This window comes from Nerophis lumbriciformis, linkage group LG31 (genome assembly GCF_033978685.3).
Source record: "Nerophis lumbriciformis linkage group LG31, RoL_Nlum_v2.1, whole genome shotgun sequence".
In the NCBI taxonomy this organism is placed as follows: domain Eukaryota; kingdom Metazoa; phylum Chordata; class Actinopteri; order Syngnathiformes; family Syngnathidae; genus Nerophis; species Nerophis lumbriciformis.
In genome coordinates, this window is record NC_084578.2 from 30449947 (window position 1) to 30594125 (window position 144179).

General features: G+C 39.8%; 4 protein-coding genes and 1 pseudogene across 6 annotated transcripts in view; 2 read left to right on the forward strand and 3 right to left on the reverse strand.

Moving 5' to 3' along the window:
• The window catches only part of lmln (leishmanolysin-like (metallopeptidase M8 family)), a 47835-nt gene extending 46720 nt beyond the window's left edge, over positions 1–1115 (reverse strand). Inside the window, exon 1 of the mRNA XM_061926306.1 lies at positions 791–1115. Within this exon, the coding sequence (XP_061782290.1) occupies positions 791–907 (117 nt within the window). The 5' untranslated portion in view covers positions 908–1115. The remainder of the gene's footprint in view (positions 1–790) is intronic.
• Positions 1116–4123: 3008 nt separating this feature from the next.
• itgb2 (integrin, beta 2) lies at positions 4124–55144 on the reverse strand. Of its 2 annotated transcripts, XM_061926252.1 has the most exons (16): positions 55059–55144; positions 47564–47624; positions 39574–39671; positions 36430–36631; positions 34405–34575; positions 34057–34295; positions 25860–26018; positions 23961–24056; positions 23769–23858; positions 22698–22835; positions 20820–21010; positions 15486–15718; positions 11239–11458; positions 10922–11136; positions 5885–6051; positions 4124–4369 (listed from the first exon to the last, which is right to left on the reverse strand). In XM_061926252.1, exons 2-16 carry the CDS (start codon positions 47619–47621, stop codon positions 4304–4306), a joined length of 2343 nt encoding a protein of 780 aa, XP_061782236.1. In that variant the 5' UTR covers positions 47622–47624; positions 55059–55144; the 3' UTR covers positions 4124–4303. The 2 variants fall into 2 exon arrangements, with proteins under 2 accessions (XP_061782236.1, XP_061782237.1); XM_061926253.2 differs by lacking the exons at positions 39574–39671; positions 47564–47624; positions 55059–55144 and adding an exon at positions 39184–39268.
• Positions 55145–70876: 15732 nt separating this feature from the next.
• On the reverse strand, positions 70877–87667 carry mmadhcb (metabolism of cobalamin associated Db). 2 transcript variants are annotated; one of them, XM_061926305.2, is made up of 8 exons: positions 87483–87667; positions 83967–84001; positions 82472–82616; positions 80124–80179; positions 77789–77891; positions 75504–75634; positions 73225–73311; positions 70877–71233 (listed from the first exon to the last, which is right to left on the reverse strand). In XM_061926305.2, exons 2-8 carry the CDS (start codon positions 83973–83975, stop codon positions 71060–71062), a joined length of 705 nt encoding a protein of 234 aa, XP_061782289.1. In that variant the 5' UTR covers positions 83976–84001; positions 87483–87667; the 3' UTR covers positions 70877–71059. The 2 variants fall into 2 exon arrangements, with proteins under 2 accessions (XP_061782289.1, XP_061782288.1); XM_061926304.2 differs by having other exon boundaries at positions 79968–80179; positions 87483–87662.
• A 9831-nt stretch (positions 87668–97498) lies between these two features.
• On the forward strand, positions 97499–112092 carry LOC133574168 (serotransferrin-like; annotated as a pseudogene).
• Positions 112093–118359: 6267 nt separating this feature from the next.
• hibch (3-hydroxyisobutyryl-CoA hydrolase) overlaps positions 118360–144179 on the forward strand; it is a 46396-nt gene continuing 20576 nt past the window's right edge. Inside the window, exons 1-11 of the mRNA XM_061926206.2 lie at positions 118360–118517; positions 118736–118778; positions 121284–121415; positions 127420–127504; positions 127586–127666; positions 127776–127828; positions 129141–129219; positions 139010–139155; positions 140609–140695; positions 140787–140845; positions 140957–141038. Coding sequence (XP_061782190.1) covers positions 118486–118517; positions 118736–118778; positions 121284–121415; positions 127420–127504; positions 127586–127666; positions 127776–127828; positions 129141–129219; positions 139010–139155; positions 140609–140695; positions 140787–140845; positions 140957–141038 — 879 coding nt within the window. The 5' untranslated portion in view covers positions 118360–118485. The remainder of the gene's footprint in view (positions 118518–118735; positions 118779–121283; positions 121416–127419; positions 127505–127585; positions 127667–127775; positions 127829–129140; positions 129220–139009; positions 139156–140608; positions 140696–140786; positions 140846–140956; positions 141039–144179) is intronic.

Below are 144179 nucleotides of genomic sequence, written 5' to 3' on the forward strand. Positions count from 1 at the left end.
AGCCCATGTGGTGATATCCTTTACACACTGATGTCGCTTGTTGATGCAGTACAGCCTGAGGGATCGAAGGTCACAGGTTTAGCTGCTTACGTGCAGTGATTTCTCCAGATTCTCTGCACTCTTTGATGATATTACGGACCGTAGATGGTGAAATCCCTAAATTCCTTGCAATAGCTGGTTGAGAAAGGTATTTCTTAAACTGTCCAACAATTTGCTAACGCATTTGTTGACAAAGTGGTGACCCTCGCCCCATCCTTGTTTGTGAATGACTGAGCATTTCATGGAATCTACTTTTATACGCAATCATGGCACCCACCTGTTCCCAATTTGCCTGTTCACCTGTGGGATGTTCCAAATAAGTGTTTGATGAGCATTTCTCAACTTTATCAGTATTTATTGCCACCTTTCCCAACTTCTTTGTCACGTGTTGCTGGCATCAAATTCTAAAGTTAATGATTATTTGCAAAAAAAAAAATGTTTATCAGTTTGAACATCAAATATGTTGTCTTTGTAGCATATTCAACTGAATATGGGTTGAAAAGGATTTGCAAATCATTGTATTCCGTTTATATTTACATCTAACACAATTTCCCAACTCATAGGGAAATGGGGTTTGTACATAAACTTTGATTGATTGATTCATGTAAGGGGGTCTATTTAAAAATCATTAAATAGTTGAAATACTTACTATATACTTGTTTTTCCTACAGAACAAGCCTATGGTCATGACCAATTACCTGCAACAGCCTGGATATTGATGTTAAAGGGAGGGTCAAATAATAATAGTTACCTCTTCTGGAAGAGGGACGCGGTGATTGCACGTCCTATGACAAGTCGCTAGATGAGCAAAGATGGCAGCAAAGATGACCATCAAGCAGGCACAGTCTGTGTTTATTTTCAGATCCATTCTCCAATAAAGACCACCGCGACTCCTCTGTCCTCAGTGCTCGATGCGTTCATTGTTGTGTGTATCAATCGAGACATAGCCGACTTTTTCGATGTGAGCCCTGCACTTTATTGCAATTCTTCATCTTGTTTTCATCCATCCATCCATCTCCTACTTCCGCTTGTCCTTCTTCATACTTTATTAGCAGGTTACCGCTGCATCTCGAAGCCGGAAGTCTGAGGGATTTCAGTGACGTCACTCTTTCGTCTTCTTTCGTTTATTGGCAGTTGGCAAGCCACTTTCTTGTGCACAATACCGCCACCTTCTGAGACGGAGTGTGCATGGAGCTGTTAAAAATAGTATATGCTTTGATTCAAAGCTGTCTACTTAAAAAAAGAATGCCTATAAATGTGTACTATATGCAGTGTTGGGTTGATTACTGAAAACCAGTAACTAGTTACAGTTAATAGTTACTTTATTTCAAAAGTAACTCAGTTACTAACTCAGTTACTTACACCAAAAAGTAATGTGTTACTGTGAAAAGTAACTATTTAGTTACTTTTTTTTTTTAAAGGTCCCATTAATGCCCTTTTATCCTTCATTTCAGTAATGTTATTGCACTGGAGAATAATACAATCTGTTGATAAACTTGACATGCATTTGCATCACTGAACTCTGCTAGTCCAGTGTTTTTCAACCTTTTTTTGAGCCAAGGCATATTTTTTGTGTTGGAAAAATGCGGAGGCACACCACCAGCAGAAATAAGTAAAAAACGAAACTCAGTTGACAGTAAAAAGTCGTCGTCGCAATTGTTGGATATGACTTTAAAGCATAACCAAGCATGCATCACTATAGCTCTTGTCTCAAAGTAGGTGTACTGTCACCACCTATCACAGCACGCCCTGACTTATTTGGAGTTTTTTGCTGTTTTCCTGTGTAGTGTTTTACTTCTTGTCTTGCGCTCCTATTTTGGTGGCTTTTTCTCTTTTTTTGGTATTTTCCTGTAGCGTCTGCTTTATTTTAGCAATCAAGAATATTTTAGTTGTCTTTATCCGTTTTTGTGGGGACATTGTTGATTGTCATTTCATGTTGGGATGTACATTGTGGACGCCGTCTTTGCTCCACAGTAAGTCTTTGCTGTTGTCCAGCATTCTGTTTTTGTTTACTTTGTAGCCAGTTCAGTTTTAGTTTCGTTCTGCATAGCCTTCCCTAAGCTTCAATGCCTTTTCTTAGGGGCACTCACCTTTTGTTTATTTTTTGTTTAAACATTAGATACCTTTTTAACTGCACACTGCCTCCCGCTGTTTCCGACATCTACAAAGCAATTAGCTACCTGCTGCCACCTACTGATATGGAAGAGTATTACACGGTTACTCTGCCGATCTCTAGACAGCACCGACACTCAACAACAACACATCATTTGCAGACTATAATTACTGGTTTGCAAAGAATATTTTTACCCCAAATAGGTGAAATTAGATAATCTCCCACGGCACACCAGACTGTATCTCACGCATACTTGCCAACCTTGAGACCTCCGATTTCGGGCGGTGGGGGGCATGGTGGAGGGGCGTGGCTAAGAGGGGAGGAGTATATTTACAGCTAGAATTCACCAAGTCAAGTATTTCATATATATATATATATATATAAGAAATACTTGACTTTCAGTGAATTCTAGCTATAAATATATATTTCTTTTATTGTGTGTATATAAATAAAATAAATACTTGAATTTCAGTGTTCATTTATTTACACATATACTTGTTGAGTTAAGGTTGAATTGTCCATCCTTGTTCTATTCTCTGTCACTATTTTTCTAACCATGCTGAACACCCTCTCTAATGATGCATTGCTGTGTGGCACGCACAAAAGTGCTTTCATCAAATGCACTAGATGGCAGTATTGTCCTGTTTAAGAGTGTCACAACATTGCTGTTTACGGCAGACGAACTGCTTTACGGCAGACCAAAACATGACTGCTGCTGTTGTGTGTTGTTACCACGCTGGGAGGACGTTAATGAAACTGCCTAACAATAAACCCACATAAGGAACCAAGAACTCGCCCTCAATCATTCTACAGTTATAACGTCATTGGGCAGGCACACCGTTTATATTGTGGGAAAGCGGACCTGAGTCCGCCTGAATTTCGGGAGATTTTCGGGAGATAATTTGTCCCGGGAGGTTTTCGGGAGAGGCGCTGAATTTCGGGAGTCTCCCGGAAAATCCGGGAGGGTTGGCAAGTATGGGTCTATTACAAACACCCACACACACCGCGGTGGCCTCTGCGGGGCTCCTCGAATGATTGGTCAAAAGGCACTCTCGTGACTCCAGGGCGCTATGACTGCTACCCACTTTGAGCTACTGCTATGTGTTTGCGGCGCTTCCTTGTTACCGTATTTTTCAGAGTATAAGTCGCACCTGCCGAAAATGCATAATAAAAAAAGAAAAAAAACATAAGTCGCACTGGAGCCCTATGAAAAAAAACTGCGACTTATAGTCCGAAAAATACGGTAGTTTTTCGGCGTGTAAAAAAAAAGCCCTGTTGTGCAGCATGTGGCTGCTCCACCTGTGAGAATTGTGGAAGGCTTTTACATCGCTTTCCCCACAACCCGGAAAGAAGACGAGTATAGGAAGTGAAGGTTCGCCGTCAACACTGGAGAGCCACTGATAACGTCTTGTTATATGGTCAGTGATGAGGTCAATGCATACAGCTGAAACTGTTCCCAAGGTTTGAACAAATAAATTCCGTGCATTCAAGTGAAACATTTCACAAATGTTCCTGCATGACATTGTGACAACAAAATTGCATTAGTGTCCAAATACTGGGGTCTTTTTTATGTTCATTTAAATTATGCAAGCGAGTAATAACCTGTGATTAATCATGGTTTATCTGAATTCAAGAGTGTGATGTAAGAATTTGACAGCACTATTTTATTTTCATGGAATCAGTGCAGAAATATACCACCCCTCGTTACGCGTCATCAGCCTGATTTGAATAAGCTACCCTGAACTTTGAAGTGTGGTAGAAACACAAACCACATAGGGCCACTAGAACCTTTAAGAAATGGCCGTATCTGTGGGTCAGTCCTGTCGCAATAGACACAATGAAATAAAATGTGTTTTTCAAATGGACTTCTCAGGGCGTTCAATGGATGGCTTGGTTTCGTTGGCAAGCAGTCCAGTTGCGAATGATTGAACGCCCTGAGATGACAACGACCTGGATGAATGAGAACCTTCATAGGAATGAACAGGACATTGTTTATTTTGAAAGTAGACATAATAAAGAACATTAAAAAAGAGACATTAGAAACGACTTTTCAAATCTTGTGCCAAAAAGAAATATATTTACGCTTGAAGTTAATTTTCGAGTTGAGATGGTAATGCAACTCCTGTTCTGTTGGCAGTGCTGCAAAAGTGCTCACTCTCCAGTGAAGGTTGGATTGGCCACAGTGGTGGTGGCATTCTTGAACAGTGGATTGTCCGCCTGTTAACAGAGACGTGACCAAGACAAATTGATCTTTGAGTTTCCTCTTCTCAACATACAAAAAGGTATTACACTCGGAGTGTCCCGTGCACACAATAGCTCACCAGCTATAGAGACTTATTCAGTGTTCTTAACTGAACATTATTGCAGTCTAAAACAGTACATTAAATAACTATAGTTGCATTAGAAAGTATCCAGTAACAAACATGTCTGCATCATTCCACTTACTGTGTCAAGAGCTTGACTTTATGAATTATCGTGGCCACTAGGTGTCGCCAAAAAGGAATTACAACTCCAATTTAACTTAAAGACAGAGATAGTCTATTTCGAGTGGCTAATAATAAATAGGGTCGTGTTTTTCATACAGTGGAGTGGAGAGTGTTACTATACAACTTTTTCACTTTCAATACGATACCAATATTGGTGCCTTGAGACCAATATTAATCTGATTCGATATCAGCATGAATCATTCTCACTTTTATTATTTTGAAGTGTGGAATGTTAGAAAATGTTTGATTAAGTGAAAATAGTCAAACAGAGAACAAAGGTAGTTATGAAAAACCCTAACCTTAATGCATAAAGGTACATACTTGTATTATTGTATAGTGTGGAATGTTTGAAAAGGTTTAACCAAGTGAAAATACTCATAGAACAAGGGTACTTATGAAAACACTAACCTTATGGCAGATTTACATTTTGAAGTGGAATGTTTCTGTTTTGGCAACACCGTGTTGCCACAATAACAGTTGCCAATAATTCACAAGCTCAGTAAGTTGAATGATGCGTACACGTTTGCACTGGATACTTTCTAATACTCTTCTGCCTTGGAGACTTTGTATGTTTAAGTTATATGCAACCATATTTATTTGATATTTGTTGATATTGACAAATGTGGTGATTTAGACAGCAATATTGTTCAATTATAGACAATGACTATGTATGTCTAGCTTGTGTGCTATTTTGTGCTTAGCTGCTGGCTCCCAGTAGTCTATAATCTACAATATTTACCTTTTTTAAATGCCTTGACTAAAATAAAAGAAAATACCAACTTTGTGTTCTTATTAGACAACATTTAGATATTAACTGGCTGTTCAGCTTTGCATAGGTAAACACTCTGCAGGTGTGCTTGTGTCAGAGCTTATGTCGGACATTTTAGATGCACACCGGTATCATATCATATGTGGGCTTTGTACCGAGGATGTCGTTGTGGCTTGTGCAGCCCTTTGAGACACTTGTGATTTAGGGCTATATAAATAAAGATTGATTGAGATTGATCACATCATACTTGTTTTTTTGCTGCTACTTACCCGATATCTGAAATAATTATCGGTTCGGGACACCCCTAGTACCAATGTTATATGTTTGACTAATTTCACTTGATTAAACATTTTTCTAACACTGCACACTCCAAAATATTAAACATATGTATTATCCGTGCTGATATTGTATGGGATAAATATTGGTCAATAGTTTCATACATGTATTTGTAAGTGTGAGTGGTGGATGTGATTATACCTCTGCCCACTTGGATTTCTTCTTTTCATTTTCAAACTTCCTGAACTCTTTCAGGTCCTTCATGTAGATGAGTAACTTGATAAGCAATAACAACACGATGCCAATGAGAGCCACTGATGCAATGGAGCCTACGATGATGGCCAAGACGTTAGGTGGTTCTGGACATTCTAGAAAAAAAGTTGCATCTGGTATTAGGCAGATGTTCTGTATCGAGGTCCTTTTTATTTTTTTTTAAACCCAACTTAATAAATTGCAGTAGGTGTTGCCTTGTTCTCTTAAACAAGACTGTGTAATTCTATCCCCTAAAATTGCTAATGTTTGACCGGGGATGTGCATTTTGTATAGACTTAACACAGTAGCATTTGATATATTTTAATTTGTATGGTTTCATGTTGTCCGTTGTTAGAGACTGTAGTAAAAATGCTATGATCGATCGATCGATCGGCCAATATCGATTACTGCCTTTCAATGCCGTTCCTCTCTGGCTGACACTTTCTGTCTTTTTGGTTCCTTGGCTGACAGAAGATAACTGTGCATGTCCATACACAGTGTGGATCCACTCCCCTAATTTAATAATCATCAACTCCATTACAGCATACATGTTTTGCAAGTGCCATCACTGGAGGGCGAGGGTAAACATGTTACATGCCAAATAAGAGTCGGCGTGCTAATCGCTAAGACAAAGCCAATTAGCTAGCTTAAAACAACAGAAGAAATATGTGTTTGGTAAAGTTTAAGAAGTGTAGATGGAAGTAAGTAGAAATTGAGCAGCTAAAAACATGGCATTGACAAGTACAAAACCCCAAACCAGTGAAGTTGGCACGTTGTGTAAATTGTAAATAAAAACAGAATACATCCATCCATCCATTTTCTACCGCTTTTCCTTTTTCGGAGTCGCGGGGGGTGCTGGAGCCTATCTCAGCTGCATTCAGGCGGAAGGCGGGGTACACCCTGGACAAGTCGCCACATCATCACAGGGCCAACACAGATAGATAGACAACATTCTGCAAATCCTTTTCAACCTATATTCAATTGAATAGACTGCAAAGACAAGTTACTTAACGTTCAAACTGGAAAACTTGGTTATTATTTGCAAATATTAGCTAATTTGGAATTTGATGCCTGCAACATGTTTCAAAAAAGCTGGCAGAAGTGGCAAAAAACACTGAGAAAGTTGAGGAATGTTCATCAAACACTTATTTGGAACATCCCACAGGTGAACAGCAATGTTCCCTCTAATTTTTCATGTGTCTGAGCAAACGCTCAAACTCCCTGAGCATTCCTTGGACGACATGTGAGCAACATCAGACATGCACGCTGTCTCCACCCCAGCATCACACCTGTCCCAAAGCTGACATCATAACAAGTTCAATGTTTTATTAATCAAATAACAGCAGTTATTTCCATTATACTATTTTCTAATCTAAATGATTAATTAATCTAAATGGAAATTTAAAAAAAAGTTTTCAGGAGCTGTATGTTGTACGTCTTGGGGGTTGCTGTAAAATAATTTAAGACATGTACCCCTTCAGAGATCACTATTTGTTCCCCTTGAAATATTCACATTTAGCACAATGAGATGTGGGCTGTAGCACAAACATGGGATATAGTGGATAATGTTGCGTCTGTAAAATATATCATTACATACTTTTGATCAGCATTTATCTAATCTGGTAACTGCATTTCATGATTACTATGCTTGAATTAACATTCTTAATACAAAACCCAAAACCTGTGAACTTTGCACGTTGTGTAAATGGTAAATAACAACAGAATACAATGATTTGCAAATCTTTTTCAACCTATATTCAATTGAATGGATTGCAAAGACAAGATACTTAATGTTCGAACTGGAAAACGTTATTTTTTGCAAATACTAGCTCATTTGGAATTTGATGCCTGCTACAGGTTTTAAAAAAAGTGGCAAAAAAGACTGAGAAAGTTGAGGAATGCTCATCAAACACTTATTTGGAACATCCCACAGGTGAACATGCTAATTGAAAACAGGTGGGTGTCATGTTTGGGTATAAAAGCAGCTTCCATGAAATGCTCAGTCATCCACAAACAAGGATGAGGCAAGGATCACTTTGTGAACAAATGCATGAGCAAATTGTCCAACAGTTATTGTCAGTTGTATCAGAAAACCAAGAGTAAAACGAACTACAACCAACGCTAGCAATGGTTATACTGGTGAAAATAAGTAGATCATGCTTAGCAGCCTAATGTACGCCCAAAACTAAAGAGGAGACATTTTACCAAGGTATGTGTGTTGGCAATGTTCCCTATAATTTTTTATGTGTGTGAGAAAACACACAAACACTCTGAGCATTCAGTGGAATACAGACGAGCACACTGTGGCCATACCAGCAGCACATTTGTCTCAAACCTGACATAACAATTTAAATGTCTTATTATAATAATCAAGGGACAGTAGTCTTTTTCAAGAGATTATTTTCTAATATATGTGATTTGGCCCACTTAGATATTGTTTTTTTTAATCAGCTATGCACTATAGTATTTTATGCCTGGGTGGGGGTCCTGCTTTGGAAAGATTGTGTACCCCTTTCAGAGATCACATTTAGTTCCCCTTAAAACATTCACATGTTGCATGCGATGAAGTGTTTATTAACTTTCTGTCCGTAAAATAAATATTTTTATTAGCAATTCTGGAGTGCTGTAACATCATTTCATGATTAATATTCCAAAAATAACATTCTTAACAAATGACAGTAGAATAAGCACACTGATTGAGGAGTCATAGTAAAACCACCTGAAATTTACGCTTTACGTGTAGTGTTGGAGTTGTCCAACATTGTGTGTGGCCATAAATGCACCAGTGGCTACTTGCCATAGTGTATGTGTTGGTGGGTGGGGGGAGAGAGAGAGAGAGAGAGAGAGAGAGAGAGAGAGAGAGAGAGAGAGAGAGAGAGAGCGAGAGAGCGAGAGAGAGAGCAAGCGGCTGCTGTTCATATAACAGATGACACAGAGTTGCTTTTGGCTTGGTTTGTACGGTAGACAACGACCAGTTTAGCTAGATAAAAGTATTTTACGCATTGTTTTGGTGTGGTTATGGCCGACAAACAATTTCGCTAATTAAAGGGACCGATGTAATTCCTGTCCTCCTTTAAGTGTCTCCACAGACGTTACAATAATTTAACCGTGTTGACAAACATTGTTTATCTGTTGTGGCCGCCTTTCGTCACCTGTTACTCACAGTTGCATTGCAATATCATACAAAACAAATTATTTGTTTATTTTGCTTAGAGTGGGATTTGATTTTGTGCGCGGCATAGATTTGCTGTGCGCAGAGGACTCGTGAGCAGTGCGCAATTGCGCAGGTGCGCACCTTGGAGGGAACGTTGGTGAATAGGCTCATTGGGAACAGGTGGGTGCCATGATTGGGTATAAAAGCAGCTTCCATGAAATGCTCAGTCATTCACAAACAAGGATGGGGCGAGGGTCACCACTTTGTGAACAAATGCGTGAGCAAATTGTCGAACAGTTTAAGAACAACATTTCTCTACGAGCTATTGCAAGGAATTTAGGGATTTCACCATCTACGGTCTGTAATATCATCAAAAGGTTAAGAGAATCTGGAGAAATCACTGCACGTAAGCGGCAAAGCCAAAAACCAACACCTTCAATCCCTCAGGCGGCACTGCATCAAAAAGCGACATCAGTGTGTAAAGGATATCACCACATGGGCTCAGGAATACTTCAGAAAACCACTGTCAGTAACTACAGTTTGTCGCTACATCTGTAAGTGCACGTTAAAACTCTACTATACAAAGCCAAAGCCATTTATCAGCAACACCCAGAAACGGCGTCGGCTTCGCTGGGCCCGACCTCATCTAAGATGGACTGATGCAAAGTGTTAATGTGTTCTGTGGTCTGACAAGTCCACATTTCAAATTGTTTTTGGAAACCGTGGACGTCGTCGTGTCCTCCGGACCAAAGAGGAAAAGAACCATCCGGATTGTTATAGGCGCAAAGTTCAAAAGCCAGCATCTGTGATGGTATGGGGGTGTATTAGTGCCCAAGGCATGGGTAACTTACACATCTGTGAAGGCACCATTAATGCTGAAAGGTACATACAGGTTTTGGAGCAATATATTTTACCATCCAAGTAACATCTTTTTCATAGACGCCCCTGCTTATTTCAGCAAGACAATGCCAAGCCACATTATGCACGTGTTACAACAGCGTGGCTTCATAGTAAAAGAGCGCGGGTACTAGACTGGCCTGCCTGTAGTCCAGACCTGTCTCCCATTAAAAATGTGTGGCGCATTATGATTAATAAAATACGACAAAGGAGACCCCCGGACTGTTGAACAACTTAAGCTGTACATCAAGCAAGAATGGGAAAGAATTCCACCTGAAACGCTTAAAAAATTAGTCTTCTCAGTTCCCAAACGTTTACTGAGTTTTGTTAAAAGGAAAGGCCATGTAACACAGTGGTAAAAATGCCCCTGTGCCAACTTTTTTGCAATGTGTTGCTGCCATTAAATTCTAAGTTAATGATTATTTGCAAAAAAAGAACATTAAATATCTTGTCTTTGCAGTGTATTCATTTGACTATAAGTTGAAAAGGATTAGCATCCATCCATCCATCCATTTTCTACCGCTTATTCCCTTCGGGGTCACGGGGGGCGCTGGAGCCTATCTCAGCTACAATCGGGCGGAAGGCAGGGTACACCCTGGACAAGTCGCCACCTCATCGCAGGGATTAGCAAATCATTGTATTTTGTTTTTAGTAACGATTTATACAACGTGCCAACATCACTGGTTTTGGGTTCACCATTGCTTGTGTCAATGTGAACTTCCTCACGTCGCATTTGTCTACATGCATGCTGGTCACCTAGGTGTAGGCGAGTTCAAGCATGAATAAAAGTAAGTACTGCTGTAAGCCCAAATGATCAAAATCTGGTCCACAGGCCCCACCTCAACAAGTGCTATGAGATTTTATTGATTATTTTATTTTATCATTGTCCTAAATAAATGGATAAAATCTATTAAAATGTTTATTTGGAATCTTACCTCTCTGTTTGAGAATTTCAGCCCTGTACCTGTCAATTCCAACCAGCTGATCCAGTTTGAATTTGATCCAGCAGCCTTCCACGTCCTTTTCCTTGCACTGTTTACTCGAAAAGGTGAACTGATCCACCATGTCATGCAAAACGCTCTCTCCGCACACCAGACTGCAGTTCTTTTTGAAGGGACCCGAGTCAAAGCCGAGGCATTCGATGCAATTTCTGAAAGAAATAAAAAAAAAAAAAGATAAGTCCTGAAAATTTAAGTCAACTCACACAGGTGTTTGTGATCAGTCCAATGTTCTGAATGACTTCATTCCTTACAGTTTGATTTGACACGGGTCAGGACAACCAAGACATGTCTGACAATGTGGACGCTGGTATCCGTCTTTACACTCGCAACGGTTGCACTTGCAGATCCCTCTGCCGTAGCAAATGGTGTTGTTCAGGGTACGGCACCCCTCCTCTGACACGGTGCATTGGCATGCTGAGCCATCAAAGCCTGGGTAGCATTCACATTGGCCACAGTTGCACCTACCATTTCCTACAAGTTTATGGTAGAAGTGTGGTCAATGAAAGGAACAACGAGAAAACATGAATATGAATTAAAATGGTATGTATAACAATTGTAATTGTATGATGTATTCATCTTCACAATCAAAACCATCTAATTGATCGCCAGTATGCACCAGTCAAGGTCACAGCTAGCGAGGTGCATTCACAAACTTCAGAATTCTGAACACCGACATGAAAACACAAGCAAAATATTTGATTTTTGCACATTTTCTGTGTTCTGTACAATATTAAGTTTAGTTTATTAGTATGCTGCAGCTATTCTTACTGGGGACCATCAAAACTAAACATATTTAAAGAAAAAAACACAAAAACAAATTTTCAACAAAAAATATACATACATCAATCTGTTTTAATTTACATTTACATACTGTATATCCACATATACACTGATGCATGCACACACACACACACACACACACACACACACACACACACACACACACACACACACACACACACACACACACACACACACACACACACACACACTAATTGATGGTTTTGCTGTGATATATGACCATTTGTTGTAGGTTTATTTCATATTGGTGAACTTAGTTATCTTTATTTATACAATTTAAGTATTTAAGTGACAATTAGGTTCAACAACCCAGCAGGCACAAATCATTGATACAATGTTGAGCATGCATACATTTCCTTTAAAACTGACTTTGAAACAACGTTGCAAAACAGTTGTATTTGTAAATTGAGACAGTGTTGGTGTCTAACGTTGGATCCACGTTGTTGGTTGGGAAATGACCAAATTTCAATGGTCAAATCAACGTCAACCTGACATTGAATAAACGTTGTCAAAAAGCATGTTGCTTCAACGTTGTATTTGTGTTGAAAAATATTGGTTGGAAAATGACCAAAATCCAACGGCCAAATCAACCTCAGACCCCAGCATTGATTAAATGTCGTCAAAAAGCATGTTGTTCTAACGTTAAAGTTTAAGTTGCTCAACATCAGGACCTAATTCCACAAGTTCTCAACGTTGTTTTAATGTCTTGTGCCTGCAGGCAGTTCATAAAAATATAAAGACATTGTTTCAAACCAAATTTGTATGTTTTCCAAGTTTTAATTACCGGTTCGGGATACTGCTTTTAAGCACCGTTTTAAAAGTACCGATTGGGTTAAAATGTAAAACAATAACCATCTCTACTTTTGACCCAAATAAGTCGAAGAAAATGGATAGATTAATATGATCTATATAATTGTAGACTGGTTGGGCAAACTCCCATGCACCCTCAAGGACCCTGCCGAGAGTATAGAGCTGGTCCACAGTTCCACGACCAGGCCGAAAACCACACTGTTCCTCCTGAATCCGAGGTTCGACTATCCTGCGTAGCCTCCTCTCCAGTACACCTGAATAGACCTTACCGGGAAGGCTGAGGAGTGTGATCCCACGATAGTTGGAGAAGGCATTCGACCGTGTCCCTCGGGAAGTCCTGTGGGGAGTGCTCAGAGAGTATGGGGTATCGGACTGTCTGATTGTGGCAGTCCGTTCCCTGTATGATCAGTGCCAGAGCTTGGTCCGCATTGCCGGCAGTAAGTCGGACACGTTTCCAGTGAGGGTTGGACTCCGCCAAGGCTGCCCTTTGTCACCGATTCTGTTCATAACTTTTATGGACAGAATTTCTAGGTGCAGTCAAGGCGTTGAGGGGATCTGGTTTGGTGGCTGCAGGATTAGGTCTCTGCTTTTTGCAGATGATGTGGTCCTGATGGCTTCATCTGGCCAGGATCTTCAGCTCTCACTGGATCGGTTCGCAGCTGAGTGTGAAGCGACTGGGATGAGAATCAGCACCTCCAAGTCCGAGTCTATGGTTCTCGCCCGGAAAAGGGTGGAGTGCCATCTCCGGGTTGGGGAGGAGATCTTGCCCCAAGTGGAGGAGTTCAAGTACCTCGGAGTCTTGTTCACGAGTGAGGGAAGAGTGGATCGTGAGATCGACAGGCGGATCGGTGCGGCGTCTTCAGTAATGCGGACGCTGTATCGATCCGTTGTGGTGAAGAAGGAGCTGAGCTGGAAGGCAAAGCTCTCAATTTACCGGTCGATCTACGTTCCCATCCTCACCTATGGTCATGAGCTTTGGGTTATGACCGAAAGGACAAGATGACGGGTACAAGCGGCCGTAATGAGTTTCCTCCGCCGGGTGGCGGGGCTCTCCCTTAGAGATAGGGTGAGAAGCTCTGCCATCCGGGAGGAGCTCAAAGTAAAGCCGCTGCTCCTCCACATCGAGAGGAGCCAGATGAGGTGGTTCGGGCATCTGGTCAGGATGCCACCCGAACGCCTCCCTAGGGAGGTGTTTAGGGCACGTCCGAACGGTAGGAGGCCGCGGGGAAGACCCAGGACACGTTGGGAAGACTATGTCTCCCGGCTGGCCTGGGAACGCCTCGGGATCCCCCGGGAGGAGCTGGACGAAGTGGCTGGGGAGAGGGAAGTCTGGGCTTCCCTGCTTAGGCTGCTGCCCCCGCGACCCGACCTCGGATAAGCGGAAGAAGATGGATGGATGGATGGATAATTGTTCTTTTTGTCTTGGCAAATGGAATGTGATAGTTTTGCTATATAATCCTAAGTACAATATACATTACACTTTTTGTTTTAAAAACATCCATCATCATTGATTAGTTCATATTACTTTGTAATTTTTTATGGTCGAAGTTGATTTAAGATTTTATTTCTAAGGTGATAAGAAAATGTTTTGCCAAAAGTTTCCCTTGGTTTTGTACACTGTCTCGGTTTTATTGTGGTCAAACATTTAGTGTAACAAACTTGTTTGTTTGCTTGCATATCATTCCGCAGAACTGAGTGCCCAAATAAAGAATCCCACCTGTTGGGTACTCTCTTTATGTATTTTTTAGTACAACTAAAAGAAATTCCATCATGGGGCCAAAGAAAGTTGTAGCATATGGTCATATGCTCTAGGATTGCTGAGTAACGACACTGACTGTTTAACCCGTGCATGTGATTCCATTAGTTAATGTGGGAATAATTAAACATATTAATTGTATTTCCAATACTTCTCATTGAAAAACAGTTTTGAACCCTTGATTTCCCGATGTGCGACCAATATGTTAACTACCAGAGTGACACTGTACAGACAATGCAAAAATGCATGTTATTTAAAACTATGGATGAGTACTGAATTAGGTACTTTTATTGATATCGACCAAAATCTGGGTGTACTACTGAGTACCGATTCACATAGAATCAAACAGGACCATATTTTGATACTAGTGGCAGCTGATGGTCTTTCAAGTAGGGGAAGGTCATTTTTAGCTACCCACTAAACATGAGCACTGTTTCCAATAACTGATCCAATAATAAAAAGATGCTAGATTTTACAAGGAAAACATCACATAGAGGATTGTAAAGTTCTCCATATCAACGTGAAACAACAGACTGAAAATTGAAAACTGCTCTGGAAGTGGTTTATATTTCAAGTTTGCTGATTCACTCATTTTGCTTTCAGTCAAAAAAGGGGTTCAGCCTCAGACAGATCATCCAACCATAATGCGGAGGCTCAGCGTAAACGGGACAAAGTCGAGCATTTATCCAATGACTGTCTAGTTTGGCTGCAGTGTTTAATGCGCTATGACGCTACCACAATCGATGGGAAGAAAGTCGCCTCAGCTGTCGGCAGAGGAGCTGATTCTGTAAAAAAGTTGAATGCATTCTAGCGCATATTTAGTAAATAAAATGTAAACACAAAATAACATATTTGAGAGACTTTTTTTTTTTTTTTTTTACATTTTAGGTTAAACTGAGCTTCCCTTGCAATATTGTACCCCGCCTTCCGCCCGATTGTAGCTGAGATAGGCTCCAGCGCCCCCCGCGACCCCAAAGGGAATAAGCGGTAGAAAATGGATGGATGGATGGAGCTTCCCTTGCAATATTATAGCAATCGCCACTGGTTGAGTATCGTTATCGATTCCCAGGTACGGTAATTGGTACTAAAATGTAAAAAGTACTCATACTTCCTCAAAATGAAAGACATTACCTCCACATAATCTATTCTGGAACTTTTCACAATGTTCGTCGTCACATTCGCAGAAGTCACCGTGGTAACTGCTTCCACTTGCTGTGGTGTGGCACTGGCATCTGCCACACACACAATCTCCTCGACCCTCACAGTCGATGCCTTTCTCCCTCTGACAGGAAGACCTCTGGGTAGGCTCGTCCTTGTTGCGAATGGAGCACTCACAGAACTGACCCACGAAGCCTTGACTGCAACTAGATAAGAATTAGAGAAGACGTTAAGAACCCCCAAATTGCAAAGACTAGGAAACATTTTGGATTGCCATGATAGTTTTAGATTGGTTTGAGTTAACCTTTGAGTCATGCATGTTAGGCTTCACTACCAGATGTGTTGAAATTCTAGGCTAAATGTTACTGTGATCTCACGGCTTCAAAAAAAAGGTGCTATGCATCACATCCGGTCCAACTTGTGTATTGTCACGATTAGTGACAATACACATTTTGTATTATTCATGCACAGATTTGTTATCTAAACATGGAAGTGTAGCTCCACTCCTCTGAATGCAAGTTCTCCAACAGCAGGAATTTAAATTCTGTCAGGGATACACCAATGCACTGCAGGTAATTTTTTTTAATTGTAAATAAAAGCGTGTTTATGTCCATTTTCTGTTGAGCTGTTTAGAAGAGCATAATGTTTGATAAACATACCACTAAAGCATACAAATTGGTCAGTCATAGTTTAAAAAACAACAACATTATGTGTCTAAGGTACACCTATCATTGATGAAAAATTATATCTTTATACAATTAATGGCGATTAAATTTGTGTTAACTATAAACAAAATGCGATTAATCGCGAATAAATATTGTAATCCTTTTACAGGCCTAATTTTAAGTAATACTACAGATTCTGGTATCGATCAAATATTAACAGTTACAGGGCAGTGTTGTACAAAATGCTGATAGTTAAAATGTCCAAAATCATTGAAAGATAACATATTTGATTGCTATTATAATCAGTCAGTTAACACAGGATGGCGGTGTAACATATACCAATTACATTTTCAAATTATTTTCTTACTAAATTTTCTTACATACAATTTTTTGAGCAAAAATAAATACAATAGTGCAAAATAATTATTCACAAGCAAAAACTAGTATTGTCTCTGATTTAAACCCTTAAAATTGTTACGGCTCAGGCTCCTGCCATTGCCGCTCATCCGTCTGTGCGCACCTCGGGACACGCCCACGGGTGCGCACATCCAGGGACGCGCCGCGCGCGTCCCCGCCCTGCAGCAGCCACCAGCTGCAATCACTCACTGGCAATCTACACTCCTGGGTCTGATGAGGGCAAGCTCAATAAAGGACCAGTGGACCCAAGGATCGTCGCGGGAACTTAGCTTTCTCATGGTGTACCGTAAGCAACAAGCTTTATGCTATATTCGTGTTTCCTCTCCGTGCCTTGATTTGTCCTTTGTCTTCTCCCGTGTCCCCGCAGTACCCTCCGTCGCCTGGAAAGCGAGCTGTGCGTCTCATTTTCCCCCTGGATCTCCCTCTGGACTCTGACTGCTTCCTTCGTTCCTCGACCTCTTGCTCGCCCCTGGATTCCGACGCCTCTCTCTCGCCCCGGATAACCTGCCTGCCCCATGGACTTCCTCATATCTCGTTCAACACGTTGGTAACACTCACTTCAGTTAACTACACACATAGTCTTACACCACACACTCTTGTATTCTAGTTCACACTCCATTTCCTTAGTTTAGTAGTATTGTTTGTTATTATTTATATATATATATATATGTTGACTATATATATATATATATATATATAATAAATAATTGTATATACTGCCCCCTTGTGTCTGTTTGCCGTCACCTCCTCTCAGTAAACACAACAGTAAGTTCCCGCCAAAATTATTAAAGGACCTGACGGCACAGTTCCTTAGCCCCGCCCCCAGTGACTTTAGTTCCGCCCCCTGTGAATTTTTTTTTTTTTTCCCTGCCTCTTGCCCCATTCACCATGTCTTTTTCTTTTTTTCGCTCCACACCGGAGGAGTTGTCTTGTCCTGCCAAACTGTCGTGGAAAGGCATGTTTAGCAGTGATGTGAGCAAGGAGGAATTTACCCGTCGCCTGGACACCCTCCTCCCACCCTTAGTGACTGTTCCTCAGCCAGAGAGAAGCGTCTGGCATCCGCTTTCGGAGAGGGGGGGTAGTACTGGTGGCTGTGCTGATGGGGTGGCGCAGCTGCACCAAGACAGGCTACCCTCTGCCAGACTAATTCCACCTATCTTCCGCTTTTCCCAGCCGCAACCACCAGCCCCCTGGCTAGCGTCTGAGCTAGCACCTGTTTCCGAGCTAGCGTCTGAGCTAGCACCTGTCCCCGAGCTAGCACTTGTCCCCGAGCTAGCGTCCGAGCTAGCACTTGTCCCCGAGCTAGCGTCTGAGCTAGCACTTGTCCCTGAGCTAGCGTCTGAGCTAGCACTTGTCCCCGAGCTAGCGTCCGAGCTAGCACCTGTCCCTCGGCTAGCGTCCGAGCTAGCACCTGTCCCTCGGCTAGCGTCCGAGCTAGCACCTGTCCCTCGGCTAGCGTCCGAGCTAGCACCTGTCCCTCGGCTAGCGTCCGAGCTAGCACCTGTCCCTCGGCTAGCGTCCGAGCTAGCACCTGTCCCTCGGCTAGCGTCCGAGCTAGCACCTGTCCCTCGGCTAGCGTCCGAGCTAGCACCTGTCCCTCGGCTAGCGTCCGAGCTAGCACCTGTCCCTCGGCTAGCGTCCGAGCTAGCACCAGTCCCTCGGCTAGCGCCCGAGCTAGCACCAGTCCCTCGGCTAGCGTCCGAGCTAGCACCAGTCCCTCGGCTAGCGTCCGAGCTAGCACCAGTCCCTCGGCTAGCGTCCGAGCTAGCACCAGTCCCTCGGCTAGCGTCCGAGCTAGCACCAGCCCCTCGGCTAGCGTCCGAGCTAGCACCAGCACCTCGGCTAGCGTCCGAGCTAGCACCAGCCCCTCGGCTAGCGTCCGAGCTAGCACCAGCCCCTCGGCTAGCCTCCGAGCTAGCACCAGCCCCTCGGCTAGCCTCCGAGCTAGCACCAGCCCCTCGGCTAGCCTCCGAGCTAGCACCAGCCCCTCGGCTAGTCTCCGAGCTAGCACCAGTCCCCAGGCTAGCCTCTGAGCTAGCACCAGCTCCCAGGCTGGCCCCCACGTCTCCACCAGCTCCCAGGCTGGCCCCCACGTCTCCACCAGCTCCCAGGCTGGCCCCCACGTCTCCACCAGCTCCCAGGCTGGCCTTGACCTCTGCCCCTCTGCCGGCTCCGCCGACTCCAGCACCTCTGCCGGCTCCGCCGACTCCAGCACCTCTGCCGGCTCCGCCGACTCCAGCATCTCGGCCGGCTCCGCCGACTTCAGCACCTCGGCCAGCTCCTCAGCTACCCTCCTCGTCTCCGGCTTTGACGTCCGCTGCTTCCACGCCTTTGACGTCTGCCGCTTCCACGCCGCCGATGACGTCTGCCGCTTCCACGCCGCCGATGACGTCTGCCGCTTCCACGCCGCCGATGACGTCTGCCGCTTCCACGCCGCCGATGACGTCTTCCTCCACACCGCCGCCGACGTCTGCCGCTTCCACGCCGCCGCCGACGTCATATCCTCGTTTCCGGCGAGACGCACTATGGCGCCAATCACGTCTGCCTTCCCGACGGCCAAGATGGTGGCCGTCCCTTGGTCGCCCGCCTCGCCGGCTTCAGCGGCGTTCTTCTCGCCGCCGCCATCAGACTCGTCCTCGGTGGATTTGGGGACATTTGGGTCGGCGACCCACCACCAATTCACCCCTCCGCCCTCCCTTGATTTTTTTCCCTGTGCCTTTTGTGGTACGACCTGTAGGACATCTGGGAGCTGTCCATAAGGAGGGGGGTACTGTTACGGCTCAGGCTCCTGCCAACGCCGCTCATCCGTCTGTGCGCACCTCGGGACACGCCCACGGGTGCGCACATCCAGGGACGCGCCGCGCGCGTCCCCGCCCTGCAGCAGCCACCAGCTGCAATCACTCACCGGCAATCTACACTCCTGGGTCTGATGAGGGCAAGCTCAATAAAGGACCAGTGGACCCAAGGATCGTCGCGGGAACTTAGCTTTCTCATGGTGTACCGTAAGCAACAAGCTTTATGCTATATTCGTGTTTCCTCTCCGTGCCTTGATTTGTCCTTTGTCTTCTCCCGTGTCCCCGCAGTACCCTCCGTCGCCTGGAAAGCGAGCTGTGCGTCTCATTTTCCCCCTGGATCTCCCTCTGGACTCTGACTGCTTCCTTCGTTCCTCGACCTCTTGCTCGCCCCTGGATTCCGACGCCTCTCTCTCGCCCCGGATAACCTGCCTGCCCCATGGACTTCCTCATATCTCGTTCAACACGTTGGTAACACTCACTTCAGTTAACTACACACATAGTCTTACACCACACACTCTTGTATTCTAGTTCACACTCCATTTCCTTAGTTTAGTAGTATTGTTTGTTATTATTTATATATATATATATATATATATATATATATATATATGTTGACTATATATATATATATATATATATATATATATATATATATATATATATATATATATATATATATATAATAATTGTATATACTGCCCCCTGGTGTCTGTTTGTCGTCACCTCCTCTCAGTAAACACAACAAAAATCTTCCAAGGGAATTGTTTTCTGAATTTGTAAACAATAACAAAATTATAAAAATTAGAGATTTTGACATAATAAGAAATATCAATGTAATCCCCGTAGATTATCAATATGTATCTTTATTGTTGATATTTGTATCGATCCATCCAACCCTGTTTATATTCAAGAGTTCTGGCTTAGCATGGCGTATTGTCTCCTCCTACGGTGTGTAGTGTAGCACGTTTAGCTCGTCATCATCCTCCAGTGATAATGTTAACTGTAAGAAATGTAGTTTATTTGCCACCGTGGGGGGATAGGGACTCGAACTGTGGAAGGATGTCAGCCACTGGCTCGATAACGAAGACTCTACATTGCATAGAGGACGTGGTCCGGTCAAAATTGTTATCGAAGAAATACGTAAACAACAGAAGGTTCCTTGAAGTACTACCATTATACCAACCTTCCCTAAGTCAGATCAAAACACAAGTTCGAACATTTTGGCTCACATATTTGGCTTCTCAAAACAGTTTATTTGGTACTATACATTGATGGCAATTGATTGAAAAAAAAAAATTCAGAAACATATTGAATGATTCTTGGGTACAATGCATTCAGTACGTAAGGATTTTATAGTAAGGAAAAGAATAAATATGGAAACTGCAAATAATGTTTGGAGAGAGAGAGGGAGATGATAATGCAAAGCTTACCTGCAAATTCCACAGCTGATTCTTCCCTTGCCCCCGCAATGTGGGTGTTCACTTTCACTGGGGTTCTTACATTGACACTCACAGTTTGTGGATAATTCCACTGTCAACGTGTCTTTAATACCAAGTGGTCTGATAGAGAATGACTTGTTGTTAATGCACGCGTCTGCTGTTACTGTCACGTCGAAAGATATCTGCGGAAAAAAGGGTTTTTGAATAATTAAAATAGTAAAATACTAATTACCATAAGGGGAACTGCACATTTTTTGGAATTGTGCCTCTCATTCACAATCCTTATGAAAGACATGACGACGGATGGATTTTAAAAAAATGTATTCCAAATATTAAATGAATATAGATAAAAGTCCGCTTACAGCGGAGCCAATGGGCGCGCCACTATTCCTCCCGTAAAATTCGATAAATAACCATTCAAAAAGTGCCAACAATACTTACAATTTACATTTTGTGACCTGAATATTAACTAAGTATTAGTGATATTGTAGTTAGAAGTGCTAACACAGACAAACTATTTATAGCGGCGACATCACTTAATTTTTACATCATCGAGTGGTCTGCTGATTCTTCGCTTCCTTGCTCCTTGTAAATTTATTCTAGATCATAAATCATGCATCTCACCTGCACAGAAGAAGTCTGGGTAGGTATTCTAAAAAAGTTGGTACACTTTGACAGCCATTTAGGACCCGAAACCAGCAAGGACGACATGAAAAGATACTTGGTCCCTCTGCTGGACTTTCTGGCATGCCTTGTGGTACTTGTACGTAATTAGGATTACATGGTTATCATTCGGGCTGTCTGTGACTAAGGATTTTCATAGTCCAATCTGATTCATTAGATTTTGATCATGTGCAAAGCGTTTCTTTGCATGCTTGCATGTGTGCTAGGAGCACAGCTAATCGGTATAACCACAAATAAACAGATCCTTTTTGAGGCATGTGTACCTTAAAAAATCTACAACACTCAAATAAACAAATCAAAACAACTCTTGAGAATAAAATGAACTTGCTCAATTAGAATATTCACAGGTATCTTTACAGTAAGTAATTGTAAAAATGTACTGATATAAAAACACAAAACAATAGATTAGAATGTACTGTGATTAAATGCCTTAATGGAGATGAAGGAGAATGACTGATTGGAATAACTTATTATCAACTCCTTCTGCCCTGCTCTTCCATCTAGCTATCCATCCATCCATCCATTTTCTACCACTTGTCCCTTTTTGGGGTCGCTGGAGTCTATCTCAGCTGCATCCGGGCGGAAGGCGGGGTACACCCTGGACAAGTCGCCACCTCATCGCAGGGCCAACACAGATAGACAGACAACATTCACACTCACATTCACACACTAGGGCCAATTCAGTGTTGCCAATCAACCTATCCCCAGGTGCATGTCTTTGGAGGTGGGAGGAAGCCGGAGTACCCGGAGGGATCCCACGCAGTCACGGGGAGAACATGCAAACTCCACACAGAAAGATCCCGAGCCCGGGATTGAACTCAGGACTACTCAGGACCTTCGTATTGTGAGGCATATGCACTAACCCCTGTGCTGCCCGTCTAGCTAATAATCCAATAACAATCTTTGCACTTGCAGTGTGTCGAGCTATCCAGTGATGTCACCGCATATGTAAATGCGCTCACTGTTCCACTGGCTACGCCAACTACCAAAGAGGTATCTGAAGCTGCCACGTAAACCGAATGTTATCTCGCAACTATAAAAAAAACCCACATCGGAATAGAGACGGTTTGTATCTTGAAAAACTTGGTAGTTGGGACGCTCCTAAATAAGGGCACGCCTGTAAAACCAGATTATCCTTTCGCAAATACACAAAATTCACATCTTAGAAATGAAACATGAGCTGACCTTCTGTCCCACAAGGACGTTGTCACAAACTCCCTTGTTGTCCCCTTCTTGTCGTGCGTCTTCACATCGCGGGGTGTAGACAACTCTTACATTTTCAGGCAGATTATCGTGGGTTAGGGTAACTTTGGAGGACAACCTCTGGAATACAATTTGTTTTGGGGTAAAAACAAGTATTTGCTCTTAATAGGGTTAGGCATCGTTTAAATTTAGATGATTCCAGTTGGTCATCTGTATTGCACTTCACAAAGATTCTCAATTTTGAATCTTTTAAGAAGCAGGGTCTAAAATGTACTATAAATTTCTCACGAAGCTATTTTCAAGCAGTGTATAAATATCAATCCTCACAAGTTTAATGCAAATGTTAAGAAGTTTATTTCCACAGGGATACAATTCACAAAAGTTTAAATTTAGTTTTAAATATGTTAATAAAAAACACTTGCACACATCCTGTTGTTTGTGTTACAGACAGACATGTTCTGATTAAAGTTTTATACCACAGATTCAAATCATCCATGAATGAGGTCTGCTGATACCGATCACAGGTATTTACTGTCAAAAATGTTTGTTTTTTTACGGTGAGCTTTATTGACAGTGAGACTATATCAACACAATATTCAAGCTACGGTAGTTTCTTATTTTCTGTAGTAACGCGCTTCCATTTACACTTCTTAACCTTTACTGAGCACTTATTTCTTATGTTTTCCTTAAGCTAGTTTAGCATGCTAGCTTAGAAATTAGCTTGCCTGCTTCTACTTGTTCTTCCTCTGTGTGTAAAATGTTTAGTCTTCTAGCTATAATAATACATAAGAAATGTGGTTTATTTGCCACAATGAAGGAATATTGACTTAGGGAGTGGCTCCACACAATGTATTGAGATACATTTAGCCGCTTAGCCAACTCTGTAGCAGCTAATTCTTCCAGTCCGCGGACTAAGAAAATAGGAATCGACGTTTAAAAATGTATATAATAAAAACGGTTCTGGGAGAATCGGAATGTAAGGCCCGGTTACCATCGATGCCCAACCCTAGTTCTTAATCATGAAAAAGAAAATAGCAACAATTCAAAACTTACATTGTATGCACTTTCAATCAACTGGACAACATTGTTCGAATCGTGCGACAGAACTCCCACCTCAGATTTTGGAATCATCTTCGAAAGTTGCTAGGATTAAAGTCAACATTTGTTTTAGGAATCATTTCACAGCCACAACCATAGTACGTTATCAAAAGGCTATACTATGAATATGTGATAACATTTGTTTACCTTGTACATGTTTTCCACATCTTTTGTCACAGCAAAGATTGGTAGAATATTGTTTTCTTCCAACTGCATCGCGAGTTGACCAACAGATGGGTAGTCCTGTACATGAATACATTTAAAACGTACGTAATGTAGATTTTGTTTGAATATCAAACTCTGAATTACATAAAGGTCTGCAGAGTGGTTTCTATATGCACTGCTGCTACACCAAAGTGTCTGTATTTTGTGCTTCTGTGAATTAGTCCACAGGATCAATAATGTACCCTGACTCTATTCTATCAAATTTTCATTGTTAGCACCACAAATTGATAGTTTCTTTTATTTCACAAATAGTTTAGTTTTTGAGATGACAGCTCGTACTGGACCTCACTCTCAGCCCCTGGTTCCATTCCACCTGGGTCCTCCGAATGAGTCCAGTGCACTAGGCACCAAGCTAAAAGTCTGATCGAGTTGTCAAAGTGTCAGGGAGTGATGTTTTACCAAATTACCAGCGTACACTTGGTACAGCTGTACTTGGTTACACTCGTAGAAGCTCATGCTGCACGTGGACATTAAACAAGCAGAAAAACAAATGTTGTAGAACGTAGGTGTCAAAATCACGGCCCGGGGGACAGATCTGGCCCGCCACATCATTTTATGTGGCCCGCCAACGCCTGGAAATAATATGCATCAATAAAGTACTCACTAAATGCATCCTTTCTTTCCATTTTGACAGAATTTTTTTTTTTTATTGCATATATTTTTATTCAATAATATCTAATAATGTAACACTCACTATATTATTATACATTAAACAATTTTTTTCTTAAAATAAAAAATAATTAAATATTTGCTTGATTTATGTATGAATCTGTAATAACAATGTTGGTAATGTTAACAATGTAATGTTAGTTACATTTGTATGAATTTAGATTGGAAAGTAATTATCTGATAATAGTGAACCATTAGTTTCATGTTTCCTAACAATGTAACACATATATTATTATACATTAAACTTTTTTTGTAAACATGAAAATAAATACCTGATTGACAAATTATTTCAAATCAAGTTCGCCATTAAATTATACATTGTAAAAATGGTAACAGATTTTACAGTAAAAAAAAATTAAAATCGCTGCTCAGTGGCCAGAATTTTATCATATAAAACAACAGTGGTACCATTTTTTCTATTTAAAGTAATACACCACAAACACAACCACCATGGAGTTCATGATTAACACACAAACATTTTTGTAGCAAATTCCTAAAAACATTAGAGCGCTCCTGTTGTATAGAGGAACTTGGACCACTGTAAACACACTGACATTTTGGTAGCAAACAGAATACTGGGGTCATAACTTATGATTTACATAACTGACGCGTTCCTCAAGACACCCATTAGGGCCTCTCCTTTTTGACTGTTACAAATTATTTTGGTAATGTGATCTATGTAACTAAGATGTTGCTGTAGCTTGTTTATTACTTCAGATGCAGTCAGTAGTCATTAGTTCAACTTCTTTAGTTATAGTGTTCTTAAGTTTCCATTTTAGTTCCTCTCTTTTTCATCATTTTGGCCATTTAGCTGGTGTCGGTGTTTATTTGAGTCCAGGTTATTTGAATTCATCGCTGAACAGCTGTCATAGATATGATTTTTGAGCAGCTTTTTTGCATAAGGTCCTTATAATCAGCCAAAGCGCTCCTGTAACTTGACAAAATAATTAGACCAAAATCAATTGTCTACTGTAGAGAACGCTGGTTCTTTGGAATATACAAAACAGGACTAATAGTGAAGCGAGAAGTGAGGCCTCATGGTCCTTTGCTTTCTGTAAATGTACCCCCCCAACTTCGTTAAATAGCCCTGCCTTAGGTGTACCTGCCTGTCCTGCTTCTAAATGCCAACCCTTGTAGTGTGCCCACACATACCATCAGGTTGGTCTTGGTGTACAGGTTGTTTGTCATGTGACACTGCTCATCATTTGGCTCCAGAATGCCCGCCAGTTTTCCATCTCCGGCCATATGGAATCCATCATCCGTTGCCAGCACAAGTAGTCGAGTGCTACTGTTCCTCCAACCTATTTTACTCTAGCAAACAAAATGCAAGTTTAAATTCACTTTCACATAAGAAGATTGACACAACTTGCAAAGAATCTGGGTTGCATGACTAAACGACTCATTAGTGGCCACACATTCTGTGGATGGAGACAATGTTTGGGGGAGAGATGTTAGGACACTGTTGTAAGCAGACAATAGGTGATGACGTAAACCTGGCATTTCTAGTTTGACAGAGTTCGCTTCTTTCACAAGCCAGCAAGTCCTTCCTAACCAGAATTTGGACATCTTTGTCCTCAAAGGAATGTTCCTACTTCTTGAGATGCACATGAGCTGTTGACTGGGCCAAACAAACTGCACTCCTATGCTGTGCTATGCATTTGTCTAAGGGTTTTATGGTCTCTACATTGTGGAAGTCATTACTACACTAAACTGCAAATATAACATTACTTCCCAGTACAACCTTTATTAGTGCTGGGCGACACTGAGAATTTTGGTAACAATCTCCATCCATCCATTTTCTACCGCTTGTCCCTGGAGCCTATCTCAGCTGCATTTGGGCTGAAGGCGGAGTACACCCTGGACAAGTCGCCACCTCATTGCAGGGCCAACACAGATAGACAACATTCAAACACTAGGGCCAATTTAGGATTGTCAATCAACCTATCCCCCAGGTGCATGTCTTTGGAGGTGGGAGGAAGCCGGAGTACCAGGTGGGAACCCACGCAGTCGCGGGGAGAACATGTAAACTCCTCATACCAAGTAAATACAGGTATAATATTCATACTTGCCAACCCTCCCGGATTTTCCGGGAGACTCCCAAAATTCAGCGCCTCTCCCGAAAACCTCCCGGGACAAATTTTCTCCCGAAAATCTCCCGAAATTCAGGCGAACCTGAGTGACGTGTCGACAGCCTGTTTTCACGTCCGCTTTCCCACAATATAAACAGCATGCCTGCCCAATCACGTTATAACTGTAGAATGATGGAGGGCGAGTTCTTGGTTTCTTATGTGGGTTTATTGTTAGGCAGTTTCATTAACGTCCTCCCAGCGCGGTAGCAACACACAACAACAGCAGTCACGTTTTCGTCTACCGTAAAGCAGTTCGTCTGCCGTAAACAGCAATGTTGTGACACTCTTAAACAGGACAATACTGCCATCTACTGTACATGCATATGTGACAATAACATCTACGGCTTTTAGAGAGTGCAGTGCACAACTGCGCACACAGCAAGGAGACGAAGCAGAATGCATCATCAGAGAGGGTGTTCAGCATGGTTCGAAAAATAGCAGAGGTGGGTAGTAACGCGCTACATTTACTACGTTACATCTACTTGAGTAACTTTTGGGATAAATTGTACTTCTAAGAGTAGTTTTAATGCAACATACTTTTACTTTTACTTAAGTATATTTATAGAGAAGGAACGCTACTTTTACTCCGCTACTTGTATCTACATTCAGCTCGCTACTCGCTACTAATTTTTATCGATCTGTTAATGCACGCTTTGTTTGTTTTGGTCTGTCAGACAGACCTTCAAAGTGCCTGCCTTACTGGTGACGTTTCACTTCATTCCACCAATCAGATGCAGTCACTGGTGACGTTGGACCAATCAAACAGAGCCAGGTGGTCACATGACCTGACTTAAACAAGTTGAAAAACTTATTGGGGTGTTACCATTTAGTGGTCAATTGTACGGAATGTGTACTGTACTGTGCAATCTAATAATAAAAGTTCCAATCAATCAATCAAAAGTGTGAAGGACAAATATACTTGTTTTATTTCAACCGTACATCCCGTCAAAAGCCTCAAGACTGACCGCACATGAGGACGTTCCTGTCTTCACAATAAAAGTGCCGCTCCATCGCGCCTGCGCTTTCAAAACAAGAGTCTCCGAAAGCCAGCGCAAACAAGCTAGCAAGCTACGGAGTTTGACGCCAATATATTTCTTGTAAAGTGTATAAAAACGAATATGGAAGCTGGACAAATAGGATGCCAAAAACCCACCACTTTCATGTGGTATTAGACAGAAAGGAGGAACTTTTCTTCTCCTCCATTTGAAAACGTGGACATTATCATCACTACTGTCTGATTACAATCAATGCAAGTCATCAGAATCAGGTAATACACCAACTTATATTCTAGTCTTCATTAAAGAAAGGAATCTATATGTTAAACATGCATGTATATTCATTAAAACACCTTTAACATGTAAACAAAAACAGAAAAATAAATACATATAAATGATATACTGTATATATCAATGTATATATATATATATATATATATATATATATATATATATATATATATATATATATATATATATATATATATATGAGTGTGTATGTTACTAATCAGTTACTCAGTACTTGAGTAGTTTTTTCACAACATACTTTTTACTTTTACTCAAGTAAATATTTGGGTGACTACTCCTTACTTTTACTTGAGTAATAAATCTCTAAAGTAACAGTACTCTTACTTGAGTACAATTTCTGGCTACTCTACCCACCTCTGAAAAATAGTGACAGAGAATAGAACAAGGATGAACAATTCAACCCTTAACTCAACAATGATGAGTGTTATGTGTGTGTATATGTGTAAATAAATGAACACTGAAATTCAAGTATTTCTTTTATATATATATATATATATATATATATAAAAGAAATTACTCAATTTTCCTCAGAGTTGGCATTCGTATCGGTAATACTTCATACTTGCCAACCTTGAGACCTCCGATTTCGGGAGGTGGGGTGGGGGGTGGGGGGCGTGGTCGGGGTGGGGGGGCGTGGTTGAGGTGGGGGCACGGTGGGGGGCGTGGTTAAGAGGGGAGGAGTATATTTACAGCTAGAATTCACCAAGTCAAGTATTTCATATATATATATATATATATATAAAAGAAATACTTGACTTTCAGTGAATTCTAGCTATAAATATATATATATATATATAAGTATTTTTTTATATATATATATATATATTTATAGCTTAAATTCACTGAAAGTCAAGTATTTCTTTTATATATATATATATATATATATATATATATATATATATATATATATATATATATATATATATATATATATATATATATATATATATATATATATATAAAAGAAATACTTGACTTTCAGTGAACATGAGAGGAGTATATTTACAGCTAGAATTCAGTGAAAGTCAAGTATTTCTTTTATATATATATATATATATATATATATATATATATATATGTATGTGTGGGAAAAAAATCACAAGACTATTTCATCTCTACAGGCCTGTTTCATGAGGGGGGGTACCCTCAATCATCAGGAGATTTTAATGGGAGCATTCGCATACCATGGTTTATATAGGGCACAGAGTGGGTGGGTACAGGCTGGCCTAGGGGCGTGGTGATTGGCTCATGTGTTACCTAGGAGGTGTTTCCGTCTATGGCGGCATATATATATATATATATATATATATATATATATATATATATATATATATATATATATATATATATATATATATATATATATATATATATATATGAGAAATACTTGACTTGGTGAATTCTAGCTGTAAATATACTCCTCCCCTCTTAACCACGCCCCCCACCGCGCCCCCACCCCAACCACGCCCGCCCACCCCACCTCCCGAAATCGGAGGTCTCAAAGTTGGCAAGTATGAAGTATTACCGATACGAATGCCAACTCTGAGGAAAATTGAGTAATTTGCTGGACGTACAACATCAAGAAACTGCAACAAAAGTATTAATCTCATTGAACTAGTACAATCTCTCCAAACTATTATCGGTGTAATGTTAATTCCCTCTCTATATCTCTCTCTCTCTAGCGCTCAAGAGTTGGTGCAAAATTTACATCCCTACTGACTACGAGGGTTGCAAAATTCCGGGAATATTCAAAGTTGGAAACTTTCCATGGGAATTAACGGGAATATATGGGAATTAACGGGAATTAATGGGAAATTAATGGGAAATTAATGGGAATAAACACCGAATGCAACATGCTAGATCTTGCAGTATGATTATTAGCTAAAACAACCTGATTTAATTAAGTTAAGTTAAAGTTAAAGTACCAATGATTGTCACACACACACACTAGGTGTGGTGAAATGTGTCCTCTGCATTTGACCCATCCCCTTGATCACCCCCTGGGAGGTGAGGGGAGCAATGGGCAGCAGCGGTGTCGCGCCCAGGAATCATTTTGGTGATTTAACCCCCAATTCCAACCCTTGATGCTGAGTGCGAAGCAGGGAGCTAATGGGTCCCATTTTTATAGTTTTTGGTATGACTTGGCCGGGGTTTGAACTCACAACCTACCGATCTCAGTGCGGACACTTTACCCACTAGGCCACTGAGATGCAAATTCAGTAGAATTTCAACCCTTCACTGTGCATTCCTCCATCACATGTGCAGTGCATTCTTCCATCACATGCACAGATAATTCCCAGCATGCTACACACTACAGCTATTGAGGCCACACTAGTATTTGAGCCCAAGGACTTCATCCAGTCAGGTAAGTTTTGATGATATTACTGGGGTAAATATATTTGATCTATAGTATTTAAGTTTAATAGAGGTGTAATTGCTTGTTACTGTATGACTATAGGCTACTCCAGCAGACTTCCACTCAGGCTAGCTAGCTGTTCCTGTATTTGTTCAATGATTTTGGGGCCAATATTTTGAGCTAGCTAGGTTTATGTACCACCACAGTCTCATAATGAACCGAAAATATTTCTCCGTTAGCCGTGAGGCTAATTTTCTCTATGTTAAATCCCATTTATTTATGCTAACAACATTAGTCATCCGAATTTACCTTTTTTGTGATCTGTAAAGTTCAACTAGCAAATACTAAATCAAAACGTGTAGTTTCCTCTGCCTTCTGTTCTGCTAGCCATTCTGTTGTCATACAAGAATGTAGGTTATACCTTGATTTAGCATGCTGATTGAGTGTTCATTTATTAATCTAGCCTATTTCTATTCATTTGTCCATCAGTAAAATATTTTTAAAGACAACTCCAATTGTTTAGCTGACTATTTATATGTGTGTGTGGCATTCCATTAGTCTTTTACAAGAATAAATAAATACAAACAGAATAATGCCACGTACACCATCTGATGTGTGGAGACATTTCACCCCAACCAATGTAGGCGGAAAGCTACGTCAAAAATGCCACAAAGATGCAGCAGCATATAGACAAGTGTCCTATAATATATAATTATTGTAATTCCCCATTAATTCCCATATATTCCCAATAATTCCCATGGACGATGTCCAACTTTGAATAATCAAAAAATGGTCAATATTTCCAAACTTCCCGAGCTTAACTTCCCGTGGTAAATTTCTGGAAAGTTTCTGGAAATTTACCGGAAACTTTCCACCCCTTTGCAGCCCTACTGACTACTGACATTATTTGTATGTGTAATTGAAATTATTTTTGTTTTTTGTTTACATTTTGATATTTATGTTTTATTACATTTTAGTTATTTTGCAATAATTACCTTTTTCCTCAAACAATTGTGTGTCATAGAATGTAATAGGGTAATTATTTTTTATTTATATACTTACACATTGTTTTAGATTGTTGTATTTAGTTATAAAAACATGTTTTTTTTCTATGCAGTGTTTTCCATTGCTCTCATAATCTATCAACTAACTAAAAGCAATCCAACACAAGTATTCAATGATAGTGATCTTTCAAGTTAAAAGTATTGGCATCTGTATAGGCGATACTAGCCCTGTGTTTATTTTGTATTGGATCAATACCAAAACTCCCAGTATTGTTCCCTTTCCATGTTTTAAAATCAGTCCCTCCAGGATTTTGCAGGCTTTTTTGATGATTGTTGCGTTCTAAAATTTGCGGTAGCATTTTTATGAAAGTTGTGGAAAAAGTTGTAATGTTTTTTAGGCTTATTTTGTATTGTCATTAACATTGAATAAAGTTGTGATTTTAAGAATTTGTACCGGTAATCAATGTTTATAAGTGGAACCAAATACTGTATTGATGTTTTTCTTGTTTACACAAAACACACTTAAAAGTAGACATCAGATGGCAGTAAAAATACATACTCAGAGCTTATTGTCAAATGACTCTACAATAGTAATATTAAAAATACATTACAGTAATAAACACCGCCAAAGGCTTCCTTTTTGTCCGCTGTCTGCTTAGTCGTCCACAAGTTGCAAACATCCTCCTTATACAAACCCTGTTTCCATATGAGTTTGGAAATTGTGTTAGATGTAAATATAAACGGAATACAATGATTTGCAAATCATTTTCAACCCATATGCAGTTGAATGTGCTACAAAGACAACATATTTGATGTTCAAACTTAAAAACATTTTTTTTTGCAAATAATCATTAACTTTAGAATTTGATGCCAGCAACACGTGACAAAGAAGTTGGGAAAGGTGGCAATAAATACTGATAAAGTTGAGGAATGCTCATCAAACACTTATTTGGAACATCCCACAGGTGTGCAGGCTAATTGGGAACAGGTGGGTGCCATGATTGGGTAAAAAAACAGCTTCCCAAAAAATGTTCAGTCTTTCACAAGAAAGGATGGGGCGAGGTACACCCCTTTGTCCCCAACTGCGTGAGCAAATAGTCAAACAGTTTAAGAACAACGTTTCTCAAAGTGCAATTGCAAGAAATTTAGGGATTTCAACATCTACAGTCCATAATATCATCAAAAGGTTCAGAGAATCTGGAAAAATCACTCCCTCAGACGGCACTGTATCAAAAACCGACATCTATCTCTAAAGGATATCACCACATGGGCTCAGGAACACTTCAGAAAACCACTGTCACTAAATACAGTTTGTCGCTGTAAGTGCAAGTTAAAGCTCTACTATGCAAAGCGAAAGCCATTTATCAACAACATCCAGAAACGCCGCCAGCTTCTCTGGGCCCGAGATCATCTAAAATGGACTCATGCAAAGTGGAAAAGTGTTCTGTGGTCTGACGAGTCCACATTTCAAATTGTTTTTGGAAATATTCGACATCGTGTCATCCGGACCAAAGGGAATGCGAACCATCCAGACTGTTATCGACGCAAAGTTTAAAAGCCAGCATCTGTGATGGTATGGGCGTGCATTAGTGCTCAAGGCATGGGTAACTTACACATCTGTGAAGGCACCATTAATGCTGAAAGGTACATACAAGTTTTGGAACAACATATGCTGCCATATAAGCGCCGTCTTTTTCATGGACGCCCCTGCTTATTTCAACAAGACAATGCCAAGCCACATTCAGCACGTGTTACAACAGCGTGGCTTCGTAAAAAAGGAGTGCGGGTACTTTCCTGGCCCGCCTGCAGTCCAGACCTGTCGCCTATCGAAAATGTGTGGCGCATTATGAAGCGTAAAATACGACAGCGGAGACCCCGGACTGTTGAACGATTGAAGCTCTGCATAGAACAAGAATGGGAAAGAATTCCACTTTCAAAGCTTCAACAATTAGTTTCCTCAGTTCCCAATCGTTTATTGAGTGTTGTTAAAAGAAAAGGTGATGTAACACAGTGGTGAACATGCCCTTTCCCAACTACTTTGGCACGTGTTGCAGCCATGAAATTCTAAGTTAATTATTATTTGCAAAAAAAAAAAAAAGTTTATGAGTTTGAACATCAAATATCTTGTCTTTGTAGTGCATTCAATTGAATATGGGTTGAAAAGGATTTGCAAATCATTGTATTCCGTTTATATTTACATCTAACATAATTTCCCAACTCATATGGAAACAGGGTTTTACCTTTAAAAAATGTTTGTCCATCTAAACATTAATTAATGTTCATAAAAAAAAATGTGTGAACTGTTGAGAGCAATCAATAGTGCTAATTCTTGTTGGCAAATGAGAGACGATGAGAAATTATCATTACGCTTCAACGTTTTTGTCATGTAATTGCTAGGTCAGCATTGCAAATTAAAATATGTTCTTAGTGGTCTTACCGTGAATAAATAAAGCTTGGATAAATATATAAATACATGTCAACTAGGAAGTATACTATATTACCCAGAAGGCTCGCTTACTGAATAAGCTTAATATTGTTTATATTTTTAATGCTTACCCCACATACAGCCGCTTGCATCATGGCATCAAGACTCCCTTCAGGAGAATCCAAGTTCCCAGAAATGGACTGCGCTGTCACCACGTTTCTGAACTCGTCACTCCTTGGCGTCATACTAAGCACATGCCGATAGCCAAACGAAGCTTGACACTCATAATTCTCATCACACGGCTTCTGCAGCTTGTTCTTGTTGGTGTTTGTGTATGGAAGGACAGTCTTATCAACAAAGGCACCAAAACCTGCAGTTACAGGAATTTAAGTAGTCCCATAGTTAATGATTCCTCTAATTGCAACCCTATAAGTGTACAAGATAATTACAACGGTGATATAGAGAATGCAATATATTACCAATTTGAGCATGTTGAGTAATTTTATTTAGCGCAGCCAAAAGATCCTTCCCCAGTCCTTTAACATTTTCTAAGTCATCTCTCATGGAGAAAGACAGGTCCATCAGGTAGTAGAGATCAACTGGATAACCCTCAACTCTTTTAAACGAAACGCTGAATGTGGTTGGAAGCCCTGCGAACACAAAAGTAAAGGAAAAACAAAACCTGCAAAACCAATACACGTGAACAATGATACATATACATGGTGAAGACAGTAATGAGCATACATCGTGGAGGGGAGGGCCACTTTCGTGCTCTGCTATAAGTTTTATTTCATTTAATAGTGTTTCTTCCCTTTTTTATCAAAATGGTGGATTATTTCTTACCCAATGAAAAATCACAGAGACTTGAGTCACCAACTCATAGGGGTCTTGTTTGGTCACTCCATTCCGCGGAATGATACACACAATGTTCAGCTGTACGATAATTGTGACAAAATATGAAAGCCAAGGCAAAATTCTGGTCAACATTTTTGTCAAACACTGACTCATACAAAAAGTGGAGAGTACGAAAACCAAATCGTATACAAAACGGGGAGTATGAAAACTGAATCATACAAAAACTGGGGGAAATAAAAAATACATTTTGCTTTGAGTGTAGAGTACAAAAGCCAAATTATATGAAAAGCGGGGAGTGTGAAAACCGAATCATATGAAAAAGGGAAAGTACGAAAACCGAATCATAGAAAAAGTGGGGATTATGAAAAATGAATCACACGAAAAGTGGAAAGTACGAAAACCGAATCTTAAGAAATGTGGGGAGTAAGAAAACTGATACACACAGAAAGTGAAGAGTACGAAAACCAAATAATACGAAAAGTGGGGTGTATGAAAACTGATACACACAAAAAGTGTAGAGTACGAAAACCGAATCATAACAGAAGTGGGGAGTGTGAAAACCACGTCACATGAAAAGTGGGAAGTACGAAAAACAGAATAACAGAAAAAGTGTAGAGTACGAAAACCAAATCATATGAAAAGTGAGGAGTTTGAAAACAGAATCATGAAAAGTGGAGAGTACAAAAACCAAATGAAACGTAAAGTGGGGAGTATGAAAACCAAATCATATGAAAGTTGGGGAGTATGAAATCCGAATCATATGAAAAGTGGAGAGTACGAAAACCGAACGAAACGTAAAGTGGGGAGTATGAAAACCAAATCATATGAAAGGCGGGGAGTATGAAATCTGAATTATATGATAGTGGAGAGTATGAAAACCGAATCATTTGAAAAGGGGGGACTAATAAAAACGAATCACACGAAAAGTGGGGAGTATGGAAAGCGAATCATTTGAAAAGGGGGGACTAATAAAAACGAATCACACGAAAAGTGGAGAGTACGAAAACCAAATCATATGAAAAGTGGGGAGTGTGAAAACCGAATCATTTGAAAAGGGGGGACTAATAAAAACTAATCACTCGAAAAAAGGAGAGTACGAAAACCAAATCATATGAAAAGTGGGGAGTAAGAAAACTGATACACACTAAAAGTGTAGAGTACGAAAACCAAATCATACGAAAAGTGGGGTGTATGAAAACTGATACACACAAAAAGTGTAGAGTACGAAAACCGAATCATAACAGAAGTGGGGAGTGTGAAAACCCCGTCACATGAAAAGTGGGAAGTACGAAAAACAGAATAACAGAAAAAGTGTAGAGTACGAAAACCGAACGAAACGTAAAGTGGGGAGTATGAAAACCAAATCATATGAAAGGTGGGGAGTATGAAATCTGAATCATATGATAGTGGAGAGTATGAAAACCGAATCATTTGAAAAGGGGGGACTAATAAAAACGAATCACACGAAAAGTGGAGAGTACGAAAACCAAATCATATGAAAAGTGGGGAGTGTGAAAACCGAATCATTTGAAAAGGGGGGAGTAATAAAAACTAATCACACTAAAAGAGGGGAGTACAAAAACATGTATTTGATATTTCAGTATGTTTAAATATTTTAATTTATATCGGGAATATAAAATCAAACTCACCAGGTCGCAGTTTGAGACTTATCTTCTGTGGACTCAACTGAACAGGCTCTTGCATGTTGAATGAATTGGACAAAGATTCTGCCTTCACAATTTGTTGAACACTTGCAGGGTAGATGATTTCTTCTTCACGGCAACCTCGTTCCCTCAGCTTAGCTTGGGTTTCACAGCGTGCCGCCTCTTGCTCACCAGCTTTGGTAAAATTCTATACAGTAAATAAGAATTAGATGAGAATTTTCAAAAATATAATTTGAACTGCTTTTTTGTGCACTGGGTCATAAATATTCTAAAGTCAAAGCAAAATAAAGGAAGAAAAACGGCAACTGATTAACTTAGATGATCTCCCACTTTAGGTTACTACACTGTAAAAAACAATTCTGTAAAAAAACGGTCATCTACTGGCAGCTACGGCTGCCAAACGAAAACCATACAATTAAAGGAAAACATTGTAAACCAAATAATGATCAAAAACATTATATTTACAGAAATTTTCATGAAACGTTTTGCGCAAAAATATCGTAATTTTACAGATTTTTACTAAATTATTAAGATCAACCACCTTTAATAAAGTGCCGATGCAAACAGTTCTGCAGAAAAACACCTTTATTCTACAGAGTTTTTCCAAATTATTACGATCAAACACCTTTAATGAAGTGACAATGCTGACAGTTCCACAGAAAAATACCATTATTTTACAGATTTTTTCTGAATTGTTAAGATCAACCACCTTTAATAAAGTGACGATGCAAACAGTTCTGCAGAAATATACCTTTATTCAACAGGTAGATTGTTAGTATGGACATAGACTTTTATATAACAAGCTACATATTTAATGAAAGATAATTACTGTAATTTTACATGAATTTGAAAGTAATTTAAGAAAACAGAAAATGCTATGTATAATTAATTTTGTATTTTTCTGTAAAAAAAAAAATAGAAATATACATAGTTTGTCATTACTGGCACATTACTTAAAATAACAGGCGGATTGTTTATTTACAGATAATGTCTTCAATTCTACAGTTTTATAAACTATTTAAAAAAAATAGAAAAATTACAGTAGAAATTTAGAGTAAATTAAGCATAAAAATAGGATTTTTTTTTTAAAGTGTAGGCAAACATTCAATATGGCCACTGTTTATTTACCTTTAGCAGTGCAGATTTTAAAAGTTTAGTGGAGACTATACAAGCCATGGTATGAAATCTTCATATTGTTAAATATCTATTTATAACATATATACCTGGTATTACAATCAAAGTTTGATATAACGCAGTTGTTGTGGTCTATAAAATACAGATTGCGTTATTACTGAGCTCGCACTGTAGAGAAATACTTATTTTTTACCCTTTTTGTTGTTGTTGAAAGAATACAATAAAATGATCCCCTAACCAGACATGACGTGAATGGGGGATTTTTTGTATTTTTGGGAGGAATTTAGTAACTTCTAGTTTCTTCCGACAAAGAAAAAACAAATTTTCACCCTGCTGCTGCTTCACACTGTTGTCTGTGCTCCTTTGTCATCAAAGCTACTAAGTGCTATCTTTCTATTTTGTGTGCTTCTTTAAATATTTTATAGCCTTATTTAGTCCTTCACCAACACATTTTGTAGTTTTATCCAATTTACAAAGCACTTGCTCTTTTTGGTGTTTCACCGCTTCACTTTTAGCTAGCTAGCTGCTAACTAAGTTGCTGGCCCCTGCTCTAAAGACAGCAAGAACTCGACTCAGTGAAAAAAAAGTGGAATATGTACTGTACTGTGCAATCAACTAATAAAAGTTTCAATCAATCAAAAAGTCAATGGCACGATTGCGCAATATAGAATATTGGGTTACATTAGTCCGCGTTATATCAAACTTTGAGTGTACCGTATTTTTCGGATTATAAATCGCAGTGTCGCCGGGGGTGCGATTTATACTCAGGAGCGTCTAATGTGTGAAATTATTAACGCATTACCGTAAAATATCAAATAATATTATTTATCTCATTCACGTAAGAGACTAGGCGTATATCAGCAATCGTCACACACGTCAACCAATACAAATTTGGCGGGGGCGGGTCATGGCAGAAGTGCATTGTGAAAAAAAGATGCTACCTGCTACTACTTCCATACCTATGAAAATTGATCATTTCAACATTGGTGGTAACTTATAAAAACTGAGAAGGGCTGAACAAAAATGGCACCGAAAAGGAAATCCTATACTGCAGGTTACAAGCTGGGAGTAGTGAAATATGCAGCAGAAAACGGCAATCACTATTCTATATTGATTTTAAATTGCTTTTCAAATGTCTATTCTTGGTGTTGGATTTTATCAAATAAATTTCCCCCAAAAAATGCAACTTATACTCTAGTGCGACTTATATATGTTTTTTTCCCTTCTTTATTATGCATTTTCGGCCGGTGCGATTTATACTCTGGAGCGATTTATAATCCGAAAAGTACGGTATACACGTTTAATGTTTGCAGTTGATTGCCTGTTGCAAGCCAAATATTTTCTGTAGAAAAAAACGTTTTTTTTCTCTTTACACCAGTTCTGTCAAGAAGGGGACTATGGTGTGTTTGTTTTCCCGAGATGCAAGTAAAGCTGGACTTGACATGGCGTGAAGGTAAATACATATCTATTTAAAACACTAACAAACTACAAAAAAAAAGGAAGCAAACAAAAGGCGCGCACAATGGCGGAGAACAAACTTGAGTAATGAAACCAAACGACTAGCACAAAGGCAATTAACTAAGAACACAAAACAAAAACACTTACTGTGGCCTGGCATGAAGCATGAACTATAGTGGACATGAATATAATGGGTAGCAGTAGCATGGATGGATAGATACAAGGGTGTGTAGAGGGTGATGTCGCCAGGAAGACATCCTGGCAACTGGGAGCTTAAATAATAGTGACATGATTAGTGACAGCAGGTGCGTGACGCAAAATGTGAAAACGTGAGACAGGTGCGTGACATGAGGATGTGAACCAGGTGAAACTAATGGTTGCTATGGTGACAAAACAAACAAAAGTGCACAAAAAGTCCAAAAACAAAACCGAACATGACTAAAACAAAACATGATCACACAAACATGTCAAGTTCATCCTAAATCCAACTCAGCCAAACTAATGAAATGTTAGAAGGGGAATGAAGCAGTAACATACCAGCTGTTGGCACCAAGCACAGTACGGCCCAGATGTGACACAGTCATTGCAGGAGTTTATTATGGACTTGGAGCAAACCTCTTCTTTTTGACACCATCCTACAAAAAAGGACAATTGGGAATTGTAATTGTATCCCTCTGATAGCCAACGTCTCCTGCAATGGACATTTGGGTTTTGCATAACAGGGCTTTTTTTTCTGTAATCTATTCTTACGTCACAAGAAATGTCATGTTGGATGTAGAGCTTTAAGTGTCTTGCAAAGGTATTCGCTCCCTTGAATGTTTCGGCCTGTTTTTCACTTTTATAAGTCAAATTACAGTCAATTTAATTCAACAAAGACTTTGAAAAAAGGGCCTTTCATTTCAAAGTGAAAACCTTCATCCATCCATTTTCTACCACTTGTCCAGAGTTGCACAAATTGTTCTGGATTCGTTAAAAATACATAATATAAAGTATTTGCATAAATATTCACCCCCTTTAAAACGACTGACCTAATTCAACATACAGTAGATCCAATATAGCTAGTGAGATGGAGGTCACCTGCATGTGTCAGGCATACTTGCCAACCCTCCCGAATTTTCCGGGAGACTCCCGAATTTCAGTGCCTCTCCCGAAAATCTCCCGGGACAACCAGTCTCCCGAAAATCTCCCGATTTCCAGCCGGACAACTATATTGGGGGCGTGCCTTAAAGGCACTGCCTTTAACGTCGTCTCTCACCTGAAAAGGAGACTTATATATGTCCCCGTTATCCATAGGTTTATCTATAACCCATAAAGGAGGCAGGCACGGAACTATTTCTCAGCGTGTGTTTATTCCAGCCGGCACGTTCATACACTGACACACAACATCCGGATTCCCATCATGCATTGCTTCAAAACTACAGCAAGTTGTACTATCCAAAATTTCCAGCCGGACAAACAATATTGTAGGCGTGCCTTAAAGGCACTGCCTTTAGCGTCCTCTCACCTGAAAAGGAGACTATTACATATGTCTCCGTTATCCTTAGGTTTATCTATAACTCATAACACGGTGGCCGAATGGATATAGTCACTCATGAACGGTCAGAGAAGCACAAGGCTGGTCACAGCCCAGTATTATGGGCCACCTTGCAAGCAACATTCTGGTCTCATTTGCGGATGTTTTCAACAAATCCGTGAAGGATATGTTCCCGGATTCAGAGATCGCTCGCCAGTACTCAAATGGCAGAACAAAAGCTACTCAAATAGTGAAAGGTAAGTGTTATTTTTTTTTAAAGTAAGCAGCAAGTACAGTACAGTTAGTAGAACAACTGTGTTTTCATTACTGTTTACTGTACTATATATATATATATATATATATATAAGAAATACTTTAATTTCAGTGAATTCTTGCTATAAATATACTCCTCCCCCTAAACCAAACATGCTACTAAATGCTCAGTGTGCAACAGAATAAAAGATGCTTTGATTCAATCTTACCGGTGTGAAAATGTCGGGAACACACCAACAGGTGATGGCGTTAAAAGTCATGTATGACCGTCTCACGGCTTACTTTCCAGGCTTATTCACATAGTCTTGATTCGCTTCATAAACCGTTTTCCTTTGGCTTTGCTTTCACGCTGGAAATGAGAAAAATCGCACCAAATCCTTGTTTTTCCGGGAGCGATCATGACCACGGTTGTGGCAGTTAATGCCGCACAATTGCGCCATGTTGTGAACTTGATCCTGCAGAACTATCTAATTACAGGCCTATCTCCAAGATACCTTTTTGATCTTAAGTTTTAGAAAAAGTGGTTCACAGATGAGGTGGCGACTTGTCTATGGTGTACCTCGCCTTCCGCCGAATGCAGCTGAGATAGGCTCCAGCACCCCCCGCCACCCCGAACGGGACAAGCGGCAGGAAATGGATGGATGGATGGGTTCACAGTCAACTACTATCTTTCTCTGAGCTAAATGACATCATAGAGAAATTTCAACCATGTTTTAAATCCTGCCATAACACAGAGACAGCACTTTTAAAAGTTTTTAACAACTTCCTTTTAACTGTTGATTCTGATTTTGTCCTGTTGCTCCTTGACCTAACTGCAGCATTCGATACAGTAGATCACGCCACTTTTTTAAGACGGCTGGAGCGCAGCGTGGATATTAGGGATACTGCCCACACACAAATGGTTCTCCTCCTACCTAGCAACCAACTTGCATGCCAACGTTCTTCCTCACCTTCTCCCCTAAACTGTGACTTGCCTCAGGGCTCAGTAATAGTGCCTGTTTTCTCTGTATTTACTTCCCCTTAGACCTATTTTCATACAAGCCCCGTTTCCATATGAGTTGAGAAATTGTGTTAGATGTAAATATAAACGGAATACAATGATTTGCAAATCATTTTCAACCCATATGCAGTTGAATGTGCTACAAAGACAACATATTTGATGTTCAAACTGATAAACATTTTTTTTTTGCAAATAATCATTAACTTTAGAATTTGATGCCAGCAACACGTGACAAAGAAGTTGGGAAAGGTGGCAATAAATACTGATAAAGTTGAGGAATGCTCATCAAACACTTATTTGGATCATCCCACAGGTGTGCAGGCTAATTGGGAACAGGTGGGTGCCATGATTGGGTATGAAAGTAGATTCCATGAAATGCTCAGTCATTCACAAACAAGGATGGGGCGAGGGTCACCACTTTGTCAACAAATGCGTGAGCAAATTGTTGAACAGTTTAAGAAAAACCTTTCTCAACCAGCTATTGCAAGGAATGTAGGGATTTCACCATCCACGGTCCGTAATATCATCAAAGGGTTCAGAGAATCTGGAGAAATCACTGCACGTAAGCAGCGAAGCCCGTGACCTTCGATCCCTCAGGCTGTACTGCATCAACAAACGACATCAGTGTGTAAAGAATATCACCACATGGGCTCAGGAACACTTCAGAAACCCACTGGCAGTAACTACAGTTGGTCGCTACATCTGTAAGTGCAAGTTAAAACTCTCCTATGCAAGGCGAAAACCGTTTATCAACAACACCCAGAAACGCCGACGGCTTCGCTGGGCCTGAGCTCATCTAAGATGGACTGATACAAAGTGGAAAACTGTTCTGTGGTCTGACGAGTCCACATTTCAAATTGTTTTTGGAAACTGTGGACGTCGTGTCCTCCGGACCAAAGAGGAAAAGAACCATCCGGATTGTTACAGGCGCAAAGTGTAAAAGCCAGCATCTGTGATGGTATGGGGGTGTATTAGTGGCCAAGACATGGATAACTTACACATCTGTGAAGGCACCATTAATGCTGAAAGGTACATGCAGGTTTTGGAGCAACATATGTTGCCATCCAAGCAACGTTACCCGGGACGCCCCTGCTTATTTCAGCAAGACAATGCCAAGCCACGTGTTACATCAATGTGGCTTCATAGTAAAAGAGTGCGGGTACTAGACTGGCCTGCCTGTAGTCCAGACCTGTCTCCCATTGAAAATGTGTGGAGCATTATGAAGCCTAAAATACCACAACGGACTGTTGAACAACTTAAGCTGTACATCAAGCAAGAATGGGAAAGAATTCCACCTGAGAAGCTTCAAAAATGTGTCTCTTCAGTTCCCAAACGTTTATTGAGTGTTGTTAAAAGGAAAGGCCATGTAACACAGTGGTGAACATGCCCTTTCCCAACTACTTTGGCACGTGTTGCAGCCATGAAATTCTAAATTAATTATTATTTGCAAAAAAAAATAAAGTTTATCAGTTTGAACATCAAATATGTTGTCTTTGTAGTGCATTCAATTGAATATGGGTTGAAAATGATTTGCAAATCATTGTATTCCGTTTATATTTACATCTAACACAATTTCCCAACTCATATGGAAACGGGGTTTGTAAAGTACAATGTATCCATCCATGATTTACAAATATACACACCATTTAAAACAAACACCAACTGTATCCTGTTCCTGAGTGTTCCACGCTCCAGACTTAACACTGGAGAGGAAAGAGCCGTTTCTGTAGCTGCCTCTAAATAATGGAACAATCTACACTGCAAAAAGTCAGTGTTCAAAAACAAGAAGAAAAAAAAAACAATTAGGGGTATTTTATTTGAACTAAGCAAAATTATCTGCCAATAGAGCAAGACAATGTGGCTTGTCAAGACTTTCCAAAACAAGTCAAATTAGCTAACCTCAATGATCCCAAAAATACCTTATAATACGTATATTCTCACTAATAACAAGTGCACTTTTTTTGGTAGGAAAAAAAAAGAGACCTTTTTGCTCAATATGTTGAAAAATATTCTTAAATTAAGTGCCATTATCTTGACATAATGATATGCGCTCAGCATTACATTTCTTGAAACCAGCAAACTAAAAACTAATTTATTGTTCTTAATGGAAAGGCAACAAGGCAACCGCTTGTTACTCTCGGGGACTCCTAGCCGCTCAGGCAAATCATATTGTCTAAAAATGAATTTTTCCATCGACAACATGACATCATCGCGCCAAGTGCGTGCTCTTTCAGTCAATTAGGGCGCATATATACAGCGCGGCCCCCGGCCAAAAATTTTTAAATTGTAATTTTGAAGAATTTATCTGAATGTGCATGAACTATCTCTGTTCAAAATTGTTAGAAATGTCACATGTTAAATGTTTAAATATTAACTGTCCGTTTACTGTACTGTGCCAACTGTACTACTATTTCAGTACCTTTTTTCTATTGTTTCATTGAAAATCAAACAGCAAAGTCCATTTGGCTGCCATCTGTTTTAATTATGAGACACAATTTTGTCAAAATCATGAATTTTTTTTTCATGCTTGAAATAAGAAATTATTACTTAAAAAAAAAAAGAAGCAGTTTTATACTTGTAAGTGTTGATGACACAGCTTTGCAAGAGTTGATATTCTAGTTTCAAGCATGTTTTACTCAATATAGGTCATCAAATCTTAGCAACAAGCTGTAACATCTTACTGAGATCATTTAGGACCAAAACCCTTAAAACAAATAAAAGACTCTAACATAAAATCTGCTTAGTGAGAGGAATTATATTATCAGACAGAAAATAGGCAATTATCACCTTTATTTGAGATATTTAATCTTATTTAGATTTCAGTTTTTTGCAGTGTGTGTACCTTTGCACATTAGGGCTGCTCAAACATTAGAGCGTTTTAAAACCTATTAAAAAACACATTTATTTTCTCAAGCATTCCACAAATAACAATTTGGTTTTAAATTGTTTACCTCAACAGTTTTTTGCTGTTATTGTATTTCTGTTTATTCTGTTGTTCACTGTTTTATTGATTTTATTATGTGCCCTGTGCAGCACTTCGGTCAACGTAAGTTGTTTTAATGTGCTATATAAATAAAGCTTGACTTGACTTGACTTGACTTGAACTTCTTACAGAAAAAAACAAAACTTAAGCACAGAGTCTTGCATTCAGCCATGTATTCAGAGTCCAGCAAGACACACAATGCAATGTGTTCCCACGTCACACTTTCAAGCCTTATTAGTGGAAAAAACAGCTGTTAGGATACAAAAAAAAAACCTTTTGTCAATGCCAACGACAGTCGGTAAAGTGGGCAGTGAGGTATTGTGTTGCAGAATGATCACTGTTGGACGACAACTACCAGCCCAAAATCAGTTGTTAGACTGTAATCACCCACGTTAGCATACCATGCAATTGTACAAAAAAATGGCACAAAAGGAGCATCTGTGACCAGAATGTTTCTAACTCCTGTAAAACTCAACCTCATTTTACTACTGTAAAATTCTGGTGACTGAGCTGCCAGTTTTTTTTACCCTAAAATCTATGCTTGTTGTTTTTACGGTGTATTACTGTAAATGGGAAACGGTACCAGAAGTTTAACGGTGAAAAACTTGGTATTTTTTTCTATTTACAGTAAAATTCTGGCGACTAAACTGCCAGTATGTTACCGTAAAAAACTGGTACTGTCTTTCCATTTACTGTATTATGTTGTATAAAACACTGTATATTTTCACTAAAATTGTGGTAGCTGAGTTGCCATTTTTTACTGTAAAATAAGATTTTTTTTTACAGTGTATGTAAAAAAATATACATAATAATCAAATTCATAGGGAAAATTCAAATATCGTGTGGCTCTCAATGTAAAGGAGTTTGACACCTCTGCTCCAAGGTATCAGTCATTTTACTTGAGTACAATTTTTTTGCTACTTTACCCACCTTTATTGCTTGCGAAACACAATGTCAAATACAAACCCCGTTTCCATATGAGTTGGGAAATTGTGTTAGATGTAAATATAAACGGAATACAATGATTTGCAAATCCTTTTCAACCCATATTCATTTTAATGCACTACAAAGACAAGATATTTGATGTTCAAACTCATAAACTTTATTTTTTTTTTGCAAATAATAATTAACTTAGAATTTCATGGCTGCAACACGTGCCAAAGTAGTTGGGAAAGGGCATGTTCACCACTGTGTTGCATGGCCTTTCCTTTTAACAACACTCAGTAAACGTTTGGGAACTGAGGAGACACATTTTTGAAGCTTCTCAGGTGGAATTCTTTCCCATTCTTGCTTGATGTACAGCTTAAGTTGTTCAACAGTACGGGGGTCTCCGTTGCGGTATTTTAGGTTTCATAATGCGCCGCACATTTTCAATGGGAGACAGGTCTGGACTACAGGCAGGCCAGTCTGGTACCCGCACTCTTTTACGAGGACGCCACGTTGATGTAACACGTGGCTTGGCATTGTCTTGCTGAAATAAGCAGGGGTGTCCATGGTAACGTTGCTTGGATGGCAACATATGTTGCTCCAAAACCTGTATGTAACTTTCAGCATTAATGACGCCTTCACAGATGTGTAAGTTACCCATGTTTTGGGCACTAATACACCCCCATACCATCACAGATGCTGGCTTTTCAACTTTGCGCCTTTAACAATCCGGATGGTTCTTCTCCTATTTGGTCCGGAGGACGCGACGTCTACAGTTTCCAAAAACAATTTGATATGTGGACTCGTCAGACCACAGAACACTTTTCCACTTTGTATCAGTCCATCTTAGATGAGCTCAGGCCCAGTGAAGCCGTCTGCGTTTCTGGGTGTTGTTGATAAACAGTTTTCGCCTTGCATAGGAGAGTTTTAAATTGCACTTACAGATGTAGCGACCAACTGTAGTTACTGACAGTGGGTTTCTGAAGTGTTCCTGAGCCCATGTGGTGATATCCTTTACACACTGATGTCTGAGGGATCGAAGGTCACGGGCTTCGCTGCTTACGTGCAGTGATTTCTCCAGATTCTCTGAACCCTTTGATGATATTACGGACCGTAGATGGTGAAATCCCTAAATTCCTTGCAATAGCTGGTTGAGAAAGGTTTTTCTTAAACTGTTCAACAATTTGCTCACGCATTTGTTGACAAAGTGGTGACCCTCGCCCCATTCTTGTTTGTGAATGACTGAGCATTTCATGGAATCTACTTTTATACCCAATCATGGCACCCACCTGTTCCCAATTAGCCTGTTCACCTGTGGGATGTTCCAAATAAGTGTTTGATGAGCATTCCTCAACTTTATCAGTATTTATTGCCACCTTTCCCAACTTTTTTGTCACGTGTTGCTGGCATCAAATTCTAAAGTTAATGATTATTTGCAAAAATAAAATTAAGTTTATGAGTTTGAACATCAAATATCTTGTCTTTGTAGTGCATTCAACTGAATGCGGGTTGAAAAGGATTTGCAAATCATTGTATTTCGTTTATCTAACACAATTTCCCAACTCATATGGAAACGGGGTTTGTACAAAATACAAATATAGGACATAAGTCCATTTTTTTGTCACACTACCGGGCGGGGCATTGCAACACCAAATGTTCACTTCCTGAAAATGTGTGAAGTGCAAGTGGGTTTGGTTCATTATGAATACAAACATGCATTCTTCACACTTATACTTTCAGCTCCGAAATCAAAATATGTGTCTCAAAAAGTTCAATTTCATTTATGGGTAAGTAGTAAAAATCTCTCTTATGGCAAATTGTTTAAACTTACCATTTGGAACCAACGACAGGAGGAAGAACAGCAGGAATAACGGCAAATGTCGACTCATGCCCTGACAAAAGTAACCAAAAATATGTCATTAATAAACATCCCATATCAAAACTGTCCTGCGTAATGTTAACAAAAATGGAGTAATGTGTGTTGTTTGTGTGTATAGCTTATTTTAATGTCAGCAGGCCTGATTTCATAACTAATGTTTCAACTTTCCAACCTTGACATTTTTAGAAAACCGGTGGTAAAGTGTTCCTTCGATTATCACAGGGATTACGTTCTGGAGTGGTACATTTTTGCGAAGCAAGGACACAATTTGTTCGATGATTAATATGAATATTATATGCATTTAATCACTCAATCAATCAACATTTATTTATATAGCCCTTAATCACAAATGCCTCAAAGGGCTTCACAAACCACAACGACAACCTAGGATAGGGGTCGGGAACCTTTGTGGCTGAGAGAGCCATGAAAGCCAAATATTTTAAAATGTATTTCCGTGAGAGCCATATAATATTGTTTAACACTGAATACAACTAAATGTGTGCATTTTTAAGTAAGACCAACATTTTTAGAGTATAATAAGTCTCTTATTCTTTTTAATAACATTGTTATTATGAAGCTAACCAATAGTAAATAAAATACTTCTTACCATTAATGCAACTTCTTGAACAGGTGCGGTAGAAAACAGATGGATGGATTAAAATGCATGAGAATGTTTTATATTTTGAACGTTATTTTTAACACTGTGATTGATTACCAGCGGAATTATTCATTACTTATCGTGTTAAGCAATGTCAGCTAAGATTTATCTGAGAGCCAGATGCAGTCATCAAAAGAGCCACACCTGGCTTTAGAGCCATAGGTTCCCTACCCCTGACCTAGGATCTGAACCCAAGAAAAAACTGAACCCAATGGGACAATGAGAAACCTTGGAAGGGACCGCAGTGCAATGGATGCCGCGTGAGTACAGTTACTAATCTGAGAGGCCAGTCCATAGGGAGGCCAGCTTCATCTTCATATGCTCCACGCAGCTGGTATCACACTTATAAACACTTTATATGCTCCTAAAACACTTCACACACTTCACATTACTCACTTGTGTAATTGTTTGGTTGTCAAATGTTAAGGTGGTATTATTAAATAAATGTCGGTGTTTAGTAGGACAAATAATCAGCATTTCCGTTTTCTTAGTGTTGAGTTGCAAAAAGTTAGCAGACATCAATTGTTTAATTTCATTAAGACACGCCTCCAGCTGACTACAATCCGGCGTGTTGGTCAGCTTTACGGGCATGTAGAGTTGGGTGTCATCAGCATAACAATGAAAGCTAACACCGTATTTGCGTATGATGTCGCCTAGCGGCAACATGTAAATACTAAAGAGTGCAGGGCCAAGAACCGAACCCTGGGGGACTCCGCACGTTACCTTAAGATAGTCCGAGGTCACATTGTTATGGGAGACGCACTGCATCCTGTCAGTAAGATAAGAGTTAAACCACGACAAGGCTAAGTCTGACATACCAATACGTGTTTTGATACGCTCTAATAAAATTTTATGATCGACGGTATCGAAAGCAGCGCTAAGATCAAGAAGCAGCAACATAGACGACGCATCAGAATCCATTGTTAGCAGTAGATCATTAGTCATTTTTGCGAGGGCTGTCTCCGTAGAGTGATTTGCCCTGAAACCGGATTGAAAAGGTTCACAGAGATTGTTAGACACTAAGTGTTCATTTAGCTGCTGTGCGACAATTTTTTCGAGGATTTTCGAGATAAACGGAAGGTGTGACACCGGCCGGTAGTTTACCATGAGGTCAGGATCGAGGTTAGGTCTTTTGAGCAGAGGATGAATAACCGCTTTTTTGAATGCTAGTGGAACGATGCCAGAGGAAAGTGATAAGTTTATAATATTTAGCACTGATGGACCTAATAATACAAAAAGCTCCTTGATAAGTTTCCCAGGAAATGGGTCAAGTAAACATGTTGTTTTGTCCCATTAACACATCTTAACAATTCCTCTAATGTTATTTCATCAAAGAGAGAGAAACTATTTTGAAGGGCGATATCCGTCGTAGATACAGTCGTATCTGTGTTAATAGAACCCAGTTGTAGCTGCGATGCATTGTCTTTAATCTCCTTTCTAATGAGTTCAATTTTCTTATTAAAGAAATTCATAAAATCATCTGCCGAGTGGGTGGAGCTACTGGGAGGAGTCCCTTGTTGGGTTAGCGATGCTACTGTACTAAACAAAAATTTAGGATCATTTTTGTTGAGGTGGATGAGATTTGAGTAATATTTAGCTTTAGCTAAAGTAAGCATGTGTTTATAAGTTATTAAACTATCACTCCATGCTTGATGGAAAACCTCAAGTTTAGTAGCACGCCATTTGCGTTTCAGCTTTCCACACAATAATTTATGGGCTCTAGTTTCTTCTGTAAACCATGGGGTGCGCCTTTTAGGGGCTCTTTTTAGCTTTAGCGGTGCTATACTATCAATGGTGTCGCGCAGGGCGTCGTTAAAGTTGTTAGTGAGGTTATCAATAGAGCCGACATAATTTGGGAATGGTGCCATTACCGAAGGCAGTAGGCCAGCAAGAGTCATCGTTATGGCAGCATTAATGTTGCGGCTGCTATAGTAGTTATTATTATTATTATTAGTTTGTTGACAATGAGTCAGAACTTCAAATTTTATAAGGTAATTGTAACAGACGGTACCTACGTCTGCTTAGTAGGGGTAAATCACTCTTCCCTGAATGACAGGAAGTTAGAGGAGCTAAATCCCTAACCCCCCAGGCCTATTAGTCTCGTGTCCACTCTGCCTGTCCAGTAAAAACACAATAGCTGAGGCTTTAGGATTTTACCTGTCACGGTGTGAACCTAAAGTACAGAATAAGTGAGTAAGTGTCAGTGTGTGGTAGTTACTGTATTACCCCTAACTATTATGCTCCAGTACAGAGGACGAGACGCCCCTACTTCAGAGAAAAGAAAAACTTCACAATAAAATCAGTATGGTGAAAGTTGAAAAAGATTGTTATTTATTAACACTAGTATTAGTATTCTAATACTAAGTAAGATAGAAAAGTAAATAACAAAATATATAAACAAACTATAGACTTATAGGAATGATTTCTCTAATAATCTGTAACCACTATAAGAATCCCAAACCGTTGTGTTCACCTTCACTTCACTCGAGTGGCACAATAACACCTGAAAACTGGATTCAACACCATCAGCGTGTGTCTATACACAAAAAAGACAGCAAAATTCCCACATATGCAAATAGCAGTTGTATGCTTGTGAACACAATGCACACACAGTACCTTTGCTATTAATAGCAAACCCAAAAACAGTCTCACACAGTTTCCACATTATTCAATATCCTCTCATTGTTCACAGTCAGTTCAAAGTTCATTTTCGGTTTGGATTGTCCCACGCAATTTCCGTTTGAAAAACAAAAAAAAACCCGTGTCCATCCTGAGCGCATTGTCAGGTGTTGTGCCGGAAAAAGCACCCCTGCCATAATATGCACCCCCTGACGCGGGAGCGCGCTTACGTCACTCGATTGCGTCACTCGTCTCGAAAAGTATATCTAACTCGGCTGTTGGCTGAAATCGCCTCTTTCGGCAAAAAAAAGTACATAAAGTGAAATAATCCAAGTTTTCTTTACTTGTGCTTTACTTGTGGATGAATTAAAAATTGTGAGCCTTTAATGATTTCGCCGTCATTCAAGTGGCTGAAATCGCCTCTTTCGGCATAATAAAGTACATAAAGTGAAATTATCCTTACGTGTGGATGGATTCCAAATTGTGAGCATTTAATGATTTCGCCGTCATTAGATCAGATAAGGCGAAAACAATAACCAATTAATATTGGAATATTTGCTGTCCCGAAAATGTAGTATTGTCTACCTTGACAGCTATACTGTAAAGAATATGTACACCAGAAGTGGAGTTATGGGGGGGGGGGGTGCATCTCCCACCTGCCACAGAATGCACCCCCCATCTATCTCTGGCTAGGAAGGTCCTAGAGACATGAAACTCGCCCTGGTTACTCATCATAGCCCCCCCGGTATACACTGAAAACCATGGGATGATCGGACTACCAGAAGTGGAGTTATGGGGGGGGTGCATTTCACACCTGCCACAGAATGCACCCCCCATCTATCTCTGGCTAGGAAGGTCCTAAAGTCATGAAACTCACCCTGGTTACTCATCATAGCCCCCCCGGTATACACTGAAAACCATGTGATGATCGGACTACCAGAAGTGGAGTTATGGGGGGGTGCATATCCCACCTGCCATAAAATGCACCCCCCATCTATCTCTGGTTAGGAAGGTCCTAGAGACATGAAACTCACCCTGGTTACTCATCATAGCCCCCCGGTATACACTGAAAACCATGTGAAAATTGGACTACCAGAAGTGGAGTTATGGGGGGGTGCATTTCCCACCTGCCACAGAATGCACCCCCCATCTATCTCTGGCTAGGAAGGTCCTAGAGACATGAAACTCGCCCTGGTTACTCATCATAGCCCCCCCGGTATACACTGAAAACCATGTGATGATCGGACTACCAGAAGTGGAGTTATGGGGGGGGTGCATTTCACACCTGCCACAGAATGCACCCCCCATCTATCTCTGGCTAGGAAGGTCCTAAAGACATGAAACTCACCCTGGTTACTCATCATAGCCCTCCGGGTATACACTGAAAACCATGTAAAAATTGGACTACCAGAACTGGAGTTATAGGGGGGGGGGGGTGCATTTCCCACCTGCCACAGAATGCACCCCCCATCTATCTCTGGCTAGGAAGGTCATAGAGACATGAAACTCACCCTGGTTACTCATCATAGCCCCCCGGTATACACTGAAAACCATGTGAAAATTGGACTACCAGAAGTGGAGTTATGGGGGGGGTGCATTTCCCACCTGCCACAGAATGCACCCCCCATCTATCTCTGGCTAGGAAGGTCATAGAGACATGAAACTCACCCTGGTTACTCATCATAGCCCCCTCTGTATACACTGAAAACCATGTGACGATCGGACTACCAGAAGTGGAGTTATGGGGGGGGGTGCATTTTCCACCTGCCATAGAATGCACCCCCCACCTATCCCTGGCTAGGAAGGTCATAGAGACATGAAACTCACCCTGGTTACTCATCATAGCCCCCTCTGTATACACTGAAAACCATGTCAAAATTGGACTACCAGAAGTGGAGTTATGATGGGGGTGCATTTTCCACCTGCCATTGAATGCACCCCCCACCTATCTCTGGCTAGGAAGGTCATAGAGACATGACACTCACCCTGGTTACTCATCATAGCCCTTTCCTTGCAGTGGGGGAGTATTGCTGTTCTAAAAATGTCTAAATGTACATTATGTATATATATACTGTGTATATATATATATATATATATATATATATATATATATATATATATATATATATATATATATATATATATATATTACACACACGCACACACACACTGCTGTGTCAATCCAAAACACACAACTTATTGGTCTCTTAACATGTTGCCAGAAGAAAAGAAAATGATGGTTTCAAAGTTGGTTCCTTTTGGATGTTCCAATTCAGAAGAAGTGCAGTGTTATTTCTATGTAACACAAAATAAATAAAAACCTATACCAAAATTACTGTGTTTGTTTTTATTTGCCAATGATTTTGATAGGAAGCCATATTAACTTCTCACAATTTAAGGTATCTTTTCTCGATTCAACTCTAGAGTAAATTTGAATAAACTAATCATAGTTGATTTTACGTTATTGTGTATCAATGTATGTTGAATTGCAACAATGTCATTTAAAGCAAGCTGTAATGTTTGTAGGTGTACTTTATGCATCAGGCGTAACTGTTCTAACATTGTCCACTAGTGCGTGTTGACGTCACCACGCAGCCAGCGTATATCTAAATATCACACGAGCCATATTAACTTCTCACAATTTACGTTTTCTTTTCTCGATTAAACTCTAGAGTAAATTTGAATAAACTAATCATAGTTGATTTTACGTTATTGTGTATCAATGTATGTTGAATTGCAATTAACAATATCATTTAAAGCAAGCCATTAACTTCTCACAATTTACGTTTTCTTTTCTCGATTAAACTCTAGAGTAAATTTGACGTTACTTTACGTTATTGTGTATCAATGTATGTTATATTTCTTCTCCTCTGACCTGATTATATTATCGTAATACCGATGTATTTATGATGTTTGATGTGACAGGGACTTTATCTCTATTGTGAGGTAAACTTTGTTAGAGAAGTCCCATGTACCAAGAGCTGGGGACACTGTACATACCAAGAAAAACATAGGGGGTGCATTCTCAGGCAGCTGGCCTGAACGTCCTGCCTGAAAATGCACCCCCCCTCATAACTCCACCTGTGGAGGTCCAATTTTCACATGGTTTTCACTGTATACAGGGGGGGCTATGATGAGTCACCAGGGTGAGTGTCATGTCTCTATGACCTTCCTAGCCAGAGATAGGTGGGGGGTGCATTCTATGGCAGGTGGAAAATGCACCCCCCCCCCCCATAACTCCACTTCTGGTAGTCCGATCATCACATGGTTGGTTTTCAGTGTATACAGAGGGGGCTATGATGAGTAACCAGGGTGAGTTTCATGTCTCTATGACCTTCCTAGCCAGAGATAGATGGAGGGGCGCATTCTATGGCAGGTGGGAAATGCACCCCCCCCATAACTCCGCCTCTGGTACTTCGGGTACTTTTGGTAACGTTATTTGTGAATGTTCAATTTGAAACTTCTTAAAACCAAATCAATGGTAGATATCAGATGCATTCATTTATTTATTCATCCATCCACCCATGAGCTCCTTAAAGTTAAAGAAAATGTCATATTTTTAAAATACGAGTATTGGATCACGACAACCAGACCTGTCTCCCATTGAAAAGGTGTGGCGCAATATGAAGCGTAAAATACCACAATGGAGACCCCGGACTGTTAAACAACTTAAGCTGCACATCAAGCAAGATTGGCAAATAATTCCACCTGAAAAAGCGGTGTTGTTAAAAGAAAAAGTAATGTAACACGGTGGTAAAAATGCCTCTGTGCCAACTTTTTTGCAATGTGTTGCTGCCATTAAATTCTAAGTTAATGATTATTTGCAAAAAAAAAATATTTTCTCAGTTCGAACATTAAATATCTTGTCTTTGCAGTCTATTCAATTGAATATAAGTTGAAAAGGATTCAAATCGTTGTATTTTGTTTTTATTTACGATTTACACAACGTGCCAACTTCACTGGTTTTGGGGTTTGTATTTTATGAGTACAATTCTTAGTCCCAATTCTTCATTCAGTCAACTTCCGCATAGAAAACAAGACGTTTTGTCTTTTGTTTACATAGTCAAACATTTATGACTTCCCTATTAGCGAAATAACAGCACAAATTATAAAGTGCAAAAATCAACAACTAGTAAAAAAAAGAATAAAACTTCACAAAGTGTAACTTACTAGAATCAGGAAGATGCTTGCAGTCGTTCCCTCTGTGGTTGACAGTTACACTGAAGATAACTTGCAGGAAGTATGAATCAACTCAAAAAGTGTCAGAGGATGACACAACCTCATGAATATTTCACGCAGTAAAATGACAATAGAAACAAAGACATACAGTATAGTTCTTTTTTGTTTTTTACTACAGCAATGCAAGCTGAATTAAAATGCATTTTCATTGCAAAACCTATTATTTTCACCAAGATGCTTGCTTCATATGAAACACTTAAACAGGAAGCAAAATAACATCTATTTTTAGGCTCAGACAAGTTGACCTTTCGGGAAGCTTCGTACTTTCTTGAAAGCAAACAAAGAAGTTCCTGTGAAGAATTTAGAAAAACACTAAATGGTGAATTTAAGTCATAATAAAACATTTAAATACCACAAAGGGAGATTGCTTGCTGTTATAAAGTGTTTACTAGACCTAAACAGATGTCCCCAAAAAAGGAAATTAACTTGGAGTTAAAACAAGATTGTAAAATAGAATTAGTACCGTATTTTACGGACTATAAGGCGCACTTCAAATCCTTTCATTTTCTCAAAAATCAACGGTGCGCCTAATGTACATATTAATTCTGATTGTGCTTACCGACCTAGAAGCAATTTTTGCTGTTGTACATGGTGTAATGATAAGTGTGACTATCGATGGCAGACACACATAAGAAATTTGCGTGGACTGCCTGTTCAAAAAATGCCGCGAGCAAGTACCCATAAGCAAGCAACACCAAAACTTTGATGTTTCATTGAGAATATAGAACATTACACATGGCGCTCAAACATCTGTCAAAATGTTTTAGTACGACTTTGGTAAGCTACAAAGCCACACTGCTTGATGGAGCCCTACGGCTACCATAGTCAGACGTACTGTGCTTTAACAGCAGTGACATGCGGTGAGGTTCATGGCTGGAGAGGCACTGACTTCATCACAGTCAGATTTACAAACATATGAACCCTAAAGAGTATCTTATTCACCATTTGATTGGCAGCAGTTAACGGGTTATGTTTAAAAGCTAATACCAGCATTCTTCCCTGCTTGGCACTCAGCATCAAGGGTTGGAATTGGGGGTTTAATCACCAAAAATGATTCCCGGGCGTGGCGCCGCTGCTGCCCACTGCTCTCCTCACCTCTCAGGGGTGATCAAGGAGATGGGTCAAATGCAGAGGACACATTTCACCACACCTAGTGTGTATGTGACAATCATTGGTACTTTAACTTAACTTTAACTTTACACATACAAACTGTAGCACACTGAAAAAGCACATTTAATAAAAAAAAACGTTATTATGGTCTTACCTTTACTTATAAATGAAGTCCATGCGCCGCTCCTTCTGAACAAAAGCATCGATAACTTGTTTATAGAAGTCTTCCTTATCTTTCTTCAGTTTTAAAAGTATCTCTGTCTCGATGGGGATCTTCCTTTAATTATTACCTCCTGCTTTGATTGAAAGTCCAGTTTAGAAAACTGTTTTATTTTAGATATGTAATCCTCCATGTTAAAAGTCCAGGGGAGAGGAAAAAATAAACGATCGCTATCTGTTGCTGCTTGTTGTCACTTCTTCTGCAGCCGAGTAGTCGCAAAAATGATCCATGGGATCACTAGCGCCCTCTACCACCATGAGGCGGGATTACTGCGAGCCTCAGCCAGTGCGTCTTCGCAGCCGTTTTATGATTGCTCAGCACAAGAAATACGTTACATACATACAGTTGTTGACAAAATACACTGTACATTATATACCTCAGCTAACTAAACTATGGGAATGTATAATATAATTCATATAGCAATACGGTCTCACTGCACAGCAGGCCAGCAGTTAGCCGAGTCATTGCGCAATCCATGGTGAGGCTCAACTGGCTGCTGATCACCGCAAGTCTCTTCTCAGTATTTGAACGGCAAATGTGAAAATTGAGCGATTTTGAATAAAAATAATCTAAAAATGGTGAAGTTAAATGGAAAATAACTTTATAGTATAATCACTGGATACATATAACAATTTAATTCTTTTTTTTTCTTTTTAAATTTTTTTTCTTTCCATGATGGCACGTGAGGCCCCGCCTCACCTGCCTCCCCTGACTGCACGTCACTGTTTAACATATGGTTATTATGGTGTGTGTATAAGGACCCCAAAATGGCACCTATGGAGGTCTTGCTCCTCCGGGTTCGTCGGACCACCAACCACGGACATGACAGCTGCGTTCAGGGTTTCGAACAATGTTTTATTTTTCAATAAATTGTCCTTTTTTTGCTTTTCAGCCATGTCACAGTCTTTCTCGCTCACGCTCGTGCTTGTCCTTTCTCTCCATCATCAACAACAACTCTCCCCTCTCCTTCCCGACTGCTGCCTTTAACAGAGCGACAGGTGATCAGACAAACACTCACAGCTGTGTCATCTACGCACCTGTCACTGATCTTGAAGCCGGTCCTGGCACACCCCGCTTCGCTGCAGGTCCGCAGGTCACGCCCCCCCACCCACAGCACCTATTAAGAGACATATTATCTGGCGTTTAGTTTCGCAATATTATGCAGAACCAACTTTTCTTACCTATTGGTACCTGCTGATGTGTATTTGGGATCTGCAAAGTCCCAAAAGTTTAATTTTAACTTATATCCTCTTTTTGTGGGTGATTCATCCTTTGCTGTTGCCGTTTCTAATACAAAGTAGTTTACAGTTCATAAAGCAGCTTGAAGATGGTCTGTAAAATATAATCTATGCAACATTTTGACCAAAGCACCACCATTACATGTTATGTAGACCACAAAGAAGTGTTTTAAATGTAGAAAAAAAAATCCTATAATGACTTCTTTAATGCGCCTTATAATTCGGTGCACCTTTTGTAGGAAAATAGACCTGAAAAGACCCACTTTAACAGTGCGCTTTATAATCTGGTGCGCCTCATGGTCCGAAAAAATACGATATACAGTAATGAAATAAGGGTATATACATTTATTAGAATTAGGACTGTCAAAGCTAACAATTCTTTATTAATCCCATATAAAAATATACAATAGAAGGTGTCAAGAAATCATTTAATAATGAATAAAACAAAATATAATCTGCACTCCTCTCTGAGCTGCCACCTTACCGTGGTAGAGGAGTTTGCGTGTCCCAATGATCCTAGGAGCTATGTTGTCCGGGGGCTTTATGCCCCCTGGTAGGGTCTCCCAAGACAAACTGGTCCTAGGTGAGGGATCAGACAAAGAGCAGCTCGAAGACCTCCATGACGAATACAAATAAAGGACCCAGATTTCCCTCGCCCGGACGCAGGTCACCGGGGCCCCCTCTGGAGCCAGGCCCGGAGGCGGGGCACGATGGCGAGCGCCTGGTGGCCGGGCCTGTCCACATGGGGCCCGGCCGGGCACAGCCCGAAGAGGCAACGTGGGTCCCCCCTCCAATGGGCTCACCACCCATAGCAGGGGCCATAGAGGTCGGGTGCAGTGTGAGCTGGGCGGCAGCCGAGGGCAGGGCACTTGGCGGTCCGATCCTCGGCTGCAGAAGCTAGCTCTTGGGACGTGGAACGTCACCTCGCTGGGGGGAAAGGAGCCTGAGCTAGTGCGCGAGGTCGAGAAGTTCCGGCTAGATATAGTCGGACTCACTTCGACGCACAGCAAGGGCTCTGGAACCAGTTCTCTCGAGAGGGGCTGGACTCTCTTCCACTCTGGCGTTGCCAGCAGTGAGAGGCGACGGGCTGGGGTGGCAATTCTTGTTGCCCCCCGGCTCAGAACCTGCATGTTGGAGTTCAACCCGGTGGACGAGAGGGTAGCTTCCCTCCGCCTTCGGGTGGGGGGACGGGTCCTGACTGTGGTTTGTGCTTACGCGCCAAACGGCAGCTCAGAGTACCCACCCTTTTTGGATTCGTTCGAGGGAGTACTTGAGAGTGCTCCCCCGGGTGATTCCCTCGTTCTACTGGGGGACTTCAATGCTCATGTTAGCAGCGACAGTGAAACCTGGAGAGGCGTGATTGGGAAGAATGGCCGCCAGGATCTGAACCCGAGTGGTGTTTTGTTATTGGACTTTTGTGCCCGTCACAGATTGTCCATAATGAACACTATGTTCAAACATAAGGGTGTCCATATATGCACTTGGCACCAGGACACCCTAGGCCGCAGTTCCATGATCGACTTTGTAGTTGTGTCATCGGATTTGCGGCCTCATGTTTTGGACACTCGGGTGAAGAGAGGGGCGGAGCTTTCTACTGATCACCACCTGGTGGTGAGTTGGCTGCGATGGTGGGGGAGGATGCCGGACAGACCCGGCAGGCCCAAACGCATTGTGAGGGTTTGCTGGGAACGTCTGGCAGAGTCTCCTGTCAGAGAGAGTTTCAATTCCCACCTCCGGAAGAACTTTGAACATGTCACGAGGGAGGTGCTGGACATTGAGTCCGAGTGGACCATGTTCCGCGCCTCTATTGTCGAGGCAGCTGATTGGAGCTGTGGCCGCAAGGTAGTTGGTGCCTGTCGTGGCGGTAATCCTAGAACCCGTTGGTGGACACCGGCGGTGAGGGATGCCGTCAAGCTGAAGAAGGAGTCCTATCGAGTTCTTTTGGCTCATAGGACTCCTGAGGCAGCGGACAGGTACCGACAGGCCAAGCGGTGTGCGGCTTCAGCGGTTGCGGAGGCAAAAACTCGGACATGGGAGGAGTTCGGGGAAGCCATGGAAAACGACTTCCGGACGGCTTCGAAGCGATTCTGGACCACCTTTCGCCGCCTCAGGAAGGGGAAGCAGTGCACTATCAACACCGTGTATGGTGAGGATGGTGTTCTGCTGACCTCGACTGCGGATGTTGTGGATCGGTGGAAAGAATACTTCGAAGACCTCCTCAATCCCACCAACACGTCTTCCTATGAGGAAGCAGTGCCTGAGGAATCTGTGGTGGACTCTTCTATTTCTGGGGCTGAGGTTGCTGAGGTAGTTAAAAAGCTCCTCGGTGGCAAGGCCCCGGGGGTGGATGAGATCCGCCCGGAGTTCCTTAAGGCTCTTGATGCTGTGGGGCTGTCTTGGTTGACAAGGCTCTGCAGCATCGCATGGACATCGGGGGCGGTACCTCTGGATTGGCAGACCGGGGTGGTGGTTCCTCTCTTTAAGAAGGGGAACCGGAGGGTGTGTTCTAACTATTGTGGGATCACACTCCTCAGCCTTCCCGGTAAGGTCTATTCAGGTGTACTGGAGAGGAGGCTACGCCGGATAGTCGAACCTCGGATTCAGGAGGAACAGTGTGGTTTTCGTCCTGGTCGTGTAACTGTGGACCAGCTCTATACTCTCGGCAGGGTCCTTGAGGGTGCATGGGAGTTTGCCCAACCAGTCTACATGTGCTTTGTGGACTTGGAGAAGGCATTCGACCGTGTCTCTCGGGAGGTCCTGTGGGGAGTGCTCAGAGAGTATGGGGTATCGGACTGTCTGATTTTGGCGGTCCGCTCCCTGTATGATCAGTGTCAGAGCTTGGTCCGCATTGCCGGCAGTAAGTCGGACACGTTTCCAGTGAGGGTTGGACTCCGCCAAGGCTGCCCTTTGTCACCGATTCTGTTCATAACTTTTATGGACAGAATTTCTAGGCGCAGTCAAGGCGTTGAGGGGATCCGGTTTGGTGGCTGCAGGATTAGGTCTCTGCTTTTTGCAGATGATGTGGTCCTGATGGCTTCATCTGGCCAGGATCTTCAGCTCTCGCTGGATCGGTTCGCAGCCGAGTGTGAAGCGACTGGGATGAGAATCAGCACCTCCAAGTCCGAGTCCATGGTTCTTGCCCGGAAAAGGGTGGAGTGCCATCTCCGGGTTGGGGAGGAGACCCTGCCCCAAGTGGAGGAGTTCAAGTACCTCGGAGTCTTGTTCACGAGTGAGGGAAGAGTGGATCGTGAGATCGACAGGCGGATCGGTGCGGCATCTTCAGTAATGCGGACGCTGTATCGATCCGTTGTGGTGAAGAAGGAGCTGAGCCGGAAGGCAAAGCTCTCAATTTACCGGTCGATCTACGTTCCCATCCTCACCTATGGTCATGAGCTTTGGGTTATGACCGAAAGGACAAGATCACGGGTACAAGCGGCCGAAATGAGTTTCCTCCGCCGGGTGGCAGGGCTCTCCCTTAGAGATAGGGTGAGAAGCTCTGTCATCCGGGGGGAGCTCAAAGTAAAGCCGCTGCTCCTCCACATTGAGAGGAGCCAGATGAGGTGGTTCGGGCATTTGGTCAGGATGCCACCCGATCGCCTCCCTCGGGAGGTGTTTAGGGCACGTCCGACCGGTAGGAGGCCACGGGGAAGACCCAGGACACGTTGGGAAGACTATGTCTCCCGGCTGGCCTGGGAACGCCTCGGGATCCCCCGGGAGGAGCTGGATGAAGTGGCTGGGGAGAGGGAAGTCTGGGCTTCCCTGCTTAGGCTGCTGCCCCCGTGACCTGACCTCGGATAAGCGGAAGAAGATGGATGGATGGATGGATAATCTGCACCAAAAATCACTCCATATTTTCTACTGTTCTTTAGTGATACTATATTTAAGTTATTGTATAGAAATATGGGTAAATACCTACAAAAGTACTCCTCATTCACTAAATCCATGTTACAAAATAAGGTCTGTTAGAGTAATACATACTACTGAATATAGAGAACTCATACTTGCCAACCTTGAGACCTCCGATTTCGGGAGGTGGGGGCGTGGTCGGGGCGGGGCGGGGGCGTGGTTGGGGGCGTGGCTAAGAGGGGAGGAGTATATTTACAGCTAGAATTCACCAAGTCAAGTATTTCATATATATATATAAAAAAATACTTGACTTTCAGTGAATTCTAGCTATATATATATTTGTTTTATTATATATACATATATATATATATATATATATATATATATATATATATATATATATATATATATATATATATATACATAATATATATATAAATAAATAAAATAAATACTTGAATTTCAGTGTTCATTTATTTACACATATACACACACATAACACTCATCTACTCATTGTTGAGTTAAGGGTTGAATTGTCCATCCTTGTTCTATTCTCTGTCACTGTTTTTCTAACCATGCTGAGCACCCTTTCGCAGGTACCCAGAAAGATTTCGAGTACCACCAAAAAAACTGAATCTCTGAAGACAGTATAAATATCTTTGTTAAAGGTGTACAAATACTGTTTGTATAATAAGCATGTTATTGTTTACAAATGAGGGTCAAGAGTTCAGTACTAAAAAAAAAAAAAAGAATGTGGCTTAAGCACAGTGTTTTATTTGAGCTGCTGCATTTTTTGGTTGGGTTGTTTATTTATTTTGAGTAACTTCTACATTTCTAAAAGGGGAGGAATGTAATAGAGTGATCTATGTTTGTCTGTTGCCATCTCCTGGTGAATGTTGGCTATAGCGTACTGGGGTTACTTTTTGGTTGGCCAACGATTTACGTGGTGTTGCGCACCTGACGTCAAGTGTGTGAGTCTGTTCTGAAGTCTACAGTAAAGAGACGTACTTCATCACCTCGCCTGATTATTGCCTCCAACTCAATATATTACAACAACATTGCTGTTTACGGCAGACAAACTGCTTTACGGTAGAATAAAACGTGACTGCTGTTGTTGTGTGTTGTTACCGCGCTGGTAGGACGTTAATGAAACTACCTAACAATAAACCCACATAAGAAACCAAGAACTCGCCCTCGGTCATTCTACAGTTATAACGTGTTTGGGCAGGCATGCTGTTTATATTGCGGGAAAGCGGACGTGAATACAGGCTGTTGACACGTCACTCGGGTCCGCATGGAGCTGGAGGGGGCCTGGCTTCCAGCTCCGCCTGAATTTTGGGATATTTTCGGGAGAAAATTTGTCCCGGGAGGTTTTTGGGAGAGGCGCTGAATTTCGGGAGTCTCTCGGAAAATCCGGGGGGGTTGGCAAGTATGCAGAGAACATTCAAACCCTTTATTTGTTGAATCAAAAATATTGACATTCAATGATTTGGTGCATTTGCAAACAAAATGATGCACAAATCAAACTATAACCTGCTACCCATGTTACGGCTCAGGCTCCTGCCAACTCCGCTCATCCGTCTGTGCACACCTCGGGACACGCCCACGGGTGCGCACATCCAGGGACGCGCCGCGCACGTCCCCGCCCTGCAGCAGCCACCAGCTGCATTCACTCACCGGCAATCTACACTCCTGGGTCTGATGAGGGCAGGCTCAATAAAGGACCAGTGGACCCAAGGATCGGGGCGGGAACTTAGTTTTTCTCATGGTGTACCGTAAGCAACAAGCTTTATGCTCTATTTGTGTTTCCTCTCCGTGCCTTGATTTGTCCCTTGTCTTCTCCCGTGTCCCCGCAGTACCCTTTGTCACCTGGAAAGTGAGCTGTGCGTTTCACTTTTCCCTGGATCTCCCTCTGGACTCTGACTGCTTCCTTCGTTCCTCGACCTCTTGCTCGCCCCTGGATTCCGACGCCTCTCTCTCGCCCCGGATCATCTGCCTGCCTCTTGGACCCCTTTTGCCTTGCCCTCTTTGGACTTGTCTGCTCCCTCATCCAACAGAACGGTAATACACAACAGCTAACTACACACATAGTCTAACACCACTCACTCTAGAGTTTTGTCACACACTCCATTTCATTAGTTTAGTTTATATTAGTATTGTTTGTTATTATTATATACAGGTAAAAGCCAGTAAATTAGAATATTTTGAAAAACTTGATTTATTTCAGTAATTGCATTCAAAAGGTGTAACTTGTACATTATATTTATTCATTGCACACAGACTGATGCATTCAAATGTTTATTTCATTTAATTTTGATGATTTGAAGTGGCAACAAATGAAAATCCAAAATTCCGTGTGTCACAAAATTAGAATATTACTTAAGGCTAATACAAAAAAGGGATTTTTAGAAATGTTGGCCAACTGAAAAGTATGAAAATGAAAAATATGAGCATGTACAATACTCAATACTTGGTTGGAGCTCCTTTTGCCTCAATTACTGCGTTAATGCGGCGTGGCATGGAGTCGATGAGTTTCTGGCACTGCTCAGGTGTTATGAGAGCCCAGGTTGCTCTGATAGTGGCCTTCAACTCTTCTGCGTTTTTGGGTCTGGCATTCTGCATCTTCCTTTTCACAATACCCCACAGATTTTCTATGGGGCTAAGGTCAGGGGAGTTGGCGGGCCAATTTAGAACAGAAATACCATGGTCCGTAAACCAGGCACGGGTAGATTTTGCGCTGTGTGCAGGCGCCAAGTCCTGTTGGAACTTGAAATCTCCATCTCCATAGAGCAGGTCAGCAGCAGGAAGCATGAAGTGCTCTAAAACTTGCTGGTAGACGGCTGCGTTGACCCTGGATCTCAGGAAACAGAGTGGACCGACACCAGCAGATGACATGGCACCCCAAACCATCACCCAACCATGCAAATTTTGCATTTCCTTTGGAAATCGAGGTCCCAGAGTCTGGAGGAAGACAGGAGAGGCACAGGATCTACGTTGCCTGAAGTCTAGTGTAAAGTTTCCACCATCAGTGATGGTTTGGGGTGCCATGTCATCTGCTGGTGTCGGTCCACTCTGTTTCCTGAGATCCAGGGTCAACGCAGCCGTCTACCAGCAAGTTTTAGAGCACTTCATGCTTCCTGCTGCTGACCTGCTCTATGGAGATGGAGATTTCAAGTTCCAACAGGACTTGGCGCCTGCACACAGCGCAAAATCTACCCGTGCCTGGTTTACGGACCATGGTATTTCTGTTCTAAATTGGCCCGCCAACTCCCCTGACCTTAGCCCCATAGAAAATCTGTGGGGTATTGTGAAAAGGAAGATGCAGAATGCCAGACCCAAAAACGCAGAAGAGTTGAAGGCCACTATCAGAGCAACCTGGGCTCTCATAACACCTGAGCAGTGCCAGAAACTCATCGACTCCATGCCACGCCGCATTAACGCAGTAATTGAGGCAAAAGGAGCTCCAACCAAGTATTGAGTATTGTACATGCTCATATTTTTCATTTTCATACTTTTCAGTTGGCCAACATTTCTAAAAATCCCTTTTTTGTATTAGCCTTAAGTAATATTCTAATTTTGTGACACACGGAATTTTGGATTTTCATTTGTTGCCACTTCAAATCATCAAAATTAAATGAAATAAACATTTGAATGCATCAGTCTGTGTGCAATGAATAAATATAATGTACAAGTTACACCTTTTGAATGCAATTACTGAAATAAATCAAGTTTTTCAAAATATTCTAATTTACTGGCTTTTACCTGTATATTGAATATACAATATATATAAATAATAAATAATTGTACATACTTCCCCCTGGTGTCTGTTTGCCGTCACCTCCCCTCAGTCTAAACACAACAACCCAATAATGAACAGCAATTCTTCTCAACAAAAGAGAAATATAACCTTAGAGAAAAATGTAACTTAAAACATGTGTATGCACATGCAACACTTACGACCTTATTTCAGTATGCAGAAATAATTTATGGAATGTAATAAGCAAAGATATCAAACAAAGTACTATTATGATCCAGTTTAAGAAACTGTTCACACTCAAAGTGTTTACACAGTAGAAGGAATAAGACTCCTTACAAACATCTAGCATCTTAACCACCTGCATTATTTCATTTTGAATGAAAACATTGTTCAAATGCTGAAAAATGCGTAAATGCATTGATGGTCCACTGCAAATTCAGTGCATCCAGAAAGTTTTCACGGCGCTTCACTTTATCCACATTTTGTTATGTTACAGCCTAATTCCAAAATAAAAGAAATTATCTTTTTGTCCTCAAAATTCTACAAACAATACCCCATAATGACAATGTAAAAAGTTTTTTTTTTTTGGCAAATGTATCAAAAATACAAAACTAAGAAATCACAAAATTTGCTTTCCACTCTAAATTGTCTATGACTAGTACTCAAAATTCATCCTGCAGGGCAGACAGCCCGATGTTATCCAAATCACAAGTGTCCACAGTTCTTCCCGCATCCTCCAATCATTTGTGGCAGCTTTGGGCGACTTTGAAGACGTCAGCAACTTCCAATTTGTCGACAAAGCAGAGCAACGCTTATTCCAATCAGCAGATGTCCTGTTGTCATAATTCCGAATAGGTGGATATCTTCACGTCCTCGACAGAAAAGGGTCGCCAGGCACGCGGCACTCCTTCTTCTCCCAAGAGTCCATCGTGTGTCCAGCAACAACCACTCTGTCACGACAAGCAGGTTCTCCCAAACCCAAGATCTTGTCAATTTCGTTGAGGCCAGTTAAATAGTTCCAATGTTTAGATTTGGAAAGCAGTGCAAAAAGAGACAACAAGAAAGTTAAGACAAAGAAGCAAGCAGGAGAGAGAAGGGAGAGGAAAGGGGAGCACCACGGGGACACTTGATCATTTACTGCACATTCATTTTATCATGCGCATTTTGCTGTGTTTTCAAACAAGCTGCAGACATGTTCCACTTTTATGGGCATTTCAGAATCCAGCAGTCCTGTCTCTTGTGGGATGCATCTACAATGGAAACTTTTTTTCCCAGTGCGCTCTTGGGAGCTGACTGTGAATTTTAGAAACATTAGGCAAGAAAATACATATCGCAATAAGTTATTTTCACATAGGAAATATGTTAATAATCTTATCTATGGAAAAAATTAACGTCATTAAAAAAGAACACCAGCAGACACAAAAACGAGTCATTTGAATTTGTTTTAATCAGACCCTCAAGTCATCCAGCAGCTATAAAATTAGAAAACAATGTTGCTGAATAGAAGATATGTCTTAACATGTATTTATTTATAACAGTCCAAATGAGTGTTGTACGGTATACCGGTGTTAGTATAGTACCGCCATACTAATGAATTATTTTCTGTACGATACCGTTTCTGAAACGTAGCGGTCCCGCGTCAAAGTCACTTTGTGACATTGCTAGTTTACGAGCAGACGAGCATGTTCGGCGGCACACAATCACAGAGTACTTACAAACCGGCACAGTGTGTAGACAGAAAAGGGAGAACAGACGCATTTTGGCTTAAAAACTAACGATAAAGGTGAAGTTATAACACTGAAACGCCCTTAGGAAGAGGTGCTTTAAGACATGGCTAGCTCGCTAGCAGCTAACGTCCATCTGCCGTCGGCAGTGTTTTAGCTACTTCTAAATCACTAATCCTCGCCTCCATGGCGACAAATAAAGTACGTTTCTTACAAGTATCATCCCTGCAGGACGAGGAATAGTTAAACATGTTTTACTACACAACGTAGCTCACCGGCATCAAAATGTAAACAAACGCCATTGGTGGATCTACACCTAACATCCACTGTAATGATATCAAGTACAGGCACGTATCTAGTCGATACTACTATGATTAGTCGATATTTTCTGGCATCACAACATTTTCTTTCGTTTTTTAAAAATGTATATCATGTTTATAAACTCAGGAAATATGTCCCTGGACACATCAGGACTTTGAATATGACCAATGTCATTTATTTATTTAATGTATGATCCTGGAACTACTTGGTATCGGATTGATACCCAAATTTGTGGTATCATCCAAAACTCATGTAAAGTATCAAACAACAGAAGAATAAGTGATTATTACATTTTAACAGAAGTGTAGATAGAACATGTTAAAAGAGAAAGTAAGCAAGATATAAACAGTAAATGAACAAGTAGATTAATAATACATTTTCTACCACTTGTCCTTAATGATGTAGACAAAATAATAGAATGATAAATGATACAATATGTTACTGCATACGTCAGCAGACTAATTAGGAGCCTTTGTTTGTTTACTTAAAAGACAACTTGTCTTGTATGTTCACTATTTTATTTAAGGACTTAACTGCAATAAAAAGTTAAAGTTAAAGTACCAATGATTGTCACACACACTCTAGGTGTGGCGAAATTATTCTCTGCATTTGACCCATCACCCTTGATCACCTCCTGGGAGGTGAGGGGAGCAGTGAGCAGCAGCGGTGGCCGCGCCCGGGAATAATTTTTGGTGATTTAACCCCCAAGTCCAACCCTTGATGCTGAGTGCCAAGCAGGGAGGTAATGGGTCCCATTTTTATAGTAGAAACATATGTTTAATGTACCCTAAGATTTTTTGTTTAAATAAAGCCAATAATGCAATTTTTTTGTGGTCCCCTTTATTTAGAAAAGTACTGAAATAATTTTAGTACCGGTGCCAAATTATTGGTATCGTTACAACACTAGTCCAAATATTGGACAAATAATTCGCTGGTCCTTTCTCACAGCCGTGTGTAGAACTGTCAGTTTGCACGTAGATTTCAGACGTAGTAAATAGAACGCAAAATAGTGCTGCCAAAACGGTGATGAGTGTTGATAAATCACATTGCACGTGCTGTATAATATATTTTCATCGTCTCCGCTCCCCAATATTGTGGGCGTTATGATGATCAGCAAATATATATTAATGAAGACAGACGCAAATTAGTTGTACGCCTTATTCTGCTCACTTAACAGACACAATCCACTTTGCACGCGTTTAATAGATAAGCTTTGCACCTATTTTAGTACACGCAAACCTTTAGTAAATCTGACCCTAAGTGTTTGTTTTATTGATAGCGACATTCTAAAAAAAGTGCACATACTCAAATTTTTTTACTTGCTTTCTGGAATATCCATTTGAATCCTGGCTATGACAAAGTGATGTGTTGATCCCCTCATTACCCTAAAACTGCACATTTTATTGCAACCAAACCAGTGCAATAGTCATGCTGTCTAATCAGCAGTGTTGGGACTAACGCGTTACTTTGTAACGCGTTACTGTAACGCTGTTAGTTTCGGCGGTAACTAGTAATCTAACGCGTTATTTTTTATATTCAGTAACTCAGTTACCGTTACTACATGATGCGTTACTGCGTTATTTTACGTTATTTTTTATGTAGTATCGGCTAGAAACAGAAGATCTGAGTGTGTTTTATTGCAGCGCTGCGGTGGAAAAGAAGAGGCGTGCTTTGTATGGGTGGGGGCTCCCAGACCGTAGTTGAGGGGCGCAGGGGAGACGTTCCTCCAGGGTCTATGTACTTCGGGGCTAACAACCTTCCACTTTACCCGGAAGTGGGTCTTTACAGCTGAGGGTGAATGACGAGCCGGCGGTTTGTTGCAACTTTGTGACTTTATTGGACGCAGCCATCCACCAAGCTAGAGCACCTGCACGTACTCACTGTCGCCGCTCCCTCACTTCTCACTCACTGACGTCACTCACCTCACATGCTGTCATATCTTAAAGGGCCACACACACACACACACACACACACATACGCTACTCTCATGACAACTAACATGACATCATGGTGAAGCCAGAAGTCGAGTGTCTTAACATTCTCACTACTTTTCTTTTGGTCGAGCACAAAGAAAATAACATTTTAGTTAAATGTAAGTTGTGTCTAGGATCAAAGATCCTATCTACTTAAAGTTAAAGTTAAAGTGCCATTATGTTGCAGCTATTTAAAATAGTTTTGTCAATTTGTTCTGGCCTGAAATAAATTTGTTCTGGCCTGAAATAAATTGGCCCTTTGTGTGTTGTATGTAGACCACATTGTTTGAGTGTTGTATGTAGACCACATTGTTTGAGTGTTGTATGTAGACCACATTGTTTGTGTGTTGTATGTAGACCACATTGTTTGTGTGTTGTATGTAGCAGTGACGTGCGGTGAGGTTGATGACTGGTGAGGCACTGACTTCATCACAGTCAGATTTACAAACATATGAACCCTAAAGAGTATCTTATTCACCATTTGATTGGCAGCAGTTAACGGGTTATGTTTAAAAGCTCATACCAGCATTCTTCCCTGCTTGGCACTCAGCATCAAGGGTTGGAATTGGGGGTTGAATCACCAACAATTATTCCCGGGCGCGGCGCCGCTGCTGCCCACTGCTCCCCTCACCTCCCAGGGGGTGATCAAGGGATGGGTCAAATGCAGAGGACAAATTTCACCACACCTAGAGTGTGTGAGACAATCATTGCCACTTTAACTTAACTTTAACTTTACACATACAAACTGTAGCACACAAAAAAGCACATTTAATAAAAAAAACGTTATTATGGTCTTACCTTTACTTATAAGTGCGGGAACAGTGGTGTTGGTGTTGGAGGAGTTGTGAATGAATGAAATATGAAATCCGTGCTGCAGTCTGCAGGTGTACCTAATGTTGTGTCCCTGCAGTCGTTCACGGCTCCTCCGGCGCGAGCAATGTTGTTTTTGCACTTTTTGGCTTCTTGTTAAGTGACTTTTTTGGGGTGGATTCAGTCTTGCACGTGGAGGGTTTGGGTGTGGGCTTTGGTTGGTGTGGCGCTCCCGTCGGGGGGTGCAGTCTGCGGCGAAGTGCACACCTCACCAACACACATTTAGTTGCTCTACAATAACAATAACAGTGCTGTCAAACGATTATTTGTTTTGAACAAATCACAATTTTCAATTTGGATTAATCACACAATAACAGTTGCTTTATAAGCATTACTACTCCGCCAGCGTTATATTCCACTTTTTGTTGTCGATGTACAGTAGCTAGTAGCTCTCTTGCAATTTGCAGTCCTTTTGTTGTTATAATAAAATATACATTCAATGACAACTAATGCTAGCTATCCAAATGCGCGTGTATGTGATACGTACGTATGTAATTACGTCATTATGTACAAGAAGCCGTAAGAGGGCGGAATATACTGCGTAAAATACATTGGAAAGTTGGCGCCCTCTAGGAATCTGTGTAAATGTTGCATCTTTAAATCATTATTTTTGACAGACCTAATACCATAAATGACATACTTTTAAAAGGAAGAAGCTAAAAAACAAAACGGTAAAAAAATGGGATTGAGAAGAGTTTATTGTATTTATATGTATATATAAATACATACAGTATATAGCATATACATATTATGAAGTTCTTGCAAGGAGTTTATATTTTACATACAACATTCTAATGGGATTGCTTATTGTTTCTCTGAATCTATTGAACATGTTCAAAATCAACTAAACTATAATTATGACCTGTACTTTCATCACGATAAACTGCTGGGTGGGGCATTGGTAAATATTGTTCCCACAAAGGCATTTGTCCCCCACAAAGGATGTCGAATAACTCTACAGCAACCGAGATCTTCAATCTGAAAACCCAGAAGACGGTACCGCTCGTCAGTCTCGAAGAACGTGTTGTTGGTGTAAGATCCAAAGAACTGGGGAGGAAACAAAGACGTAGTTTGAGTATAAAAATGTTGCATTGTCCAGGGAGACCATCGCAAACAGTCAATGCTACTGTACTAAAGTACAGCAAATACCGTATTTTTCGGAGTATAAGTCGCACCGGAGTATAAGTCGCACCTGCCGAAAATGCATAATAAAGAAGGAAAAAAACATACATAAGTCGCACTGGAGCCCGACCAAACTATGAAAAAAACTGCGACTTATAGTCCGAAAAATACGGTACTGCATTTCATGCATCAGTCCCACCTTCCTCACACGCAAAATCTATTTTATTATTACAAAAAAAATCTGTAATTGGAAGCATTGTAATTACCGTATTTTTCGGAGTATAAGTCGCACGGTAGTATAAGTCGCACCTGCCGAAAATGCATAATAAAGAAGGAAAAAAACATACATAAGTCGCACTGGAGCCAGACCAAACTATGAAAAAAACTGCGACTTATAGTCCGAAAAATACGGTACTGCATTTCATGCATCAGTCCCACCTTCCTCACACGCAAAATCTATTTTATTATTACAAAAAAAATCTGTAATTGGAAGCATTGTAATTACCGTATTTTTCGGAGTATAAGTCGCACCTGCCGAAAATGCATAATAAAGAAGGAAAAAAACATACATAAGTCGCACTGGAGCCCGACCAAACTATGAAAAAAACTGCGACTTATAGTCCGAAAAATACGGTTCTGCATTTCATGCATCAGTCCCACCTTCCTCACACGCAAAATCTATTTTATTATTACAAAAAAAATCTGTAATTGGAAGCATTGTAATTACCGTATTTTTCGGAGTATATGTCGCACCGAAGTATAAGTCGCACCTGCCGAAAATGCATAATAAAGAAGGAAAAAAACATACATAAGTCGCACTGGAGCCCGACCAAACTATGAAAAAAACTGCGACTTATAGTCCGAAAAATACGGTACTGCATTTCATGCATCAGTCCCACCTTCCTCACACGCAAAATCTATTTTATTATTACAAAAAAAATCTGTAATTTGAAGCATTGTAATTACCGTATTTTTCGGAGTATAAGTCGCACCGAAGTATAAGTCGCACCTGCCGAAAATGCATAATAAAGAAGGAAAAAAACATACATAAGTCGCACTGGAGCCCGACCAAACTATGAAAAAAACTGCGACTTATAGTCCGAAAAATACGGTAACTGATTATTGGTAATTTTGATCCCAGGAAGCAGAGAAGGCACGCGATGTGCAGGTAAAAGGTTTTTTAATTGGGTACCAGGGAGTAATGAGAACACATGAGTCGCGCAGGAACTCAGGAAGGTCAAACATACAGGAAACAATAAATCGACGGTGAGTGTAACCTTAACTAATTGGCCTTCCAGGTTAACACCAGGTGTGCATACTGTATGTGTGAAATTGTTGCAACTTCGCTGCAGCATCCTGTAAAAAAATGATCCTTGCATATTTGCTGCTGAGAGCGCCGGAGCGTTGGAGATGGGACTGAATAGAAACGCAACACAGCAGTTGGAAATCCGAATGAGGATCAGTTGAAATAAATGTTGTCCATGAACACGTGGCTAGTGAGACGTATTGTCTGAACATCAAGGTGACAGTACGATGAGAATCTAAAGCAGCTGGGCGTCAAGCCGTCCATCTTACCGACTTTACTTGAAAATATTAGGAAAAATAAAAGTATTACCACATTGATGCCCTCCCCTAAGTTTGGACACTTTTGTCCTTACACCAGTCATGTTGTTTACAAACACAAGCCTTAGTAATTTTGCAGTGTCTTGTATGTATTAATGATGCATTTTAACCACGTGTGATGTAATGTTATTTTGGACTATCAGTCGCATCAGTCAACAAATGCGTCATGAAGAGGAAAAAACATTTTCAAACTTTGAACAGTTTGAACAGTCTTGGCTGATGGAGGACACAAAACAGCCATAAAGTTCAAATTCATTATTTCGTATTTGTTTGAAGTTTCCATTCGGTCTTACCGCTAAGCCGGAGGACGGCTCGATGAAGTCAGCCCACAATCCTTTCCTCTGCAGGATGAAGCAGATTTCCTTTGCTCCGTCTACAAACTAGGAAAGTACAATGTCTTGTTAGGCTCTCTCTGATCAAAGGCAATAAATAAACAAATGAGGGAGGCAGTGTTCTTTCATGGACAACACTTTGCAGTCATTTCAGCAGAATATACCCGTAATTGGAACTAAAAGAAAAAATTATATTAAGGAAAAATCAACAGCGGTACTAAACAAACTTACAAGTTCATTAATCAACCGCATTGAACCAGATTTATTCACAATACAAGCAAGACCATAAAATAAATTCCAACTAAATATCATTGCTGTTAAATCAATTATTTTTGGAATTTTGCCGATCGTTCACAATCATTATGAAAGACATGACGGCGGATAGATAAAAAAAAAAAAAGCATTCTAAATATTAAATAAACATAAATAAAAGTCCACTTACAGCGGAACCAATGGGAGCTTCACTATTTCGCCCATAAAATCCGATAAATAACCATTCAAAAACCGCCAACAATACTCTATTTACATTTCGTGACTTGAATATTAACCAAGTATTAGTGTTATTGTTATTATAAGCGCTAATGCAACAAACTGTTTATAGCGGCGCCATGATCACTACCGAGTCCCGCTATGTTTACATCATCCGAGTGGTCTGCTGCTTCCTTGCTATAAGTTTAGATCATACATCATGCGTCTCCCCTGGACAGAAGAAGTCTGAGTAGGTATTCCAACAAGTTGGTAGACTTTGACAGCCATTTAGGACTCGGAAATGGCCAGAACGACACGAAAAGATCCCAGCCCTCCCACCCCATTCCTTTGTTTATGAGACATTCTTCACCGAAACGGGTATATATGAATACCCTATCAATTGGCATCCTAATGACAGCAGACCTTGTACAGTAAGTGATGTTTTATCATGTTGGTTGGCTCTCATAAAATCTGCAGTGAGTAGTAATCAGTGATGAAGAAAAAAAAAAGGGGGTGCGGGGGTTGTTTATGTTTTCAAAATGATTCAACTATTGAATGTCAAAATATAAACAGTAGAAATAATGACCAGAATGTCAGCTACTGTCTTGTTCTAAAACACCAATGAAAATGAAATGTAGCATTTAGACAAGCTATACTGTAGCAAAAGTCATCACATGTCTGCCACAATCATGTGTGTTCTTAAATGTGTATTCCACGTCTTCCATGTCGTATTTACATTTGGGCTTACATGGTAAACAACTAAAATTAATGTTTGGTCATTGTTTTATCCAGACGCATACGTTTGTCCAAATGTGGCCAAGTGGACGCATTGTGAGTTTCCTGGACGTCGTCTACATCACAGAAAAATCTAAGTAAGAGAATCCCCCTGCCATCTTCCACTAGTTTTTTTTAATATATAAATCGCCCACTTGAATATTCTCTCTTCTCTTCCCCGTCTCTCGTCGTCATTTGGGATGTGCATGTCTGTTGTGATTTCCCTTCCTGGTACGATGACCCGCCCTATCTTGCCTCTGTTTGGCCTGTCTGTAATGTTTTGCCCTAATCTTAACCAATCGTGACTCATCATAATAAAGCAACCAACCAATCATAGATTTTCTTATAGGTAAACCAACCAATCATCATTGATGTTTCCTGTATATTTTGTCCCCTGCCCGTGAAGTTGCTTCGCTACGTAGCTTCGATTTTAATGTTAAGTATTTACCACTGGATTATCAAATACCGTACTCATTATGGGAAAACCTTAGTTGTTGGCAAGAGACGGATCAAGATTTTAACACACATTGTAGGTCGGAAAAAACGAAGAAAAAGTGAAATTTATTTCATTTTATTTTCACAGACATAAAAAAGACGGATTTCCAACTATAGACGGAAAAATCACATGCCTGATTGTAACTGAACTTTTGATTGCGTGTATTTAATATTTAGATCCATTGTAATGTCCTTCAAAATGATTGAGAACGATCGGCAAAATTCCCAAAAAAGTGCAGTTCCCCCTTAAGAGCGAAACAATAGCAAAAATGCCCGCAAAATTATTGCGCTCGATGAAGCCATCAGGGTAAAGTCCTTGGCAAGTAGCAGTAATGAGATCCAAACCACTTAACTAGCTACCTCAACGCATGGGATGCATGGCAGGAAGTGATGCCAATGGTATGATGGCGGCTTGGTCATCATAACTTGGTTGATATTTGTCTATTGCAGATCCATTTGATATTCTGTAAATTACCATCTGTACCATGCTTAAGAAAGCTCACCTTGTCAAGCATCTGCTCTCGCTCATCCTCCACAGCGGAAGACCATGCTGTCATATCATTCTGCGTCTTTTGGGTCACTGTGACCACTGTCACATGAGCGCTTGGAGCCTCAGGAAACAGGTATTGGAGATCTGGGTAATACATAGTAACGAAATCACATTTTCGAATTCAGATTTTTTTAGTGAAGATTATTATTACAAAACACAATGTAACAGCCATATTCCATATTTCTTTCTCTCTTGACAAAGGCGGTCACACTCTCTCCCTCTCCGTATCTCCCCTGCCTGCTTCTTTGTCTTGTCTTATCATAACTTGTGGCTAGTTTTTTTTTCCTAGCCCCAAACTACACCTGGGCAATATATCAATTTCATTTACATACTGAAGTTTTTTTGCAAACGATTTAAAAAATGTAAAATATATTATTTTCTCCTCTTGCTCCAGCATATTTTTTGCCCCCAGGAGACGTTTGGTTCCAAAGAAAAAGAACTAAACACAAAATTTAACTTGATATCAAATAGAAAGAGGCAACATCACACAAAGCAGACAACAAACAAACACACACACACACTACTCCTATCTACGAGGGAACAAATCAGTGATTGAAGTAACAAGCTTAAGCTTGCCATCCAAACAATACTCCCTTTGTAGACCAGAAGATATGACAGCCATGGAAGCACATTCACTCTCTTTATGAACAAGAGGCAACACAATCCATCCATCCATTTTCTACCGCTTGTACCTTTTGGAATCGCGGGGGGTGCTGGAGCCTATATCAGCTGCATTCGGGCGGTAGGCGGGGTACACCCTGGACAAGTCGCCACCTCATCACAGGGCCAACACAGATAGACAGACAATATTCACACTCACATTCACACACTAGGGCCAATTTAGTGTTGCCAATCAACTTATCCCCAGGTGCATGTCTTTGGAGGTGGGAGGAAGACGGAGTACCCGGAGGGAACCCACGCAGTCACGGGGAGAACATGCAAACTCCACACAGAAAGATACCGAGCCCGGGATTGAACTCAGGACCTACGTATTGTGAGGCACATGCACTAACTCCTGTGCCACCGTGCTGCCACAACACAATCCATTTAAAATATTTAACAGAGCAGCTGTAACTGCCGACAAACTGCCACTGCTAAGCGAACACACAACTGAGCTAATGCTGCTCTGCCTGGGCGCTGACGTAACACATCACTTGGCAACACGCACACTCTGCTCCAATATGAAACATCTCTCAACTGCATAAGCCAGATTCTTAAAGTTTTTTTGTTTTTTTTTAAACTAACTCATTACTTACTTTTCCTAGTAATTAATTACATTTATGAAAGAGTAATTACGTTAGCAATTCTATCACTTTTTAAAAGTAATTTTCTGAACACCGGTGACGATACCATGTATGATGAGAAAGAAATTACAGCAGGAAACGATCCCTAAAGCAGTCACTCTGCACATCGCCAAGATGCGTGAAAGAAAAAGCCTGCGTTTATCCACTTGACTTACTGAAACTATATAGTCTTCTCAATGCTGTACTTATTTATTTGGACACAATGTATAATATTACATTTGATGCAGTATTTACAGAAGTATTTTATTCAAGACAGAAGTTTTAAGTTTTTACTTTATAAATGTTAATGTTGGAGATAATTATGTATTTACATGCAATGTGCAATGTTACATTTTTGTTAAAATAAGTATTGTATCCAAGACATAAGTATTGATTCCCAGAGGAAGCTCTTAATTTAGTTTTTTAAAAATGATTCCATCAAAAGTCAAATTGATATCTGGTCTAAAAAGAACAACATGGTTCACATTAGAATGTTGCTAAGAGTAAGATGCAGTGTATGCGGTGTCATTTCAAACTGCTAGTTTGTTCTAGTTTTAGTTATTTTTGGACTCACCTTCCCCCCTACGTTTGCATTTTCACACCTTTTACAAGACGCCGCCCTAGTAGGGACCCGTCAGCGTTCCTGTTCTGTCGACCATGTACAATGTATGTCTACTCTTGAATGGGTCTGCACTGAAATTAATTGCACTGTACTTTTTTAAATGCAATGTAAATAAAGTACTAGTCTATTCTATATGAGTTACTGCTGTGCCACAAATTTCTCACAACGTGGCCACGCTTCTCTAAGTATGTGCTGAAGGACTAAGCATTGATGGTAAATCACAGTACCGGTAGGTGTTTTAAGTATTTAAAAAAATACCTTTTTTATTTTAAGAACTAATCGTTAAGCAGAATTTTTTTTACAATTTACTTTTGATTTAGTGCAGGGAATTACCTTGCTTGAATTGCTCAGGGCATGACTGTATGACACACTCTACAGATGATTCGGCCAAATTTATCCTATTAGCCTTCTGATTGATGGCTGGATCATCTTCTTTCTGCACATAGAACATAAACAATGATTAGAACATCCTGGAGGTAAAAGTGCAACTATCTAGTATCTACATATATATTCAATGTACTGTATATCATGCAACCAGTGTTTCCCCTAGCCTTATATTAGAGGTACTCAACACATCTTATCTTCTAATCTAATATTATAATTGGGGCTGTCAAATGATTATATATGTTGTAATCAGATTAAAGGGGCGGTTTGCAACATTTACACAGATGCCTAGAGGGCACTAACTTTCCAAAGTATTTTACACAGTCTATCTTGTCCTCTTACGGCTTCTAGGGTGTTGTTAGTTAATGATACCGATTTGGACAGTTAGCGTTGGCCGTCATTGAATGTATATTCTATCATAACAATAACAATAACTGTTTGTTGCTTCTCTTAAACTGCTTTAGTATGCGTGCACACACTTACTGCGTGCGCGTACGTGTTGACGGGACAGGGTGACTGCTGTAAACACCAACTATTTTATTCGGGCCGGTAAACATTTTTAAGACAAAAACTTAGTAATTGCGAAAAATATCGACAATTGTCTAACAAATGTGTGCTGTTAAACCACTAATGGTAACATAATGGTGTTTTTGCTATATTTTTTGTTTGAAAAATATAACTGTGAACAAGTTGCAAAAAGCCCATATAATCACAGTTTACAGATAATCATGATCCATCTATATTTGCAACTAAAGCATGTCAAAAATGTGCCAACTTTCACTGTATTGTACTAACAGAAAGATAAATGACAGGGCATGATTTTATACAGTGGTACCTCGAGATACAAGTTTAATTGGTTATGAGACACAGCTCATACCTCGAAAGACAGCATCGCCCATTTAAATGAATGGTCTTTCAAATAAGGGACGGTCATTTTCAGCTACTCCCTAAACATGAGTAGTGTTTCCAATAACAGATACAAGATATAAAGACGCTAGATTTTACAAAGAAAACGTCACTTGCAGGATGTCAAATTCACTATATCAACTCAGAATGGAATGAAACTTGAAAAAGGCTCTACATACGCCAACATGCCAAATATGGGCGTCGTCGATAATCGGTCTATAGACAGTATACTTCCAGAAATGCTCAGCTTCCGATGGGAGGGACAAAGGTTACGAGTTATGAGTCTCCCCACCACTAGTTGGCGTAAAGAATGTCACGGTGAACCCTGTAAGATCCAAACAAAACATTCGGTCTTACGCTCTAGCATTAGCTTATGGCTAGAGATGGATATAACTTTGTTTTTCCAACCAGGGAAACGAAGAAAGTGAGTGTCTAAGACAGTGCTGATATTCATTGAAGTGAAAAAACAAATCATGAAAAACATGACCGAGCATGTAAGCTTGTAGCTAACTTGGTGAAGCAGTTTGATTGTACCATACTGAAGCAAAACGAGTCTATAGTTAAAATAATAACGAAATGACAGACATTACGTAATTTCAGTTCTTATATGTCTTGTACATGTTAAGAATGGACAATAATAAAGCAACTTTAACTTGAACTTGATTTATCCGTGAATACATGGACAAAGTCAAAGTTAAAGTACCGATGATTGTCACACACCCACAAAGTGTGGCAAAATTATTCTCTGCATTTGACCCATCACCCTTGATCATCCCCTGGGAAGTGAGGGGAGCAGTGAGCAGCAGCGGTGGCCACAAGCTGCCGATGGTGTGTTTGACTGGAAAGCAGCTCGAAGGGTATACCGTAGAAATCCGCTTTCCATGCAGTAAATAATTATTACATTACTTTATAAAACTACTACTGTTGTTTGTACTACATTCTATTGTATTGTTATTATGAAATATTTCTTATCTAAAGGTGTGGTTTTCTTTTTAAAAGGCATGTTACATGTTAAAATAGGGCTGTTTTGGGGGGGCCAAGCATCAATTAATGTTGTGTTAAATATGTCACTAATTAAACTGGTATCCCAGGCAACTAATGTATTCCTTCATACCACAAAACGGCCCAAAATGTTTAATTGGTTGTCCAATAAAAGTCTGTAAATTTTGAAACTAAAATGTATTTGAAATGGAGGTTGAATAATTATGAGTAATCGACTCACAAAAAACTCATTCATAGGCAGCTTGGATAAACATTGTTCACGGTTTGATGACGCAGGCAGAAGATCAGGGGCCATCTTGTCTGTGAGTCGAATCTTGTGTTCTGAAGCCTTTTCCAGATTACATTCAAACCCTACATTACCAGGCAGAAGAGAGACCTGGTGTCTGACGCCAGATGGTACCATGGTCTCATCCAGCCATAATGGAAGTGGTTCTGAAAAAGAAGACAATTAACAATAATTCTTAGCTTGGTCTAGATATGCATGGTTTGAATTTGTTATCCAAAACTCAAAACTAGTGATAGAGTGATTGGAGTACATACTTGTTGGTCACAAAAAACATTCATGAAGTATGCTTCTTTTATGAATTTATTATGGGTCTACTGAAAATGTGACCAAATATGCTGGGTCAAAAGTATACATACAGCAATGTTAATATTTGGCAAGTTTCACTTTTGGTAGCCATCCACAAGCTTCTGGCAAGCTTCTGGTAGAACTTTTGACCACTCCTCTTGACAAAATCGGTGCAGTTCAGCTAAATGTGTTGGTTTTCTGACATGGACTTGTTTCTTCAGCATTGTCCACACGTTTAAGTCAGGACTTTGGGAAGGCCATTCTAAAACCTTAATTCTAGCCTGATTTAGCCATTCTTTTACCACTTTTGACATGTGTTAGCCCAAGACCCAACCTCCGGGCTGATGATTTCAGGTCGTTCTGAAGAATTTGGAGGTAATCCTGCTTTTTCATTGGCCCATTTAAAGCACCAGTTCCATTGGCAGCAAAACAGGCCGGAGCATAATACTACCATTACCATGCTTGATGGTGGGCATGGTGTTCCTGACATTAAAGGCCTCACCTTTTCTCCTCCAAACATATCGTGGCCAAACAGCTCAATTTTTGTTTCATCTGACCACAAACTTTGCTCCAGAAGGTCTTATCTTTGTCCATGTGATGTCAGATAAAACAAAAATTGAGCTGTTTGGCCACAATACCTAGCAATATGTTTGGAGGAGAAAAGGTGAGGCATTTAATGTCAGGAACACCATACCCACCGTCAAGCATGGTGGTGGTAGTATTATGTTCTGGGCCTGTTTTGCTGCCAATGGAACTGGTGCTTTAAATGGGACAATGAAAAAGGAGGATTACCTCCAAATTCTTCAGGACAACCTAAAATCATCAGCCCGGAGGTTGGGTCTTGGAATGACCCCAAACACACGTCAAAAGTGGTAAAGTAATGGCTAAATCAGGCTAGAAATAAGGTTTTAGAATGGCCTGACTTAAACCCCTTTGAAAACATGTGAACAATGCTGAAAAAACAAGTCCATGTCAGAAAACCAACACATTTAGCTGAACTGCACCAATTTTGTCAAGAGGAGTGGTCAAAAATTTAACCGGATGCTTACCAGAAGCTTGTGGATGGCTACCAAAATTGCCATATTGCAGTGAAACTTGCCAAGGGACATGTAACCAAATATTAACATTGCTGTATGTATACTTTTGACCCAGCAGATTTGGTCACATTTTCAGTAGACCCATAATAAATTCATAAAAGAACCAAACTTCATGAATGTTGTTTGTGACCAATAAGTATGTGCTCTAATCACTCTATCACAAAAAAATAAGAGTTGTAGAAATTATGATTATATATATATATATATATATATATATATATATATATATATATATATATATATATATATATATATATATATATATAAATGCACCATAAGGAATCATCTGACCTTCATTAATTCATTTACTAAGGGGACAACTTTCTGCCTGTTGAACTCTGTGGATAAAAGCATGACTTTTTACAGTATGTAAAATTTGGTACATGTTGTTTTTAAATCATATTGTTTTATTTGTATGTTATTGCTTTGTATTTCATTTAGTAAACCCTTTGGTAAAATAATTATGTCTGTTTATTTACATGGTATCATTTTAGAAATATACTGTGCCACTAATCCATACGTCATCGGCCGGATTTGTACTACACTGAACTGTAAAATGCAGCGGAAAACACAAACCACACACTTCTATAGGAACCTTTAGTTCCAGGAACCTTTAGTTCCAGGAACCTTTAGTTTAAGGAACCTTTAGTTCCAGGAACCTTTAGTTCCAGGAACCTTTAGTTTAATGAACATTTAGTTCCATGAACTAAAGGTTCTAGGAACTTAAAGTTTCTGAACTTGTGGTGTGAAAAGGCCAAATGTTTTCTGTTTGCGTAATTTCACTTGACCTTTTCTAACATTCCACACTACAAAATATTAAATTATGTATGATTTGTGCAGATATCGTATCGGCGCAATATCGGTATTGAACAATACTCAAGGCTCGAATATCGGTATCGTATCCGAAGAGAAAAAGTTGTATTGGGACACGCCTAACACAAATTACTGTTAAGAAATAACTGAGAATGTCATGATGTACAGGGGGCTATTCATTATTTCAGTAATAAATACTGGGTGTAGAAATATGAAACAAAGAATGACAAAAACATAGCATACCATTTATGGAAGCGGCTGTTGCTACATGGCGATCATCAGAACCGTGGGACCCAGTCATAGATAATCCCTTGGTCCTGGCGATTTGACGCACCAGAGCATGAAGCCCAGGAAGATAAGTAGCCAGCCTAGTTCTGCTGTACAGCACCTGATCACATAATAATACATATGTTTTTGAGCTTTAAATACACACATTGCTAAGATATAAAGTAGGTCTCTATTTAAGCAATGTCAGCATAACAGCTCAAAAAGGTCTAAGCAAAAGGTACAATGTGAATGTGGGGCTGTCAATGCACATGCTTTTGTAGTATTTTGAGTGTTGTCATCCATCTGCTTTTCGAAGTGTCGTTCTCGCAGCTTTGTAACAATTAGAGCAAATTGCCCAATCCTTGAATTTACTTCTCTTACGCCAGATGACACAATTTATGAACAAATAGGAATGTGACTCTTACAACAACTCACAATTCAATTTGATTAACAATCGATTCTCGATTCAAACTAATTATTGCAATACATTATTTGATGTATAAAATTTAATAATAAAAAAAAAAATCTGTTTTCAGGCTACAAAAGTTCATTTGGTTGCTGACGTATGATGTAAATCCGCATGTGTGTAAGCGCAGAGAATATACATATACACATACATATATATATATATATATATATATATATATATATATATATATATATATATATATATATATATATATATATATATATATATAATAAATGAACAATATATTTTTTTACATAACCTGCAAAAAAAAATCTTTAAATTTTACTTCAAAAACTGGCAGCTCAGTCACCAGAATTTTACAGTAAAAGCAATGTTTTTTTTTACAGCATATAAAAAAATTGAATAAATGGAAAAACAATACCACTGTTTTTGCTGTAAAATTCATGCAACATAGCTGGCAGGTTTTTTTTTTACCGTAAAATCTTGTTATGTCAATGGTTTTTTTGTTAGTTTTTTAATGTTTTCAGTGTCAGTACCAATGTTGAATCTACGGTAAAAAAAACTCAGTCGGCGGAATTTAACAGTAAAACCTATTGTCAATTTTAAAGTGTACAATTTGATTGATAATTTGTTTTGAAATCATAAGTCAAGCAGATATTTAAGAACAGTATTTATCTTTATTTTAACAAAAAATATTTTTGGAATACATGTTATAATATTTTGATTTTGAAAATATTGAATTTTAAAAGATATGCAATTGCATGCAGTACATGATGTTTAATGTCAAAAGGGAAATAAATATATTTCGTAAGAAAAGATTAAGCATTTTATTAACGCATATTATTTCCAGGCTTTCACGGGGCACATAAAATAATATGGCGAGCCAAATTTGGCCCCCAGGCCTTGAGTTTGACACCTGTGCATTAGTGTATACACTTGCAAGTACCACCTTCTATTAATGCATGCCCTACCTACTGAAACAATTTAAAACATAAATATGACAGCTGACTTGAGCTCATCTAATAGTCAAACTGAACTTACAGTCGCCATGCTCCACTTCTTTGCAGTTTCTCTTCCTGCGAGATTAAGACACAAGGCGGTAAGGAACCATTCACAAACATATGAGTAGAATCCAAATATGTCTGGACCAACACCAAATATCATAGCTTGTGCATATGACTGAACATTGTTGTTAGATTTCGCTGAAAATCATATTTTCCCTTTTACTACTTTATTAGCTATTTTTAAATGTACTCATTTATAATTATCCTTCAATTTTGTAGAAGTATAGACTTTTATATTACAATTAGAAAGACCAAAATTACGCTTGTTATCAATATTATTCTGTTTAGGAGTGTCGCAAGCCGATATTGATATCACATGTTGGTTTGATATCAGGAAAAAACAGACATTAGATTATTGGATCGACTTGCATCTAAAATCTCCAATATAAACTCTGATAAATGTATCTAAGCTAAGCGTGTTTTCTCAGGACCTTCGTATTGTGAGGCACATGCACTAACCCCTGTTCCACCGTGCTGCCTATATATATATATATATATATATATATATATATATATATATATATATATATATATATATATATATATATATATATATATATATACATACACTGTATATATATATGTTTTTAATATATATATACACATATAAATAAATATATATATATATATATATATATATATATATATATATAAACATATATATATACATACATATACATACACATATATATATACACTGTATATATATACATACTTATATACATACATATACATACATACATACACACATATACATATATATATATATATATATATATATATATATATATATATATATATATATATATATATATATATATATATATATATATATATATATGTATATATATTTATATACCGGTAAGCTACTTTTGCTGTGTAGCTTGTAGTGTAGCTTGATACAATTCTCTGGGGATAGCTTCCCTTGTAGTTTACCAACATTTAATTGAGAATAATTTGTAGCATAGCTTACTACATTTTCCAAGTAGCTTGCCCATCACTGTTTATATTGTAGCTACGCTGCTCATCCGGCTGTTACCAAAAAAAAAACTATTAAACTTGTTAAAGTTAAAGTACCAATGATTGTCACACACACACTAGGTGTGACAATTTTTTTCTCTGCATTTGACCCATCACCCTTGATCACCCTCTGGTGTCCATTTTATAGCAAGAAAATGCAAATTGGTAAAAAATTAAAAATAAATATATCTTTTTTTTAAATATAAAAATAGTTTTTTAATAGCAACATTAACAACAAACGGTACATGCCAAAACTATCTAACTTGCTCAAAAATAAACAAGCATTTTGTGATGACGTGTTTACAAAGCTGCACACACTGCTTTATTCAGGGTCTCAGCATGTTTCAACTAGTGAAATTTAAAACTTGGTAGGACTTTTTTAGGACCATAATGAATATAATGTAAGACCATTTCACAGCTATACGGAGAAATAAGTACAAAGATATAAAGGAAAATCAGAGAGCCAGAATGAATTGTAAGTAGATGAATTCATTCACTGCTTATTCACATTTCACAACAAAATGGTTAAACTAACTAAAAACACCAGAAGCCTCTCTATTGTAAACCAATTTCAAAAAAATAAATCATCATAACAGTCATTTCTTTTAGATTTGCCATACAACTGTTTTCTTGCAGAAGGTGCAGTGTGCTTCATATCAAGTCGCCATGCCTTTACGATACCAACCTACAGGACAGTCTCTGTCGGCAGAACATCCATCCATAGTACTGCAGTTCAACTATGGAACAGTCTACCATGAAGTAGTTGGTGATATACATGATCCCACCCTTTGAGAGCAGAGTGAACAGGCATCTTATCTCACTTGCATGATTCTCATGAACCTCTCAGTCCAGATGTGTCCAAGCCAGTGTTTTTTAACCTTTTTTGAGCCAAGGCGAATTTTTTTCATTGAAAAAATCCGTAAGCACACCACCAGCAGAAATCATTAAGAAATGAAACTCAGTAGACAATAAAAAGTTGTTTTCGCAATTGTTGGATATGAATTCAAACCATAACCAACCATGAATCACTATAGCTCTTGTCTCAAAGTAGGTCTACTGTCAACACGACGTGACTTATTTTGAGTATTTTGGTTGTGCTCCCGTGCATAGTGTTTTAGTTATTGTCTTGCGCTCCTATTTTGGTGGCTTTTCCTGTTTTTTGGTATTTTCCTGTTGCAGTTTCATTTCTTCCTTTGAGCGCTATTCCCCGCATGTGCTTTGTTTTAGCAATCAAGAATATTTAAGTTGTTGCTATCTTTTTTGTGTGGACATTGTTGATTGTCATGTCATGTATGGATGTTCTTTGTGGACGCCGTCTCTGCTCCACGCACTGTAAGTCTTTGCTGTCGTCCAGCATTCTGTTTTTGTTTACTTTGTCGCCAGTTCTGTTTTAGTTTCGTTCTGCATAGCCATCCCTAAGCTTTAATGCCTTTTCTTAGGGGCACTCACCTTTTGTTTATTTTTGGTTCAAGCATTAGATACCTTTTTATCTGCACACTGCCTCTCGTTGTCGTCTGCATATTGTGATCACGACAAACCATCGTCGTCTCACACGACGTGTTCCCGACACCGACAAAGCAATTAGCTACCAGCTTCCACCTACTGATATTGAGGAGAATAACATGGTTACTCTGCCGAGCTCTAGACAGCATCGACACTTAACAACGGCACATTATTTGCGGATTGTAAGTACTGGTTTGCAAAAAATATTTTTAACCCAAATAGGTGAAAGTACATAATCTCCCACGGCACACCAGACTGTATCTCACGGCACACTCGTGTGCCGCGGCACAGTGGTTGAAAAACACTGGTCTAAGCTGCTGTGAACCATTGATTAGGCTATGTGGATTTTTTTATAGTGCCCTTGTGCCTATATTAGTTTTCTACTTTTGTGGTCTATCCTTATGGGCTTTTGTTCACTTCAGCATGTTATTTTATAAAAGTGTTTTCAGGTAACAACCACCAAAATGTCAGCAATGGTAGAGGAAAGCACAACTGTATTAGCATCTCTGCTAAGAGTTTGTTTAAAAATAAGATGTTATAGCTCACAAGCCTCAAATGTATACAGATGTGTGCAGATGATACAGTTATTTGCACACATTCAAATTTGCTCAGCTCATTTTGTATCGGAATGAGTTGTAAGTAATAATTGATTGACACTGTAAGAGATGTAGTATTCAACGACATGTATATTATTATAGTATGTATATTATTATGTACAGTACACTGATATGTAACAGACTACTGTAGCAAGTGGAAATAGTGGGTCACATGGGTACATATGTAATAATAATGCTACAGTATGTTAAAATTAATACACGTTGTTGCGTCAAGTCTTGTGCTCTTTGCTCTAAATACTTAACACCCAATTCGTTATTGCAGACGGTATTGTTAGTAATATTTCCAAATGTGGCTTTTCAGTCAAGGTGACCATCAAACGAAGAAAAGTTTGCAGAAAAGGTTCAAGTCTTACCAACGTTCACGGACGAATGGTAGAAAGTCAAACTAGGCTTCACTAGGCAGTATAATCCCAAACAATGTAAGACTGTTAGGCGTCGACTAATAACATTTTGATATGTTTATGATTTACACTAATAAGTATGAACTTGTGTAGGTAAGGGCGCAAGGGGCGGGGATTGAGAATTACGTCATCATTAGGGGACCAAACCGCTTGGTGTCGGCGTTGCCAGATAGGAAATGATACATTATCGTAGTTTGATTAAATGTATCGTCCATCCATCCATTTCCTACCGCTTGTCCCGTCTATATCCGATTTGAAGTTGCTCAAGAGGACCATCTGATTTAGTAAAACATTACCACAGACCGTGTAAAATGTAGCTTGCAATGCAGTTTCACCTTTAAATAATCAACACTGTAGGAAAAAAGCCTGGATGAAAATGCGATTTATCCCGTTTGTGTCTGCTAATAGCCAAATATTGATGTGGGTTATACTTTCGTACATTGTGGGATTTGGGGAATTATTTACGCACAGGGGTGAAATTATCGTACACGTCTGATAATTATGGTACGTCTGGCAACGTTGATGCGTGTCATGATATTTTCATATTATAGGCCAGGGGCGTCAAACTCAAATACAGAGTGGGCCAAAATGTAAAACTGAACAAAGCCGTGGGCCAAGGTTGAACAAATTAACCTTTTAATAGGGACCCAAACAAGTTTTGCATTGAATATTGAACAAGCAAGGCTTATAGAACTTTATAGTGACATGCAAAATCAAGTTTCAAATAATAATAACAATAATAAAAAAAATATCAATGGCATATCAAATAAAATGTAAATAAAAATTGAATGCCTCTTTTCTATTTGCAGCCTTCTGAGGTAAATATCAAAATAAACTTTTTCCACAGGCTAATAATACATTTGAAAATAAAATAACAATAATGAATGAATCAAACATTCAAGCCTTGAAGTAGCAAGAGAAAGTGCATGAATAAAACGTTAATTATTGCTCAGTTTGCTACACTGATTTGCTTTAACACTGAATATGGAACAAGCAACGCTTATATAACTAAATAGTGCAAAATCAACTTTCAAAAAACAAACGAAAAAACATCAATGGTATACAGTATAAAATACAATTTAAATAAAAAATTGAACGCCTCTTTTCTATTTGCAGCCTTCTGAGGTAAATATCAACATTAACTTGGTGGGCGGGAAGAGTTAGTGCTGCAAGAGGTTCTGCTGTGTTTATGTTGTGTTACGCTGCGGATGTTCTCCCGAAATGTGTTTGTCATTCTTGTTTGGTGTGGGTTCACAGTGTGGCGTATATTTGCAACAGTGTTAAAGTTGTTTATACGGCCACCCTCAGTGTGACCTGTATGTCTCTTGATCAAATATGCCTTGCATTCACTCATGAGTGTGTAGAAGCCGCATATATTATGTGACTGGGCTGGCACGGTGTTTGCATGAAGGAAAAGCGGACGTGATGACAGGTTGTAGAGGACGTTGAAGGTAGTGCCTTTAAGGCACGCCCCCAATATTGTTGTCCGGGTGGAAATCGGGAGAAATTCGGGGGAATGGTTGCCCCGGAGTTTTTCGGGAGGGCCACTGAAATTCGGGAGTCTCCCGGGAAAACCGGGAGGGTTGGCAAGTATGAGTATTAGCGGTGGATGCTGTGTAACAGCGGCACCGCCGCTGTATAATACCGGCGGGCCAGCTCTAATGTTAATTCGATATTGCCTCAAGGGCCAGATTAAATTACACGGCGGGCCAAATTTGGCCCACGGGCCAGAGTTTGACACCCATGTTATAGGCGGTTTGCAAACCAGCTTGGAAACGCATTACCGCCACTAACTGGATGGGAGAAAAAGGTCATAATGTTCCTCACTTCATCAGTGCAGCTCGACTGGAAATCACAGCAGCAGTTCTTACAGTTCGAGTTGATCAAATGTTGCAGAAGGAGCTACAACTTGAGTTGGACAAGCCCATTTTTTAGACTGATAGCACAACTGTTCTGAAATACATTTGTAATTAAACATGTCGATTCCAAACCTCTCTGGCAAACACAGTCTCCATCATCAGAGAAGCAACAGATACTCATCAGTGGGGATATGTTGGCTCAAAGGAGAACCCGGCAGATGATGCATCAAGAGGAACGAGGGCAGAAATTATGGATAGATGGGCCAAAATTTCTCTGTGAAGCAAAAGCGGTTTGGTCTAAATTTGCTGTTAATCTTGATGACCAAAACACATTACATGTTATTATGCATGTGCATGTTACTACATTACATATATTATGTGTGTTCTGCCACAGTTATTAAGATTACTTTATTTAGTGTGTGTTTATTTCCGAGTCATTTCAGTTGGTTCTGTTAAGTGAGCTGTACCTTTAAGAAACACGCAGATAGGTCACGTGTTTAGACTCCGGAAGTATTTCAGACAGGTGCGCACAACTCCGCCTCATTCCTCGTGTTTCTCAGCAAACTATCACATCTTATGCTGTTCGTGGCATCGTTGTTTTAACCTTGCAATTGTCAATAAACCTGGCCTCCATCAGTCAACCTGGTGTTCAGAGTTTTGATGAGCGGAAGGTGTTGAACTTACTGCCTTCGTGTACAAGTGTGCTTAAGGAAGGCAGGATAGTAAAACAACGACTTCATCGCAGAAGATAACACAGTTTCACGCTGAACAAACATCATGGATTCAAAGGAGCCGTCGCTGAAGTCTAGATCCTACACATCACGCTCCACAAAATCATCTGCAGGGAATGCTGCGGCTTTAGCCCGTGCCAACGCAGAGGCAGCAAAAGCACGACTGAACTTTGCAGAAAAAGACATGATCCTAGCAATGGAAAAAGCCCAATTAGAAGCACGAATGATGAAACTGTCCCTAGAAAGAGATGCTGCTGTAGCTGAAGCGGAGGCTGAAGCCCTAGAAGCAGCGTTAAGCATGGACGGCAGTGTGCGAAGTAGCAGGAAGCTACCACTTCAAGAGATTCCCTGTGATCCTCTAGGGCGGACCAGAGAATATGTCACTGAACAGTCAAAAGAACATTCGTCTGTAGCATTAGAAGACTACGCTCATGATGGTGCTCGTGAGCGAGGCACACAATCCAACGCCCCTCTTCACCCCTTCATCCAGGACAGTGTTGGTCAGCTACACACACATTCAACCCCGGCACTGCATCCACATCCTCATTTTCCTTCTCAAAATGAAAGCAGCCATCTATGTTTAGACCCAGCACCAAGAAACTATCACCATGCTCTCCAGTCCATAGCAGTAGAGAGGCCAGCTGCTTCCAACATCACACAAACAGCAGCAAGCAGAGTAACTGTAAATCAGCCACAACCCTCTATGACCACGCCCCTACCCTTCAAGAATACTCAAGGTTATCATAACCCACAGGGATCAAGTAATAATGGTTTTCAGTATCCCGCCATGTCCAGTAACACTCCTCATAATGCTCATCATGACAGATCAGATATGAGTGATGTCATCAGATATTTCGCTCGACGTGAACTGGTTACTACATGTATGACCCAATTCAACGATCAGCCGGAGAGTTACAGCGCTTGGCAACAGTCCTTTCAAAACGCAGTAAGAGGACTTCATCTAACATGCAGCGAGGAAATGGATTTGCTGGTCAAGTGGCTTGGGAAAGAGTCAGGAGAACATGCAAAACGTATTTGAGCTGTCAACACTAGCCAACCTCAAAGAGGACTTCAGATGATATGGAACAGACTGGACGCATGCTACGGAGCCCCTGAAGTAGTCGAAGAGGCACTCTTCCAAAGCATCAGCAACTTCCCCAAAATCACCTACAAAGACTATGCAAAACTTCATGAGCTCAGTGACCTTCTTATGGAACTGCAGGCGGCCAAGACAGATGGAACTCTTCCCGGCCTTCATTACCTCGACACAGCCAGAGGAATAAGTCCTCTTGTCCAGAAGTTGCCCTCTAGTTTTATAAATAAAGTTGATTTGATTTGATTTGATTAGTCTGCAAGAGAAATGGCTGTCTGTTGGGTCCGATTACAAAGAACGTTGTCGAGTCTCATTCCCTCCCTTTGAAGTATTTGTGGACTTTATTTTCCATCAGGCTAAAATCAGAAATGACCCTAGTTTCAACTTTGCTGTTCAGGCTGACATTGCAATGACGGACAAGACCTTTAGAACAACCAAACCAAAAGAAATATCAGTCCACAAGATGGACGTCTCTCCTACAGAATACAGTGATGAAGCTGAGAACCCCGAACGTCACTGCCCAATTCATAAAAAACCCCACCTTCTGAGGAAATGTCGAGCTTTCCGAGATAAACCCATAGAAGAAAGGAAAGCATTCCTCAGAGAACACAAGATCTGCTTTAAATGTTGCACATCTTCAAAACACATGGCTAGAGACTGCAAGTATACGGCTACATGCACTGAATGTGGGAGTGAGAAACATAACTCTGCTCTTCATCCAGGACCAGCACCACAGACAGAGTAGCCATACCCCTCTTCAAAGCATGGCGGGGAGCCAGCAGCTGCACTACAGTCTGTGGTGGTGATCAAAGCGACAGGTCATGTTCTAAAATCTGTTTGGTTAAAATCTACCCCGTCAACCGTCAAGAGAAGGCAATAAAGGTCTACGCTATCATTGACGAACACAGCAACAGATCCTTGGCCCGGTCTGAGTTCTTCGACACCTTCAAAGTGCAAGGATCCCCCTCTCCATACTCTCTCCGAACCTGTTCGGGAGTAACAGAAACCATGGGGAGAAGAGCTACAGGTTACCAGATCGAATCCATGGACGGGAAAGTCAGTCTTCCTCTACTAAGTCTGGTTGAATGCAACGACATCCCTAACAATAGATCAGAGATCCCAACTCCCGATGCTGCATCTAATCACCCCCACCTGAAGTCTATTGCTCAATTCATCCCAGAGCTCGAACAGAGTACACCCATTCTGCTTCTCCTAGGGCAAGACATTATCGCAGCCCACAAAGTTCGCAAACACTTGAACGGCCCTCGAGATGCTCCTTATGCACAGAAACTCGACCTGGGATGGGTGATAGTTGGTAATGTCTGCTTGGGAGGTGTGCACAAGCCAGACAGTGTAAATGCCTTCTATACCCAGACAGCAGAATGGAAACGCCCCTCCATCTTTCAACCAAGCCCTAACACCCTGCAGGTGAAAGAGAGGTGCAGTCAGTTTCAGTACAAAGACTATCCTAAGATACAGACAACAGGGATTCCTACATGCAGTCGAGAAGCTGAGGAGTTGGGCTCCACAGTGTTTCAACAGACAAGGGATGATGACAAAGTTGCTCCATCAATTGAGGACATTTCTTTCTTGAAAACCATGAGAAACAACTTAAAGAAAGATAAAAACAACAGCTGGGTAGCTCCGCTGCCTTTCAAGTCACTAAGGCGTCGTCTCCCCGATAACAAACTACGAGGCCCCCATCAGACACAGAAGATGGCTGACCTTCCGGAAGATCGCCTCTCTACTGAACCTCCATTCACAAATGTTGGCTTGGATGTGTTCGGACCGTGGGCTGTGTCTTCACGACGTACAAGAGGTGGCTTCGCTCAGAGTAAACGGTGGGCAGTGTTATTTACCTGCATGAGTGTTCGAGCTGTCCACATCGAGGTAATAGAATCTCTCGACACGTCAAGCTTCATCAACGCTCTTCGGCGTTTCCTTGCTGTTAGGGGCCCTGTGAAGCTTATTCGTTCAGACCGAGGAACTAACTTTGTCAGCGCGTGGAAAGAGCTGAAGATCTCCTCAAACATCATTAATGCTCCGGTCGAGAAGTATCTCTTGGCTCAAGGATGTGAATGGAAGTTCAACGCTCCTCACGCCTCTCATATGGGTGGTTCATGGGAGAGGATGATTGGAGTAGCACGAAGGATTCTGGACTCCATGTTCCTCCAGCTAGGAGCTTCACGACTCACTCATGAAGCACTCACTACACTGATGGCAGAGGTTGCTGCAATCATTAATGCCAGACCTCTGATCCCAATGTCGACTGACCCGGACGACCCCCTCATCCTTACTCCAGCGACCCTCCTCACCCAAAAAGTGAGTCTTCCTTCTGCCCCAGTCGGTGATTGGATCCAAGACCTTCACAAGTCCCAGTGGCGCCAAGTCCAACATCTTGCCCAAACTTTCTGGAGTAGATGGAAGAAACAATACCTTGCATCACTTCAACCACGGAGAAAGTGGACGGCCTCCACCCCAGACCTTCAGCTTGGGAGTATTGTCCTTCTCAAAGACAACCAGCTTGCAAGAAACGAGTGGCCTCTGGGCTTGATTACTCAAGTCTTTCCAAGCAAAGACGGTAAGGTGCGGCAAGTGGAGATCAAGGTCTACAGGAAAGATGGGACTAAACTCTTCCTGCGTCCCATTTCAGAGACAGTCCTCCTTCTTGCTCCTGATTAGGAACAATAAGAGCTGTAGGGACATTTAAGTGATGACATTTGATAATGCCAGGCGGGGAGTGTTCTGCCACAGTTATTAAGATTACTTTATTTAGTGTGTGTTTATTTCCGAGTCATTTCAGTTGGTTCTGCTAAGTGAGCTGTACCTTTAAGAAACACGCAGATAGGTCACGTGTTTAGACTCCGGAAGTATTTCAGACAGGTGCGCACAACTCCGCCTCATTCCTCGTGTTTCTCAGCAAACTATCACATCTTATGCTGTTCGTGGCATCGTTGTTTTAACCTTGCAATTGTCAATAAACCTGGCCTCCATCAGTCAACCTGGTGTTCAGAGTTTTGATGAGCGGAAGGTGTTGAACTTACTGCCTTCGTGTACAAGTGTGCTTAAGGAAGGCAGGATAATGTGTGTGTGTATAATTCGATGAAGGAGGCTTTTGAACGTTTTTTTAGAGCGCTTTAGGCTGAATACAGTGACTCTCAGATGAGTGTTAAATGATTTAGAATGCATTAAAAAAGAAAAACGTGTTCTGATCTTTCATAAGGATTGTGAATGACAAACACAATTGCAAAAAAGTGCAGTTCCCCTTTCAATTCAGACAATATTCCTTTATTTAATGAGAAATGACCAAAACATAGACAATAGTTGAGTGGAGATCTGCTTCCCTCTTGTAAAAGTACAATTTAAATTTTGCAAATCATATAAATAAAACACAAAATCCTTACTCTTTGTCAAAGTAGCTGTCAATAGTGATACAAAAAACAGAACTAGAAAGAAATGCATATTGATATTAGAAATGCAAATAAACATTATTTGCTGATTTTTTTGAACATATGGCAAAACAAGCTTATTCACTTTATCATTTAAAGCAGTGGTTCTCAAATGAGGGTACGCGTACCCCTGGGGGTACTTGAAGGTATGCCAAGGGGTACGTGAGATTTTTTTTTAATATTCTAAAAATAGCAACAATTCAAAAATCCTTTATAAATATATTTATTGAATAATACTTCAACAAAATATGAATGTAAGTTCATAAACTGAACATCAAATCAAGTAGGCTATTCCATTCATTACAATGCAACAATGCAATATTCAGTGTTGACAGCTAGGTTTTTTGTGGACATGTTCCATAGATATTGATGTTAAAGATTTCTTTTTTTGTGAAGAAATGTTTAGAATTAAATTCATAAATCCAGATGGATCTCTATTACAATCCCCAAAGAGGGCACTTTAAGTTGATGGTTGCTTCTATGTGTAGAAATCTTTATTTATAATTGAATCACTTGTTTATTTTTTAACAAGTTTTTAGTTATTTTTATATCTTTTTTTCCAAATAGTTCAAGAAAGACCACTTAGCAATATTTTGCACTGTTATACAATTTAATAAATCAGAAACTGATGACATAGTGCTGTATTTTACTTCTTTATCTCTTTTTTTTATACCAAAAATGCTTTGCTCTGATTAGGGGGTACTTGAACTAAAAAAATGTTCAAAGGGGGTACATCACTGAAAAAAGGTTGAGAACCACTGATTTAAAGCATGAAACGCAAATAAGCTAATAGAATAAATGTTGCAAAAATGGGTAGCGCTCTGTGTGATTAAAGACACCTGGTATAGCTAACACAGAGTGATCAACCATGAAACTAGAAATTATATTGACTGCATTGTCAAATATATTTGGTGAACGTGTGCGCTGTGGTAAACATGGATTACAAGCTCGTCTCCTCTAAAAAAAAAATTCTCACAAGAGAGGTCTACCTATAGACAATATATTTGGGAATGTTGGTAAGAATAAAACATAAAGTTAAGAAACATGCGAGAGTAAAAATGTAACATTTGTGTGACACAATTTGAGTTTTAGTGTAATGTATCCTGATACAAACAATCATTAAGGGTGTTTTACTCTAACACACAACATGAATGTTTACGCACAGATTGATTGATTGATTGAATTATTTATTTCAAACCTGCACAGTACAACAACACACACTTTTTTTTTTTAAACATTTTGGCAGGGACATTTATGCAAGGCTTGAAAAGGGGTTGGATGAAGCAGATGCTTATAATATCCCAACCCCTCTCACTCATTCCACATTTAACATAAACAATATAATACAAGAACAATACTATACAAACAAAAACAAGAAAAGCTCCTGTACACTAACAATACAATAGTACCACTGTTACTATAAAACAAGACAAGACGAGACAAAACACACACACACACACATACACACACACACACACACACACACACACACACACACACACACACACACACAGGCCCAAACACTCTCTGACCATACACCTCTCTCCCATCGCTCTGTGCTGAGGGCATCACTCTCTTTCCTCCTCGTACTTCTTCAGTACTTCTTTTTTAAACAGTCTTTTAAATGTAATCATGTTAGAACAGGTTTTTAACTCGTCCCCTAAGTTGTTCCACAGACTGACTCCACGCACTGAAATGCACATTGATTTTAAAGTTGTTCTAAATTTAGGCAAATATAATTTGTTGTTTCCTCTTAGACTGTAACTATGATGAGCATCTCTATCCTGGAATAGGTTTTGTATATTGGATGGTAGAGAGTTTTGGGATGCCCTAAACATAATTTGAGCAGTTTTAAAATTGATCACATCGTGCAGTTTAAGTTGCTTTAACTCCATGAATAGTGGATTTGAATGATGTCTGTAGTGAACATTGGACACAATCCTAATGGCCTTTTTCTGCAGAGTGACTAAAGGCTGTAGATGGGATTTATAACAATTTCCCCAGACTTCAACACAATAGTTTAGATACAACATAATAAATGAATGATACAATAAAAGCAGAGCATTGGTGTTCAATAAATGACATGATCTCCTCATCATTCCAACACATTTAGCAACTTTTGTCCTCAGGTAATTTATATGAGGCTTCCATGATATATTTTCATCTATTACCACTCCTAAGAATGAATTTTGTTGAACATATTCTATTGGTGTATCATCAATAACAATCCTGATGGGTATTTCACTTTTGCGATTGCTAAAGAGCATGATTTTGGTCTTCTTTAAATTAGATTCAAACATCCATAACCATAAGTGACAACAACAACAACAAGGCCTGCCACACAACAGGTACCGGAAGACAAAATCTTTTTCATCTTCTTTTTAATTTCCGGCAGACTGGACGCATGTTAGGCGTATTGCTGCACTCCACTGGTCTTTATTTGAATTCCTTCTTCACCTCAGATCTTTTTGTGTAGTCCAGTCTTTTGCAGGAATTCCAAAACAGTTTTTGCCACTGCTTGATGTTCCCAGCTTAATATGCTTTTAAGTGAAGTGTCCTCGTTTCTAGTTTCTGGCAGTTTTGCGTGCATTATGGCTCTCTCTTCATTGTACTTATTGCAGTCTTTGAGGATATGGGTGACACTTTCTTCCTCTCCACATGTGCATTTTAAACACTGATAGTTTATTTATTTGCCATGCTGTATTTGCAACTGTTGGATGCGCACCCTTATTGCTGCCTTTTAATTAAGTCATATTTTTGGAACGGTCTGTGTATATTTGCATGTAATCTGACCATTTGTTCTTTAAATGTTTTGTTGTTACTTCTACAGGATTACCTGCATCAATTATGTTCACTAACTCTAATATTGAGAGATCCACATCTGGCTCTGACAGGATCCAAGGAGGAACAGGTGACCAACACACCACAGGGCCCAACTGCAAATCACATAATCCTATCTCCACTGCTCTGTTCCTTACTGAGTGCATGAAATGTTTCCTCCTTCCTCTACCGCTAGTCCCTTGGAGTTGCCATAGTGCTCTCCCATCACCCTCTTAGTGTGGATTAAAGACCCCCAACTCTGCAATTTAGCTCAGTAGTTCAGCGCCAGTTTGCTCTTTCTCACTCTCTTGCTTTTTCTTTTTACATATAATTTACAATCTAAACTTGTATGCTATTACACATCATTTCAAAATTATATTATGTATATATATATATATATATATACGTACATTTTAGGAATCTTTAGGCAAATCACGATTCTCGGGGTGACGATCCAATTCAGAATCGATTCTGGATTCAACACGATTCTAGATTCAAACTGATTTCAATGTAGTATATGGCATATTGATTATAACAAAACCAAAAAAAAGGTTACAGGTTACAAAACCTCCTTTTGGTTGCTGACGTATGGCATGTAGGCACAACAAGTAAGCATGGAGAAGGCCTAAAATAATAATTTTTATAAATGGTTCTCAAAAAAAAAAAATACAGTATATATATTAATTTAGCATTTATATTTCATATTTATATTCAACATTTATATTTAGAGTTAACATTTAAATTTAACATTTTCATTGAGATTTACGATTTGGAATAAATATTTTTTCATTTGACATTACCGTATATGTAACATATACATTTAAATTTAGCATTCAGATTTAACATTTATATTCAGATTTACTAATTAGATTAAACATTTATATTTAACATTTAAATTTATATTTAGCATTTATATTTAGATGGATTGATTTCACATTAAAATGTAATACTTATACTAAGATGTACTATTTAGATAAAACATTTGTATTTGACATTTACATTTAACATTGTCATTAACATTTCTATTTAACTATTTAGATACAACATTTATATTTATAGTTTATCAGATTTACTATGTAGATTAAACATTTACATTTAGCATACATGTTTATATGTAACATCTATATTTAACATTTACATTTTACTATTTATATTTAACTTTTACATTTTACATGTATAATTAATATTTATATTTAACGTTTGTATTTACCATTTAGAGATAGCATTTATATTTAGCTTTACTATTTGGATTAAGCATTTATATTTAACATCTATATTTCACATACACATTTACATTTAGCAATTATATTTAACATTTACATTTAACAGTTGTACTATTTAGATTAAACATCGATATTTACCATTTAGATTGAACATTTGTATTTACCTTTATATGTAACATTCCTATTTAACATTTACATTTTACCATTTAGGTTTAACATTTAGAATTGACATTTGTATTTAACATTTGTATTCAACATTTAAATTAAATTTTTAGATTAAGATTTAATGTTTATATTTATATTTAACATGTATACTTAATTTATATTTAAGTTTAACATTTTGATTCAACATTTCGATTTAACGTTTATATTTATATTCAACATTTACATCTACATTTATGTTTAACTTTTATATTCAGATTGACTATTTAGTTCAAACATTTGTATACAATTTAAATTGAACATATGTATTTACATTTAAGATTTTTATTTAACATTTAGATTTTACATTTCAATTCAACATTTCAATTCAACATTTATATTTAGATTTAACAATATATTTGAAATCTAATATTTAGATTTAACATTTAGATTTAGATTAAACATTCATATTTAACATTTAACATTTAGATTTAGATTTAACAATTGGATTCATTATTTAGATTTAACATCTTTATTCAACATTTGGATTTAGCATTCATATTTAGCATTTATAAATGAGCAAAGCGTGAGAAAAGTAATATAAGTGTGAGATAAGCGAGATAAATATTCAATGTATATCAGCTGGAAAAGCGTGATTGCACCCCATGAGGACATTTTGTGTACTGAACACACACATACTCAATTAGGAAATGTAAGCCAGCTGTGTCTTTCACCTTTTTTTTGTCCTTAAGTTCAGAGTTTTGCTATAAAAGGCCACACAAGGCTACCTTTCAGTCTGCTGACCTGGAGACCTTTCACCATGAAGCACCTTCTTGTCCTGGTCCACCTCCTCCTTGCCTGCCTGGGTAAAAACTATTTGCTTGCAAACACACTTTGTTGGTCATATGTGATGGGTTTTTCTTCTCCATGTGTCTCCACTGGCAGCCGCTGTCTGGTCGGCCCCTGCTGACACGGAAAAGGTGAGGTGGTGCGTCAAGTCGGACAAAGAGTACCAGAAATGTATGGACCTCTCAGCCAAAGCGCCTGTGTTCACCTGTGTGAAGAGGACCAACTCAATGGATTGTATCATTGCCATTCATGTGAGTTGTTGTCTTTGTGTTCTACACTCAAACATTACCACACTTTTATTTTTCAAATAAACCAATAGAACTGTTGCTGAAGTAAACAATATTACACAGATGGAAAAATATTGTGCAAGTAAAATGTTTGCAAGAAAGCTAGTACAAAGCCTCTAATGGGCTTTTTTGGGGGTATTTTTCAAAATTTGTCAACAGCACTTTGCCATTATGCACCAATTACTGTCATGGCAAGTGAGGTACATTCAAGAACCCCAGAATTGTGACCAACACAAGCGAGTCCTTTTGTGAGCACACTGTTATGCAAAGCAACTTCTGCTGCATAATGACACTAAGGAATCAGTTTCTGTTTTAATTTGTTTCTATAATAGAGAGCTATTTGAATCTGTATACCAATTTGAATGTCATGACTTTCCCAAAAAAAACAGCAAAATCAACTGATGCTGCTTCAAACATAGCAGTGTTAATGCTAGTCAAAAAAGGATTATGACCGTGTTTCTTAACCATTGTTCAGAGTCAACTTGTTTTCAGAGTTTGTTCCCAACCTGGTCCCCTGTAATCACGTGAGGGGCTTTAAACCAATCATTTAGATCAGGGGTCTCAAACTCAATTTACCTGCGGTCCACTGGGTGAGGCTGGGCCGCAAGAAAAGATTTCTTAAAACAAATCTAACATGCACTTTTTAATGAATTCACCTTCGTTGAATGGCTTTCCCGCCCTAGCAACCATCTCACTCACCATGTAGCTAGCTTTGACTGCTGCATCGCTCTTTTCGGTTGCTTTCTTGAAGAAATCTTATTGCCTCAGACTGGTTATAAAATGTGCAACCCGGGTCACTCTCTCATCTCCCTGATATTTTGCATACTCCTCAGCATGTCTAGTTGTATAATGACGTTTCAAATTATATTTCTTGTGCAAATAAGACGTAAAAGAGTGCATCTCTATCCTCCAAAACCGCAATAAGAGTACACCTCCAGGCAACTTCAACCCTAAACTAACACCCTCCCCGGATTGTTAATAATCAAATGTAGATACTTTTTTCTTATGCCTTCTGATCTCTCTCTCTGTCCACTACTTGCTGTACATATCCGACCAAGTCAGTACTACACTGTTTCAATGTCAATTTCTCTGATGATGCAACTGTTGGTGGGTGGGCTTCGGGGTAGCGGGGGTGTTTTTGTAGCCTGGAAGAGTTAGGGCTGAAAATGATTCTGGGTATTTGTTCTGTGTTGTGTTTAGGTGCCGCTGTTCTCCCAAAATGTGTTTGTCATTCTTGTTTGGTGTGGGTTCACAGTGTGGTGCATATTTGTAACAGTATTAAAGTTGGTTATATGAACACACTCAGTCAGACCTGTATGGCTGTTACTCAAGTATGTCTTGCAAGCAGATGCCGCACACATGTGGTTGAGCCGGCACGCTGTTTGTATGGAGAAAAAGACCGCGTGATGCCAGGTTATAGAGGACACTAATGGCGGTGCCATCACAGCAAGCCCCCAATTTTGTCAAGAGCCACATACCACACAGTGAATGGTAGATTTCTTCAGCTCCGCACAAAACGCTGTCAAGCGCCGTTCATCTAAAACTCGCGGGCCGCACTAACCTTAAACTTTCATATTAAGGTGGGGGCCGCAAAATAACGTCTTGCGGGCCGTAATTGGGCTGCGTGTTTGAGACCCCTGATTTAGATCATCTGGTCAAAAGCCCCATGTGACTACATGCTGGGGACCAACTCAGAGTTGGTCATACTCTCTATACACGACTCTGCCATTGTTTGAACGCTAGGGGCCCGCCAAAAAATGTTTTTCAGTTGTGTGCCGCAGTAGTTAATTTTTACCACTCGTGGCAGTAATGACAAATCAAACAGAAGTCTGTAGTGACAGGCATAAAAGTAAAGGTGCAGAAATTATGACCAAAGTAAGGTTGTCCCGGTACCAAAATGTATATTGATTCTTCTCAATATTGGCTTTATTTTAACAGAAAATCCTACAATGCAATACACGTTTCCTATTGCACTAACAATTTTACAAGGTTAAAGTATAAATTAAAAGGCATTAAACACTGAGCATTTCTTGTTTCACTCAAAGAACAACTTACAATTTTCCATATGACAGTCTGCTATAATCAAGGATAAACAACTTTATTGGCTTATTAAATGATTTATGGTTGCCACTCCTGGTTTGTGTTAAGAAAAATACAATAAAGTATAAACAAAACTATGGCTAAATGTACACAAATAGCCCATGTAGCAGGTAAACCACATTGTAGCTGTTACACAATTCAGTCATTTCACTTGCATTAGTTTGGCATCTAGCAAGCAGTTGTGTTCGAATCTACATGTGTACAACAGGGGAGCGTTTAACTCGAGTCATCTTTGTGTTTGCAAGAATGTCAATGTGGGTGGGTGAGTAAAGAGGGAGTGCGTGCACTGTGCAGAGGCGATGAACGGGTCTGGTTGTCCTGCAAAACTAAAAATGCAACAAGATTTGTCACAAATCGGCGGCCTTGTCATTCTGACCCGTAAGCGGAGCTGAGCAGCCCATTGCCATTGTAAAGTGAAGGATGTTCCCCTCAAGGAAAACAACCCAGAAAGGAACATCTGCCCTGTGCTCCTTGACTACGGTCTGCACCAGAACTGAACAAGACAGGTGTAACTACATTACCGGTCACTATAACTCATTGTGCAGATCTGAATGCTTATTTAAATGTTTACCTAAGTTTGAAGCAAAGGTGGTAATACTAATCGCCATGTTTAGCGAGGCATGTTTTTAAAGCAACACTTGCAGCGCGGCGTCACCTTTATCGTTAGTTTTGAAGCCCAAATACTTCCATATTGCGCTTCACGCACCCTCTCTATTAACCAGTAGAAATTATGTGATTTTTTTTTAAATTTTTTATTTTTTTCTCCACTCTTACACTCAAGATGTTGTTGCTTCATGCACTGTTTTGACGCACCTCAGCTCTGAAGTCACAGCGGCATTCAGATGAAAGATGGGACCGGTGTTTTTCAAAGGCAGATTAGTACTGATTTCAATTATCGCGGTACTTTAATAGTACCGGTTTACTGTACAACCCTAGATTAAGTGGTGAAACTATTTTCACTTTAATTTTGACAGTTTGGTTAAAAATATTCATTATGAATTTTTATTTTATCGCAACATTGTATGCAAGTGGATCTTTGTTTAAAGTCCCTTGTGCAGTACAAAGTTTTCTAATCAGCTTGACCTAAGGGTTATCTTTGATCAACGCGTTTTCATATAGTTTGAAATACATATTGAATATGATTACTAATTTAATGTTCTGATTTGTATTGGACAAGTTAGGCCCTGAGGCCGAAAAAGTTAAGAACCCCTGGTCTGATATAAATTCTCTGCTGTTTTTAGAAATCTAATGCAGAAACCATCTCTTACAAGTTTAGCTCAATATTAGTCTGACTGGGTTGTTTGGCAGATGATATTGCTTTGGATGGAGAAGTATATCTGTTTGGCAATGTGTATCTGTGGAAACTGATGCTATGTAGCCTAATGATCCCAAAAGGCAGGATGTAAAGATTTAAAAAAAGTGAGGCCGTCGTTTGAGCATCACCTTATTACATTTCTCATTGAATACATTTATAATTCAGTTTAGAAATCTTATGCAGAAACGGTCCCTGAAAAGTTGATCTAAATATCAGTTGTCTGACAGGGTGGTTTGGCAGATGCAATCACTTTGGATGGAGGAGATATTTACACTGCTGGACTGAACTACGAACTGCATCCCATTATTGCTGAGAACTATGGCTCCCGTAAGATACATATTTTAATTTTAAATCTATTTGACTATCAAAATGTTTCAAATGGAAATTGTTAACCTTTTTGACCTTAGCGTCCGAAAGCTGTTACTATGCGGTGGCCGTGGCTCAAAAGGGCACCGGATTTGGCATTCAAGAGCTAGAGGGGAAGAAATCCTGCCACACCGGTTTGGGGAAATCTGCTGGCTGGAACATTCCAATTGGAACTCTGGTGTCTATGGATATACTTAAGTGGAAAAGAACTGATGACCGATCAATTGAGGAGGGTGAGTGACAGCTGTCAAGCCATCTCGCATGTTAAAGACCAGGGATGTCCAAACTTTTTGGATTGGGGGCCACATTGGGCCAAAAGCTGACTGCATGTAAAGTAACTTATAAGAGACAACTTTTATTAACCCCATACATAAGACCCTGACTGTGTTTGACTCCTACCCTATTTACTTTGACGACCTCCCTTAAAGTTTTGTAAATCAAATGTCACACAGCTAAATTGCACCAAACAGAATAAGTGTGGAGTGTTTTGCATTGTAGTGGATTTACATGGGTTTAATTTAAATTATGTATTGTGGTTGTATCTAAGGTTCAGCGAGCAGGTTATGTAACATGTGTTAATGTTCTGAGTAGTAAGGCTCTTCTAAATCAATGCTGTGCTCAAACACTTGGTGAATTTCATGATCATAGATCTGAATCCCAAAAATAAACTACAAGATGGTGGCGATTTCACAGCAAGGAGACTGACAGATATCAAGGTTCAGCTAGAAATGCCCCTCGGGCCAGGCTTCATACTAAACTTGTGACTTCTAGCAGGCATGTTGGCTGTAGTTTAAACACCTGTTAGACCTACCCATGTGACTACTTTTATTAAACATGTTGCTTTTTGGGTGAATTAATGTTTAAGTTAAAAAAAAAAAAAAGTATTATGGGATGCACCTACTGGCAGACTGCTTAAGAGATGGTGTCAGTCCACTTGCATTAAATTGTTACAAAAAGCGTACAGAAATGACAATGTGTAACCACTTAAATACTATACTTTACAAGGTTTTTTTTACCTAAGCATGTATGACAGACAATTTTATTTTTTTATTCCCTAGCGGTGGCAAGCTTCTTCTCTAAAAGCTGTGCTCCCGGCGCGGCCAACAAGACCAAACTGTGTGATGGCTGCAAGGGAGACTGCTCACGGTCCCACAATGAGCCCTACTACGATTACAGCGGCGCTTTCCAGTCAGTTTGCATCCATCTTTTCCAAGCATAATGTCTGGATATATGGTAATTGACGAGAATTGTTTCTGTAGGTGCCTGGTGGAAAATGGGGATGTGGCTTTTGTGAATCATCTGACTGTGCCTGGTAAGTTTCCAAGAGTCTTACTGAGCCGTATATTACATGAAGTACGTTTTCCTTTCTGCTTTAAACTGTAGGTTGAATTATGGAAAGTTTGTGCTGTCTGCAAACATTGTCAAACCTGAGCATTGCAGGAAAATGCTGCATTTTGTAAACATGCTGTTTCCCACCTGCAGATGACGACAAGGCCAACTACGAACTGCTTTGCCCTGACAACACCAGGGCGCCCATGGACGATTACAAAAAATGCCACCTGGCCAGAGTACCAGCTCATGCTGTCGTCACCTGCAAGGACCCTCAGCTGGCAGAATTGATCTGGAGAAGCCTCACCACAGTGCAGGTAAGATGCATGACTCTAATGCAGTTTGAGAATCGGTGTCAATCTAATGGTACCAGGACCACCTTTTTCAGTGTTTTGTTTAGGAATTTTTATAATCACCCAAATGTTAAATTAAATCAATTTACAATCTCAATTATGACTTGCTGTTGAACGGGGATGTCAAACATGGTGCCCAACAGATGAGTTTGGCAGGTGTAAAAATTAAACTGCTGTTCTAAATGTGTCCACTGGATGTCGCAATAGCAATTCTGTTAGACAAGTTAACGCTTCATACTGGGGTGAGCAAGAAGTACTAGCAAAACAGGGCTACGACTCCTCCCTCCACTTATGAAACAGTCATTTGCTTTGAACAAATCATGCTTTGGCACCCTCATTTCCACAAAATGTCTCTTTGAAAAAAGTGGATGCAGAGTGTTCTGAGAATATCTTCACAGAAGTGAATGGGAAACCACATCTTTGAAAGTTTGGTTGGCATCAATAAAACAAAGGCACACACTAACTTAAATAACTTCCTGAAATTGTATTCCCCTCAATGTGACACCTGATATTGATTGCACTTGTGAAAGCTCAAAGATGTGTATCAGGAGGAAACAATTGGTAACACTAATGTGTAGTGTTTTAATAGTTCTGTGAAAATTTAAACATGAACAGCGATTTTACTACAATACTGTGAGTCTCTTGTTCATACGGTTGGTTCTTTGAAATTGTTCAAGCGTTGAACAGCTATTTTTCCATCAGTACAGTGATGCCTACAAGGCAGGGAGTAACTCTGCTCACTTGAATAGTTTCTACCTCCAGCTTGTATGGGTGAGTTAGCACCGGATTAATGTAAAGGAACAGCATTTGATACAAGAGATCAACTTTTTTTTTTTTTTTTCCGATCCCAAAGGCTGAGACTTGCAGTTTAGTGGCTTTGTAGATTGCACCAATTTCATCAGCTTTTTCAACCAACTTGAAATGTTGTCAAAAGGGTTATTTGGAATGTGCACTTTTTTTTTTAAATTTTGGCCCAAAGAATCACCTGAAGTTGAGTTGTGACAAGATTTTCCCTCTATGCGCCCTCTGAGCAAAATAAGTTTTACACCTGAGTTACTTTATAAAAAGCAGGTTTTTAGGTTAAGTAATTGATTTATTCTGAGGGTAATTCAGATCGATGAATTGATTAAGACTTGCTAATGAAGAAACGTTGCCTGATTACTGAACTTGACATACATGTTTCTGCTGTATGCTATGTTTGACAATGTACTATTCAGCAATCTTTGGTATTGTAGTTGTGATTTAACTTTCCCCCTTTAAACCAGGACTTCAACCTGTTCTGCTCAAAGTCATACGCTCCTGCCAAGAACCTGATGTTTAAAGATTCTACTGTGTCACTTGTCAAGCTGCCTGACAACACAAACTCCTTCATGTATTTGGGTGCCACATACACGGGCATTGTGCGCTCCCTGACAAAAGGTAGTAATGACATATGAACCTATAAGGCAAACACTGTCTTAATTTATTTAATTTTTTATAAAGAGGTCCCTACAGCTAACAAAAGTGGTGCCATCACATGGTGTGCAGTGGGTGCTGCGGAGACCAGCAAGTGTGACAAATGGAGCTTTAGCTCTATGGTGGATGGAGACTGCAAAATTATTTGCCAGGAAGGCCCCACAGTTGAAGCCTGCTTGAAAATGATCCTGGTAAAGTCCTGCTTCTATTTAAAAGAAAAAAAATGTTTTTAATTTATTCCATTTTGGGTTCTTCTAGCGCAAAGAAGCGGATGCGATGGCAGTTGATGGAGGAGAGGTGTTCTCAGCTGGGAAGTGTGGTCTGGTTCCAGCCATGGTGGAGCAGTACAACGAAGGTACATAAGGAAATGCGATTTGTAGCACTCCCTATAGGTTCTTAGATATGCTAGCAATGTGTTTCCCCACAGGGCTACAATGTATTTGTGGTAGTCTAGATCTGTGTTTTTCAACCTTTTTGGAGGCAAGGCACATTTTTTTGCATTGAAAAAATCCGGAGGCACACCACCAGCAGAAATCATAAACTCTGACAGTAAAGAGTCGTTGTCGCAATTGTTGGATATGACTTTAAACAATAACCAAGCACGCATCACTATAGCTCTTGTCTCAAAGTAGGTGTACTGTCACATCACGCCCTGACTTATTTGGAGTTTTTTGCTGTTTTCCTGTGTAGTGTTGTCTTGCGCTCCTATTTTGGTGGCTTTTTCTCTTTTTTTGGTATTTTCCTGTAGCGGTTTGTCCTTGGAGCGATATTTCCTGCATCTACTTTCTTTTAGCAATCAAAAATATTTCAGTTTTCATCCTTCTTTCTGGGGACATTGTTTGTCATGTTCAGATGTACATTATGGTCGCCATCTTTGCTCCACAGTAAGTCTTTGCTGTCGTCCAGCATTCTGTTTTTGTTTACTTTGTAGCCAGTTTTAGTTTCGTTCTGCATAGTATTTCGTAAGCTTCAATGACTTTTCTTAAAGGCACTCACCTTTTTGTTTTTTGGTTTAAGCATAAGACACCTTTTTACCTGCACACTGTTTCCGACATTTACAAAGCAATTAGCTACCTACTGAGATGGAAGAGTATTACACAGTTACTCTGCCAAGCTCTAGACAGCACCGACAACACAATTTGCAGACTATAATTACTGGTTTGCAAAAAATATTTTTAACCCATCCATCTTCCGCTTATCCGAGGTCGGGTCGTGGGGGCAGCAGCTTAAGCAGGGAAGCCCAGACTTCCCTCTCCCCAGCCACTTCGTCCAGCTCCTCCCCGGGGGATCCCGAGGTGTTCCCAGGCCAGCCGGGAGGGGTAGTCTTTCCAGCGTGTCCTGGGTCTTCCCCGTGGCCTCCTACCGGTCGGACGTGCCCGAAGCACCTTCCTAGGAGGCATTCTGGTGGCTTCCTGACCAGATGCCCGAACCACCTCATCTGGCTCCTCTCGATGTGGAGGAGCAGCGGCTTTACTTTGAGCTTCCCCCGGATGGCAGAGCTTCTCACCCTATCTCTAAAGGAGAGCCCTGGCAGAGGAAACTCATTTCGGCCGCTTGTACCCGTGATCTTGTCCTTTCGGTCATGACCATAGGTGAGGATGGGAACGTAGATCGACCGGTAAATCGAGAGCTTACTGTATCTCCCGGCACACTAGTGTGCCACGGCACAGTGGTTGAAAAACACTGGTCTAGATGAGCAACTATTTGGCTTATAGTTACAGTTGGTGTCTTGTGTAGCAGCATAAGACTGTCAAGTCTGTCTTGCACAGGTGACACAGTAGAGGTGCATGTGTTGACAAATGTGCAGGAGTTGTCTTACACAAATATATGACATAGTAAAGAAAGCAACTGAATTCTGACTGTTTTCCCTCCACAGTAATGTGCAGCATACCTGAAGGTAAGCAACTGTTCTCTTAGCTTGATCACAGGCAGCTAGACCAGAAGGGTGACAAAAATTGACAGCTGGACTAGATGGCACCCAATTGGACCACCTTCATTGAAGTGCACCTCCTGCATATGCATGAATTTAATCGTTCACTTATTTCTGACTATCTGGCAAGCACTGCTCTTGATATTTTCATGTAGAATCGGCCTCCTACTTTGCTGTGGCTGTGGTCAAGAGGGGCTCAGGGGTGACCTGGGACAACCTGAGGGGGATGAGGTCCTGCCACACGGGCTTTGGCAGAACGGCTGGTTGGAACATTCCCATGGGGGAAATCTATAAGCAAACTAATGACTGACTTCAGTAAGTACTTTTGTTTTGTTATGGGGGAAAATCAAATTTATTTCTGGTCTGCTCACATTTGGGCTCAAATTGCTCGCTCTGCAGGTTTTTCAGACTCTGTTCCATTTCAGAGCTTATACTTCGAAGCACTGTAAAACCCGCAGAAGTTGTGTCAATTATAAAGATACAAAAGTGCTAATTTATAAATCCTATATGCTAGTGATATCAGCCTTTCACTGTGATTATTTCACATAGATAATAAATACTTAAACAGTTTATGTATAATTACTTTGTAGGTTCAAATGGTGCACAATCCTAATGGCAGAGTGAAACATTGTAGTTTTATTTGAAGCCTGCTGCCAGAAGACCATAGTTTTGTCAGCACCTTGAGTATCAATAACATCCTGCTGCATACAGTCAAATCCCCTTCACAAGTGCAAGATTATAGCTTATATCAGGCTAACCAATCTGGCGCCCTAGGCAAGATTTTAGGTGGCGCCCCCCCCCCCCCCCCCCCCCCCCCCCCCCCCCACATCGGCAGTGAAGTGTATATACTCACAAGAACCCGAATAGCTTTGTCTTTGACCTTTTTTTTTTTTTTACTTACAACTATACCTAATATATAAAGGGGTGGACAAGTGACTATTACCTGCAGGGCAAACATTAGCTAACCAGAAGGCAATAACAATGTAAACAAAAAACACCTGCTTAAAAGATCTAATACAAATGTCCCTGAGGAATGTAAGGTGGGAGTACTGTAATTACCTAACGTTACATTATTATTTTCCATAACAATTTAGCCCCCTCCACAATATTAACCCGACATTAAAACAGAACTAGCTATTTATTGATTAGCAATTGCCGAATCATGTAGCATTAGCTTAATGCTAAAAAGCCAGGTTACTATCACATTCTGTAACAGACAAATCATTTCATGTAGGCTAACGTTACCTACCTGCTACTTCTGTCTTTTCTCGTTTCTACTCCTCTTTTTTCTTCCTTGGGCACCTGACAGTTTTGACATCTTGTGTTGATTTTTTGATGTGGTGACGTCCAAAAAGAGTCATGATACGGGAAGGGAGGGGGCGTAATGTTGTAACAAATAATATTTCTATTAAATAGGCTTTACTTTGCATTTTAATTAATGTGGGATTATTTTTTGTATTTAGAAATAGTAGTACCAACTTTTTTTTTTTCTTTTTTTTTTTTTTCTCCAACATTTGTGGCGCGCCCTTAGCATTTGCCTATACGGCCTATGCCACGGGCCGGCCCTGGCTTATATTACCAGTGGTAGTTCAGACTTATTCTAGTTGTACTTTGGAACATTATTTTGCACTTTAATTACTCTTTTCAAACGAAACACTGACATTTGAAAAGACTCCCTTCATAAGCCACAAGGACACTTTCTGAGTTCAAGCCACATTCTTAAAAAAAGTCTTAACCCAACATAAAATGAGTTTAAATAAATTGGTTCTCAAAATTGACTAGATAACAGACAAGTTGTTAAAACTGTCAAGTTGCTCACTAAAAAAATAATCTAATGTTTCCTATTTTGACACATTAAAATTGCTCTGACTATAAAACAGAGGTGCATTGCCCCATTACATTACTATTCCCCAGTGCATAACCTGATCTTTTTGCTAATAAAACTGCATTCTTTGTACATTGTTAAAGAATATCTCCCCCACCTTCCTCAGCCAAGTTCTTCAGTAGCGGTTGTGCTCCCGGAGCGCCGGCCGACTCCCCATTCTGTTCTCAGTGCGCCGGCAGCGGCAAAACTGTGGCTGACGAGTTCAAGTGCAAGGCCAGTGCTGAGGAAAAATACTACGGCTACGCTGGCGCCTTTAGGTAGGATGGTAGCAGTGATTATGGCAAATACATTAACCTTTCTGGTAGCTTTTATTGGTCCTCTCCATTGACTAAATTGAGATGTAATTCAGTATTTGTCACCAATGACACAAAGCCAAGATTCTGTTCAGTGATAATAACCTATTAAATTGTTTAGCATCTTTAATTCACATTATTTATAAATGTGGTCCCTTGCCTTCAATTTGAATTTGGCTGCCCTTGAATATAAAGATCTTCAAATTTCATGAAATACATTTTGCTCCTCAATTTTAGATGCCTTGTTGATGGCTTTGGTGACGTTGCCTTCATTAAACACAACTGTACAAGAAAACAGCGATGGTAAAGACTTGATGCATCTTTTATCCTCAGCCATCATCTTTGTAACATTTAAAAACGTGCCTCCTTTCTTGCAGGGAAAGGTCCATCATGGGCTCGCAATCTCTCCAGCAGCAACTATGAACTAATCTGCCCCAGGAAGCCTTCGGTTCCAGTCACACAGTTTAAAGATTGCTACCTGGCAGCCACCCCAGCACACGCTGTGGTGACACGACCAGAGACCCGCAATGACCTTGTTCGTGTTCTCCAGGATGAGCAGGTCAGAATACAAACATTTTTAGCATTTAACACAATTTTGCTGTACTTCACATTTAATCAATTTGACTTTTTTTTTTCTTTTCGCAGGCCAAGTTTGGAAGGGGCAGCACTACCAATTTCAAATTGTTTGAGTCAGAGTCTGGGAAGAATCTGCTCTTTGAGGACTCCACAAAGTGTCTCCAAAAAGTTCCGGCTGGGTCCAGTTACGAGAAGTTTTTAGGAATGGGGTACATGAACACCATGAACGTGCTGAGGCAGTGCAGTGACATCACTTCAGGTTTGTACTGTTCCTCACAAAGTGGAATTATGGCTGATAACTGTATTTGACTTATTCCTTTCAACTGTTTTACAGATCTGGAGAAACTGTGCACTTCCCATAGCTGCCAGTCAAACTAGATGGTTGTTCAGGTGTCCTTCACTGGCTCTGGATTGTCCCTAGTAACTCTGTACAACATATTTCCTTGTTCATGGATTTTTTTCCTAACACCTACTTTATTGTTCAAATAAAGTCTTTCAATAACTTAGAGTCCTGGTTTTGAAGTGTTACTAAATGGTCAAATTGGACATTTTCCATTATCAATCATTCTGACTTTTTTTAAATCAATACACAAATCAAGTAATGCAACATTAAAGGCCTACTGAAATGAATTTTATTTAAACGGGGATAGCAGATCCATTCTGTCATACGTGATCATTTCGCGATATTGCCATATCTTTGCTGAAAGGATTTAGTATAGAACGACTATAAAGTTCGCAACTTTTGGTCGCTAATTAAATAAATAAAAGCCTTGCCTGTACCGGAAGTAGCGTGACATCACAAGTTGAAAGTCTCCTCACATTTCCCCATTGTTTACACCAGCAGCGAGAGCGATTGGGACCGAGAAAGCGACGATTACTCCATTAATTTGAGCCAGGATGAAAGATTCGTGGATGAGTAACGTGAGAGTGAAGTATTAGAGTGCAGTGCAGGACGCATCTTTTTTCGCTCTGACCGTAACTTAGGTACAAGGTCTCACTGGATTCCACACTCTCTCCTTTTTCTATTGTGGATCACTGATTTGTATTTTAAACCACCTTGGATACTATATCCTCTTGAAAATGAGTCGAACGCGAAATGGACATTCAGTGACTTTTATCTCCACGACAATACATCGGTGAAGCACTTTAGCTATGGAGCTAACGTGATAGCATCGGGCTTAACTGCAGATAGAAACCAAAGAAATAAACCCCTGACTGGAAGGATAGACAGAAAATCAATACTATTAAACCCTGGACCTGTAACTACACGGTTAATGCTTTCCAGCCTGGCAAAGCTTAACAATGCTGTTGCTAACGACGCCATTGAATCTAACTTAGCTACGGACCTCGACAGAGCTATGATAAAAACATTAGCTCTCCACCTACGCCAACCCTCATCTGCTCAACACCGAAGCTTACCTGCGATCGACGAAGCAACGAAGGACTTCACCCGATCATCGATGCGGCTAGCGTCGGATAGCGCGTCTGCTATCCAAGTCCTCCTGATAGAAAATAGATTTTCACAACTGCAAGGAAATTGATTTTGTTTTTGATCCCAGCAGCATGTAGAGAATTATAGAACCAAAATCAAACTTTGAAGTTCACACCAAGTGAGGCACTGATGCCAGTGTTTTTGTTTTTTTAACTTTAAATCTGTATACTTGAGTACATTTTAATGGTACTCATTTAGATACCAGGAGATTTAACTTTTATATATTTTCTTGCATTACTTTCAACACAAGCACAACAGGAAGTCAGCAGGAAAGGATAAGTTACACCCTTTACTTCATGCACTACCAGCTAAAACCCACCTACTCAAATTGTGCAGTCATTACCAACACACTTTAATGCCATATTAAGAGTCTTGCCCCCCCCAAAAAAAAATCTTAAGTCGGTCAAGGGACTATCTAGCCCTCAAGGCCACGGTTACCATTTACAAGGCCTACAAAAACATTTATGGAATATGCATCACCCATTTGGATTTCAGCGGGTAGTACATGCTCTCCTTAGGCGGGGCAGATATACTGTAAGTTGTACTTCTTTCTGCTCCTTTTTGTATTTGAAATGTTATGTTGATAGGAAAGAAGCAGTGTTTTGTCAGTGGTCAGCTCACTATGACCCTCAAGATTGATGGCTCCATTCACCATTCCTGCTTCGCTGATGCTACAGGAGCTTTGAAGGAGAAGCTTGTGGTGGGATGAAGCTATTCCTCATTCCCTCTCTAAACGGTGGTGAGCACTGTTCGAAACCCAGACATTTTGGAGACCCTCACAGCACAACTTCACTTCTTCTCCACTGCCAGACAAGTTTGGAGAAGTGGTGTATTTGAGGCTCCAAAAGGATGGGAGAGTTTAGGTTACATTTTTCTTGGGAAAGGCCAGAGTTGCTCCATTCATGCAGACAGCAATACCCATACTTGCCAATTCTCCCGAATTTTCCAGGAGACTCCTGAATTTCAGTGCCTCTCCCGATAATCTCCCGGGACAACCTTTCTCCCGATTTCCAGCCGGACAACAAGGCACGCCCCCTCCAGGTCCATGCGGACCTGAGTGAGGACAGCCTTTCGTCACGGCCACTTTTTCTCCATATAAACAGCGTGCCGGCCCAGTTATGTTATAATATCTACAGCTTTTGGAGAGTGCACAACTGCACACACAAGAAGGAGATGAAGCAGAAGAACGAAGAAGAGACAGTCATGGCGACGACGAGTAAGAAGAAGTACGCTTGCAAGTCATCAGAGAGGGTGTTGAGCATTGTGAGAAAGATAGTGACAGAATAGAATGAGGATGGATAATTCAATCCTAAACTCACTCTTTTCCTGCAAATTAAATTTCACGGATGCTGCCCATACCTATGCTCCTTCAAAGGCTGTGCTACTGGCTGCAAAGCATTGCACTTTCAAATACAACAATGAGTAGAGGAGTGTTATATGTGTGTTTATGTGTAAATAAATGAACACTGAAATTCAAATATACTCCTCCCCCTTAATCCCGCACCCCGGGCCCTCCCCCGATCCCCCCCCCAATCTCCCAAATTCAGAGGTCTCAAGGTTGGCAAGTATGTCAGTGCTCGCTATTCCGAACATGCATACAATTACAATTGCAAGTAATGCATCTCATATTTTCACTTGTGTCATTACAGCATGCCCGAAAACTTAAATAAATAAACAAAAAAAGGCACATCCCTCCATCCATTTCTCCCGCTTTTACCTCTTGGGGTCGCCGGGGATGCTGGAGCCTATCCCAGCTGCATTCGCATGTCAACATAAAAACACAACCCTACATACATCAATCAATCAATCAATCAATGTTTATTTATATAGCCCTAAATCACGAGTGTCTAGGAGGGCGATCGGTGCAATGGACGTCGAGTGGATTTAGCATAATATTGTGAGAGTCCAGTCCATAGTGGATCTAACATAATAGTGAGAGTCCAGTCCATAGTGGATCTAACATAATAGTGAGAGTCCAGTCCATAGTGGGGCCAGCGAGAGACCAATCCATGTAATGTGCTTGGTGTCAACATTCTATTATAGCACCGATTTGGTGGAATTAACCCTATAGAATGTCTCTGCACCCCTCAACAAGCTGTGGAATAAAATCAATTTTGGTCCAAAATGATGATTTATTGAATTGAAAGTAACTTACTCACTCACTGTTGTCCAAAACCATTTTAATGTGTTTTAAGGTGTTTTGACTCAGTAACACGTACCACCATAAATACTATACAATCAATTTAAAAGTTGCTTGCCTAAACGTTTGTGTCTTGCCCAAAAGAAGACTTGCACGCACTGAATTTGCTTATATTGTCCATCCATTCGTCCTTTCGGGGTAGCAAATTAGAACCTGGTAACTACCGACCTGTTTCTATTCTCAGTTCCATTTCGAAAGTAATGGAAAAAATAGTTTACGAACAGGTCGATAGATACCTTGCTACTAATAAACTCATGTACAAATTCCAATCCGGCTTCAGAACTAACCACTCCACTGACACATGCCTTCTCTATCTGACCGGCCACATCAAACATGAGGTGGACGCGGGCAAATACTGCGGCATGGTCATGCTGGACCTTCAGAAGGCCTTTGACACCGTAAACCACGCTATACTGTTGGATAAGCTCAGAGAAATCGGATTTGATAAAACCTCATCGAGCTGGATGCAGTCTTACTTGGAGGGGAGGAAACAGGTGGTAGAGGTGAACGGCACCGCGTCCCCCCCTGGCAGTATATTAGGGCCTTTACTGTTCCTAATATACGTAAACGACATGTCATCAGCATGAGACTGTGAATTGTTCCTGTTTGCGGATGACTCGGCCCTGCTGGTATCCGGCAAGGACAAGTCACAGGTGGAGAAAACCCTCAGTGCTGAACTCTGTAGAACTTGCACCTGGCTCGCTGACAATAAACTATCCATACACTTAGGTAAAACGGAATCCATCCTATTTGGGTCCCAAATCAATCTCAAGAAAGTCAGTGACTTCACTATAAAAGTGGGTGAAATTGTTATCACCAGGAAAGATGAGGTCATCTACTTAGGTTCCATTCTAGAGGCTAATCTTTCCTGTGATAAAATGGCAACCAAGGTAATCAGAAAGGTCAACCAACGAACGAGATTTCTCTACAGAATCTCTTCTCTGGTCAACAAAAGCACCTTGAAGATTCTAGCGGGAACTCTCGTTCAACCCTTTTTCGATTACGCATGCACCTCCTGGTACCCTAGCACCTCCAAAACCCTCAAATCTAGATTCCAAACATCCCAGAACAAGCTAGTCAGGTTACTTCTAGACCTCCACCCCAGATCCCACCTCACTCCTACCCACTTCTCCAAAGTGGGCTGGCTCAGGGTGGAGGACAGAGTAAAACAACTTGCACTGAGCCTTGTCTATAAAATCCGCTACACCTCCCTGATACTGAAGCACATGTCAAACTACTTCCTTAACGTAAATGACCGCCATAACCACAACACCAGGGGGAGTTCCACAAACCACGTAAAACCCAGATTCTGATCTAACAAAGGTCTTAACTCATTCTCTTTCTATGCCACATCAATGTGGAATGCGCTCCCAACAGGTATAAAAGAAAGTGCATCTCTATCCTCCTTCAAAACCGCAATAAAAGTTCACCTCCAGGCAGCTACAACCCTAAACTAACACCCTCCCCGGATTGTTAATAATCAAATGTAAACAATCAAACGCAGATACTTTTTCTTATGCCTTCTGATCTCTCTCTCTCTCTCTCTCTCTCTCTCTCTCTCTCTCTCTCTCTCTCTCTCTCTCTCTCTCTCTCTCTCTCTTTCCCTCTCTCTCTCTCTGCCCACTACTTGCTGTCCATATCCTACCAAGTCAGACCTACACTGTTCCAATATCCATGCCACATCAATGCACTCCCAAAAGGTGTAAAAGAAAGTGCATCTCTATCCTCCTTCAAAACCGCACTAAAACAACACCTCCAGGCAACTTCAACCCTTGACTAACACCCTCCCCCTTCCACATCCCACCTCCCGGAATGTAAATAACCAAATGTAAATAATCAAATGTATTTCTAATGTATATACTTGTTCTTATGCTATCTGAACTCACTATGTCCACTGCTCGCTGTGCATATCCTACCAAGTCAGACCTACACTGTTTCAATGCCCATTTCTCTGATGATGCAATTGTTGATGACTGAAGTGTTGATATCAACCAAACCATCCTCATCCCAACCCCCGGATTGTAAATAATGTAAATAATTAAATGTATATACTCTGATGATTAACTTGTGTGATGACTGTATTATGATGATAGTATATATTTGTACCATGAATTGATTTACGTGGACCCCGACTTAAACAAGTTGAAAAACGTATTCGGGTGTTACCATTTAGTGGTCAATTGTACGGAATATGTACTGTACTGTGCAATCTACTAATAAAAGTTTCAATCAATCAATCAATCAATGCGGCGGTGCTGGAGCAGAAAAAATAGCTCTGGTTATTTTTAGGTTTGAAAATATTTTAGTTTTTTATAATAAGTAAAGGGTAATGATATATAATTGTATATTCATAATATGATAAATACTTAATTAGTGCGTGAATGTTGTCTGTCTATCTGTGTTGGTCCTGCGATGAGGTGGCTCTCTCTCTCTCTCTCTCTCTCTCTCTCTCTCTCTCTCTCTCTCTCTCTCTCTCTCTCTCTCTCTCTCTCTCTCTCTCTCTCTCTGTCCACTACTTGCTGTACATATCCTACCAAGTCAGACCTTCACTGTTCCAATATCCATTTCTCTGTTCTCAATTGTTGATGACTGATGATAACAACCAAACCTAACCCCCCCCCCCCCCCCTGCCCCCGCCCCCCTCCACACCCCGGATTGTAAATAATGTAAATAATTCAATGTGATTATCTTGTATGATGACTGTATTATGATGATAGTATATATCTGATAGTATATCTGTATCATGAATCAATTTAAGTGGACCCCAACTTAAACAAGTTGAAAAACTTATTCGGGTGTTACCATTTAGTGGTCAATTGTACGGAATATGTACTTCACTGTGCAACCTACTAATAAAAGTCTCAATCAATCAATCAATGGCGATTACATTTATTAGAGCAGAAAAAACGAAAAAAGTCAGGGGACAAATCCAACCATAAAGATGATTAAATATACATAAAATAAATATATAATAAACATCGTTTTGAAAAACTGCATATAAAACCATTAAAAAAACTCATTAGTAAATTAGTAGTTGGCCTGCCCTTTGCTGTTGCATGATTACGTCGTCTTCCATGACGTCAGTAATATTGACCAATCAGGAGTAGTTAGAACCCTCCTCCAGGAAGTAAACTCCGGGGAAAGACAGCGCTCGAAGAAGCACAACCATCGTTCCCTTCCTGACAAGTTGACGGGATCAAAGTGTCGTCATGTCCTTAACAATATTGACGGCTACACAAAGGTACGTTTCCTGTCTGCCATCATTTGAATTCTCGCTCATGTGACTTCGCTAATGTCACCGGCTTTAAATGGAATGCTGAAACTTTGTAGAGTGAAATTGGGAGGAAAAAAATAATGACAGTATTATTATGGTTGACTGTATGTTCTGAAATCATAAAATGAAAGCATGTACATACTTAAATTGGGAAAGACTGCACTGTTTTTGGTTGTTTCTTTCAGACTGAGATCTATCTGCAGACTGCATCGAATTCAAGGACATATGGTGAGAGAAGGACTGCTTTGTAGTACAGTGGTACCTTCCTTAGTAACCCGTTCCAAAAGGTCTGACAAACACCGAATCGGACGAAAACTGAATACATTTTTCCACATTAAATGTTAACTCACCCCATACACCGAAACATGTTAACACAAAGAACATATTATAGATTTGCATGCAGAAAACAATGCGAACTCCATATACATCTATCCATCCATTTTCTACCGCTTGTCCCTTTTGGGGGTGCTGGAGCGTATCTCAGCGGCATTCTGGCGGAAGGCGGTGTACACCCTGGACAAGTCGCCACCTCATCGCAGGGCCAACACAGATAGACAGACAACATTCACACTCACATTCACACACTAGGGACCATTTAGTGTTGCCATTCAACCTATCCCCAGGTGCATGTCTTTGGAGGTGGGAGGAAGCCGAAGTACCCGGAGGGAACCCACGCAGTCACAGGGAGAACATGCAAACTCCACACAGAAAGACCCCGAGCCCGGGCATCGAACCCAGGACCTTTGTATTGTGAGGCGCATGCACCAACCGCTTTCTACCGTGCTGCCCCACCATGTACATGACAAAGGAAACTGATAATGAGCGTTTAATATGACTTACTTTTATATAATACTCAGAAAGCTAGTAGCTAAATTGTCCAACCATCCATTCATTTTCTACCGCTTGTCCCTTTTTTGGGGTTGCGGGAGGCGCTGGAGCCTATCTCAGCTGCATTCGGGCGGAAGACGGGGTACACCCTGGACAAGTCGCCACCTCATCACAGGGCCAACACAGATAGACAACATTCACACACTAGGGCCAATTTAGTGTTGCCAATCAACCTATCCCCAGGTGCATGTTTTTGGCAGTGGTATCGGGAGTATCCGGAGGGAACCCACGCAGTCATGGGGAGAACATGCAAACTCCACACAGAAAGATCCCGAGCCCGGGATCGAACTCAGGACTACTCAGGACCTTCGTATTGTGAGGCACATGCACTAACCCCTGTTCCACCGTGCTGCCCAGCTTAATTGTCATTGTACAACATATACAACTACAAAAAGTACAAGACAGCATTCTAATTATGCTGTAAAGCTTGTGCATGCTGAGAAAGGGTTTTACCCGAAACATTTTTGTGGCAATAAAAACTATAATTGGAGTGCCGTCCTGTACCCTTTGGACACAGTTTGTATATGTTTTTTGAAGTTTCAAAACCCATTCATACTTTTGAGGGTTGAGCGTGCTTGTTTGGACTTCTGATTACAGCATCCATCCATTTTCTACCACTTATTCCCTTTTGGGGTCGCGGGGGGCGCTGGAGCCTATCTCAGCTACAATCGGGCGGAAGGCGGGGTACACCCTGGACAAGTCGCCACCTCATTGCAGGGCCAACACAGATAGACAACATTCACACTCACATTCACACACTAGGGCCAATTTTAGTTTTGCCAATCAACTTATCCCCAGGTGCATGTCTTTGGAGGTGGGAGGAAGCCGGAGTACCCGGAGGGAACCCACGCAGTCACGGAGAGAACATGCAAACTCCACACAAAGATCCCAAGCCCGGGATTGAACCCAAGACTACTCAGGACCTTCGTATTGTGAGGCAGATGCACTAACCCCTCTTCCACCGTGCTGCCCTGATTACAGCATATACAACACAATTGTGGTGCTCTCCAAGAATATGTTTAAAATGACAAACAACCCATCACCTATGACATTGTAAATTGATCTTGTTCTTACAATTAGCTTTGCTCCTAGCATACAAAGACCCTCCCTCTTCCCAAACGGCTATACATTTACACACAATGTGTGACAGTCACGCATTTTTGAGCTTGGTGTAACCTAGACAATCGACGTGTAGGGAATATGTTGATTTACTACTAATAATAAATAACCAAAAAGTAGCAATCAAAGCGAGGGCTAGTGCAGGGTAACACATAATGGAACTAAATTAGACCTAATTACAAATGAAAAAAACCCGGTACTTTACAGAAAGACAAAACATGGAAACCATCCGGAAGTTGAACCAAAATAAGAGCACCAGAATAGGAAATAACACCAAACAGGAGAACATATAAACACATGACATACTGGTCCATACTGGCAAAGAGGTAGGGAGTAGCCTCTTCAACTAATGGAGATGTTGTAAAGGGGGGACAGAGCTGGGTCAGTATGACGTCCGTGTGGGGAGTTGATAGCAAGTTATACAGACACGTTTTGTACAAAAGACATGTTACAATTGGATTAATCACACTATAAAACTGAGTCACTAACAGCAAACAGACCAGTCAGAACAAACCTTTAGTGAATATTTTGGATGAAAACCAAATCCTACAAAATTTGGGGCGTGCAAAAACCAAGGTACCAGTGTGGAGGGTTGGAAGATGTCTTATAAATTGTGATTTTATCCACTCTTCTAATCTACTGCAGTGATGTTGCTTTTATACATGTTACATTGTATCGTTTTTTTATGCCAGAATATTTATTTCTCTTGGTTTTATTTTGGACCAGATGTCCACTCATGTGGAGCCAGATGTTCTCCTGGAGAAGGTGGGCAGAGCCGGTGTGATCACCATGAACAGACCCAAAGTCCTAAATGCTCTCAACATGTCCATGATCCGATTGATCTACCCTCAGCTCAAGGTTAGTGTGTTGTTCATCTTGGATAACTGTCAGCCATTGTTGGTGAATGTGTGTTTGTACACCTCTTTTTGGAAATGTTTTGTCATCTAACAGTTTGGAAAGCATTGACACATTGTCTTTCTATTAGTGGTGAAACGATTGATTAGCCACCAATCATTTTTGTCTGACTTCCGTGGAAAAGTACGTGATCGGCTGATCACAAAAACTAATTACTCGTGGCTCATACTTTGCAGCTTGGTCCCAGGGCTGACAACTAACTGTGTATGTCCAATTGTCCATACACAGTTAGTGCGTAGCCACCCCTCTAAGTTACTATCACTGCCACTGCGGAAAATTAACTACTTTTCTTACAAGTAGGGATTATAACATTAATTATATGTCCGATAATTATCGGATAATTAGATAGATATTCCTTTCAGTAATAAAAAAAAATGTTTTTACTGCGTCCCGTGCAACTGTGCTTGATCCTCCAAAAACACCACAATTTAAAATACATTTTAAAGCATAACAAAAATTCACTGCCGCTCGGAGCGGATTGAAAATGCGTGGTAACATCATTCGTGCCCATTGTAATCAATAAGAGTATTGTTGGCAAAATTGGCAAATTATTCCAAGGAATTGAAACACTGGGAACCGGTTTGTGTTAAGAAGTGATTCCCACAGATTGCCGATATACTTGTGGCGGTGGGAGTGTGGTTAGGGGTGTGGTTGGGGCTTGGCCAGGGCAATATGTTGCCAACATATAATTTGCATAATCTGCGATGATGCATATACCGTATTTTTCGGACTATAAATCGCAGTTTTTTTCCATAGTTTGGCCGGGTGTGCGACTTATACTCAGGAGCGACTTATGTGTGAAATTATTAACACATTACCATAAAATATCACATAATATTATTTAGCTCATTCACGTAAGAGACTAGACGTATAAGATTTCATGGGATTTAGCGATTAGGAGTGACAGATTGTATAGCATGTTCTATATGTTATAGTTATTTGAATGACTCTTACCATAATATGTTACATTAACATACCAGGCACGTTCTCAGTTGGTTATTTATGCGTCATATAACGTACACTTATTCAGCCTGTTGTTCACTATTCTTTATTTATTTTAAATTGCCTTTCAAATGTCTATTCTTGGTATTGGGTTTTATCAAATAAATTTCCCCCAAAAATGCGACTTATACTCCAGTGCGACTTATATATGTTTTTTTTTCTTCTTTACTATGCATTTTCGTCCGGTGCGACTTATACTCTGGAGCGACTTATAGTCCGAAAAATACGGTAGTTTCTTTAAAAAAATCTAACACATCTGTGTTATTAGTAATTAGTTTGAACATATTGTTTTCTTATATTGTTTTGCTCTATTTCTTTCTTTTTTTTGTTGATTATTTTATTACTACAGCGTAATGCAGGCAGCACTTTGTTTAACCTTGTTTTATTTACACATTATTCTGCCCCCCTTGAATATTGGAGTTTAGTTTGCAAAATATGTAAACAGTCTTTTGTATTAGAAATTTAAGAAACAATGTTGTTTATTGATAGTCTCCACAATGAAGTTACAGTAAAACTAAGCACACGAAGGAAAGTACATTAATATACATATGAAGTGCACATACATGTAGGAATCATGTTAAATCAACAATACAGCTTTCTATAAACTGAAAAAAGCAATACAATTATACAGGTGGAATGTTGGCTCTAATGTCACTGGCTTAATGCTAATGTAGGATGGACCACCTCATTGACAGGCTAACTATTATTAGCTAAGCAAACTTGTACACGCTCATCCAATGAGATTTTAATGGAACAAAATTTACTTAAAGGATAACTGCACTTTTTCTGAATTTTGCCTATCATTCACAATTCTTATGTAAGAAAAGAACACATATGTTTTTTTTTTATGGATTCTAATTTGTAAAATATTGCAAGTATTAGGTAGCTAACAATGCAGCTAATGGAACCGCTCATTAAGAAAAAAGGCCAACAATACTCCATTTACATCTCATGACCTGAATATTAACCAAGCGGTAGGGCTGGGCGATATTGCCTTTTTTTAATATCGCGATATTTTAAGGCCATATCGCGATACACGATATATATCTCGATATTTTGCCTTAGCCTTGAATGAACACTTGATGCATATAATCACAGCAGTATGATGATTCTATGTGTCTACATTAAAACATTATTTTTCATACTGCATTAATATATGCTACTTTTAAACTTTCATGCAGAGAAGGAAATCACAACTAAAACAAAAATCAGTATTTTTTTCATACGGTGTTGATCTGGAAATGTTTGCCTCTGCATTTTGATGGTGTGGACGTGTGGCACCGAACGGAGATATTGACGTGCGGAGGAAGCACTCTTCATTGTCTAGCGCATAGGTGTCAAACTCTGGCCAAATGCCGTGTAATTTCATTTGGCCCTTGAGGCAATATCAAATTAACATTAGAGCCGTTCCGCCGATATTATTTTCAGTGCCCCTCTCGAAAGTCTCCCGGGGCAACCATTCTCCTGAATTTCTCCCGATTTCCACCAGGACAACAAAATTGGGGGCGTGCCTTAAAGGCACAGCCTTTAGCGTCCTCTACAACCTGTCGTCACGTCTGCTTTTCCTCCATACAAACAGCGTGCCGGCCCCTATCACATGATACATGCGGCTTCTACACACACATAAGTGAATGCAAAGTATACTTGATCAACAGCCATACAGGTCACACTGAGGGTGGCCGCATAAACAACTTTAACACTGTTACAAATATGCGCCACACTGTGAAACCACACCAAACAAGAATGACAAACACATTTCGGGAGAACATCTGCACCGTAACACAACATAAACACAACAGAACAAATACCCAGAACCCCTTGCAGCACTAACTCTTCCGAGACGCTACAATATACAACCCCCCGCTACCACCAAACCCTGCCCCCCCTTTCTCTTGCTACTTCAAAGCTAGAATGTTTGATTCATTCATTATTGTTATTTTATTTTCAAATTTATTATTAGCCTGTGGAAAAAGTTTATTTTGATATTTACCTCAGAAGGCTGCAAATAGAAAAGAGACATTCAATTTTTATTAAAATTGTATTTGATATGCCATTGATATTTTTGAATTATTATTATTATTATTTGAAACTCGATTTTTTTATGTCACTATAAAGTTATATAAGCCTTGCTTGTTCAGTATGCAATGCAAAACGTGTTTGGGTCCCTATTTAAAGGTTAATTTGTTCAACCTTGGCCCGCGGCTTTGTTCAGTTTAAAATGTTGGCCCACTCTGTATTTGAGTTTGACACCCCTGGTCTAGCGGGTGACTTTTCAAATGATGCTACATATTAGCAGTGTAGCCGAGTGTCCTGGGTTCACCTATACAGCGTATTTATCTAATAAAATAATAAACGGTAGACATTAGAGCAGGTTCGGTAGCCAACGCTTCTTTAATGTCAACATCACACACCTCCTTCCACAACCACACACACCCTACGTCACAGCCCTACGGCAACAACGCTGGAGGGACAAAACTCCTCCTCCTTACCTAACACACTCCGGTAACTTGGGACACCCTGAACTGTTTGTTACAGCAGTAATTCTACTTTTTATAGCAACGCTTTTGCCCCACACTTGACAAATTACGGTTGTCTGTTCGACATCTTCCCACTTGAAGCCAAACCACCGCCAGACGATGGACCCCCTGCTGTTTTTTGGGGGAATTAATTATTCCTCCATTTGTTACCAGATTCGCACTTCTTTCTCTTGTATTACCGCTCGCACCACTCCGCTAGCATCACAACTAACGTTAGCCATGCTGCTACCTCTCTGCTCGGGGAGGGCGTATACGTATGTGACGTATGTAAGAAGGTGCGCTTGTCTGTCTGTGAGAAGGAGAGACAGGAAAGAGGAGGAGAGCCTGTAGTGTAATGCCTGCAGCTAAAAGCAACTGCGTGAGAACGTATACTCGATATCACGATATAGTCATTTTCTATATCGCACAGAGACAAACCCGCGATATATAGCGTATATTGATATATCGCCCAGCCCTACCAAGCGGTATTGTTATCATCTCTCTCTCCTATGATTGTCACACACACACTAGGTGTGGTGAAATTTGTCCTCTGCATTTGACCCCATCACTCTTGATCACCCCCTGGGAGGTGAGGGGAGCGGTGCCGCGCCCAGGAATCATTTTTGGTGATTTAACCCCCAATTCCAACCCTTGATGCTGAGTGCCAAGCAGGGAGGTAATGGGTCCCATTTTTTATAGTCTTTGGTATGACTCGGCTGGGGTTTGAACTCACAACCTACCGATCTCAGGGCGGACACTCTAACCACTAGGCAGTATCATAGTATCATAAGTGCTAACACATACAAACTATATTTAGCGGCGCCGTGATCACAGAGAGCTAAGAATCTTATGCTGCTATATTGACATACTGAATTGTTCACCTCCTGGGAGGTGAGGGGAGCAGTGGGCAGCAGCGGTGCCGCGCCCGGGAATCATTTTTGGTGATTTAACCCCCAATTCCAACCCTTGATGCTGAGTGCCAAGCAGGGAGGTAATGGGTCCCATTTTTATAGTCTTTGGTATGACTCGGCCGGGGTTTGAACTCACAACCTACTACCGATCTCAGGGCGGACACTCTAACCACTAGGTAGTATCATAAGTGCTAACACAGACAAACTATATTTAGCGGCGCCGTGATCACAGATAGCTAAGTAGCTTATGCTGCTATATTGACATACTGAATTTTTTAGGGTGCTTTTTACAGTTGGCGGAATAGAGAGATTCCAATTGGCTCCATTGTTAGCTGACTTTTCGCTAACATTTACACAATATTTACAAGTTAGAAAGCATAACAAAAATAAAAACGTGTTTTCTTGTCTTACATAAGGATTGTGAATGATAGACCAAATTCCCAAAAAACGTGCAGTTCACCTTTCAGACAGCAAGTGTATTATTTCTACTTACAAGCATACATTCACCAAACTCTGTAGAAACAAATACTGACCGCTGACTTTGTACTCCTCAATTAGTCTCCTGCTCCTGACCAACTACTTTTGCCCAAACCTCAAACTCTTAATATTTAAACAAATAACATAGTCAATGTTTTGTAGAACAAGATTGCAGGAACAAAAAAAAAGTATTACCTGGAGCAGCCCGCCACAAGTAAATAAATATACGGGAAGCACGGTTTTCGATTGCTATCCCTACTCACCTACAAGCTTGGTTTCCTTCAAAGTGACTCTGCTAGAGAGGTGATATTCTATATCCCTAGAACCACACCAAATTGCTTTGGCTTCCAAACCACCTACCGTAATTACCGGACTATAGACCGCACCGGTGTATCAATGGCAGACATATACGTTGTGAAATGAGCTATTTACGCATAAAGATTTGGTAAATGTTTATTTACATATGGTACCTTAATTGTTTCCGAACAGTGTCTGTAACACAGCAGTAAAACAGCTGATCAAAGAAAACAAAAAAGTAATTGTCATGAACCCACTAGCTGTGGAAGCTAGCTCTCCAATCAGCTAAACAGACTCAATAAATCCAAAGTGATGTTTTGATGAATTTACTGATACAAGGTACTAATACAAAAATAATGCCATTGTAAGTTAATAATACTAACTTAGACATTTTTACACGAGATAGCATATCGACATACACGTGATAGCATATCGACGCTAGCATAATTACATTAGATAGCATGTACAAATATGCATGAAAACTCTACTATCAAACATGTGACAGGTTAATGAGTATGAATTGTTTTAGTTATATTGTAAAATTTACAAACATTGCTTGGAGTGATAAAGAAACTCTACAAGTAGAAATGCTATGGATGACTGGAAGACGGAATGGCTCTTATACTTTCGGTTTAAGGCACAAAACAGAAGGAAATACTGACGACTTTCAACCCGCAGCACCTGCATTGAGCAAACTCATCCAAAAGATGGCGTAAACAATAACACAGCATGTGTGTCTTGTAGAAATGGGAAAGTGATAGTGAAACTGACCTGGTGATTATCAAAGGAGCAGGGGGTAAAGCCTTTTGTGCTGGTGGAGACATCAGAGGTAAATAGTAACTTTACAGTTTCAGACGTTTCTCCTTGGTGTGCTAAAGTACTAACACTTAATGCTTTTGTTTCTTTTCAGCATTAACTGAAGCCGGGAAAGTTGGAGATCCCCTCGCAAAGGTGTTTTTCCGTGAGGAATACATGTTGAACAATGCTATAGGTAAGTTACTGTATACTGCCCATCACACTTTCATTCCTAAATGAAATCAAATCTCCTACAGTCTCTCACAAATAAATAATCTGTATTAACACCCATGTGATGTTTTCAGGAACATACAGGAAACCATTTATTGCCTTAATTGATGGAATAACGATGGGAGGGGTAAGTCAAACTATTATACTAGTTTCATACTAACTAAGATAACATAATTTATCGCTACTATGAAATTAAACAAAAAGATGTAGCTGCTAAAAGCGAGGTTCTTGGGTTGGAGTTTGAGGATGGCAGTTACAGTATCTACATTTTCTTGATTGACAATGGGGTAAATCAACAATCGATTGATAATTCAGTTAAGAATTTATATTTTTGCACTAATTAAATTGTACAAATTGCCTAAGTATGCTGTAAATTTTATTTTAATATTGATTATAGATCGGTAAAGTGTGTTTTAGTTGTAGATGGATATCTTTTTTTAAGAATAGTTTATTTTGACTGTTTATTTAACACTTAATATTGTATTCCTCTGTAACAAAAGGCATAAACTAAAACACAACAACAAAATAAGTTGAGCATGAACCGTTAGTGGTTCTTGTTGATAAAAGTGAGTATTAGGGACGTTCCAATCAGGATTTTAATGCTGCCAATTCCAATACAGATTATCCATGAGTAAGATTGGCCAGTACCCATCACGTATATTAAATGTTAATGTTTCACTGTATTTATGGAGAGTGCTATTGACAGTGGAACAATATCAACACAACATTTTAACTAATTAATTATTCTATTTTATTATGTGCAATTGTTTGAGCAAATAAAGTCAGTAATACACAATAACTGAACAAAAGCCACAACTACTATGCCCAATTTAGCATGTGTTGATGAGTGAAGGCAAAGCTACTGACAAATCTGTTTGGTGGTCCAAATGTATTTGTGGCGGGCTGCCACAAATAAACAAATGTTTGGGAAACAAACAAACAGTAAATATTTCTGTCATTTGACGAAAAAAAAACTAAACTGCACTTTATAATGGTGAGTAAAACTGATACTGAGTTTTTCAGCCAATTTCTCAACCTGCTACCCTCGAAAAATAGTATGAAGTGCATCTCAGCATTGGAGAGGAGACACAAAACTGTAGTAGGTCTTAAGCCCATCAGATGGCGATATATACCAGTGGATGACTCCCAAGGCATGTTTTGCCATATTTTTTGGAAAAGACAACTTTTGAAAGGAGTGTATTTTATTTTAGCATAAAAACTGTGACTGTGTTTACATATGAGTTTGCTTGTGTGTAAATATATATGAAAGGGGTTGCTGTTTTAGGAGTTGGGGGGCCTTCACAGCTCAGGGGTGCATCAATGTTGGATTGAGACTTTTTATAAACCCCTGGTGTAAATAATGCTAACCTAATGTTTTGCATTGGTGTATTTTTCTTTCGTAACCCTTTTGTCATTATTTTCTTGTCCTTTGCCGGCAGGGTGTTGGTCTGTCAGTTCATGGACGTTTTCGAGTGGCCACTGAGAAAACATTGTTTGCCATGCCAGAGACCGCTATTGGTAAGCCACAATGTTGATGAGAGCACTTTAAAAGAGCTCTTTCAACTTTTATTGTCCTGTGCAGAAGAACCATATTGATTTTAAAAGCTCATTATAGCTGAAGTAGTTAAAAATCAGAAAACACTTAATAGGGACTACACGTTTCTAGTTTCTGTAAACCAGGTGTATTCAGGGAATTTTTGTTTGATATATTCTGAAAATATAATTATTTAGTTTGATTAGCTATATTACAAGATATTACACTTAAGCCACTATTTGCTTTGTCACCAATAAGTCAAAATGTAAGATGTTTTCTTTGAATGGCTTAGCAAATCTTGACTTACGGTACATTTCATTGTTCTTTAGCATCTTTAAGGTCCAAAATGTATCAAAATGGACTCACATCCTTCTTTTTTTTTTTCTATATGCGACACGTGATGGAATAGGTTAGGACACCTCTGCTTTGAAGGTCTACTTAATTTAGTGTATATGGAGAAGTTAGACAGTAAACACTGGATAATTTAATCAGTTTCTGCAGTATAATGTAAGAATGATATCGCTACTTTTAGGTTGAAGAAGGAAGTTGTATTTGAAATTATTTATCATCATGTACATTACATTTTATGCAAGGGCTATAGAAGGCTAGTTTCAATAACTATTGGACATTTGTAATTATTGCGGTGTAAAGCTATTCAGAATGTTGTGAGGGTTTTTTTCATTGTATTTTTGTGGCTTCTCTGTAACAAGCATCATAAGTAAATATTTGCTTTTAAATGGACCGGTACTTTAATACATAAGGTAAAATTATTTTATGTTCTGTCTTAATGTCTATATTGGAAGTATGGACTACCATAAAGAGCACTGATATCACCATTACAGTTGGGGTAAACAATTAGGACTACCTACCTGTTCTTTAAAAAGAAATAGAACCATCAATCTTCTTCATATTCTGTTTAGCATTCAGTTCACATTCTGACTTATATTTCTGCAAGTCATCCAAGAGTGATGGCCTATCTCTGTTAAAGGGGAACTGCACTTTTTTTGAAATGTTTCCTTTCATTCACAATCCTTATGTAAGACAAGAACACGTATGTTTTTCTTTTTTATGCATTTCTAAATAGTAAATAAATGCGATCAAAAGTCCGCTGACAATGGAGATTTAGGGAGTCGCTCTATTCTGCCAACAAAGCCCTTAAAACAACATCCAAACGCCTCCATCAAAGTTGTACAGTATATATGTAATGTAGTAATGGGCACATTTATAATAACATTTAATATTTATGTATTTTGCTCATTTGAAGCATATTTTTTTCCCAACATCATCAATGATTACTAAACACTGCAGACTTTTTGACAGCCAACAAACATAATAAAACATCACTTACTGTACAATGTCTGCTGTCATTAGGATGCCGACTGATGGAATCTTATTATAGTCCCGTTTGGACGAAGAATGACTCATAATCCTTGCGAAGAAAAGCAGGGTGGAACCAAGCGTCTTTCGTGTCGTTCTCGTTATTTCCGGGTCTAAATTGGCTGTCAAAGGGTACCAACATGTCAAATTACATCCTCGTTCTTCTACTATTCAGGTGAGAGTCATTATTTATGACAAACAATAAACTTCCACATGCAGGGAAGCGAGGAAACGGGTTACCACTCGATGATGCAAACATAGGCACACACACTAGTGATCACGGTGCCGCTCCTATAAATAGTTTGTCTGCGTTGGCCCTTATAATAACAATATCACTAATACTTGGTTAATATACAAGTCACAAAATGTTAATGGGGTATTGTTGACGCTTTTTGGATGCTTTTTTTTATTAGGTTTTATGGGTGGAAGAGAGGACCTCCCATTGCCTCTGCTGTAAGCGGACTTTTAATTACGTTTGTTAATGAGTTACAATGCATCAAAAAATCCTCCGTTGCCATGTTTTTCATAGTGATTGAGAGCGATAGGCAAAACTCCAAAAAAAAGTGCAGTTCCCCTTTAATATCACTGACCAACAAAAGAGACGTAATGGCTTTAAAACATGTATTTAAAGGTACAAATAATTGATGCAAATGTAGCAGTGGTCATCCCCCATACTTGAGGCTCATACCTGTAATCACACAACCCCTCCAACTGAGAGCCAAGCAACCTAGCCAGTAGGCTAAAATCCCAGTTTCCCAAACTATTGAGTACTGGAGCTCTTGAATCCCCACACAAATGTGCATAAACATTGATCATTCGTAACGGGTAGCGGCAAATCTCTTTATGGCGGTACAAATTCACGCGGGGCAGGCTGCCACAAAGAAATAATACATGTGTGGGGGAAAGCTGTAGTGGGAGTAATGTAAGCTTGAGGTATCATTAGAGGAAGGACAGCAGTTGCCTTCAAATCAAGCCGCTACCCCGGCCAGAAAACACCAAAGTCCTCTTCAAAAGATGACACCTTCGAAGTCCACCCCAGTGAGACCAAATAAGGAGAGTTAGAAGGGTCCAGTGGTCAGCTGCAGGTTTAAACACATCATCTTCATTATGCTTTTCGGATTGCTAAAGATGATGCTCTCTGAGTCATTTGTTTCCCAGATCTTTAGCCTACATGTATTGTTCTCCAACAAAAGTTCCCTCTCCTCCTTATGGCTCTCCTCGAAAACTCTTTGGGTCTATCAATAATTACAATAACTTTGAATAATGCAGACGTTTCTCATGTTGAGGCTGGTACTCTGCTGAGAGCTAAGTTCCCTCTATAGGCTAAAGACTTAGCTCCTGGCTTTTGCAGAGCAATGATGCTGGTGTACGCCATTCAGTGTCCAACCTTTTTGCAAAGTTCTAAAATCATCAACTGAGCTATTCAACTACAGAGAAAGAGACTCTGGCCCAGGTACATGTGGAGCCTCAGTCGTCATAATGAAAACAAATAAAGAAAATAATATCATGAGCGGTGCAGCAACTTGAAGTTTCCAGGTATGATCCCCGCTTCCGTCATTCTTGTCACTGCCTTAAAGGCCTACTGAAACCCGCTACTACTGACCACGCAGTCTGATAGTTTATATATGAATGATGAAATCTTAACATTGCAACACATGCCAATACGGCCGGGTTAACTTATAAAGTGCAATTTTAAATTTCCTGCGAAACTTCCGGTTGAAAACGTCTAGGTATGATGACGTATGCGCGTGACGTCGATGGTTGAAACGGAAGTATTGGGACACCATTGTATCTAATACAAAAAGCTCAGTTTTCATCGCAAAATTCCACAGTATTCTGGACATCTGTGTTGGTGAATCTTTTGCAATTTGTTTAATGAACAATGGAGACTGCAAAGAAGAAAGCTGTAGATGCGATCGGTGTATTAGCGTCTGGCTACAGCAACACAACCAGGACGACTTTGACTTGGATAGCAGACGCGCTATCCGACGCTAGCCGCGGACCGCATGGATGATCGGGTGAAGTCCTTCGTCGATCGCTGGAACGCAGGTGAGCTTCGGTGTTGATTAGCAGATGAGGGTTGGCGTAGGTGGAGAGCTAATTTTTTTATCATAGCTCTGTCGAGGTCCGTAGCTAAGTTAGATTCAATGGCGTCGTTAGCAACAGCATTGTTAAGCTTCGCCAGGCTGGAAAGCATTAACCGTGTAGTTACAGGTCCATGGTTTAATAGTATTGTTGATTTTCTGTCTATCCTTCCTGTCAGGGGTTTATTTCTTTTGTTTCTATCTGCAGTTAAGCCCGATGCTATCACGTTAGCTCCGTAGCTAAAGTGCTTCACCGATGTATTGTCGTGGAGATAAAAGTCACTGTGAATGTCCATTTCGCGTTCTCGACTCTCATTTTCAAGAGGATATAGTATCCGAGGTGGTTTAAAATACAAATCCGTGATCCACAATAGAAAAAGGAGAGAGTGTGGAATCCAATGAGCCCTTGTACCTAAGTTACGAGAGAAAAAAGATACGTCCTGCACTGCACTCTAATACTTCACTCTCACGTTCCTCATCCACGAATCTTTCATCCTGGCTCAAATTAATGGGGTAAATCGTCGCTTTCTCGGTCCCAATCGCTCGCGTTGCTGGTGTAAACAATGGGGAAATGTGAGGAGACTTTCAACTTGTGACGTCACGCTACTTCCGGTACAGGCAAGGCCTTTTTTTATCAGCGACCAAAAGTTGCGAACTTTATCGTCGTTGTTCTATACTAAATCCTTTCAGCAAAAATATGGCAATATCGCGAAATGATCAAGTATGACACATAGAATGGATCTGCTATCCCCGTTTAAATAAAAATTAAAAAAATCATTTCAGTAAGCCTTTTGTGTCCTTGGGCAAGACACTTTAACCACCTGCTCCCAGTGCCACCCACACAGGTTTAAATGTAGCTTAAAGATGTACATAATGAGTTTCACTATGTAAAGCGCTTTGAGTCGCTTAAGAAAAGCACTATGTAAATATAATTCACTTCATAAAACTTCATTTTTCCATAAACTGTGTTATAAATGTAATTTCTGTATCATTACAACCATTTTTACCTAAGGGGTCATATTATGCAAAACAAACAATTTTTCTTTTCACCTGTTGGCACTTGTTTTTGTGTATTTGAGATCTTCATAACTCCAAAGGAATTTTTTATTCAAACCATAGAGGCATGGCACAGATATTAATAAAACACGTTTTGCCTCTTCCCAAACGAGTTGTTTGGAATTTAATATTTTAGTGGCATATTTTGCCTTAGTTACGTCAACGGATATCTCCATGTATGGTAGAGGTTTACCTGAAGAGTTTTGCGCCAGCCCGACATTCTTATTCAGTTTTGAAAGTTGTCGTCAATAAGTTGGCGCATTTTAACATTGTCTCTGTACTGTTCCTTATGTCGTGTCAAAAAGTGAATAGACGTGTTCAAGTCGCTAACAACGACTTGTTGGCGGCATGTTTTGCTGTTTGGTCAGTTTCTGACTTTTCAAATCCAAACAAAGGAGTTCCTCTTCACTCGTTTTGAAACCAATTCCTCTTTCGGTTTTGTTGGTTTTGCTTCCATTGTGTTCTCAGTCCATCTCTGCTACATTGTTGATATCTATGCTAATGCCGGCTCTCGCACGCATGGATGTGTCAAAATTACGTTTGCAGAAACCTTTCTACACCATGACTTTCTACACGCTAGAATCTACAACCTCTGTAATGTATTTAATGTAAGTGTGACTTCATTATTCTTGCAAAATCGGACTAACAAATATACTGAAAGGCGCTGTGGTACTGAGTCACCATAAGGAGGGGCGCGTACATGAGCCAATAGGTGCTTTTTCAGAGCTGAAGCAAGGATTTTGTTTTTAGTAGCAAGTCAAATGCCAAAAATACAGTATATTTTAATGCTCTTTTTAATCATTGAATGAATGTGGCTGCCAAGATTGAAGATTATATATTAAATTAAACTTTAAGACAAAACAGAAGGCAATCATATTTGTACAACCAAATATTTATTGTTCTTTGCGAAAGACAGGCACATGTAATTCAGATACAAATAATAGGCAAGACCACAAATGTTTTTTAACTTTTTATAAAAGTAAATAAATGGGACTACAATGAATTTGATAACAATATTATAAATGTTAATTTTTTTCTTATTTTTATACTCGTCTTGAGAAACCTGTATCAACATAGATTGAAGCATATGGATCTAAAGTTGAAAAAATCTCCAAAGGCATCAGTGGCGTGTGTCACGACGTATGGTCTGAGAACCGACTTGCTGATCCCCAACCCTCCAAACCTTTCAAACGCTGGCAGCACTCATACGTCTATTTTCCAAACACAACCTTTGAATAGGATGCTGAGCACGTTTAGGTGTGTAATGTGATCGACTCCCACTGAAGTCATAGTTCGCTCCTAAGCTTAATGATTCAAAGGCAGATGGCCTACTGTTCAGAGAAGATTAGCTATAAATCTGTAACAATTAATGCTGACAAATGGGCAATTACCTGTCTTCACATGGTATCAATGACCTGGATTCCTATGGTTTTCTGACTGCCTACATATAATTGTTAATGGTTTGGAATAATTTAGACTCCTGTCACTTTGTATTTAAATGTAGCTGTGACTTGTTGTCAATTTGAACTAAGTTCTGTATTCTCTCGTAAGAGAATCACTGATGTAACCAGTATTACCAGTTTATGTCACTTTTCTTCAGTTTTAATATTTTGTGATGAATTTACTGAGAGCATTGCTACAACATGCATGCTCTTTGCCCCCAAAGGTTGTATTTAATAAGTCACTTAGTTGTAAATACTATAGCTCAACATGATGAGATGCGGTTGCAGGAGAATGTCTGGTCTGCCAGTAACAGTAAATCAATATAGTCATAAAGCGTATGCTTCATTTAACTTTTCATTCTAAGTCCTTAGCTTAGTCACAGTAATAAAATAATAAAATAGTGCAATAAGTGCCTGCCCCTTAGAAAATCTACATTCAATTGTAAAACATTAAGAATTTAGGATTCAAATATTAAAGTGCATTTTTTTCCACTTAGAAATCAGAAAAGTTAACAATTACCTGTGCCTCTTGATATTCCATGAAGTTGAACATTACTAATTTTGCTGTCAAGTGCTTTCATCATACGGTTCTTTTCTTAGTGCCTCTTATCAAACACTTCATCATCAGTCATGTGGCTTTACATTTTCTGCAATCGCCGCTATTAACGCTAGGTTTTGGCTTAGCAGTACAGGCAGCTTTGTAAATCATAAATCTTCACCTAAGTGAATTTTAAGGTGACTTTTATCAGAGTTTATTGTGTTGAGGCCTGTCTTAAACTTTTTTGGTTAAATTTTCTGTATAACACGTTTTGCAAAGTACGACTGAAATGTACATGGTAAAGAAAGCTGACACCAGTGGCTGCTGTTCCATGATGCGTTTCTCTGTAAACAAAAGAGCGCGCACGCGGTATCATGACTTCACAAATATGCAACCCTACCATTGGGGGGGGGTGTTGATGAGCCAGGCGGCAGCACAAGATCAACGACAAACACGAAAATGATAAGCCGTTATTTTTATCGGTTTATTTTTCATTATCGATGTGACGTCATAATTGGCATTATCAGTCAATAATTATTGGCCGTCGATAATAATGTGCATCCTGAAAATGAAGGCAATATTCTCTTTCAGTGCATTGAATCAGGTCCAAAATGTTGGTTGCCATTTGTTTCCCCGCTGTGCTGTATAACCTTAAAATGACCCGTCATACTGTTTGCTGCTTTCCCAAAGTGTTAATATCTCTGTGACAACCTCAACAGATTTACCCATCCTGCCATAATCTGCCACACTTAATACGTTTTCAGACGTGAATCAGGTCAGCTCATCTAATCCTGCTCGCTGCCATTCACAGAGCCTCGTGCCACATCAACTGTGACCCTTAAAGCTTTTCTTCCTGCCAAATACTGAATTCAAATGGGAACATTTGTGAAAACACAGATTTAATTCCATAGATTACAGCTGTGGATTGTGATGAAAGAGTTCCTAAACACTGACATTTTCATTTTGCTAAAAACTTTTTTAAGGTAGTTTTGTCTATGGACGGTGGATATTTTTCTAGATTTTTTTTTTTTTTACTTATTGGTTACATGTTTAAGATAAACCAGATAACCGATTATATTAATGAACTTGTTTCTAGATGTTCTTTGTCACCAATTGATACCAAGTTAAGAGTTGTTTATATTTTTGACAAAAGATTCTCAAAAAAAGTTATGTTACTGGTGTATAGAAAAATAGTACCTCTTAATGATGAAAAATATATTTTCATATTTTTGTAAATGTATTTAAAAAGGAATAACTGAAACATCAAAACAAGCTAAGTCATTCTTGTGGAAGTGCCTTGGTGGTCGTTTTGATTTTAGGATTGCATGTGTCTAATATCTGGGACCAACCTTGTTATTAGCCGACTATTTGGAATATGAAATGTACACCTATTCAGTGGCTCTAATTTAGCAATTTGCTTTTAAAATCAGCTTAAGATACTTCAGGCTTACGCTATCTAAAAATAAAGGTGACTACCACTTCATTAAAAAATATTTATTTATGATTTGTGCTTCTAATTAGGCTGCTACAATTATAAATATCTTACTTTAATTCCATTCATTGTCAAAGTCATCAATTACACCACAGTTTTTTTTTAGACTGCAAATATGATATACAGTAGATAATAATAAAATAATTGTAAATTCAAAAACACCAATAAAATAATCATCATCCAACTGATGTTTTAAATCTAGAAACCTGCACACTTGGCATATATATCGACAAAGTTTAGCTGGCGAACTTTGGCTAAAATGTCTTTTTGTGGTAACGAACAAGATAACTCTCTTAACTGTCTGTTGATATACAATGTTAACTTTCTCAGGCTGTAGTTGTCTACATGCTTGCTGTTCAGAAGATATAATGAAATTAATATTTTAAGATTACTACTTACTTGTACACGAGGCATATGAGGCAGATGTTTCAATTCTTATTTTGTTTGAGGCAAATATTTTAAATATTTAGGGTTGTGCGCATGCCTGCGCATGCTCAATAGCATTGGGTAGTAGACATTAATGGTTAATACTTATTGACAGAATACTGGCCTGAAAAAACAGCAGCGATGACGTCACTAACTATTATCGGCAAATGAATTTGTGGGCGACAAATTTTGTTATCGATTTTTGTCGACTATGTCGACAAATCATTACGTCGCTAATACTGTAATCATGCATTCATTTTCTACTGCTGATAAGGTTCAGGATCACAGCACAGATCAACTGTATTTATAGAAGACTGCATATGTGAGCTCTGTCGCGGCCTAAGTGACATACCTACGTACTGAGCAGGCATCCTTGTTGGTTTCATTTCTGAGCCTTCTTAAACCACAGAATTCCCAGGCACTTTACCCTTTGCAAATGTTTTTTGTAATGTGATTTATTTAACTAAGGTTTTGCTGTAGCTTGTTTACTTCAGATGCAGTCTGTAGTCATTTTTTTAAATTTATTTGGTTATGGATGGATGGATACTGGTAATTTTTCCTCCATGTTTCCTTTTGGGTCGACTTCAGTTCAACAAAAATTTTTAGACTCACATATTTGATGCAGATTACTAAAAACAGTGCTGGTATAGAGATGATCTTCGACTAGTTGTTTTGCAAAAAAGCCCCTAAAATAGCAGAGTGCTCCTGTAAGTCTGGCAAAATAATTACACCAAAATCAAATGTCTACTGTATAGGACACGGGTTCTGCGGAATATATGAATTATGAAATAAGAATAATAGTGAAGGGAGAAGTCCGGCACCCCCGGTCCTGGCTTACACATTACAGTGTTGTTGCTCTGTGTGGATAGTAGATACATTACTTGCTCATTTCCTATTATTTGCTGGTTAGTTTGTGGTTTCAGTTAAACTTCTGTTGAAGTGTACAAAGCACTTATTCTTTTGTTGTTTCATTACTTCACATTCAAGCTAGCTTAGAGGTTAGCATGGCTTATTATCCTCTCCTTCTGTCTGTGTTTTTGCTGCTTGTGTTTTGGCACTAGTTCTGTATTCTAGAACATTGTTACTTTATTTAACATAATAAAATCATATTTGGACGCTTTTCCATTGATTTAGAATTGTTCACGTCCCAATTGTGATACATCTAATAATCGATAGTTTCCCACTTCAAATCTAGACGACCCGTCAGTCATAATGTTTTTACTGTCAATCAAAGCTGAGAAATGTTGTTTTGCATCTTGTATTGAATCCAGGTCAGTTGTCCGTGCCAAATATTCTAATGTCACAGTGTGTGGTTAATTCATGTGTTGTGGCTTCTCAACTCTTCTTCTTCACTGACAGGTCTTTTTCCAGATGTAGGAGGTGGTTATTTCCTCCCGAGGCTCCAGGGAAAGTTGGGACTCTTTCTAGCTATGACTGGCTTCCGTCTCAAAGGTCGTGATGTGCACAGCGCTGGTATCTCCACTCACTTTGTGGAGTCCAAGAAGGTAACTTTAAATGTATTTGGTCTTGCCTGTGAATATTCTCGTTCATCCAAATGATTGTATTCTCAGGGCATTGACTGAATCGCAATTGGACTGCTCAGGTTGTCTTAAAAGACGTTTTGCCTCTCATCTGAGCAGCCTTCAACAGTTCATGCTCAAAGACTGAGGACAAATGCTGATTTATCTTGTCTTTAGACATGAACCGAGGAAGGCTGCTTTGATGAGAGGCAAAAACAACCTGAACACTCTTTGGTTGTGTTATTCTTGGAACAATTTTTATATAGAATTACATGATGTAAGACCTTGAAGTAAACAGTATTCTGCATGTGTGCTGCTGGGGAGAATTTTTTCATGGCCCTGGTTAGGACTACATATACACTTAAACCTCAACCTCACAACACTGAGCGCTGTTTTTTAAATTAATTCAAATGAATTTAATCCCAAAACACCCCCCATTTTAACATACAACATGCCTTCTAAAAAGAAAAACAAACTAAGTTCAGAAATATTGTTTTCAAAACAATTCAATACAATGCCGTACAAACGACTACAGTATGAACTTAGTAATGCTGTCAAATTATAAAAATGTGTAATCAGACTACCTATGCTTTTGCATTTTGATTAATCACAGTAAGTTACTTGTCTGTATGGTTTTAAATTAACTTTTAAAACGACCTCAATATTTTCACACAAATGCAATTTTAATGTCAGAATGTCATACATGATTTTTTAATGTTTAACTTTTAAAGTGTAATTTCCTTAGTAAACTCACCAGGTAACCATCCGCGGTTAAGATAAAGGAGCATGTGCGGTCAAAATAAATTGTTCAATTAATTTACGTTTATCCATGATTATTGCGATAATGTTTTGTGATTAATTGCATAAGTTTAACTTAGACAGCCATAGAAATAATGTAATGTTGCAACATTTTATCTAATGCATTGTCTCTTTTGGGCTGCTTCTCTATTGTGTAACAATAGAAATTGTTAATGTCGGACGTCTGTGAGTGATGGACCAGAGGTCATAGTTGACAACAAGTGATGTGTATGTCTGTGTTTTACTCGATCATCCAGTTTATAGAGTCAACAGACCGCTTATTCATATTTTCATGGATAAATGTCAGTCGCTTGACATCTTTGGCTGCATAATGCTGAGGCTGGCTCCTGCTTTGTTTAATGCAACCTAACGATGCTGTGGTCGTGCTTCCTTGACGGGTTTGTTTCTCTGATTAGGAGGGTGTCGTCCGCTTCTTTTTGCGGTCGCTTTTGCACTCGCTTTCTCCCTTGTGGCGGTTTGAGGGCAGTGTTGGGAAAAAAACTAAAACTTGTAACTTACTTACTTGCAATTTGGGACACACTAGGATGAGGTACCACTGTAGCTATAAGGAAATGTGCAGCATCTCTGTCTTTTTCTGTTACTACTATTGCTATATTGCATTCATGTCTCCTTTTATTAGATATCCCACCTAGAGAAGGAGCTGATGGACTTAAAGTCACCCACAGTTGAGAATATTTCCAGAGTGCTAGACTCCTTACAGAATGAGGTTAGGAACGTCTATCAGACATGCATGGTTTAAATTTACATATATTTCTTGACATCAGCGTTAACTATTTGGTCCTTTTTTTGACTTTCAGAGCAGCCTTGATTCTGAGAAACCGTTTGTCCTGGAGAACCACATGTCTGACATTAACAGGTAATGTTGGAATTCTGCCTGCAGTTGTTCTAAACAGGCACTATTATAGTGATAATTGTTAGTTACAATAATATAAAAAACATAATAATGCTGTCTTTTACATCCCCACAGACTGTTTACCTCTGACAGTGTGGAGGGCATCATGCAGAACCTGAAGGCAGATTCTTCAGACTTTGCCAAGAAACAAATTGAGGTAGTGTATATTATTTTCATGTGTCTTTATTGTATCACTGTTCTTTTAGATCAATTATACATCATTTATTGCAAGCTTGATACACTGGTCAAAAAACAGCAGTAACACACCGTCCATCACTCTGGTACAGTGTAAATCTGAATTTAAAGGGGTCATATTATGCAAAACCAACTTTACTTACCTGTTGTCACCTGTTGTTTTGTATTTGGGATCCCCATAAGTCCAAAACATTGAGGCGTGCCAGAGATATTTATAAAACACTTTTGGCTCTTTCCAAATGATCCCTTTGGAATTTGAGACTTTAGTGACGTATTTTGCCTCAGTTACGTCAGTGAATATCTACATATACAGTATGGTAGAGGTGCTCGAGCCCACCATTTTTATTCAATTGTAACCAAAGTTGCATTCAATAAATTCCGTTTTTTTCTCGATCCTCGTATTGTGGGGGCATACTCTCTCTCTCTCTCTCTCTCTCTCTTTTATGCTGTTGCCATTTCTAATAACTTTTATCTGTCAGTAGACTCCATATGGAAGTGCTAAAACAACAACATGGCTAAAAGACTGTAGACGCAGTTGAAGGGGGCTCTGCTTGAAGGAGAGATTCGGCTCATAATTAAGACCGCCCATGAAACGGCGCATTCTGAAAAGACAGCGGCTTAAAGATGATGTGTAAAACCAAAATTTTGACCAAAGCACCACCATTACATGTTATGTAGACCACAAGGATGTGGTCTTAGTTTGACCGTTTTAATATAATTTGATCTTTTTCTGTTGCTACAGACTTAAATTTAAAAAAATAAATGTTATGCCGCTTTTAATTACTATATTTTTCTGATTATAAGTTGCTACTTTTTTCCCACGGTTTGAACACTGCGAATTATTAAAAAATGATTATGAACGGCCATAATGTTTTGTATTCAACAGATATTTTTTTATATAACACCGACAGAGACACTGAAAAAGTGTATTATTGTTTGTGCTATGGTGCCATCTTTTGGATGAGTTTTCTCACTGAAGGTGCTCTGGGTTTGTCTCGCAAACGCACATTGCGTGACGTGTTTAAAAATCATGGAGCTGCAACAATGCATTAATGCTGATTGTTGTAATGCATCGAACATTTTCTAGCATCCAACGCCAAACATCTCTTCCCTCAACCATAACCATCATCGCTTGCCTGCAACGGGAAGCTAACAAGCCAAATACTAAAATCTGTGAACATTGCTCCAAGCTACAGGTTTTTGTGTTGATGTGTTGTGAATACAAAACTAAACATTGACTTGTGTAAAGGCAGTCATATACTGTATAATAAAACAAGGCGGCAGCAAAGAAGGACTTCCCCATTTATCACACAGGAAAGGTCCGCCACGTGAACAGCTGATTTTACTACGTCCAGCGCCGACGTAAGACAACCATGTGACTTGCGTCCCGTATGTAACCAAAGGATGGACAAATATACTATGTTAACAGGCCTGTAGTGGCCATAAACATTTAGCTTCTACAGCAGGGCCATCTGTGGCCCGTGACTCGTTTGTCATTGGCCCTCGGCACATTACAAAATACAAAAACAAAAAAAAACACCAGCAAAATTTGGGAAAACAGCAAGAAACACAATGAGAAAAAGCCAAAATGTTGACATCAGCCAAAATACTAAAATATTTATTTCTTTTAAAATTTTGTGGGTGCAGATTAAATACTGGTGCATTTTTGCATTTCCATTGCACTGCAAAGTTCTGAGTAATTTATTCAGGCTGATGACAAGTGGTATTGTACATTTTTACATTCAATCAATCAAACTTAATTTATAAAGCGCTTTTCATACATAAAAGAAATGCAACGCAAAGTGCTTTACAGAGTTAAAAACAATACCCCGTTGACTCATATCCCCCATTATCACATACATATGCACAGACACAGATACCAAACACAAACACACACACACACACACAACATACACACATTTGCAACTATACGGACAAATGGTTGCATGGCTAAATACAGAGGAGACATGTGAGTAAACACTATCACAGGAGCCATCTACACCAGGAGGTCATCAGACCATGGCCACCAGGACGCTGACACAAAAGCGACCCCACAAGCACGGTCGATAACCCCTGAGGCAGATGGCTCATCTGAGGAACGTTGGAAAATAAAAATAATACAACTTGTAAAATAGTAAGAACCATGAGAAGAGATAAAAAATAAAATACAAGCAAGACATATGAAGATTAATAGAAAAAAATAAAATGAATGTACAGTAAATCATCCATCCATCCATTTTCTACCGATTATCCCTTGAAATAAATAAATAGAACTAAATAAAAGCTTGCATAACTAATTGTATTAAAAAGTAAAACACAAATGACACGTAAAAGCCAAATTAAAAAGGTGGGGCTTAAGCCTGCTCTTAAAAACATGAACGTTCTCCGCAGCCCTGATGTCCTCTGGGAAACTGTTCCATAGACGGGGGCCATAATGGTGGAAAGATGCCATCCCGTGACTTTGTGTCCTGACTTATGGAATAATTAGTAGATGAGTGCTGGAGGATCTCAGGGCCCGGAAAGGCTAATAGGGTAAGAGCAAATCTGAAAGATAAGATAAGATTTAAAAAAATACATTGATTCCATGTAAAAAAAAAAGACTATATATGATCAGATGTATTTTTTAAACCTAAGTACAAATAAGCAAAATACAATGCTAGTAAGATACAGAACAAGATGATTTAAAAACCATGACCTGACATTTACTACCAAAAAAAAGAGTCAGCGCTTTCTAGCCAAGTGTGTGGACAAGCCTGTCCACAGAGTCCAGGGTCCTCATCCACAACAGTTGCGTGGCATTCCTACTAACCACAGACATACGTTCAAATCCAGAAAACTATGTATGCTAGTAAAAGTTAAGATGTATTAAAGTGTGTGCATGCAAAAGCCAAGCACATTTCTTTTTTACATCGCCGTCTATTTGACATTGGTCCGAGATGTCGTGTCGCTTGGCACGCCCGGACCACGCTCCCTATCCTATTGAAAGTAGCCATGTGCTTGAGCTCCACACGGTCAGACCAATCACAAGTCAGTAGGAGGTGCTTCTTTCTTACGTTTCAAGTTTTTGCCGTGTCTCTGAGAACTGAACACAGACTGAAATTAT

What these genes read in the sequence shown, in the direction of transcription:
- itgb2 (XM_061926252.1), bottom strand. Translation starts at nt 47,621, where the DNA reads ATGAGTCGACATTTGCCGTTATTCCTGCTGTTCTTCCTCCTGTCGTTG. An exon ending in GACCCGTGTCAAATCAAACT is followed by an intron (nt 11,137 to 11,238) that starts GTAAGGAATGAA and finishes TATTTCTTTCAG; the next exon opens with AAATTGCATCGAATGCCTCG. An exon ending in TGAAATTCTCAAACAGAGAG is followed by an intron (nt 6,052 to 10,921) that starts GTAAGATTCCAA and finishes CTTTTTTTCTAG; the next exon opens with AATGTCCAGAACCACCTAAC.
- mmadhcb (XM_061926304.2), bottom strand. An exon ending in AACAGCCGCTTCCATAAATG is followed by an intron (nt 80,180 to 82,471) that starts GTATGCTATGTT and finishes CTTCTTTTTCAG; the next exon opens with AACCACTTCCATTATGGCTG. An exon ending in TGCCTATGAATGAGTTTTTT is followed by an intron (nt 77,892 to 79,967) that starts GTGAGTCGATTA and finishes TTCTATGTGCAG; the next exon opens with AAAGAAGATGATCCAGCCAT.